Source organism: Neoarius graeffei, chromosome 28, assembly GCF_027579695.1.
Source record: "Neoarius graeffei isolate fNeoGra1 chromosome 28, fNeoGra1.pri, whole genome shotgun sequence".
NCBI classification, from domain to species: domain Eukaryota; kingdom Metazoa; phylum Chordata; class Actinopteri; order Siluriformes; family Ariidae; genus Neoarius; species Neoarius graeffei.
Window position 1 is genome coordinate 2,060,259 of NC_083596.1, and position 144,179 is coordinate 2,204,437.

Below are 144,179 nucleotides of genomic sequence, written 5' to 3' on the forward strand. Positions count from 1 at the left end.
TGTCATGGCAGTATTGGTCTTTCAATTATTTCTTTGAACTGTTCTTTTTCTGTTGCAGAATGATTGTACAACACACATCTTTAATAGAAAGAAAATATTTTTTTGCACAAGTTTTAATGTATTTTGGATTTTCTGAAATCAGCACAGGATCAAAAAATATACACACAGCTACACCTAATATTTGGTTAGATGTCCTTTACAAGTTTGTAGCAGAATTTTTATTATTATTTATTATTATACTTTATTAGGAACACCCCTACATCCACCTGCTGTTTTCTGTAGTTCTCTAATCAGCCGATCCCTCGACAGCAGCACAATGCATAAAATCATGCAGATACAAATCAAGAGCTTCACTTAATGTTCACTTCAATCATCAGGATAGGAAAGATTGTGCTCTCAAAGTGTGACTTTCTCTCACTGTGGTATGGGTGTTGGTTTGAGCCAGATGGACTGGTTTGAGTGTTTCAGAAGCTGCTGATCTCCTGGGGTTTTCACACACAACAGTTTCTAGACTTTACAAAGAATGGTGCGCAAAACAAAAATCATTGAGTGAGTGAGCGACAGTTCTGTGGGTGGAAACAAACGCCTTGTTGATAAGAGAGGTCAGAGGAAAATGAACAGATTGGTTCAAGCTGCCAGGAAGGATATAGTAACTCATATAATCACTCTTTACAACCATGATGAGCAGAAAAGCATCTCAGCATGCAACAGCAGAAGAACACGTTGGGTTCCACTCCTGCAGCCAAGAACAGGGACCTTAGAATCAACAACAAGTTCCTATTAAAGTGGCCGGTGAGTTTGCGTTGTACAGTCATTCTGCAACCAAAAAAGAACAGTTCAAAGAAATTATTGAAAGCTTTCTTGAACAATTATTACATGACATTCATGTCCCTGTATGTAAACTTCTGAACGCATCTGTATATTGGATAAAAATACAAGCTCAGTTTTTACACATCTGTAGTGGTTTAATCCTTAGTCATTGTAATGATTGTTGAAGGTGGGTGGAGCACAGAAGCACGGCAGGCCAGAACTGAGTGTTACAAAAAACTTTTTATTTTAGCTTTTCAGCTTTCCCTTTCACACTCTCCCAGTCAGACACACATGCACACAAGTGTCCAGGTTGGGGAGAGCTCCCTTTCTCTGCTCTCTCTCTCTCCTTTTAAAGGGCGTGGTCACTGGGGGAGACACACAAACACAGGTTAATTCACGTCAGGTGCAGTGATTCTGCCACTTACCTTCCCTGACTCCACCCTCCATTCACAGACCGACGCTTGACCACACCCCCGCTGCCACATACCCCCACCGCCCGACTCAGGCCAGGGAGCCGTCCGACCTGCAGCTGACTCTCCCCCCCTTGACGGGAGAGGGAATCTGCCACAACCATCTGTGCCCCCAGCCTGTGGACCACCTCGAACTTAAAACAGCTGGAGTGCCAGATACCAACGGGTGATCCACGCATTGGCATCCTTCATGCGGTGGAGCCACTGCAGGGGCGCGTGGTCCGAACAGAGGGTGAAAGGGCGCCCCAGCAGGTAGTAACAGAGGGCGAGGACTGCCCACTTGATGGCGAGGCATTCCTTTTCTATTGTGCTATACCTACCCTCACGCACCGACAGCTTCCGGCTGATGTACAGCACTGGACGGTCCTCCCCCTCCACCTCCTGGGACAGAACAGCCCCCAGCCCTCTGTCCAACGCGTCCGTCTGCAAAACAAAGGGGAGAGAAAAGTCAGGGGAGTGTAACAGTGGCCCCCCCCACACAGTGCAGCCTTTACCTCAGAGAAAGCCCACTGGCATTGCTCCATCCACTGGACCGGATCTGGTGCCCCCTTTTTAGTGAGATCAGTCAGCAGACTGGTGACGTCCGAATAATTACACTATCGTTCAAAAGTTTGAGGTCACTTTGAAATTTCCTTATTTTTGAAAGAAAAGCACTGTTCTTTTCAATGAAGATCACTTTAAACTAATCAGAAATACACTCTATACATTGCTAATGTGGTAAATGACTATTCTAGCTGAATTCTACTAAATGTCTGGTTTTTGGTGCAATATCTCCATAGGTGTATAGAGGCCCATTTCCAGCAACTCTCACTCCAGTGTTCTAATGGTACAATGTGTTTGCTCATTGCCTCAGAAGGCTAATGGATGATTAGAAAACCCTTGTACAATCATGTTAGCACAGCTGAAAACAGTTTAGCTCTTTAGAGAAGCTATAAAACTGACCTTCCTTTGAGCAGATTGAGTTTCTGGAGCATCACATTTGTGGGGTCGATTAAATGCTCAAAATGGCCAGAAAAATGTCTTGACTATATTTTCTATTCATTTTACAACTTATGGTGGTAAATAAAAGTGTGACTTTTCATGGAAAACACAAAATTGTCTGGGTGACCCCAAACTTTTGAACGGTAGTGTAGGTATAAACCTACGATAGTAGCCAGCCAACCCCAGGAACTGTCTCACCCCCTTTTTGGTCTTGGGCCTCGGGCAGGCCGCAATCACTGCTGTCTTATTGATTTAGGGACGCACCTGCCCATTGCCCAAGTAGAAGCCCAGATACCGTACTTCCACCTGCCCAATTGCACACTTCTTTGGGTTGGCTGTGAGACCCGCTCGCCTCAGCGACCTAAGGATGGCCCTTAGGTGGTCTAAGTGCCGCGGCCAGTCATTACTATAAATAATTATATCGTCCAAGTATGCGGCCGCGTAGGTGGTGTAGGGTCGGAGGACCCTATCCATAAGCCGCTGGAACGTAGCCGGCACCCCAAACAGCCCAAAAGGAAGTGTGACGAACTGGTGTAAACCAAATGGTGTGGAAAAGGCCGTTTTCTCTCGGGATAGCATAGTCAAGGGAATCTGCCAATATCCCTTTGTCAAATCCAGTGTCGAATAAAAACGAGCCATGCCTAGTCGATCGAGCAACTTGTCAGTATGAGGCATTGGGTACGCCTCAAATTTAGACACGTGTTGACTTTTCTATAATCCACACAGAACCAGACCGACCCGTCGGCCTTGGGAACCAAGACCGCTGGGCTGCTCCAGTCACTGTAGGACTCCTCGACGATGCCCATTTCGAGCATGGCCTCGAGTTCTTCCCGAACCACTTTTTTTTGCGTTTGGACAGTCTGTAAGGGCGGCTGTGCACTACTACCCCCGGGGGCGTCTCAATGTGGTGTTCTATGAAGTGGGTGCAGCCAGGCAGGGACGAGAACACGTCAGAAAATTCTGTCTGCAACTTGGCGACCTCCGTGAGTTGGGTCGGAGAGAGGTGGTCTCTACAGGGGACCGGAGCGGTGGGCGATGTCAATTTTCCCTTTTGAACCTCCGGCCCCAGCTCCGCCTTCTCTGGAACCACCGGCACCAATGCCACGGGGACCTCCTTGTTCCAAAGTGTTAACAGATTGAGGTGGTAAATCTGTAATGCCCCGCCCCTGTCCGTTTGCCTCACCTCATAGTCGATGTCCCCGACTCGCCGTGTGACCTCAAAGGGTCCTTGCCACCTGGCGATCAATTTGGAGCTCGACATGGGCAACAGCACGAGTACTTTATCTCCCGGTGTGAATTCCCTAAGGCGCGTGCCCCTGTTATACAGACGGACTTGATGTTCTTGGGCCTGCCGCAAATTCTCCTGGGTTAGGTGCGTGAGTGTGTGGAGTTTGGCGCGCTGGTCAATAACATATTGAATTTCATTTTTACTTGTTGAAGGTCCCTCCTCCCAATTTTCATGCAGCACATCTAGAATGCCATGCGGCTTATGCCCGTATAATAATTCGAATGGGGAGAACCCCGTGGAGGCTTGTGGGACCTCTCACACTGTGAATAACAGGGGCTCGAGCCATTTATCCCAGTTGCATGAGTCCTCGCTTACAACTTTCCGAATTATGTTCTTGAGAGTGCGGTTGAACCGTTCGACTAAGCCATCCGTTTGTGGGTGATAAATGCTGGTGCAGATAGGCTTAATTCCCAGTAACCCATACAGTTCGCACAGTGTGCGTGACATAAATGTAGTGCCTTGATCAGTCAGAATCTCTTTGGAGATTCTGACTCAGGAGATGACACGGAAGAGTACTTCTGCAATACTACGTGCTGAGATATTGCGAAGAGGCACTGCTTCCAGATATCGCGTTGCATAGTCCACCAGAAGTAAAATAAAGCGATGTCCTCATGTTGACCGATCTAATGGCCCGACGAGATCCATCTCAATTCTTTCGAACAGGGTCTCGATTAATGGCAGAGGGTGCAAAGGCACTTTTGGAATGGCCGTGGGATTTACTAACTGGCATTTGTGGCACGCCGTACACCACCTACGGACATCGCTGCGAATCCCTGGCCAATAGAACCAGGCCATTATTTGGGCTAGTGTCTTATCCTGCCCCAAGTGTCCAGCCATGGGATTAAAGTGAGCCACCTGGAATATAAATTCCCAGTGGCTCTTTGGGATTAAAAGCTGTGTTATTGGTTCCTTAGTCTGAGTGTCCTGCATCACTCGGTATAATCTATCCTTAATAATGGAAAAATAGGGGAAGGACGGGGTGGCATTTGGCTGGAGCGTTTGACCATCGATTACTCTCACTTGGTCAAACGCATGCCGCAGAGTCTCGTCTAGGGCTGGGAATCGATCCAGAGTTCCTGGATCAATTCGATTCTGATTCATAAGGTCACGATCCGATTCGATATCGATTTACTTAGATATTGCTGAATTGTCACTTTAAAGTAAAAACTGTCCCTATTGACAGGAACAGCCCCATATGTGTTTGTGCATGTAATTTAACACCAAATGCCTTCTCCAGTGCAGTTTGATTCGCCGCAGGTTTAGCTGAAACTGTGTCGGCATGGTGCCTGGATAAGTGGTTGCGGAGATTGGTTGTATTGCCACTATATTTTACCTCTATGTGGCACAGTTTGCACACTGCTTTTGTTCTGTCGACTTCATCTCTGTCCTCGTAACATTTGAATCCAAAGTAATGCCATACATCAGCTTTCAGGCCAGGTGGTAATTTTAGCTGTGCAGCTTCAGCCATCTCGCGTTCTTAAGTTTCGGTTTCGTTTGCCGGCACCCGCTTTTTATAGCGGTCCTTGCGCGGTTAGAGTCTCACAACTGCTCTAACGGGAAATCCGCGAGGGATTCCCTGAGAGAGGGAGGAGGAGCATGCTGCTCCTCACTCTGACGCGGTGATGACATAGACGGCTCTGTGACAGCTGCTCCCGCCAATGCCACACTGGGACCTCCCCCCGCTAAATTATGGCAGGCCCCACTCTTCACTAAATGTGACATTAATTCCTTAAATCCCGGCCAATCAGTCCCCAAAATTATCGAGTGGGTAAGGCGAGGATTAACTGCCGCCTTTACTCTAAATTTCTCCCCTTGAAATAGAATGTGGACCGACACTAAAGAGTAGTTGTGAACATCCCCGTGCACACACAACACCTTCACCAATTGTGCTCTCCCCAATGCCTCGTCTTGCACCAGGCTTTGGTGGATTGAGGTCTGATTACAGCCGGAGTCCACCAAAGCCTGATACGTATCCCCTTGGATACTCACTGGTATGCGATACGCTCCGGCCCAATCGAGGGCGGTCCCTGGCGCGTCGGGGATCTGGACCACCGCCCCCACCTCCATAGCCGAGCACTGATGCTGGAGGTGCCCCGGCTCCCCGCAGTGCCAGCAAACCAACCCAGGCTCTCTCTTTGCACCGGTGTTCTGAAGCTCACTCACCTGAGGGGGGGAAGGCACAGACACGGAAGTAGGAAACGGTAGGGCACCGCGGGTGCGGCGGGCCGGCTGGGGTGGAGCCGGCCCCTGCCTCCGCGGTGGGAGAATGGGGTGAGGACAAGGAATGGAAGGGGAGAGAGAGAGAAAAGAGGGGAGAAGAGGAGACACGCTGTCCTGCTGTCGGAACAGCCGCCATATGGTCCTCCGCCAGCACAATGGCCTGATCCAGAGACGCCGGGCGATGGTACTGGACCCACTCCGCTGTTCCTTCCGGAAATCAGGCAATGAATTGCTCCAGCGCCACCAGGTCAACGATTCCCTCGGCATCGCGGTTGTCAGCCCTCAGCCACTGCCAGCAGGCTTCCCAGAATTGCTGGCCAAACGCGAACGGCCGGCCGACCTCCTCCAAGCGCAGCACGCGGACACGCTGCCGTTGCTGCTCCGGGGTGTGCCCCACGCGTTGGAGGATGGCTCTGCGGAGGTCGGCATAGACCAGCCGGCTGTCGGTGGGGAGTTGTAGCGCGGCCAGCTGCACCTCACCCATTAGCAGGGGGAGGAGACGCGCCACATGCTGTTCCACTGACCAACCCCACGCCTCTGCTGCCTGCTCAAAAAGAGCAAGGAAGGCTTTGGGGTCATCCTGCAGACCCATCTTTGTTAGGGTGAGGTGGGGAGGGTCCGCGGCGGTGGTGGTGGTGGACCCCGCCGACGCGAGGAGGTGCTGGAACGCCTGGCGATCTTCCTGCTGCGCCAGCACCAGGGTTCCGAACCATTGTTCCTGCTCCTTCTGGAGGGCGACCAGTGCCTGGTGCTGGCTGTGTTTGGCCATGGCGAGGGCATGGACCAGGTCCTTGAAGGGGGAGGACTCCATGGGGCTGTTCTCTTCTGTACTCCCTGGTTCAGTCCCAGGTTTTGGCACCACTGTAACGATTGTTGAAGGTGGGTGGAGCACAGAAGCACGGCAGGCCAGAACTGAGTGTTACAAAAAACTTTTTATTTTAGCTTTTCAGCTTTCCCTTTCACACTCTCCCAGTCAGACACACACGCACACAAGTGTGCAGGTTGGGGAGAGCTCCCTTTCTCTGCTCTCTCTCTCCTTTTAAAGGGCGTGGTCACTGGGGGAGACACACAAACACAGGTTAATTCACTTCAGGTGCAGTGATTCTGCCACTTACCTTCCCTGACTCCACCCTCCATTCACAGACCGACGCTTGACCACGCCCCTGCTGCCACAGTCATATTTTAGGAGGTTAATGTGAGCATATTGAATATCGAAAACAAAAACTATTGTTTGTGCTGAATAGCAGAATATTATATAACTGATTACTGGAACATCCCGACAAAGATCTTTAAAGATTTACAAAGATCAGGGTTTCTCTTTCTTTAAAACACACACACACACAAAAAAAAAACACCCTTCATCACTTCATCATGCCTCATCTAAACTTTGGAGTTCCAGAGAAGACTGATTTGTATCTTGGCTCTGCCATCACCTCAGCCTCTTCACTCTCAACTCACCTTTACCCCTCAGAATTTACATCCTGATTATTAATGGAATGTAAATATCATGTAAAGTATCGCAATTTACATATTTGTTTACACAAAAACAGCAAATGTAGTGTAATTTTTACAGTGTACTCCAAAATCATGGCATCACACCATGAACACGCTCACGCTCTCTGACTCCAGTGGAGGGACATTAGGTGCCAGGATATAAATTCAAATCCAAAATCCCTTCATTCATCTCACATCAGATTTAATCCAAAAGTTTTTTTTTATTTCTGTTTCAGCACATCATTTAAAAATGATGACAAAAAAACAACAGCTGTTTGATTAGCCATTAAAGTTCATAACCCTTACGTTAGACACTATCGGGTGATGTCACTGGTCTGTTTCATGAAATCTGTGTATGTTACAGTGTGACGGTGAGCATGCTGTGTTTTTAGGCTTCAGTTTGAAATTCACTTCATTGTGACTTTGAAAAACCCAAAACCAAAGCTGCACAGTCACTGATGTTGAAATAATCAAGAATACGCATCACAAATTAATTTAATTACATGGACAACAAACAGTGAAAAACTTCCCAACTCCTGCTACCTGTTCATTCAGGAAGAATCGATTCTGAGTCGATTCTGGTTCAGGAAAGTTGATTCATTTTGGAACTCAAAAGGTGTATTTAATGTAAGTTTTACTGTAATGTATGTAATGTATGCAGGGCTGTGCTGCACCATCAGTGTCATTATAACTTCTACTGTATATTACAGGGGACACACACACACACACACACACACACACACACACACACACACACACTTTATATTTCCACTTCCACAGACATGGAGCCTTTTTCTTCTTTCTCAGTCTGTATTTTTTCTCTTTCCTTCTTCTCTCTCTCTCTCTCTCTCTCTCTCTCTCTCTCTGACTGTCCTTGTCTCTCTCTCTGTTTCTTCTCTCTCTCTTTCTTTTTCTCTGTCATCCTCTGTTTTTCTCTGAATGTATTGCTCTGTATCACTCTTTCTCTCCCATTCTGTCTGTCTCTTTCTTTCTCTCCCTCTGTCTTTCTGTCTCCCATTTTCTCTCTGTCTCTCTCTGGCTCATTCTCACTATCTCACTGTCTTTCTCACTGTTTACTACTTGTCCTTGGTCTGTCACTCTATCCTCTCTGTCTCACTTTCTGTCTCTCTCTGTCTCCATCTGTTTCTCTTTCAGTGTGTCTCTCTATTTCTCACTCTTTCCCTCACTCCTCTCCCTTTTCTTCATGTGTCTCTCAGAGTGCACTTTATTTCTAGCAGAAAGCAACTGAAGCTTTAACTGGGCAGATTTTTTCTACTCAGTAGTTCTGCTGTGTTTAACTCGCCCTCTAGAGGGCAGAGTGTCCCCGGGCCTCACCAAGGTCAAAGCTATTTGTCGGCCTCCAGTTGAGAGAACAAATGAGGATGAGCTTCCTGGAGCTCTTTCAACCTCTCACACTCTTTCACAGACATTCTCTTCCTCTGTGTGTGTGTGTGTGTGTGTGTGTGTGTGTGTGTGTGTGTGTGTGTGTGTGTGTGTGTGTGTGTGTTCTTCACTCTCTCGTTTTCTGTCACACACACTTCATATTTACACTTCTTCTGTTTTCCTACATTGGGTTGTTATTCAGTTTAACAGAAAGGAAGATGAAGAGATAAATGTGTGATTAACTCAGTACAATATTTCAGTTTTGCTCGCTGGAATCATCCTGATGAAAAAGTGAGGGATGAAGTCAGTGCTGTGAGTGGCGCAGCCCGGACTGAACCATTTTCCACTGTTCTTTTCCCTCTGTCCTCACACAGACTCGCTTTCCGCTGAACAGACTAATCACCTGTAATCAGAAGCACTGGGATTAAATATTCATCTCTCTGTCTCTCTCTCCATCTCTCGCTGTCTCACTCTCCATCTCTCTCTCTCGCTGTCTCTCAATCTCTCTCTCCATCTGTTTCTCTCCATCTTTCTCTGTCTCTCTCCCTTTCTCCGTTTGTCTCTTTCCCTCTTCTTTTTTCTTCTCATTTCTCCTATTTCACTCTTTCTGTCTTGCTCTTTTACTTCCCTCTTTCTCCTTTTCTCTCACTCTCTTCCTCTCTCCTTTTTTCTTCTCCTCTTCTTCTTTTCACTCTCTGTCTTTGCCTTACTCTCTCTCTCTCTCTCTCTCTCTCTCACACACACACACCCTTGCTCAGACTTTGTCTCTGTTTCTCTCTTTGACTTTCCTCATCTCCCTCCTCATTTCGTTTCTTCTTCCCAGCTCCCTCTTTCTTCCATTCATTGTATTCACTCTTCCACGATTTCTTTTTCTCCCTTTGTCTTGTCTTTATTAATATCTCTCTCTTTAGCCACATATCTATCTATCTATCTATCTATCTATCTATCTATCTATCTATCTATCTATCTATCTATCTATCTATCTATCTATCTATCTATCTATCTATCTATCTATCATGACTAGTTTTCTTTTTGTTTCTGTCTTTCTCTCCTTTTCCACATCTTTCAGTCCCTGTCCCTTTTTTCTGTATTTCTTTTTATCACTCTTTTTCACCTTTGTTTTTTCTCTTCTCATCTCAGCTTGTGTGTGTGTGTGTGTGTGTGTGTGCCCGCGCGCGTGTGTGTGTGCGTGCCTGCTTGCTGCTTGTTTAAGGGTTTAATTGATTCTAATTTGTCCACTAAAGACCCACTATTATGTGACGCAGCAAAGTTGCAACCAAATTACACCCTTTTATGAGTCGAGTGGTGATTCCCTGTGTGCTGATGGATGGAAGGATGGGCGGATGGATGGACATTTGGATATAGCTGGGGTTCTCTGGTCATTTTCAGTGAATAAAGCAAATGGCTGTGGCGCGTCTCGCAGTCCATTACCTGCTCAAGGCTCGGTTCGGGACTCGATGAGCCATTAGCGGACAGCAGCTCGGTTCTATGCTGAAAAAGCGCCGCGTGTAAAGCGAGAGAACGCCTGTGGCCCTAATTGTCAGGGCTATCAGACAGAGGAGTGTGTGTGTGTGTGTGTGTGTGTGTGTGTGTGTGTGTGTGTGTGTGTGTGTGTGTGTGTGTGTGATCATTTTTTCTTCCCCAGTCCCCTGTTCTGCATTGTAGTGTGTAAATAAATAGATGGACTTACATGGATAAAAACTAATGGATTGATGAATGAATTGGTGAATGTATAGATGTGTAACACATTTCTGAGATAGATAGATAGATAGATAGATAGATAGATAGACAGACAGACAGACAGACAGACAGACAGACAGACAGACAGACAGACCCTTCAGACATAATGTGTACAATTGTACACATGAAGTTCCATAGCAATTTTCCTTGTGTCCAATAGATAGATAGATAGATAGATAGATAGATAGATAGATAGATAGATAGATAGATAGATAGATAGATAGATAGATAGACTGACTGACTGACTGACTGACTGGTAAAAAAAAAGTCGTACACTGTAATGTTTTGTTGGACCGTCTTTAGCATTGATTACGACGTGCATTGACCATGGCATTGTTTCAGCAAACTTATACAACATTTATTTTCATCCAGACTTGTGTTAATTTTTGCTGAGATCTTGTCTTGAGGATGGGAGAGTAGAACCACTTTGTAAAGCCTTCTTCAGCATCCCAAAGACTTTCAGTAGGATTCAGGTCAGGATTCACAATTTCAGTTGATGTGAACTGATGTGAACCTGGTCATTCAGTACATTCAGGTTGTCAGCTGACTTCATTTTATTGCTCCATAACGTTGCTGAGCCTCAACCTGACCAACTGAATCAACCCCAGATCATCACACTGCCTCCAGAGGCTTGTACAGTGGACACTGTGCATGATAGGTGCATTGCTTCATAAGCTTCCCTTCTTACCCTGACACGTCCATCACTTAGGAATAGAGTCAGTCTGGACTCATCAGACCACATGACCTTTCTCCATTGCTCCAGAGTCCAATCTTTATGCTCCCTAACAAACTGAAGCCTTTTCTCCTGATTAGTCTCACTAACGAGTGGGTTTCTGATGGACACACAGCTGTTTAGTCCCAATCCTGTGAGTTCTCATCACACTGTGAGTGGAAATGATCTTAATTTCACTATTAAACATAGCTGTGAGTTCTACTGTCCATCTTTTACAATTCAGTTTCACCAAGAGTTTAAGTGATCGCTGATCATGATCAGTCAAGATTTTTTTTGACTACATTCTTCCATAAAGTTTTTTTTCTTTTTTTCCCGCACAATCACGGAATACAACTTCTGAAATGGTTGTTTAAGAACAGTGTCAGCTAGGATTAAAAGAATTGTTGCCAGCTGAAGCATATTAATCACTGTAGTAAATATCCACTCGCTTATCCAAACAGGGCCCTGAGATAACCTGGTGACTTGTCCAGGGTGAACCCCGCCTCTCACCCATAGTCAGCTGGGATAGGATCCAGCTCACCTGTGACCTTGTAGAACAGGATAAGTGGCTACAGATAATGGATGGATGGATGGATGGATGGATGGATGGATGGATGGATGGATGGATGGATGGATGGATGGATTATCCAAACAGGGACCTTATTCAACAGGCAGGATGGATGGATAGATAGATAGATAGATAGATAGATAGATAGATAGATAGATAGATAGATAGATAGATAGATAGATAGATAGATAGAACCCCGATTCCAAAAAAGTTGGGACAAAGTACAAATTGTAAATAAAAACGGAATGCAATAATTTACAAATTTCAAAAACTGATATTGTATTCATGATAGAACATAGACAACATATCAAATGTCGAAAGTGAGACATTTTGAAATTTCATGCCAAATATTGGCTTATTTGAAATTTCATGACAGCAACACATCTCAAAAAAGTTGGGACAGGGGCAATAAGAGGCTGGAAAAGTTAAAGGTACAAAAAAGGAACAGCTGGAGGACCAAATTGCAACTCATTAGGTCAACTGGCAATAGGTCATTAACATGACTGGGTATAAAAAGAGCATCTTGGAGTGTCAGCGGCTCTCAGAAGTAAAGATGGGAAGAGGATCACCAATCCCCCTAATTCTGCGCTGACAAATAGTGGAGCAATATCAGAAAGGAGTTCGACAGTGTAAAATTGCAAAGAGTTTGAACATATCATCATCTACAGTGCATAATATCATCAAAAGATTCAGAGAATCTGGAAGAATCTCTGTGAGTAAGGGCACATGTGTTCCGTATGGCCGGAAAACCATACTGGGTGCCCGTGATCTTCAGGCCCTTAGACGGCACTGCATCACATACAGGCATGCTTCTGTATTGGAAATCACAAAATGGGCTCAGGAATATTTCCAGAGAACATTATCTGTGAACACAATTCACCGTGCCATCCACCGTTGCCAGCTAAAACTCTATAGTTCAAAGAAGAAGCCGTATCTAAACACGATCCAGAAGCGCAGACGTCTTCTCTGGGCCAAGGCTCATTTAAAATGGACTGTGGCAAAGTGGAAAACTGTTCTGTGGTCAGACGAATCAAAATTTGAAGTTCTTTATGGAAATCAGGGACGCCGTGTCATTCGGACTAAAGAGGAGAAGGACGACCCGAGTTGTTATCAGCGCTCAGTTCAGAAGCCTGCATCTCTGATGGTATGGGGTAGCATTAGTGCGTGTGGCATGGGCAGCTTACACATCTGGAAAGACACCATCAATGCTGAAAGGTATATCCAGGTTCTAGAGCAACATATGCTCCCATCCAGACGACGTCTCTTTCAGGGAAGACCTTGCATTTTCCAACATGACAATGCCAAACCACATACTGCATCAATTACAGCATCATGGCTGCGTAGAAGAAGGGTCCGGGTACTGAACTGGCCAGCCTGCAGTCCAGATCTTTCACCCATAGAAAACATTTGGTGCATCATAAAACGGAAGATACGACAAAAAAGACCTAAGACAGTTGAGCAACTAGAATCCTACATTAGACAAGAATGGGTTAACATTCCTATCCCTAAACTTGAGCAACTTGTCTCCTCAGTCCCCAGACGTTTACAGACTGTTGTAAAGAGAAAAGGGGATGCCTCACAGTGGGAAACATGGCCTTGTCCCAACTTTTTTGAGATGTGTTGTTGTCATGAAATTTAAAATCACCTAATTTTTCTCTTTAAATGATACATTTTCTCAGTTTAAGCATTTGATATGTCATCTATGTTCTATTCTGAATAAAATATGGAATTTTGAAACTTCCACATCATTGCATTCCGTTTTTATTTACAATTTGTACTTTGTCCCAACTTTTTGGAATCGGGGTTGTAGATAGATAGATGTCATAGATGTTAAAACACTTCTGATAGATAGATAGATAGATAGATAGATAGATAGATAGATAGATAGATAGATAGATAGATAGATAGATAGATAGATAGATAGATGTTAAAACACTTCTGAGTGATGTGATAGATAGATAGATAGATAGATAGATAGATAGATAGATAGATAGATAGATAGATAGATAGATAGATAGATAGATAGATAGATGTAGATATTGTTTGTGTGTTACTTTTGTTTTACATGTTTTTTTTATTTTTAGTCCCTCTGCAATATCTCTCTCTCTCTCTCTCTCACACACACACACACACACACACACACACACACACACACGCACACTCATTTCATCCTCATGAAGAGTCAGGTGTTTCAGAGAGGAAACACTAAACTGATAACTTGTAGCATTAGGAGCTGGGAAACGCCGTCACACACCCATAATGATGATGAGCAGTGTAGTAGTGACACACTGCTGTGATTTTAACTTGGGGATCTGTGTGTGTTTGTGTGTGTGTGTGTTCACACTCAATGCCATTACTGAAGCTTTTTCTGCTAAAGCATGTTAACAGCACACATTGCTCCACTCTAAATATTTTCCACTTTCCCATCATTTCAGCCATATAGGAAATGGACCTACAGGTCTGCGTTATCCATCTTAACTTCACTTTGTTCTCAAATAAACTTCTTTTCTTTCTGTGTTGATGTAGTCAACATGTTCAGTGTCTGAAGTTTGCTCCTTTAGTTTTGCACAGGAAATTCAACAGATAATGGAAGCTTATAGCGACCGGTTTAGCATTATGTATACCCAAACCACCACACACTCGCCTGGTAGCTCCAGTGCAAAACAAAAAGCAAACTTCAGATGCTGAACATGTCCTGGCTGATGGATATTTAGGGGTGAAAGGGGACATTGTGGACATTTCATTTTTGACCGAACAGTTTTTGTAAGGTGTTGAGGACTCTTGGCTTACATCAGCACTGAAGCATGACCACTGAGGCGATAGGCGTTAAGAGCGCTGGTCAATCGCCCGTTTATTCCCCACTTTTTCCCCACTTTTAGTGATGGAACTGAGCAGTTTTGTTCGAAATTATTTATTAATCCACATTTTTAAAAGAAATTTCATGAGTTACATTGTGATGTTTAGTAAAATAAAATCACTTTCAGAAAATGAGCTTATTTAATAATTTATTTATATTTTATAAAGTCAGACTGTTGAAAGTTTACCTCTTGACAAGGATATACTCCCCCCCCCCACACACACACACACAAATCTCGATAACTTCTCAGTAAATATTCCATCCAGTGTGATCACATAACTTTATATTAAGAGAGAACATTTATTTTTTTGTTATATTAATTTAACACAATTGAATGAAGTAACTCCAGACAAAATCAATTGGAAATGAATTACACAAACAACCTTTTACAAACAATTGCATGTTGTTTACTTTATATTAAAGTAGCTTTATGTTGGATAAATATGTATAAACATTTACATACTACAACAACTATGCTTCGTACTTGAGTGTCACATAACAGTCAGTTTAAATTGTTGATAAAGTTTTCAGGAATGTTTTGTAAAACTCAATTGTTTGTCGATGTGGACAAAAGTTTTCTATCTCTCTTTCTCTGTTTTTCTCTCTTCCTTTTGAAAGTCTTGCTTGTTGGCCCTAAACTGAAAGAAAATGTTTTCCTATTACTTAATTGAATCAGAGTGAGGCAAGCTGGGGTGGTGTGTGTGTGTGTGTGTGTGTGTGTGTGTGTGTGTGTGTGTGTGTGTGTGTGTGTGTGTGTGTGTGTGTGTGTAGGGGTGTTCGGCCCCTTTGTGTGTGTCCGTCCTGCGCTGTCACACACTTTAATGTGAGCCTCTTTTCTCTGGCATTCACGACTCCCTACAATGACATTCAATTCAATCCGGAGGCAGTGAAAACCTGGTTATTTTTATATATTCTTTCCTGGGGCCAGCAGGGGCCCGCACGCACGAATTAAACACCACGGTTTAACCATGCAGCTTCACACAACCATGCGGTCTCAAGCAGGAATGATAAACCACACTCATGCAGTTCTCATCATTTTATATTCAAACACTGCAGTGTTCTCTGTATGAAAGCTTTATATCCAATTTGTTTTGACTGAATTTCCATTTAGTGTTTATAAATGTGTTCATCTCAGAAAAGAACTATTTATTCACTATTTAACACCCCCGTATCTTATTAACACTTACACATAAACATCTTTTGATTACAGTTTAGTAATGCTGAATTCTTTATAGTGCTGTAGAGTTTGTCCTTCTAGGAGAACTCTGGGTTTCACTGTCAGAGAACCAAAAAATACCCCTAAAACCCCTTTTCCAGACACAGCTGAGTTTATTAAAAACTATAACAGTGTAATGAAACACTAAAGGGTGTTAATGTAGCCCAGTAAGAGTCAGTAAGTTGATCACTCACTGAGTTTTAATTCAGTTTAGATATTAATTTTTCACCAGGAAAGATTTTAATTCAACACTGCAACACTGTAGGCTTTAATGCAGCAATTCATTTTAATTCAATTCTGTTCAACACTGTGGTCCAATACTTAGGTGTGATTTTAACTGAGTAGATTTTAATTCACCACTTTATTCAGGTGTAATCCTGTGTGAACATGGTGTTAATTTAATGCTAAAACAGTTTAATGGAACATTATAAGAGTTAATCATCACTGAGGAATGCAGGTAATGACGTATGAGTTAATAACACGTGTTAATTCGGTTATCTGATACAATTCTGCAGAACAGATGGTTTTGATGTGTAGGTTGGCTTTTTGGGTTTATTTGATGAAAATAGGTGAGGTGAGGTGAGTATGAATGTCTGTTGTTGGTACAGGAGCGGTTCTTCGTGAGGTGAGGTCTGTGATACTTTTTTAAAGATAATTTTATACAATAGGAAATCACAGGGGCGGCACGGTGGTGTAGTGGTTAGCGCTGTCGCCTCACAGCAAGAAGGTCCTGGGTTCGAGCCCCGTGGCCGGCGAGGGCCTTTCTGTGTGAAGTTTGCATGTTCTCCCCGTGTCCGCGTGGGTTTCCTCCGGGTGCTCCGGTTTCCCCCACAGTCCAAAGACATGCAGGTTAGGTTAACTGGTGACTCTAAATTGAGCGTAGGTGTGAATGTGAGTGTGAATGGTTGTCTGTGTCTATGTGTCAGCCCTGTGATGACCTGGCGACTTGTCCAGGGTGTACCCCGCCTTTCGCCCGTAGTCAGCTGGGATAGGCTCCAGCTTGCTTGCGACCCTGTAGAACAGGATAAAGCGGCTACAGATACTGAGATGAGGAAATCACAGGCTATTAAACCTATTAGCCTATATTGATTGAGTTTTAAAAAATAGAAATTAGCTGTCACTTAAACTGAACAGATTTAATTTAAAAAAATCTCAGTAACTCAAAAACAAGGTGTATAAATAATGTATGGACCTTTATCCAGTTAGGAATAGGAATAAAAAGCTCTATGACTCCAACAGATAGCCAAAGGATTGTATAAATATGTACAGTATACAACAAGTCTAATATTTGAATAAATTTTGGTTAAAATAAAGTTTAAGCGTTTATTGTGTTGTAGAGCAACAAACAAAGTGTGTATTAAAGAAACACACGCACACGACATTGTTTGTGACTGTAAGGCTTCGTGATTGATTGAAATTCATGCTGAGTGACATTTAAACATGTCGTCTCGTGTTGGTCTCACTGCAGGTGCATCTGCATGAAGCTCCTCTGCGGCTCAGGCTTTCAAACTTCCCACAAATCAGCTCATGGCTAGGAGAATGAATCTGAAATTAAAAGAGCAATAGTGTCCATGCGATCAATGGGTGGGTGGGTGGGTGGGGGTGGAGGGAATAATAAAGTTTAAAATGACACTAAAAGAGTAATAGTAGGTTGTATTAAAAAAAAAAGAGGCGGATTTTAAAAAAACAAAAACAAAACAAAAAAGGGGGCAGTGCTGCGTCTCGCGGTGTGGGTGGGGCTGACAAGAATGGACTACATTATGCAGTTCATTTAGTTAACAAGTGAAATAATAGGGAAGCGTGCAGTGTGAATGCTCAGAGAAAAGGCACAAAACCCTATTGAGAGAGAGAGAGAGAGAGAGAGAGAGATGCGTGGTCTGGAACTTATTTAAGAGCCTCGGTGGTTCTCTGCGCCATCACTCTGCTGTCCATCACAGGAGAAACTGGACCTTTTTTCTTTTTTTGAAAACTTTTCGCATTCATCCGCGTGCAGAAAGAAACTTTTTTTCCGTGCAATAATTTGAAGAAGAAGAAGAATATAAAGAAAAAGAGTATAAAGAAGATGCCCCGGTCATTTCTTGTGGACTCGTTGATTTTGCGTGAGGCCAGCGAGAAAGGGAGCGAGAACAACCCGCCACCGCCGCTACTGCCGTACACGGTGCATCCACCTCACGCGCTCCACGGGCTGTCGGCGGCGGCGGCGGCGGCGGCCGCCGCGTCGTGCCACGCGCGCAAAGCTGGCTTGCTGTGCTTCTGTCCGCTGTGCATGGCAGCCGCGGCGTCGCAGCAGCTCCACCCGGCTCCCCCGGCGCTCCCGCTGCTCAAGGCGGCGGCCGCGTTCCCGGCGGCTTTCGGCTCGCAGTGCTGCCCTTCCGCGCTCTCGCGGCAACACTCGCCCTCCAGCGGCGTGCACGTGAACCACGGCGCGGGACTTTACCAGAGCGCGTACCCGGTCGCGGACCCGCGGCAGTTCCACTGCATGTCGCTCGGTGAGTACTCCTTTAGAGGGTTCATATCACAGAACTCTGACACTGATTGGCTCATTATGTTAGAGTTCAAATTAATTAACCAATCAACACTGGATAATTTGTAGCACATGAATTATTTACCAAAAGTAAATAACAATAAAGTGACAAGTTTGTTTCCCCCCAAAGTTTCTGTATAGAACCCTGTAACACCCTTACAGGGCCACTTTAGCAACCCCAAGAACATAAACCCATCAACTATCAGTAGGACAATCTGCCATCCCATGAACCCTTGAGTACTTCTGAGCACTATAGAACCATCAACAATTCCAAGGAACCCTTTTAATAATCGTGTGTTTCTCCATATTTCTGACAGAAAACAGCAACAGCCAACTCCAGAGCAGCAAGCGCATGCGCACAGCGTTTACTAGCACGCAGCTCCTGGAGCTAGAACGCGAGTTCACCTCCAACATGTACCTGTCTAGACTGCGGCGCATTGAGATCGCCACCTACCTGAACCTGTCTGAGAAACAGGTCAAGATCTGGTTCCAGAACCGACGCGTCAAGCACAAGAAAGAAGGCAAGGGAGGTTCCCACAGAACAGGTTCTCTGCATTGTAAGTGTTCATCTGCACGCTGCTCTGAAGAAGAGGATGACACACCCATGTCACCTTCATCATCAGGGAAGGAGGACGCTGATCTCTCTGTTAGCCCATGAACTCTCAGTAAACAAACATGCACGGATCTCTCCATAGCACTCCATCCTGCAGAGTTACTCATTAGCTCTTTGATTAGCCAAATCGGGTGCTAGATTTGGGGGTTGGAGCTCAACTTGGAGCTGGAGTGTGCCAAGATAGTTCTGCAGTAACAAGAAACATTAGCATGTCTGAAAACATAGTCAGATAGTATAGGCTTGTCTGGATGAATGTAACTAACTTCCCTTAATTGGTGTGGTACAAATCTCACCTGTAACTGTACTTTATCTTGTCAGTGGTGTGGTACCATCAAGGGTTAGTGTGTATCTTTCACACGGTGCGTATGGTATACCTTTAAAGGTACATCAGGGGTCCTTAAGGTCCATTTCCACACCTTAAAATTACTGATGGTACCATGACAGTGACGAGGAAAAGTGTCCACTCTGGTACCTTTAGGTTGTTTCTGATAGTGTAGCTGATAGTGGGCTTCTCTTCACTTCTATATGATGCAATTTTGGACAAATTTGGGACAGTTAACTTGGGATGTCATAAGTATAACATTTTAACCTTCAAGTTTTCCAATCCAATGATGTGTATCATAAGAGGGTCACAATGAGATGCACTGTGGTGAATTTTGCTTGCCAGCGAAATGTATGGCAGTAAACATTAGTTGTGGCTTACCGTGGGGCAAAAAACTTAAATTCTCACTCAGATTTTCCTGATATTCATTCAGAAAGAGATAAAAGTTCACTAAATCACTTCATCTACTCATACCTTCATGCTAATTTCACATACTGACTGAATGAACGTTGTTAGCTTCAAACTGAAGCTGTTTTCTCAACTTTATCAATTCCTAAGTGCCAAAACATAAAAAAAAACTTTGAGTAAAATGAAAAGCTACTTATGGGTTTTACCTCAGATTTTGTGGCTAAACTGACCAAAACCCTCCCAAACGGCAAGAAACAGAAGTTAGCAGAACCGGCTAGTGGTTGTTATGTTAGCTGTGATGCTAATTTTCTGCTTCTCTTCAGGAGGGGTATGAGTTAGGCCTAAATAAAATATTTCCCTGAATATAAATCAAATACAGTGTATGTATGTGTGTACTGAAATCTGTAAATAAGAGAGAGAGAGAGAGGTTTATTTAAATTAGAGGAACGCACAAGTGACTTCATTAATAACTCTGTGTATATAATTGTATACATGTTGTATGATTGTAGTTTTTTTCTTTAAAAAAACATGTTAATTGTTATGTATCACCAAAAGGTTTTGATATCTGTATATACTACAAAATGGAAATTAGTCTGTCCTTATTTCTTTTATTATTATTTTTTACTTATTATTTTGTAAATTGACAACAGTTGAGATGTTTAAGTGAACTCTGAAAGCTGCTCCGTGTTTCTCTCAACATCTCACCACCTGTAACTGGATGTTCAGTGTCATGAGAATATTTATTTATTTAAAACCTTATCGCTGAAAATAAAGAATATTTCTTACTAGTGATCTAGTTTGTCTCTGTGTTGTGCAAAGAAAGAAAGAAATCCGCACATGAAGCTCACACACCTCACTTTAATATAATAATAATAATAATAATAATAATAATACAGCCCTGTGATGACCTGGCGACTTGTCCAGGGTGTACCCCACCTTTCGCCCGTAGTCAGCTGGGATAGGCTCCAGCTTGCCTGCGACCCTGTAGAACAGGATAAAGCGGCTACAGATAATGAGATGAGATTAGATGAGAATAATAATACAAAAAAACCACAATATCCAAAATATATGATTCCCCAAACCTATCCAAAGAGATTTACGGCACCAAACTTTATTTAGAAATGTTTATCCTGGGTTTTCTTTTTTCTTCTGCTTCTTCTTTTTTCCCTTATTTTTCCAGTATGAACTTTTCCAATGACTCTAATGAAATCCGAGCCAATTAAGCCTGAGTTCTTATCAGTACATATAAATATATGCAATTTATCTCAGGGTAGGTTTGTTTTGTGCGCGCTCACGTGTTTTGGAAATCAGTTTCTATCTATCTATCTATCTATCTATCTATCTATCTATCTATCTATCTATCTATCTATCTATCTATCTATCTATCTATCTATCTATCTCGGCGCAGCAGGTGTTGCACCATCAGTTCTGCAAGATCAAGCATTCTCTATCATTCTTTTCCTTTCCCTTTTCCAATTTATGTCTCATTTGGTATGTTGAAAGATTTCTGTGGAATTTAATTTCCATGTCTGATTTACGTTGTGTGTAAATTTGCTCAAATATGTGCGGCATTTGCACTGTTATATGCACTATATGTGCGTCAAAATACAATTGTAGTGCATGCGCCTCATCCAAAGTCCAAATACTTGTGTGTGTGTGTGTGTGTGTGTGTGTGTGTGTGTGTGTGTGTGTGTGTGTGTGTGTGTGTGTGTGTGTGTGAACACTTTTGTAGTGATTTCAGCACTACAGGTATCAGTGCAACAGTGAAAAGCTGCAAAAGCTCCAGCCTCAAAAGTAAAGCTTCAGTGGGAAGTTGCGGCGACGCGCGTGTGGCGCGCACACGACCTGCTTTTAAAGTGTCTTTAAAACCACATACAGAGGTACAGATATGCTATGCAAAGAGAGAGAGCGAGAGACAGTGTGTGTGTGTGTGTGTGTGTGTGTGTGTGTGTGTGTGTGTGTGTGTGTGTGTGTGTGTGTGTGTGTTTTAATGTATAGAACACAGGATGTACTCCTCCATATTTCAGTACAACGAACCTCCCCAAAAAGTTGCAACCAGGACACATGCGACTTCAGCAACATTTTATAATAACGTGTCATTTGGAGATTTAAAAAAAACCTGCCACAGTATAACTTTAGATCATGTATCATGATGCTGTGGGTGAGTTTATAGTCAGCAGTGCCAAAATGCATCCAGATACTCCAACACTTGTGCTCGAAAACAGACGGATATCCCCGCGCTCCGAGTTTAGTTTCGTTTCGAAGCGACAGCATCAGAGTCAAGTGTGTGCAGTGAAGAGGATGGAGGTCAGGCGAGCCTTAAGTGTCTTATAGCATCTGTATACACTCTCTATTCCTCGTCAACAACAAGCACGCGGATAACAATCAGCAGGATATATTCAGGCAGGGCTTTTTTTCATCCTCGGTGGCTTTATTTTTTTCCCCCAGGGACGCAGGATAATCCCCCTCCCTGTAAAACCACACAGTTTATTAATGCATGGGGACGATCATAATGCGCAAATGAATAAAATATACCAGTCAGTGGGACAGATTAATCGATATTGATATTTAAATTTATTTAAAAGGATTGCGCGCGCTTTGGTGAGCTCCAGCAGACCTCTCTCTCTCTCTCTGAAATGTATTTTTTTCTCTCATCGTAAAACAATTACAGCAGTGTGCTCTGTGTCATATATCACTTTAAAAGGGATGAAATGAAATTGGGAAAAAATGTGAGCTACTTTGTGAAATGGATGTAAATTATTTATCTGCAGTTATGTAAGCTAAACATGATCCCTGAGCGCTTCGTGCATCCAAATGCTGTGATTTGGAGACGCTGGATTAAAGTAAAACGCACACATTCTTTTCACTTTAAAAAAAATACAAAATGTTTTTTTTAAGATCAGTTGAACATTTTATGGAATAAGGCTATTTATTAAATGTTGCGCGCGCGTTTGGAATCGCCACGTAAACCAGCAGGTTCCCAAAAAAATGTGCCGTGGTTTAGTCCGCAGTGAGCCCTCTGTTCATTATATAGCTTTAAAACTTTATTTAATTTATTGAAATGGGATTTAAACGGTATTTACTCCTCTGGCAATTTATCATCAGCCCTCGGTGACAACAATGAGCCCACTGAGGACGTTTAGCAGCTAAATTATTCCAGTTATTGTGCCTTTGGCCATGCTGGGGCCGCTCTTGTAAACTCTCCTTTAATTCTTCACTTAAACATTTTTAACCAAACTCCAATATTTGCATTTGTTAAGATATGGGATTAGACCATTTTGTTAATTGCACTATAGAGTCCCGTTTTGCTCCATGCGTCCTTTTATCCGTGCACCAGCCCCCGGCTCGGCTGTGCGCCCTGCGAAGGGAGAGGGGAGGGCGGGGGAGCTTAATATAAGCCTGCTGCTCAAAATGCTCAATTTATTTATTCTTAATTTTGTGCCGATCAATTCATTGAAGGCAAAAGAAGGGGGCTACAGTGTAGTTTCTAAGAGAAGAAAGGCGAATTGTTGACGTGACCCTCGAGTCAACAGGGCTCCCATCTAGCAGACTCGGCCCTCGCCTTTCTTTCCAACTAAATTTTTCATTTACGGCTTTTCTTAGACTCGTCTCTTATCTATCGGATTTAAAAGAGCAGCTTGTAACAAATCAGTCTGCCCGATTTACAAGAGCATTAAAAGGAAAGAAAAGAAAAGAGGCAGGGCCCGTCAGTACCTGAGTCTGGTAGACGGTGCAGCTGATGCGATGGGGTTTTGAAAATGGCGCACGAAACAAAATACTTGAATCCTGGCAAAAAAAAGGAGCCTTTGTACGTTTCTTTAGAAATCAAGCAATTCTGCATGACAAAGGACAATTAATAAGCCGTCTTTTCACGACCAGCAGCTGGTTTCCCCGTCAAGGAAAGTAAGTTGGGGGAGAGAAAAAAAAATAATTCAGGATGAATGCGCGCAAAAAGGCCCCTTTGCGCGCGGAGCAGCTACCCAAGGTGACCCATTTGGCACAGTTAAAATAAGCAGGCCGAGGCAAAAGCGAGGGAACTGTCAAAAACATTTAAGCTGGAATATCTTGAAATTGCAAATCCCTTTATGTGGAGGGACGCCGTCCATGTGGGTTGGACGCACAATGGAGGTGGTTGAAGTTGGAGAGGCTTTTTGGAGACGCACACGTGGCCTCTCAATGAGAGCCGCCTGCAACTCGCGTGGCAGCTCACACTATACCCAGTTCAGACATGCTTTCAACTTAGTTTTCTTACGCTTTACTAAAAACTGAAACTTTACATCATGAAAAGTCTGTTTTATTTTTAAATTAAACCAGTTTTTAAACGGTAATTTAATGGAAACCAGAAGTTTGGTTGATCATATTTACAACTTAAAAAAATATATATAAATTTTATTCTTATTTTTTTAACTCAAATGAAAATGAAATCACAGATACAGCAATTTAAAATGGGTACTGTGTTGTGTTGTCGTTGTTTACTTTATACTTTTATCTTTACATCATTAAAATGTTAAGAATATAAATGGAGGTTGCTGCCGCTGTGATGTAATTTGTGCATTGAATATAAAATATATTTTAAGCGTCTCATTTTAAGCAAGACAAAAGTTCTTCTCCTGATGGTGTATTTTGTAAATAAGTTGGTTTGGCTGTATTTGTAGTTCCTGAATCATATTTTGGATAGTTTTAACATTTAGGCTCAGGTATCTCCATCGCGCACAATGACAAAATAAATGTTCAGGAAAATCATTTTACATGTGAAATTTGTAATCTGTAACGTGTCAAGTCCACGGGTAAGGTTTTTTTTTTTAAATGATTATTATTTTTATTTCCACACCAGTGAGCGTCACGCGTTTCAGGACAAGCGGCTGCTGGCGCGAATCAGCGGCTCGAACCGGGAGAGAAACGCTCGGCCTGTGAGGTGGGTTTTGTAGAAATAAACAGGATTGTGTCACGGATTGGCCGAATTGCTTTCTAAGCCCGTCTTTTAGCGGTGGGAAACCTGTTAAAGAGCGCCGTTTCGCTGCTGGTTAATACGATCTCCTTTCCATCTCAGTAAGTTGGGTGTGGAAATGAGAAGCCTCTTTTCAGTGCTGATTGTGGAGGCGCATCCAGTCAGGAAATCCATCCCGACAGGGTGGAGGCATCGATCATGACCTTGTAAAGAGAGAGAGAGAGAGAGAGAGAGAGAGGGAAATGCATTTCCACCTCCTGCATCTCCAACACACCAACCCGGATCTTTCTGTTACTCAGGTTTACTCTCAAAAAACATAAATTTTACATGATTAACGTGCTGTAATGATCTCCAACCGTGCAGTCATTTACATAAAACTTAGTGAATGTAAGCAGAAATGCCACAAGCATGCAGATTTATCCATAACATGATCCCATAACTCAGTGCATGTTCATGAAATAACCTGCAACATCCAGCTTTAAATGATCCACTGTGCAGGTTCCTGACAATCATTCAGCGATAAAACATCCTGTAGGTATAGAATTATTAGCACCAGGGGTCACAGTTCCATGCACATTTATCCTGGTATCAATTAAACTCTCAGGTTTGGCCTGGAGGAGTTATATAACACCATTAGACTGTACAGGTGACCTTCACAATTATGCTGATTTAAACTGGTCTAATTACATAATATAATACAATTAAATTATATGTAGGTTTAAAATAACCTTTGATTAGCACGTAAATACATTTTTAAACTGACATCATTATACAATAGTGTCAAAAGCATGCATGTTTATCCTGGTTTAATTATCTCATATCAAACTATTCAGGTTTAAATAAATATAATTATGTAGTGCAAGAAAAACAAGAAGTTTTATCCTAGTTTAATTACCTAACACAAGCATACTGTACAGGTTTATCCTGGTTTAATTATATAGTGACACAAGACTGTGTAAGTTTATCCTGGTTTAATTATCCAGAATCACATACATACAGGTATTAACTGGTATAATTATTTTTTTAAATGGCACAGGATATTTATCCTGGTTTAATTATCCAGTGTGAAATATGCAGGATTAAATAGGCCTAATTATATCACATACCACATGACAATACATGATTAAACTGATTATATCCTGCAGATAGATTAAACTGGTATAATTAGTGTATATAGTTAATGCCAGAGATATTCAGGTTTAGTCTGGCCTTGGTATAGTTATACAATGTAATAAGATGATACAGTAACCTGGAATAATTATTCAGAAGAGCACGATCATAAATATGCACTTATGACAGCTTCTGAGCACCACTGATAAAATGTTGCATGATATAAAATGATCACAGTAAGCAGGTCGCCTGGTTTTATTATATCATGCCAAAATACCATGCATATGCTGATATCATTCCTGCAGAACATAAACATGCATATTTTCACCTGGAATAAATGCCTAGTTCTATAGATATGTAGGCTTTCTCTTGGATTAAATGCCTGGTTACAGAACCTGGGTTAATTATTTAATGCAGTCCAGGCAGGATGTATGAGAAACCATTGCTCATCTAATAATTCCAGAAGACTGATGTTGAGAAATTTATTCTGCCTGATGATGCAGGCTCTATTTTAACTCCATGTCAAATCTGGATCTTATTCAATTAGATACAGACAGACAGACAGACAGACAGACAGACAGACAGACAGAGGATCTGCAGCCTTGCAGTGTGAAGAGTGTGAGGAATAATGAAGTTGGTGTGAGTGTTAAGTTTGGGAAAGGAGCAGGCCGAACTCCTGCCCAAAGTGCTGCAGCAGCCACTGTTTGAGCTGTGTATGTTCTAAATTCCCTCCTCGATTGATTTTTGAACACAGTTAAACAATTCGTATCACCTCTGAACCCTCGGTGCCATTGAAGTCTTTCTGAAGTGATCACGTGCGCTTGGCTGCTGTTAAATAGGCCTCCGTCACATTTCAATATGGGAATTAGTCATGAGCTGCAGAGATGCCCAAACTGTTGTGGCCTCTATTCACTCTGCTGCATTCATTATTCCCAGTTTAGTGTTGAGGTGTGAGACCCCTGTCTCTCTCTCTCTCTCTCTCTCTCTCTCTCTCTCTCTCTCTCTCTCTCTCTCTGTCTGACAGCCTTTTTACAGGCATATCATAACCAGGAGCTATTCATTATTTTAAAATGACTCAGACTTTCTACATCTTTTTCTCTGATTATCTTTTTGGTTTTTTGAAAGATAATGCTCTCTTTTGCCAGTGACTTATTTCACAGCATTACTTTTTTTAAATGATGTCTTGTCACTTTTTTGCATTTGTCTTATCTTTTCTTTTCCTTTTTTTTTTTGTCTTGTCATATAATAATAATAATACGCGGCATGGTGGTGTAGTGGTTAGCGCTGTCGCCTCACAGCAAGAAGGTCCGGGTTCGAGCCCCGTGGCCGGTGAGGGCCTTTCTGTGTGGAGTTTGCATGTTCTCCCCGTGTCCGCGTGGGTTTCCTCCGGGTGCTCCGGTTTCCCCCACAGTCCAAAGAGATGCAGGTTAGGTTAACTGGTGACTCTAAATTGAGCGTAGGTGTGAATGTGAGTGTGAATGGTTGTCTGTGTCTATGTGTCAGCCCTGTGATGACCTGGCGACTTGTCCAGGGTGTACCCCGCCTTTCGCCCGTAGTCAGCTGGGATAGGATCCAGCTTGCCTGCGACCCTGTAGAAGGATAAAGCGGCTAGAGATAATGAGATGAGATGAGATAATAACTTTATTTATATTGCACCTTTCATACAGGAATGCAGCTCAAAGTTCTTTACACAAATCATAAAAATCAGGCCAAACAAAGCCTTTACACTCACAGACAGGTGTCATGTAAAGCTGCCAATTATAAAATATATCTTATCTTATTTAGACTGATCTTTTCTTCTCTTGTCTGTCTCAAATTGCCTTATCATATCTTGTCTTTTCTTATGTTCTCGTGCCTTCTCTTCCCTTATCTTCTTCTATCTTATTATATCCTGCACTTATACACAACATCAGTCATGTCCATTTCACATGAGGACTACAGTCACCATGATAACTTTAGGACTGCAGTTATCATGAAGTTTTACACTCAAGTTTCCATTAATTAACAGTTTATAACTTCAACAAAACAGACTTCATGTTAAACTATAATGAATTTCCTGGTTACACAGTTGTACTTTGTGACACAGTTATAGAACTGAGTTATTTATAATCATGCTATCTGTTATCACCCAGATGAGGATGGGTTCCATTTAGAGTCTTGTTCCTCTTGAGGCTTCTTCCTCTTGTCGTCTGAGGGAGTTTTTCCTCGCCACTTTCACCTCAGGCTTGATCATCTGGGGATAAATGGATTTATTAGTTCATATGTTTAAAGTCTTTAAGTTTTTGTGCTTTGCAACAATGTCTGTTGTTAAAAGTATCATACAAATAAACTTGACTTCACTTGTGATTGTGTGAACAGTAAGTGATCAGATGCAGACGCGCAGCTTGTGAACAGGCAAGGCAGGCAACTGCTTGGGGCCCCCTGGCCCAGGGGCCCCCTGAGAGTCGGGTCCCGAGAGCTTATTTATTTTGTTTTTTATTGTTCTTTACCATTGTATTTTCATATTTGGAATTTAAAAAATTTGGTTTCATACATTTTTCGTTGGTGTCAGATTATTTATAACATATTGGTGATGAACACTGGTCAGAAGGGCCCCCTGGAAATTTTTGCTTGGGGCCACAACAGACTCTAGAATCGCCTCTGATCAGATGAACAATGTGAAGGTGCATGTCATCATGTTGTGCCCTGAAACTGCAGAATGTGAATTCAGGTAAACATGATATGTGTTCACATGAAAAATGAACCAAGTGCTGAAAATGAGAAAAGGTAGCCTGTGGAACAAAGTGTGTGTGAAGGGGGGTGGGGTGGGGTGGGGGGTGTTGTATATGGCTACACGTGAGATCTTGTTTATATGGGAATTCAAAAGTTAAAGTTCAGTGAACATTTTCTCACATTACACACTCAGTAAATTGCCTGAAACTGCACAGTAATGAAGTGTGATACTGGTCATAAGATGATGATGGTGATGATTATTATTCATTCATTCATTCATTATCTCTAGCCGCTTTATCCTTCTACAGGGTCGCAGGCAAGCTGGAGCCTATCCCAGCTGACTACGGGCGAAAGGCGGGGTTCACCCTGGACAAGTCGCCAGGTCATCACAGGGCTGACACATAGACACAGACAACCATTCACACTCACATTCACACCTACGCTCAATTTAGAGTCACCAGTTAACCTAACCTGCATGTCTTTGGACTGTGGGGGAAACCGGAGCACCCGGAGGAAACCCACGCGGACACAGGGAGAACATGCAAACTCCACACAGAAAGGCCCTTGCCGGCCCCAGGGCTCGAACCCAGGACCTTCTTGCTGTGAGGCGACAGCGCTAACCACTACACCACCGTGCCGCCCCTATGATTATTATTATTATTATTATTATTATTATATCTTTGCTGGGCGGCACGGTGGTGTAGTGGTTAGCACTGTCGCCTCACAGCAAGAAGGTCCGGGTTCGAGCCCCGTGGCCGGCGAGGGCCTTTCTGTGCGGAGTTTGCATGTTCTCCCCATGTCCGCGTGGGTTTCCTCCGGGTGCTCCGGTTTCCCCCACAGTCCAAAGACATGCAGGTTAGGTTAACTGGTGACTCTAAATTGAGCGTAGGTGTGAATGTGAGTGTGAATGGTTGTCTGTGTCTATGTGTCAGCCCTGTGATGACCTGGCGACTTGTCCAGGGTGAACCCCGCCTTTCGCCCGTAGTCAGCTGGGATAGGATCCAGCTCGCCTGCGACCCTGTAGAACAGGATAAAGCGGCTACAGATAATGAGATGAGATGAGATATCTTTGCTTGGAAGTGTGCACTTTTTTAAAGAACGCAGAAGAGTAGCGCCACCTACAGGTAAACACACACACACACACACACACACACACACAGTTAGCTCGAAAGTCTTCCACACTAACTTTTTATGTAATTAAAACTAGCTGATGCTCCACTGTTCACCCACATGTTCATCTACTTCCGGAAAGAGTGTTAATGTTTTACAAATGAGAACAAACCCTTTAGTATTTCAGTGTAACACAACAACAACACAAATCTCACATTAATTTCCAGCTCATTAAACCACACCCATTTCATCATGGCTTTAATTTAAAGGTGAAATCAGGAGATGATCTGAGGGTCTGTGATTCTCCACCGCAGCTCCTGATCCTGTCATTAATATCACAGTCAATGAAATTCTCAGTCACAGCACTCACACTGAACCTATAGCGCCACCTGGTGACCTGAATAACGTTTAAAAATGAACATGCAGCTGTATTTTAGAATTTATCTACATAAAATAAAATTCCAGAAAGAAAAAAAAAATCAGACATATAAAGCAAACGCGACAAAAATGAATTCCAATAATTTTTAGGGCTTTAATTAATTTCTTGTATTAATATCACTCATGCTGTTACAGGTTTAAACGGATAAAATGAATAAATCGTTTAGATCGATGATAAACTGTGTACTTGTGGCTAGTTTTCTGTTTAGCTCGTGCTAATTGCTAACTGACTGGCTCGTTGGTTAATGGTGCACTAGGTGGCGGTGTTGAGCTCAATCAGGTCCATAAAACCGTCGAAGAAGAAGAAGAAGAAGCACAAAACGCAGAAGAAGAAGCTGATGATCATTGTGTCCTGAATAATAATATTGTCTCTGGGTAATGATGGTTTAATGATGGCGGCGTTTGCTTTGATCAGGACTTGCTGTAAACCTCGTTACACAAACAGCAGGACTTTTTCCTTCATGTCGCAGCTCTCAGGTCAGTTTTAATCCTGGCGTTTGTTTATCGCTCATTTCTGTAGCCGTTCTGACCGTTTAAAGCGTCAGCGCGAGACGGTTGGCATGGTGCACGTGTTGCTGTCATGGTGATTTTAAATGTGTCGCGCGGTGAAGCTGAGCAATGAGTCCGTGATACCGGTATCGCGATACTTTTTAAAACAATATCGAGGTATTGATCTTTAACAGCGTTTATTATGAAAATGTAAGTGACAGATTAACGCTTGTTTATTCAGAACTCCCAGAAGTTTTTATTTTTTTTAAATGTAAGCGACTTGTTTGCAATTCTTTCTTGTATTGTGTTTGTGTACGCTGATCACTACGTTTCATGAACATTAAGTGTTTGGTTGTCTGGTGAAGGAAAACTTGAATATTGCATGTTTTACAGCACTTGCAGCATAATGTTGAGGGTTTTTTTTTTTAATGACAAGCTCTGCATACATTGCCAACTTTTTTTTTATTATGAGTGACCAACTTTTTAGATGTTCTGAAAAATATTAGATTGAAGCATTAAAACAGGAGGTAATTAAGATATTACAAAAGGTTTGAACTCATGAAGTTCTTTAATGTAGAATTACAGCCACCATGGGAATCTGGTCAAGGATGAAGGAGACAGTATAAGTTTGTTCGCAGCCTTTAAGCTTCCTTTTGTCATTGGAGTGTGGTTATTTTTCATCTTGACAAGTCTAATAATGCTGGGTCATCATTCTTCACTGAATAGCACTCTAAATTATCCCTCCAGGGTACTGATTTTTGGTCAACGGAACACACATCAAACTAATCACTTAAAGCAATACTAAACATTGTCCGTCTTAAAGAAACTTGCAGGTCACTTTTGTTAGGGCATTTTCAACAAAGTTGTTCACAGGCAGTTACAAGGTAGGAAAGTACAATATAAAGGACAAAGTTGCAAAAAGCATTGTCTTATAGTTCATCTCATCTCATTATCTGTAGCCGCTTTATCCTGTTCTACAGGGTCGCAGGCAAGCTGGAGCCTATCCCAGCTGACTACGGGCAAAAGGCGGGGTTCACCCTGGACAAGTCGCCAGGTCATCACAGGGCTGACACATAGGTGGGGTTTACATTAGACCGTATCAGCGGATCATCAGATTAACGTTTTTAAAATGATTAGTGTGCACACAGCAACGCCAATACACGGATACGCTCGGCTCCGCAGGCATCCTGCGCTCCAAATCACTCCGCCCTGAACAGCGAGTGCCCTCTGGAGGGTGCGCACTCCGGCCCTGCGCAGCTCACAGAGCACGCGGGTGAAGTGAACAAGCTGTGATTCGGGACTGAGCCGCTGTGTGTGTGATCTCAGTGCATATTGGGCATGCGCATCACTTACCACTTGCAAGTGGAAGGATGGCAAGCCTAAAGACAATCACAACTACACAATGGGGAGTATTTGCATCAGTATTTGCAGTATTTTCATACTTTTATACTCTTTAATGAAAGGTGATACAAGGCGGAAGTCCGTGCCGTTTTTCAGCAGTCGCGTCACATGACCAACGCCAGCAAATCAGGAAGGTGGATGTCACAGTGACGTTGTCCAATGACGACGCCAGCTAGAGGTCAGCACAGCGTATCCGCGTATTCTCAATGTTTACACAGCACCGGACCAGACACGATCTGGATTGAATACGTGGACCCTGGCGGATTCCCGTTTCCAGGTGTTTTAATGTAAACGGACAGTGCATCCGCGAAGAAAACGAGACAGATACGGTCTACAGTAAACTTGGCCATAGACACAGACAACCATTCACATTCACACCTACGGTCAATTTAGAGTCACCAGTTGACCTAACCTGCATGTCTTTGGACTGTGGGGGAAACCGGAGCACCCGGAGGAAACCCACGCGGACACGAGGAGAACATGCAAACTCCACACAGAAAGGCCCTCGCCGGCCACGGGGCTCGAACCCGGATCTTCTTGCTGTGAGGCGACAGCGCTAACCACTACACCACCGTGCTGCCCTGTCTTATTATTCAAGTTTTTTTTTTTTTTTTTTGTCCTCCCCTAACATTTTAATTGAAGGCAGAAAAGTTTTGGCACCTATCATTGTAGCTCTGATCTGAAAGTTGATTTCATACGTCAGCCTTGTGGTGGGTGTGCATGTGCGCACACACTTTGTGTGCAATTTGTACTTTATTTAAACACCACTACTACACTGAAAGGGGTCGTTTGGTCCTGCATACCTCTCACACTTGAAGCGTGAGTGTGTAGACGTAATGAAAAGCACATGTTTGAACTTTGAGACAGAATGGCATCTGAGAGACTCTTTCAAGAGCAGAGAAATGGAAGAAAACGCAGCTTCAGAGTGAGATGAAGGAACAGAACGCAGGTATGAGATTTGATATCTTGTATATTGAAGTCTAACTGTGAAGTAACAGTTTCAAAAAGTGATCAGTGTGGAGTCTTGGGTTATTTGCTTACAGAAATGAATAAAGGTGTACAGGAACGGAAGGGAACAGCTAGAAAACATGGTTTTTAGCTCTTTTGTTCACCTGAACACTTTAAATGCCACATCACTTTCTCTGTTGAATAACCATGCGCACAGAACCAGTCAAACGTTTACACCCCCCTTCTAATTAAATGTTTTTTGTTTTTTTTTTAATTAATTGAGTCGCTTCGTGTCTTTTTAAAGTAATGATGGATGTCATTTCTCTGTACTTAGTTGATTTGGTTCTTGATATACGGATTACTACAGTTGTTATTGGGCTGTTTTTACTATTTGAGCTTAAACACATTAAGAAGGTAAGAAACTCGTCCACTAATGACCTTTTGATGAGACACCTGTTAATTGAAAAGCATTCCAGGTGACTCCCTCATTGAAGCTGGTTAAGATAATGCAAAGTGTGCAAAGCATCAAGGGAAACACTGGATATGCTAAAGAATCTAAAGTATCAAACACTTTAATGCTGCTTTGTTTGCTACATAATTCCAGATATGTTCCAGATGTTTCATAGTTTTGATGTCAGTTTTGTTCTACACTGTAGAGAATAGTCACAATACAGATACACCATGAATGAGTAGAGTAGGTGTGTGTGTGTGTGTGTGTGTGTGTGTGTGTGTACACACGTATGCTTTGATGAAGCAGTTCCACAAAAATCATTACACAATAGGGAACTGGTATGTAACTGCATTGAACCAGATTTGTGGGACGCAAAAGTGTCTCAGTCTCCAGAATCTCCCCGTCTGTGCTACAGCGATGTTCTGTAATTTGAAGCACTGTTTTTGGTTCTGTTTAGGAGTCCGACACAAAAGCATGATCCAGTATGCCACACGTCCTGGCCTGCCTAAACTTGCCTACAGGAAGCTGAAGGGGAAAAACCCAGGAGTTGTCTTTCTCCCTGGCTATGCCTCCAACATGAACGGGCAGAAAGCCGAAGCTCTGGAGGAGTTCTGCAAATCTCTGGGTCACTCGTACCTCCGGTAACCACTGCTGAGTTTATTACTCTCCTAAAGGATCAGCTCTGTTTGTTTCTATAGTCATGATCTACAATCTGTTACACTGCATATAAACTGATTTAAAAAGGATGTGTGGTGTAAAAGAACTAAAACACCCTGTTCTAACATGCTGTTCTAGGAAAATAATCAACTTTGGTGTGGTGACTAACTCCATAGAGTTTTGTTATTTAAATAATGTTTGTTGTCTAATTTAATATAATCCATCAGGTGATTTTATGGAAATGTAATGGGTGTAATTTTTCCTTTCTCTCAGATTTGATTATTCAGGCTGCGGAGCGTCTGAGGGGAAAATAACCGACTACAATGTCGGCACGTGGAAGAAGGACGTCCTGTACGTGCTGGATGAGTTAGTGGAAGGACCTCAGGTGAGTCAGGAAGTGAGGTCATGGTCATTACCCTGAAAAAGGGATCTAAACATTTACATTGTTTTATAATTCAAGAAACGGCGTAATCCGAACAGGGTAAAGTCGACCCTCGTTGTGGGATTTTTTTTTTTTTTAATCTGCTTTAATAAAGTGTGAAATCTGATCACACATGAACCTGTTATAATTATCAGATAATCTGAATTTCTGCATGCGGTCTGTGATTTTTGTATCTCTGGAAAAGGGATTAGGATTATCATTTCATATTAAGTATTTTGTAACTGCGCTCTTGATCCCCCCCCCCCCCCCCCCCCAAAAAAAAAATCTCTGCCCTGATTTGTGCCTCTGCTGTCCTTCAGATGTTCTCCAGCAGACACTCAGTCAGGTTCTACACACTTATTGCTGCTTTTAGATGCAGATTTAACAGCAAACTCCTTACTGAATGAATGGTGTGACTCGGTTCCGTTTTTATTAAAAAAAAACCAAAAGCAATAAATGTGAAGTGTTCTCAAACACAGACTCTGGTGACTGAGATGATACAAGGGAAGGGTGCCAAAACTTTAGAGCAAATATGCCGTTACCATGCTGTGACAGAATTTTAATGACCGTTTAGCTTACCGTTACTGACTGAAAACAGTGTGTCTATTTTATTTCATTAATTATCTCTCCTAGTGGCTGGTTTCTGAAGTGCAGTGTGATGGAGCGCGTCTGTGACTTTTGGTTTATAAACTTGTTGCGGTTGTTTTGTGTGCAGATTGATTCTTAAACATGGTATAACTAAAGTGTTGAAGTGTCGGTCATACAATGTTCCTTTAACCCCATGTACAGTCCTTCAGCTTGTGAAGAATTTGGCTGAACCACATCGGCAGCTAACAACCCAAACATCCCTCAGCTGATTGATCTCATTTCACCTCAAAAATAAAATCAGTGTTTATCGGCCATTACATGTCTTTCTCTCTCCGCTACCTGACGTTCTCCTGGCTGTAGATTTTGGTCGGCTGCAGTTTGGGCGGCTGGCTGATGTTGCTTGCGGCTCTGGCGAGACCAGACAAGGTCGCTGCCCTGGTGGGTGTTTCCACAGCTGCGGATCATTTCGTCACCGCCTACAACGAGCTTCCTATTCAGGTGAGGACGGGTTTTTAACGAATATCACTCGAGCTCTTGTAAGCTGGGTTTACACTGTACGATTTCCAGCCCTGCTTTACTGTTCCGTGTTGTAGAGTTTGAGATCAGCGTTCTAAGCAGGTGAAATGTGCAGCGTCAAACTGGCTTGTGATCGTGATATAACATTCTCTATCCTGCAGACGAGGAAGGAGATAGAGGAGCATGGGTTCTGGTCGTTCCCCAGCCGCTACAGCGACGAGGGCTCGTATGCACTGAGCGTGGAGTTTCTGCGGGAGGCGCAGTCTCACTGTGTGCTGCAGGGCCCCATCCCAGTGTCCTGCCCTGTGCGGCTCATCCACTGTCTGCAGGACGCCGACGTCCCCTGGCACGTGTCCATGCAGGTGGCCGAACGCGTTCTCAGCAGCGACGTTGACGTCATCCTGCGCAAACATGGCTGCCATCGCATGTCCCACAGGGATGACCTCAAACTGATAGTTTACACCATCGATGACCTCATCGACAAGCTCACCACACTGGGGTGAACCGCACAGTGGGCGGGGCTTTCACGCCACAACAATGGACCTGTGATCCTTGGAAATTCAGCTTGTTTGTACGAATGCCGTGGCTTGGTTTGTTACAGAAAATGTAGCCTTTGCTTTAACAAGCACTTTATTCACATTTTCACACATTTTGAGTGTTATGTTTGTAAATCTGTCACTCATGAATATTATTAGTATTAAGCCTGAACACTAGTTAGCCAGCAAAAACCACCACTTGCTTGTTACTGTGACACAGGATTTGCTTGCTAGATAATCTGAGTGTTCAGGTTCTGCTCTCTGGCTGCTGGAGCTAATCAGCTTGACTAACGTTAGCATACAAATCACGACATCCTTATTAGCCACTTGTTTTGTTGATTGCACAGAGACTCCACAGCTTTTGGGAGCCATTACTTTCACTTCACCCAGATGTTCTCTAGCTGACCTTTTGACCTGTGAATTCTCAAACCATGGTGTCGTGAGCTGAAAGAACACTAAGGGATTTGGGGCTTTTTAGGTGACACTTTTTTTTTTTTTGAAGTCGTTGCCTCACACACACCGGGGGGGATTCTTTCTCGCTCGCTAATGTTCCATCTGCATTCTCTCTAACAGTGCATACATAATTGCTGGTTTTAAATCACTGAGGAAAATTATCAAATGCGTCAGAACCCGTGTGTGTGCTCGGAGTAGAGGAATTTAAAATGAGTTTGCTGTACAAAAAAAGTGGGATGAGGTTTTTATTTTTAAAAATTGAATTTTTGCATTGAGGTTGTTCCGTAATAAAACTAAAGTTGCCGTGTCACTGTGTAATGCTTTTTCAATATGTTGGGGATTTGTGTACTTTTTTTTTTTTGCATCAATAATTTTTAGTGTGTTCTAAAATTTTAAGAATTACAATCTTTCAATCCAGATGCAAAGTGTGATTTTTTTTTTTTTTTTTTGGTAATGATTTATTCACTCGGCTGCTTGGTTATAAATCCATGTTTCTGCACATTGCAGTTAAATATGTCATCATTCGAGTTGTTACCATGGAGACGGCCCGCCCACCAACATGCACTTGGGGTGTTGTGGGGTTTTTTTTCTTCTTCTTCTCTGAATCCCCCCCCATGTTAATTTTTCTTCTCTCTCTCACTCACACACACACACCCACCCCTGGACATTAAAGAGGTGTAGTAATAAGTGAAAGATTGTGTGGGTTTTTTTTTGTGTGTTGGCAGAAACACACAGGGCCCTGTGTTTGGTATTCCAGTTAGTGTGTGTGTGTGTGTACACTCACTAATGCTGAAAGAGAGTGCTGTTTCCTCTGACCATCTCTCTCCTCCTCACACATCTCTCTCTCTCTCTCTCTCTCTCTCTGTGTCTGTCTCTCTTGTCAGGTTTCAGTGTCAAGGTGAGTTTTACAGCTGACTAAATTCCTCAACACTTGTTCATGCTGTGAGTCTAAAAGCTAATTGTCTGTGTTTAATTGAAGGTTTCAGGATTTTGTTAAAGTATGTTTATGCTTTCAGTAAAGCGATGATTTCTGACCGTCTAACTGTTTACACAGCAACTGAAGTCTCAGTTTATTTTCTGTAACGTCTGTAGTTTTCTCAGCACAAAACAAGTGTTCACTCCACAGCTACAAATTTATTAAGTGAAAAGCCAAAGTTTGTTTGGTTAGTGAGGGTCAGGTGGGATTTAGTTGTAACATTTTATTTAAATTTCATTTTTATTTTCTTAATTTATTTTCCATCAAGCAAGAGACCATGATGCGTGTTGCGTTGATGATGGTCCTGCTGGGAGGTGAGTTTATTACAAGCTGGTACCTGTGACACACATGCGTGCACACAGTCTATGCAAGTCTTTTAAAAGCACACTGTCCTCTATTACAGCTCCTGACCAAAAATGTTTTTTTTTTTTTTAAACCTGTCTTTCCAATGCCTGTCTGTTCATTTAAAAAAAAAAAAAATTGAGCTTTTATTTCAGATGTTAATGTGATGCACTGTAACATCAGAACACTGCTGTTTGATGGTGAAGATAACAGCAGCCGTGTTGTTCAGGTGTGTTTGCAGCGCCGTTTGTGAACCCGGAGCAAGCGAAACGTTTTATCCGTCAGAAGAGGCAGATCGACTACTGGGACCCCAATCACCCTCAGAACGTGTGGGGCTACACGGTGCAGGAACAGGTGAGGAACCAATCCACAGGTAATAAATCAGCGGAATGGTGTAGAAGAAGCAGCAGCCTTTGTCACATGCACAGTGAAATTTGTTCTGTGTTTAACCCATCTGAAGCACTGAACACACACACACCCAGAGCAGTGGGCAGCTGTGCTAAAATGAGCAGTTGCTCAAGGGCACTTCAGCCCAAGGCCGTCCCATGTTAACTTAAACGCATGTCTTTGGATTGCGGGGGAAACCAGAGGAAACCCATACAGAAAGGCCCCCGTTGGCCGCTGGGTTCAAACCCAGAACCTTCTTGCTGCGAGGTGACAGTGTTAACTACATACCACACCACCGTGCTGCCCAGTAGTGTAGTGATCATCAAATCTGATTCATGCTCAGTGTTATTTATTTTAAAACACTAACAGTTTTTATGTCTGAAAAGTTTTATCCCAATATTAATTAATACTCTAATGTATAACTGCTTTATCCTCATTTGTCTTTGTTCAGTGTTTGTGATCAACATGAAGCAGGAGTCCAACACACTTCTCTGGACTGGAAACAGTTTCCTCTGAACTCTCTCCCAGTGGAAGTCTTGTGGCAAATGTTGGATTCCATTAATATACACTTAAATAGATTAAATAAATATAAAACATCGATTCATACTTCAGGAGCAATAAATTTGTGAGGCTAAGGGACATGAGTGAAAATTCTCAACGCTGCTGTTTTTCTTTAATTTTTTTTCCAGCACTGGAGCAGTTCAGTAAAAAGTCGATTGTGTTATCCATTTTTGTAAAAGGATCAGTAAATTCATCTCTCTGACAGTCGGCCCATCGGAGAAGGTGCTGCTGCAGGTTTCGAGCTCCATTTATCTACAACCACTTCTGGCTCAATCACTTGTAGCAATTATTTATTTGTTTTTTTTGTTTTTTTTTTTTTAAACAAAAATGCAACTTGTATTCCCACAATTTCACAACTTTTCCTTTGAATTCCATTATGAGTGATTTTAGGTCTAAACTGGTTTTCTGTTTTTCTCGTTTCTTTTTCTGTAGTAACCACACAGATGTGTACGTTACACATGCAGTGGGTGGAGATTTGGTTAAAGTTCTGGAGGATCCCTTAAATATACATTTCAAAGTAAAAATGTAATGTGGGTAAACAGACATTTTGGCTGTGTGTGTGTTTAGGTTAATGAGTACTGGACTGCGTTGATGACAGGCGCTCAGTATTACGTGGACATGGGAAACCTGGTGTTTGATCGCTCTGTGGCTGAGTGAGTGTGACTTTTACTCTGTTCCTCTTCACCAGGTGTTCCACAGACTAGTCCACTAACCTGTTAACTCCTCACCACTACAAACATGTTGACTAATCAGGTGGTCACAAAACAGCGAGGCAGACAGTAAAGAAAGCAGATACACGTACCTTGTTAGGGCCTCTGCATGCTCTTGCGACAAGGCTTTCGCAGATAGCTTTTTGCAGACAGTTGTAATTTATCGTTGAGCGGGGAGTAATAGGCGTGCGCGATGTTATTCACCACCACAACACAAGGGGGCGCGAAGTCGCGAAATCGCTAGGAGTAGTTGGTGGGTGTGGTTAGTGGAGTGTTTATCCTCCAGTTACTTATAATGACTAGAACTGGAGTCGTATAGATGTACGTACTTCCTCGATCAACCGCTCTTCATGCTGCTCCATCTTTGCTCGTGTTTTTAAAAATGGCGGTCGTGAAAACAAAACAAACCGGGAAAGTAGGGAAGCGGAAGTGCGTGTACAGCGGATGTAGAGTGGACCAATCGGAGCCCTCTTGTCTGCGACGCTGTCTGCGAGGCTTCTGCAGTGGTCACAATTTTTGGGAGGTGCGTGCAGAGCGTCTGCGAAGGTGGGGGGGCTACGCAGACGCCATCTGCGACGCCGTCTGCGAGGACTGCGTTGTCAGCATAAATTTGGCCTTTAGTCTGAAAAGATTTCACACCAGATGAAGCTGATTTTACCATCACATGCCCAAGACTACGTGTGAACAACTCGTGCTTTAATCCCACCCATTCCTGAAGAACTCCTCCCACAATTGCTTTTAAAGATAAAGTGAAAAATCTGAGTTCCGTCGTTGTGTGAAAGATCGTTCTCCAGTCCCACCGGTGTAAAGACAATGAGCTGGACTCATTTTTGCAGCTCAGTGATGCTGGGGTGAATTTATTTTATTTACTTACCGATAACTTTTTTTTTTTCATTGTTAACAGTATGGTGTTAAATGTATTGTGTAGCTTTCGTTTTAATTGCTGGTCAACTAGTAAAAATTAGTCATGTAACCTCTACTCTACACTCTAATGTGTAAATTCCCCATGAAATTTGTTTTTTATTTCTGTATGTTGATTTTGTATTTCCTTCTGAACCTGCCCACCTCAATCGAAACAAACCTGGTAGTAGAGAGCTAGCGAAATGAGAGTTGAACAAGAGCCTTTGACTAACACCGGGATCAGACAACACGCACTCAATGATTTTGACACGATTTTGTCTGGCTGATAAATTTCCAGTGAATATGAACGTCGAACAATGAACAGCCCTTGGAGTGTGACACAATTGAACACCGATAGTGTCTGGGACGCCCCACAACACCCCGTCTAGCACGTTAGAATATTTTGCCTTTCCTTGCCTAGTTGGACGACTCCTACAGTGTGTTCTTTGATGTTCCTTCTGTCGCAGTGATTGACAGTTTCTTGACCCTCCTCCCTGATGACGCACAAGGACATGAATGATGATTGGTCAGGATCAGACTTGTAGTATTGCCAGTCTCCTGACCGAGACACAGCAAGAATTTACGCCACTATGATTGTCTAATCTGACATGGTGTCCAGCATGAAAGACAAAAATATAATGTAGTCTGATCCCATCATACTGCTTACTGAATAGATGAAGCATGTAGAAGCATTGAAGAGCCATACCGTGCACAAATTCCACCCTCACTAACTCGAATCAATAAACTCCAACCATGTTTTCAAGCAAGTGATGGTTGGAATAGTGCGGAGGAAGATGAGCGCACAGACGAGATGCTACTATAGAGTAAGACACACCTCTTGGGGAGGGACATGTACATTCTAAACAGCATTCAATTGGATGATCATGAAGTTCTGACATTTATGAATGAGCAAAAAAAAAAAAAATCAGCAGTGTAATATAAAATTAAAACTATTTTTGTCATTGAGACCTGATAAGTGACTAATAGAAAAATCTCTGAGACACCTGTTTTTAATTTTAGTCACTTCTTTCCAAGAGAATGTTTCGAAAACTCCTGAGCAGGTTTTCTGTGATGTTTCATTTTGCACTGCTTCATCACACTGCACTCTTTATTCTCTTCTCCTTTTGCAGTGAGAACTACAGGATGTACATGGAAATGCTGAGGAATGCAAGAGCACACCTCGACACCATCACCGGCAGACAGCGATAGATCAGAAGGATTGGACGGTGATGGATGATTTGGTGATTGATCACTCTGCTGATTCAGTGCCTGATGGTGGAGCTGCTTCCTCTTTGTTGGATTTTTTTTTTTTTTTTAAAGTGTAGAACTGCAGAAATGTCTGCACCAGAGGCTCATATCAGCTCAGTCTGTTCATCATTTTATTCTGTTCCATCTCATAACACACACCTGAGACGCAGGTTACCTGATGTTGGTGTGTTTGGAGCTCGAGCAGATCACATTGATGAATATGGATTGAGATCCTTTGGTCTTTAGGTAATGTTTTTGAACAGAAAAATAATAAATTCATATTATCTCCCTGCACACAGTGTCTTAAGTGTCTTGTTTTTTGCAGTGTTTGAAATTTTACAGAGCAACACAGCTCTAAAACTCATTGCCATCTACTGTGCTGGGGTGGTATTGCTGGTAAAACAAGAAACTAACCATGAACTGTTTGTTTAGAGACCTTTATGCAGCCAGTAAAACTAGATGATTATATTTGTTCCAAGTTTTGGATTGTTTTATTGTGTATTTTTTTTCAAAAATATTTTTTATTAGCAAGCACAGAGTACATAAAGTGCCTTAGTGTTACCTTTGGCAAAAAGATTTGCTGTTTGTGTTCATGTGTGTGTGTGTGGATATAGATGATTTGCAACCATGTGATCAAAATGTGCTACGTCATGAGCGTCCACCATGATGGGTGTACAAAGCAACTAGGATGGCAGCTGCTGAAAGCGTGTGTAAACAATGCTGAATTTTCTCAGTATTACTACAATTTGAATGCTCGACCAAAGATTCGATACAAAGAGAAGATAGATATGTATGGTTTTGACCTATATTATTTTAAAAAGTCAGACTTTTTTGAGGGCGGCACGGTGGTGTAGTGGTTAGCGCTGTCGCCTCACAGCAAGAAGGTCGAGCCCCGGGGCCGGCGAGGGCCTTTCTGTGTGGAGTTTGCATGTTCTCCCCGTGTCCGCGTGGGTTTCCTCCGGGTGCTCCGGTTTCCCCCACAGTCCAAAGACATGCAGGTTAGGTTAACTGGTGACTCTAAATTGACCGTAGGTGTGAGTGTGAATGGTTGTCTGTGTCAGCCCTGTGATGACCTGGCGACTTGTCCAGGGTGTACCCTGCCTTTCGCCCGGAGTCAGCTGGGATAGGCTCCAGCTCGCCTGCGACCCTGTAGAAGGATAAAGCGGCTAGAGATAATGAGATGAGAGAGAATAATGACTTTTTTGAAGATAAGACACTTCTGCCAACCATCAAGTACCCAGGTATCGCGTTCTATCTAGTTTGGCTGCCAAAGAATTAAGTCCAACCTTGGATGAAACAGCCTATTTTCTGAGTGGGTGCCCAGTCTGGATTGTTTCTATCATGTAATTTTGCGGGTGCTCCTAGAAGCGAAATGGTAATACACGTGTTAAAATTATAACAACGACCGAGTGAACCACAAGAAGAGTGCTCATTTTATAGCAAAATTCAAGCAACATGAAATAAAATTCTTCCATGATATTGAGAGTTTTTGAATCTCACCTAAGATAAAAGGGCTCTTATTTAGTATTACGACAAAAGTAGGAATTTATCATAATTACCAGGATAAATCGTTTGGGCGTGAGTCTCGTTGAGGTCTGGGGTCACTGCGATCAGAGTTGGCGGAGTCGCTGTCCGATTCCGAGGCCACGCGGTCAAACCAGTGAGCCACATTCACCGATTGCTTCGCAACGGCCATAGGTTCATACAGATATATGGTTTCACCTTTCGATATTCAATTTGAAGAGTTCCTATTTCAAAATCGCTTTCAGACATTTTACACAACCTCTCACGACCAAAGTCCGTACACGTGTGCTCAGCTCGCAAGTAAACACAGAACTGCTCCCAGTCTGTTTGGCTTAAATGACATCACGACGACGGTCACCTGGCGGTGAAAGTGCACATAAGTGAGATGTAAACAAACCTTCGGAAATTGGGCAAAACAGTATATTTTAACCGTTTTATTCAATTTTCAGGTGCAAATTAGACATTAGGAAGCTTGAATTTGCTTTTTGGGTCATTCTTCTAGACCAGGGGTGGGCAATTATTTTTTCCATAGGGCCACATGAGAAACAGAAAATTTTGTGGAGGGCCGGACCAAACAGCTGAACTAAATTCTGCATAATATTAATTGTGTTTCTTTATATAAAGCAATAAATATCATTGTTTTTACAAGCTGCTAAGACTGGTAAGAGTATGGAAAAAACGAGGTTGCCTTACAAAAAATGTCATTTATTCAATCAAATTTCCCAAAACAATGATTAACAAAATGTGAACGTTTGTACCATTTTTTTTTCAGTCACATTCACCCCAAAACACAATAAAGACATCACAATATTGTCTTTCTACTCCAAATATCAAACAAGATACATCATATTATAATAATGATGCCCACATTTGTAGTCTAATCACCTCATTTGGTGTTTTTTATTTGTTCAGTGAGAGAAATCTAGTCTCTGTTGGTCTTTAACGAGTGCATCAGAGTCAGGTTGAATGTCTGAGGTGGAGATGCGAAGCACAGCTGACAGATGATCATCAGTCCAGTCGGTGTAGGTATCAGATCTACAGATTGGCTCGGGCTCCGGCGCCTGCTGGTGACATCACACTATGTGATTGGCTGGACCGTTTGAAGGATGACGTACAAGTTTGTGGTTGGTCTGGACAAATTACGGAAGTAGTTATCGTGGGATTAGGTTTCGTGGGATTTCATGTCATGTTCATGTCGCGCGCATTGCGTTTTTGTTGAACACAACTTCAAATAAAAGCAATGCACATTCAGTCCATGCATGAGGTAAAATTAGAAAATACGTTTATTTTGTAATTTCTAATTAACCTTACGCGGACCGGTCAGAATGAACCAAAGGGCCGGATGTGGCCCGCGGGCCGGAAAATGCCCAGGTCTGTTCTAGACAATACAGTTGATATTCTACGTTTCACCTCCAACCATTGCCTATGACCTTTAAAGCAGTGGAAAACAAAGAGAGTTGCGCATGCATGACTATTTTCTGTATGGAATGTCACTTGACCCTGCATTTGTATATCCGCCAACATGTGGGTTTCTATTTTGCTTTGACATCACTTGCAAGTGGGTGGCACGGTGGTGTAGTGATTAGCGCTGTCGCCTCACAGAAGGTCCGGGTTCGAGCCCCGTGGCCGGTGAGGGCCGGCGAGTTTGCATGTTCTCCCCGTGTCCGCGTGGGTTTCCTCCGGGTGCTCCGGTTTCCCCCACAGTCCAAAGACATGCAGGTTAGGTTAACTGGTGACTCTAAATTGAGCGTAGGTGTGAATGTGAGTGTGAATGGTTGTCTGTGTCTATGTGTCAGCCCTGTGATGACCTGGCGACTTGTCCAGGGTGTACCCCGCCTTTCGCCCGTAGTCAGCTGGGATAGGCTCCAGCTCGCCTGCGACCCTGTAGAACAGGATAAAGCGGCTAGAGATAATGAGATGAGATGAGATCACTTGCAAGTCAAGGATTCATTAAAATCAGCAACGCTATTTTGAGACATTAGTGAGTCATTTGGCTTTCCATCCGCCCCTCCCTGGCTCCCTCTGGTGTGTGGAGGCAGATCTGGCTGAAGATGCTGCTAAAGGATGCTGGCAGAGATCCCCTTCTTTGATGGCGAATCGGTTCCTAAGTATATCGGTTCTTTTTAAAAGACTCAAATAAATGATTCGATTTTCACAAAAGAAAGGACTTTCAAATTTAAATTTTGATTTTCGACTCGGCTACAATTTTTCTAGAATGATTACATACAATAACTGTAAATGCATGCCACCAAATGACATTTACAATTTAAAATAAGATGTTAGCACACAGTGAAAAGTGAATCAAAAGAATCACCTCGCATGTGTCGGTTTGGTAAAACGCGTTCGTTCAGAAGAGTCGACTCAGTGAAGTGACTCGTGATGGAGATCTCTAACTCCTCCCCGTGCCAAGTGAAACAGACGGAGCGGACCGCAGGGTGAGTACAAACATCCCGCTCTCTTCCTCATCTTACCCATTAATTCATCTATTTTCATTATAATTCTACTTCCGGTTTGATGTTCGATATTTGTGAATCATGTCAGTCACGCGCGCACACGTTTCTGTAAATGAAGCTCTGTTTGTGTTGTGTTTTTATTTCGTGATGAGCGATTTATGCGTCATGCGAAGTGTGTGTGTGTGTGTGTGTGTGTATCTGCTAATTAACATGAAATGATGCACTGCGCTCTCGCGCCATTGTTCATTAAAGATCAAAGCTGTTGTGCGGTGTGGAGGCGCGCGCGCGCCGGATGCTGTGCAGAGCATCACTCCTGATTATGAAGAGTGAAACGGTGCAACATCAGCAGCGGATAGGAAAGAGAAAGGACACACACTCTCATACACACGTCTGCCTGGTTTTTTAATTGTGTGTGTGTGTGTGCGCTGACATGGTATCATTTCATGACTGCATGTTTGTGTCCCTGTTTTTTGTTTTTGAACCCCCAGCAGTCTTCCTTGTGTCCTCAGAGCAGAGCAGTGACACTAAGAGCCGATGGCGAACCGAGGGCCAAGTTATGGCCTGAGCCGTGAGGTCCAGGAGAAGATCGAGCAGAAATACGACACTGAGCTGGAGGCTCGACTTGTGGACTGGATCGTGGCTCAGTGTGGAGACGACCTGCAGCGCCCACAACCTGGCAAACAGAACTTCCAGCACTGGCTCATGGATGGCACGGTGAGGGTCAGGAACCTCAGGCAGCCGTGTCCGGGTCAGGCGGGTGAACTGGGCTGTAGTAGTGAATCAGTGCAGGCTGGTTTTCACTGCAGGAACCTTCTTCATTTTAGAACAGAATTTAGATCCAGGAAAACCTTTAGTTCTGTTTGAGAAGCTTCCGGATCAGGAGCCTTTCTGACTGGTCAAACAGGATCCACACCAACCCTGTACTCCACATAATTACTGCAATGTGTGTTATATTAGAGACAGCACACAGGTTTGCACACAAGTGATGAGTCCGAAACACTGTGCGTGTGTGTGTTGACTTTTAACAGTAAGACTTGCATGTGCAGCTGATATATAAATGTACATTAACATACACTATTATTAACACAGAAACGATTACACAAACTATAAAAGAAAGTGAACCTATAAAGAACAGCACAGTTCGATCAGGATAAAGATTGTCAGGCCTGTTAGTAATATAATCAGGTATTTCAGATTATGTACTGTACATAAAATTTTGAATTTTCTGACTCTCACCCTTTCATTTTCTTCCAAAAACTCTTCATGTAAAGTTTTATTGAAATCAGCGTATATGTCGAGGTGCCTCAAACAGGCTAATATGTATTGCGGTGATTCATTTTTATTCATTTATTTATGTAAATTAGGTAAAATACTAACAGCAAAATCTGCAAATCAACAGTATAGAAAAAAACAAATAAATATACTGTAGTTAATAGCAGTAAATAGGAAATATCAAATACACCATTGTAAAATGCCGATAGAGAGCCATCAGGGGAATGAAATTATACCCTGTGGCCAGGAGCGTGAGATTTAACTGCATAAAACTAAAACAAACTCATGCTAATAATTACATCAAACATAAAAAGGTAATCACAGGTAAGCATTATCACAGGTAATTACAGATAATTTAATATCACAGGTATCACAGATCTGTAATGGTAATAATACAGATAATATGACTGTAACTAGCCTAATAAAACAGTACAGCTAGGTAACAATACACAAAATGAGTAAATACATTTACAAACAAATATAAAATAATGCTAAACACATTAAACAAGTAATACAAGACATTAGAATGTAATTTATACTTCCAGGGAATGAAACAGCACGGGAAATTATTCCCCAATGTTAAAAAGTCAACTTTATTGTAAATATTCTTATACAGTATATGTGTTATTTAAAATTCAGCGTAAACTGTAATATGTCTGAATGCTGCTGTCTGAAAATTTTGACCTTCTTCTTGAGCCACTTTTTCTTTGTGTTGTAATAAAATGTTATTTTTTAAATTTTGTTATTAAATGGAATAATTTAAAGCGAGACGGCCTTTTGATTTCATAAAATCAGTGAAATTTAGTTCCCTTTGAAATGTGGTGATTGTGATATCTGTTTATTTCTGTAATATCTCACAAAATATCAGGCCATTCTGTGGCTGGGAAGTTATTTAATTTGAGGGGATTAAAGCAAATAATGTGCATGAAATCACTCGCTTGGCGCAGTCAAGCAGACAGAGGAAGTCCGTGTGTGCATGCGCAGGTTTACCTTCTTCTTTTGGGTTTTACAGCAGCTGGCATCCACAGTGTTGCATTACTGCCATCTACAGGTTTCCCTTTGAGCGTGCACTGACGGTTCCATCATTCTGTCGCTAAACGAACAGCTGATCACACCGAGGTGCTTGCTGAGCGCCCATATTTATTAGTTTGGTCCTGCGTTTCCTTTCCTTCGTATATAACATAACGTCTTTTCTTCTCGCTTTCTTTCCGTTACTGTAGTCGCTCTTTCACGTTTCATTTGCACACTCACGCCCTCCATTTTCCTCTCCTGTTTCAAATTTGTATCCCACAATGCCTTGTGTGAACGGGGAAAGACCACCACGTGATGCATGACGTAGTATCTTAAATTGGGTCATGGTGAAGCAGGAAAAAATAGCGGAGAATTTAGGGCCATGTGGCTCTAAAATTCATTAATTGTTCTATTTTTAAAAATTAATAAAATTGGAGGTCTGTGATTCAAATTCAGTAGCTTTCGGTCACTAAACAAAAATAATTGGGTGTCGGGAAAATTCTTTTTATGACCTACACTTGAAAAATCTGAAAGGCAGTCTAACTTTAATTGGGTGAAAGATTACATTTTTGAATTTGTGTTTTTGAAACACCCTAACATAGAGGTGTTTTTTTTTTTTTTTTTTACTATTAAAGTTAGTTCTGAGAGGGGAGGGGAAATGGTAGACAAGTAAAAAATAAAGAAAAGCAGAAGAAAATTTTTAATAAAAAAAATAAAATGGAGAGAGAAGGAAAACATTCTGCATATGTGCAGGTGCCCATCAACAAACTAAACAGAATTTACAACAAAACAGGGACAAATAATTAGAAGAAAAAAATGATTTTAAGAAAACACAAAGAGAGAAGTTGTCCTGCTGTGTTTTACTTTTGCCATACAGCATTGCACAGTTTTTGTCATCGCTGCTCTTCTCTGTAATGGTCACAGTTCCTGCAATATTGTACAAAAACTGAACAGGAACTAGTTCCTGAGTAGTTCTTCACAGTTCCTCACATGATTCCAGAACATTGGTGTAAACACACACACACCTATTCATAACTGGATTTCAGCTGCGTTTCTGAGTCTTCAGGGTGGATCAGGATGAGACTGCAGCGCGGGTCTTAGTTGTTCAGTCAGCAAAAACTGGTGACTTAGTGATTTGGGACGGAGCCGTTGTTATTATAAATGCTGATTTGTTTCTCTCCGTCTCTGCAGATTCTCTGCCGACTCATTAACAGCCTTTACCCGAGTGACATGCAGCCCATAAAGAAGATTCCTGAAACCAAGATGGTCTTTAAGCAGATGGAGAAAATCTCTCAGTTCCTCGAGGCTGCAGAAGCTTACGGTGTCACCAGAGGAGACATTTTCCAGACTGTTGACCTGTGGGAAGGTAACACACACACACACTCAAAATCTCTCTCTCTCTCTCTCTGTCTCTCCAACCAAGACCACAGTTGTCTTCACCGATTGCATTTTAGCAGTTTTATAACATTGAATCAGTTCCTTTTCTCAGTTGTGAAGTTGGAAGCAGAAAACAATGAAAGCTGGGATGTTTGTGATGATCCTCATGCTGTTCTGCTCCTAAAACAGACAAATGGGTTCCAAACAAATCAGTTTTCCTCACTAGATCCCGATGTAGAAACCTGCAGCATCTCATACTGACTCGGCTGAAACACTGCGAGGTTGAACATGAGGCAGGCGTTTCAGGTTACGGTCCATCAGGAGAATTTAACACCTTCAGTGGTTTAATTTGATGGGAGGTGAAATTAATTCCTCTTTATAGAACATACAACATACATATAGCGTAAAAAAACACTGGGCTGCCATCAGTCAAATTGCAGCATTGTTTGTTTTTCTTTTCTCAGAAAAAAATATATTATATTCTTTGTTTAAAAAAAAAGTGGCAGAACGATTAGATTTATTTGTGACCAGTGTGTCTAATAAAATGACTGCAGTCATGTAATTTGTTTCAATCAAACCTATACAGTTTCCCTGGACTTCCGGTTGTGACATGTAGAGAGAGGACGCACATGTGAAGGCTCCCGGTTCGCTTTTTGTAACCCAACCTTTTTGCACAAATTTTCCACACGAAGTTCGACATAGTTTTAATGCTGAAGTTAGTTCAACTAATTGTTCAGAGTTGAGTATGTCTAAACATGCAAAACCAGTTGACGTATAAACTCCGGCCACACGCACTGCGGTTAAGCTAGCATCCTTTGCTAACAACAACCCTCTGACACCAGCAAGATCTCCTGTATCACCCGAAAAACCTGCGGTGGCGGTGGTGGCTATGGATCAACTGTCTGCTGAGTTCGCTAAACAGAGAACCTCACTCAAGGAAGATATTTCCACCCTGATTCGAGACGCCATTAAACCAATACAAGAATCACTGGACTCACTACAGTCAACAGTGACCTCATTCCACAAGCGTCTCCGTCGAGTCTGTAGCTGGTGATAATTTTGAACGGTTAATGTAGCGGAGTCCGCCATTAGGACGCTCCAGAGCCAGAACCAGTCGCTGCTGGACCGGTGCGACGACCTCGAGAACCGCTCACGGAGATTTAATCTCCACATATTGAACATCCCCGAAGGCAGTGAAGATGGCAAAGATCCCCTAAAGTTCATGTCGGATGTTTTGATGGAAACGATGGGCCCCGATGTTTTTTCCATGCCGCCTGAACTGGAGAGAGCCCACCGAACCCCGCCTCCTAGAGCCGGCCAGAGATCATCCCCCCGCATATTCCTGGTCTGCTTTTCCAGGTTCCAACAGAAAGAAGCTGCACTGCGCTGGGGCAGGACTTCTACCCGGCATGAAGCACTCACAGTCATGTGGTTGTGACGTCATCGTAAACAAATCCGTTCTACTCATCCAGACGACTTCGCAATGGCACCGTTGCCAGATCTTTCCACTCTGGAACCCGTTCTCAAAAGATTGCGTTTTGGGGCACCCAAAACGCCGGTGCCGTGTGGACGCCAGGCTGAAATGATAAACAATTGTATCGGATTCACCTGAATCCGTTGCCGTGTGGACAGGGCCTAACATGATCATTGTTTTACCTTTTTATTACTCGCCTCCTTTTTCTCATTTTACTTTCTTTAGTTAAACATGGTGAATGGTATTGATGCGAAGATGGCCACTATATGATTCCTTAGTTGGAATGTGAAGAGCCTAAATGGGCCCGTTAAAAGAGCCAGGATATTTAATCATCTTAAGTACTTAAGATGTGATGTGGCATTTCTCCAGGAAACTCATCTGCTGGTAAAAGATCAAGTCAGGCTACATCCACACGACAACGGCAACGAGATGTTATTTAAAAATATATCGCGTCCAAATGGGCAACAATCAGTAAAATATCAGGTCCATATGGCAACGCAATGCTTGCTGAAAACGATGCAATACACATGCCACACCTCTAGGGGCGCTGTAAGACGGTCCCTTCGGAGACACCAGAACAATAGAAGAAGTAAGGATGCATATTAGCCACAAAGTCAGGAAAATCTGTTTGTAAAATTACATTATAATGACCAAATACAATGAAAAGTATTTTTCCAGTCTCACCTGTGAAAGGTAATCCCATGTGATCTCGTTTGGATGGCAAACCTGTTGGTACAGTTAAACGCAGCTAATCTTTATTCTCCGCTTTGACCTCTCCAAAATGGCGGCGAGGATGACCTATGATTCTATGCGGAAGGCGGTGTCTTTAATGGTCTGGAATAAATTGAATGCTAATTAAATAATGATTAATTTGCTCCTCTACGCCCTTTTTGAGGAATGTATTGTAGGACTTAAACCCACATCTGAAGAGGTGAGATTGCTCTTTTTTTCTCTATTTTTGCTGGCGGGATTGACTCTCTCTCTCTCTCTCTCTCTCTCTCTCACTTTGCACCATTACACAATAAATATTCACAGTGAAAATATTTTGTAAGCGCGTTTCATGAACCAAGTTATAGGATTTGTTGACAACTCGCATCGCAATGAGAAGATCATTGGCACTACTGGTGTTAAAAATCAGACCATTTCATAAATGAATATTTTGCTGTAGAGCTGCAGTGTTTGTACAATTGCATGTTTTTGCTTCACTATTACTGTCACTATTCTGCTTCTTGCATTACTACTGTGAACTAACACTGAACATAATAATAATAATATCTAAGCTCGTGTTTCACTCTCACTAGTGCTCTGTAAGGCTTTTTCCTGGTGATATTCGTTACACTTCTACCCGGCGTGAAGCACTCACAGTCATGTGGTTGTGACGTCATCGTAAACAAATCCGTTTTACTCATCCAGACGACTTCACAACGGCAACGTTGCCAGATCTTTCCACTCTGGAACCCGTTCTCAAAAAGATTGCGTTTTGGGCACCCAAAACGCCGGTGCCGTGTGGACGCCAGGCCTAAACGATAAGCAATTGTATCGGAGTCACCTGAATCCGTTGCCGTGTGGACAGGGCCTCAGACTGAAAAAAGGATGGGTGGGGAGTGTATTCCACTTCAATCTTAACTCTAAAACGTGTGGAACAGCCATATTGTTTCATAAAAAAATTCAGTTTAATGCAACCACTGTTATCTCAGATCCACAAGGACGATTTGTGATGGTCTCAGGGCTACTCTACCACAAGCCTGTGGTTCTGGTAAATATATACGCCCCGAACTGGGATGATGATAAGTTTATGAGCAAAATTTTGTCATTAATTCCAGATCTGAATTCACACCAATTGATTTTCGGTGGAGATTTAAACTGTGTGATGAATCCAGTACTTGACCGCTCCAATTCCAAATCTACAAATCTTTCCAAAAAAGCCAGATTATTATCAGTTTTTATTGACCAAATAGGAAGTGTTGACCCCTGGCATTTTTTATGCCTCCGCCACCGTAAGGTGCAGGAGGCATTATGTTTTCGGGTTGTCCGTCTGTCCGTGCGTCCGTCCGTCCATGCGTGCGTCAGTCCCGAAACCTTGTGAACACGATATCTCAAAGGCTAATGAAAGGAATTTCACCAAACTTTCACCATTTGTGTGCTTTGGGACAAACACGAACTGATTAGATTTTGAGATCAAAAGGTCTAAGGCCAAGGTCACTGTGAGGTCAAATGTCTGTCCAAAAACCTTCTGAACACAATATCTCCAAGATAGATGAAAGGAATTTCACCAAACTTTCACCATTTGTGCCTTTGGGGACAAACATGAACTGATTAGATTTTGAGATCAAAAGGTCTAAGGTCAAGGTCACTGTGAGGTCAAATGTCGGTCCAAAAACCTTGTGAACACAATATCTCCAAGGCTAATACAAGTAATTTCACCAGGTTAAGATTACTGTGAGGTCAAATGTCCATCCCCAAATCACAACTTAATAAGGCGTGTAGTCTACCAGGCGGAGGCGTCCCCATCGACGCCATTGGCGTCGAGTTCTATCTAGTTATTTCCACAAAGTAGGAGCCTATCCCAGCTGACTACAGGCGAAAGGTGGGGTACACCCTGGACAAGTTGCCAGGTCATCACAGGGCTGACACACAGACAACCATTCACACCTACAGTCAATTTAGAGTCACCAGTTAACCTAACCTGCATGTCTTTGGGGGAAACCGGAGCACCCGGAGGAAACCCACGCGGACAACATGCAAACTCCGCACAGAAAGGCCTTCGCCAGCCACGGGGCTCAAACCCGGACCTTCTTGCTGTGAGGCGACAGCGCTAACCACTACACCACCGTGCCACCTGAGATTATATCATATTCAGCTAAAATAAATAAAATGAAGAGAATTAAGCAAGAGGAGCTTATTAAAGCCATATCTATGGTGGATGCTCAGTACTCTACCTCTCCCTCCCCTGAGCTCTACAAAAAGAAGCTGGACCTCCAAATACAATATAATTTGCTATCAACTGAAAAAACAGAACGTCTCCTATTAAAATCACGTGGGTATATCTATGAGCATGGCGACAAGCCTGGACGTTTATTAGCACACCAACTTAAGTGTCACTTAGCTTCTCAACAAATCCCACAAATACGGAAAGATGACAGTGAACTAACTATTGACCCAGAAGAAATTAAAGAAACATTCGCCTCTTTCTATTCAAATCTGTATACATCAGAAGTGACAAATGATTGCTATGACATGGAACATTTCTTCAATAGCCTCCAAGCTCCTTCTGTAACAACAGTTCATAGGACTGAAACTGAGCATCCACTAAATCGTATAGAAGTCATTTCTGCGATAAAGGTCATGCAGAGTGGCAAGGCGCTGGGCCCTGATGGGTATCCCATAGAGTTCTTTAAAAAGTTCTCTGATAAACTATTAACAATTTTGCTTGATATGTTTAATGACGGGCGGCACGGTGGTGTAGTGGTTAGCGCTGTCGCCTCACAGCAAGAAGGTCCGGGTTCGAGCCCCATGGCCGGCGAGGGCCTTTCTGTGCGGAGTTTGCATGTTCTCCCTGTGTCCGCGTGGGTTTCCTCCGGGTGCTCCGGTTTCCCCCACAGTCCAAAGACATGCAGGTTAGGTTAACTGGTGACTCTAAATTGACCGTAGGTGTGAATGGTTGTCTGTGTCTATGTGTCAGCCCTGTGATGACCTGGTGACTTGTCCAGGGTGTACCCTGCCTTTTGCCCGTAGTCAGCTGGGATAGGCTCCAGCTTGCCTGTGACCCTGTAGGACAGGATAAAGTGGCTAGAGATAATGAGATGAGATAAGATGTTTAATGACTCTTTGTCCCATGGGTCACTCCCACAGACATTGACTGAAGCATCAATTACCCTCTACTGAAGCCAGGTAAAGACAGTACAGAATGTGGCTCGTATCGTCCCATCTCCCTCCTAAACTCTGATGTGAAGATCCTGGCTAAAGTCCTTGCCCTACGTCTAGAAACCACAATGCAAGACGTGATATCTGATGACCAAACTGTTTTTATTTTAGGCCGTCATTTATTTACAAATATCCATCAGCTCCTGAATGTTATTCACTCTCCTGTGTCCAGCGCGGTACCCGAAGTGGTTATCGCGCTGGACGCAGAGAAAGCATTTGATCGGGTAGAATGGGGATATTTATTTGCATGTTTAAAGAAATTCGGATATGGCCCTAATTTTATCTCATGGCTTAAACTCTTATACACCTCACCCAAAGCCTCTGTAACCACGAACGGTAAACGTTCACAATATTTCCAGCTGTCAAGGGGCACCTGTCAGGGCTGCCCAATCAGTCCATTGCTGTTCGCCTTGGCCATAGAGCCCTTGTCTATTACACTCAAAACATTACCATCAATTACCAGGATTCATGGGAGGGAGAGAGCATAGCGTATCTCTTTACGCAGATGATTTATTAATGTATATATCTGACCCTGTTGCATGCGCTCCCCATATTATCCACGCCCTGAGGAGATTTGGTGCTTTTTCTGGGTATAAACTGAACTTCAGTAAAAGTGAATGTTATCCTGTTAACGATGTGGCTCTTCAAATACAGGACGGTATTCTACCATTCAAACTGTCTAAAAATGGCTTTAGATACTTGGGCATTAATATCACAAGGGACATGCAAAAACTTTATCAAGAAAATTTCTGTCTGCTATAGATAGTTTTCACATGATGTCACAGAGTCGGGGATTCCCTAGTGGCGGCCATCTTGCGGGTCAAGCTTACCGTACGGGTGACTGAGCACACATTGTAACGCGCGAGTGCAAAGTCTTCAAAAGAACCCAAGCAGGCTATTTAAAGCTAGCAATGGTGCACACCTGTTGTATTCACGGCTGTTGTAATAGGTCAAATGATGAAGTCAAGCGGAGCTTTTATGGAATTCCCACTGTACGGGAGCACGAAGGCGAGCAAACAAAGAAACTCAGCATACAAAGGAGAAATCTATGGCTTGCGAGAATCAACCGCAAGGATTTTCAGCCTTCCAAACACAGCAAAGTCTGCTCCGATCATTTTATAAGTGGTAAGTTGTTTAAATAAACAATCAATTGTGTTTAAGTTTGTTTTTGGAAACCAAAACATCGTGTAAACAATCTCTGGAGAATGCCTAACTGGAACCGCTGAGTGTACGTTTACATTGTAATGTACACTTAATATCGCTCGTTTGTCACGTTTCTATTTGACACTTGTCACTTCACTCACGCAAGGGTCATTTTTGTAAAACGTTTTAGGTCTATTCTGTATGATTTGATTTGTGTTTGGGATGCAAACAGCGCGCCTTTTTGCGGATGCCGCCTGAATCGCGCAGATCCGATTTTTTTTTTAGGGGGGGCGTTGGAGTGTCTGATTATAATTTCAAAGTAAATTCTGTATTAAAATTACTAAATAAGCAAATCCGTTACAGTCCATGAAACCGGAAGTATAAGGATGAGAAAAAAACAGTTTAAATCAGAAAGCTGCGCACATTTGCACAGCCCGAGCGGTGTGCAGGACTGCGCAAATGTGCACAGCTTTCTGATTTAAACTGTTTATTTCTCATCCTTATACTTCCTGTTTCATGGACTGTAACAGATTTGCTTATTTAGTAATTTTAATACAGAATTTACTTTGAAATTATAATCAGACACTCCAACGCCCCCCCTAAAAAAAAAATCGGATCTGCGCGATTCAGCCGTGAAAAAGGTGGCATCCGCCAAAAGGCGCGCTGTGAATATATAAAGTTGTATATATCAGACAGCCTTTAAAGTTTGATGAAGTCAGTTTCAGGCTTTGGAGCAGGCTTTGTCAGTTTCAGGCTTTGTCAGTTTCAGGCTTTGGCAGCCCTGCATAGTCACTTGAAAATGCATCTTTGTCCACTTCGTAGGGGTCAATTCCCCCAATCAAGGCCAGTTTGGCTGCATACCGTTGTCGTGAGATGTCGTCTAATGTATCTATATACTTCTGTTTGCTTGATTTTGCCAACATTGATCTTTATTTTAGAAAACTGACTATTTAACTTCATAAATTCGTCCGAGATAACGTAGCCGGTAATGGCGATGGTCCGTTTTGTTTGCCCCACAAGATGGCGGCTGGAGGGCGTTCCCCGGAATGCCGTGACGTCAGTGAAAACTATCTATTCGAGAAAGTCAAATTAGACCTGAAGAAATGGAAACCACTTAACCTATCCTTGGTAGGGAAAGTGAACTGTATCAAAATGAACGTGCTCCCCAAGTTTCTTTATCTGTTTCAATGTATCCCACTTTATCTTCCTAAATCCTTTTTTAAATCTATTGATAAGGCTTTAATTTTATTTATATGGGATGGGAAGAAGCCCAGAACACGGTTAGAATTGTTACAGAGGCCTAAAAAGCAAGGTGGCTTAGCTCTTCCAAATTTTTGTCATTATTATTGGTCCTCAAATGTTCAAAAAATCATGTACTGGCTCCATACTCCTGATGCAGACTGGTGCCGCCTTAAAGCTGCATCTTGCATCTCCACCTCTCTTAGAGCCCTGGTCACCTCCAGCCTTCCCCTCTCTATCTTACAATACACTAATAGTCCTATAAACACCCTCAAAATATGGGTTCAACTTAGACGTAACTTTGGGTTTAAAAACCTTCTCCATCTAAGTCCCTGTGGCAATGGGGGCGTGGTCAAGCGTCGGTCTGTGACCGGAGGGCGGAGTCAGGGAAGGTAAGTGGCAGAATCACTGCACCTGATGTTAATTAATATGTTTGTGTGTCTTCCCCAATGACCACGCCCTATTTAAGGAGAGAGAGCGAGAGCAGAGGGAGCTCTCTCCCCAACCAGACGACTGATGTGTGTGCGTGTGTGTCTGAGTGTCTGGGAGAGTGTAACGCTGAAAAGTGTCACAATAAAAAGAGTTTTGTGAACTCAGTTCTGGCCTGCCGTCCTTCTGTACTCGTCCCGGGTTTCGACACCACTGTGACAGTTAGTATGGGTGGGTGGAGCACAGAAGGACGGCAGGCCAGAACTCATCTCATCTCATCTCATTATCTCTAGCCGCTTTATCCTTCTACAGGGTCGCAGGCAAGCTGGAGCCTATCCCAGCTGACTACGGGCGAAAGGCGGGGTACACCCTGGACAAGTCGCCAGGTCATCACAGGGCTGACACATAGACACAGACAACCATTCACACTCACATTCACACCTACGGTCAATTTAGAGTCACCAGTTAACCTAACCTGCATGTCTTTGGACTGTGGGGGAAACCGGAGCACCCGGAGGAAACCCACGCGGACACGGGGAGAACATGCAAACTCCACACAGAAAGGCCCTCGCCGGCCCCGGGGCTCGAACCCAGGACCTTCTTGCTGTGAGGCGACAGCGCTAACCACTACACCACCGTGCCGCCCGGCAGGCCAGAACTGAGTTCACAAAACTCTTTTTATTGTGACACTTTTCAGCGTTACACTCTCCCAGACACTCAGACACACGCACACACATCAGTCGTCTGGTTGGGGAGACAGCTCCCTCTGCTCTCGCTCTCTCTCCTTAAATAGGGCGTGGTCACTGGGGAAGACACACAAACACATTAATTAACATCAGGTGCAGTGATTCTGCCACTTACCTTCCCTGACTCCGCCCTCCGGTCACAGACCGACGCTTGACCACACCCCCACTGCCACAGTCCCATACACAATAATCACCTTTTTCCCCCAGCTGTGGAAACACATCTACTGATGCAACTGGACACATCGTCAGTGATGTTCCTGGAATCATTGGGTGTTTCGGGTCTTTCAACATCATACACCCTCATCCAGGTGACCCAGCCGGGGCTGATCAGACCCCAGCTTGTGTCCAGATGGCATGCTAGCTACCACGACTCCATGGTTCTCCTCTCTTGAGCCACAGCCATCTTGAGGCCCTCTCTGCCGCTTCGGTGGTATTGCGGATGGCTCTCCTCTTCTGCTGTCCGACGATGCCTAAACACCCCAGTGCGCTGGCCAAGGACCGGGCCGCAAAGCCTCTGCAGCCTACCTCAATTGGAAGGCACTTTGCCCTCCATCCTGACTGCTGGCAGTCATTGACCAGCCCCATGTACTTGGAGAGCTTCCTTTCAAAAGCTTCTTCCAGGCGGTCTTCCCACGGGACTGTCAGCTCCAGCATTACGACCTGCTTGGTGGCCTCGCATACAAGGACGATATCAGGACAGAGGGTGGTGACTGCAATGTGGCTGGGGAACTTCAGTTGTTTTTCAAGGTCCACTAGCAGCTGCCAGTCTCTTGCAGAGGTCAGGATGCCTGCTGGTGCTTTCTTTGCTTGGGCAACCTGCTCCCCAGCCCTGACAAAGGCGATGGTATACTTGGGGGGGGCGCAGCTGCTTTGCCCATACCAGTCCTGTGTTGATGGCTTCAGCGCCACTGCCACAGTCCCATACACAATAATCACCTTTTTCCCCCAGCTAGGTTAGACTCTGAATTTACTCTTTGGCAGAGATGTGGCATTCATAATTTTGAGGATATGTACATAAACTCTATTTTTGCAAGCTTTGATGATTTATCGCACAAATTTGGCCTCCCTCGGTCTAGTCTGTTTCGATATTTCCAAGTCCGCCACTTCCTTCAACATCATGATCCCAACTTTCCGTACATAACATTGCCTTCTGGTTTAGATGATCTGTTAAAATCCCCATTTAATCCTAAAAGACTTATTTCAAGAATTAATGATTGTATAAGCTCTTTTAAAAATACAACACTGGCAAAGATCAGGGCAGACTGGGTGGATGAGCTGGGGGAGGACCTGGAAGATGACACTTGGGAGAGCGCTCTACTAAGAGTAAATGACAGCACTTCCTGTGCCAAATTAAGCATTATACAATTCAAGATCCTACATCGCACCCACTACTCCAAAGCAAGACTGGCTAAAATATACCTTAACACAGACACAAGCTGCGACAGGTGTTGAAACACTCCTGCTGATTTAACACATATGTTTTGGTCATGTCCAGCCCTGGCAACCTATTGGTCTACCATCTTTAAAATGCTGTCAGAAGCTTTGAGTAATTGATCTTCAACCCAACGCAGCTATGGCCATATTTGGTACCACAGACAGGAGACATGCAACATTAAGGAAAAGTTATAAAAACATAATTGCTTTTATGACGCTGCTTGCACGCAGAAGAATATTACTGCACTGGAAATCAAAAAACCCACCCAAAGCGTCTTTGTGGTTTAGCGATGTAACACAATTCATACAATTAGAGAAAATAAAATATACCCTTAGGGGGTCCAGGGACAAATTCTTTTCTGTCTGGGATCCAGTATTGATGCATTTAGGTCAACTTAAAACTGTGCCCACTTAATTTCCACTTAGTGGCCATCTATATGCAATTGTGATTGAATCCATGTGAACCGTGTCTTGTTTAGTGCACAGCATTAGTTTCGGCAAGCCTATTTATATATGCCTTTTCTTTTTCTTTCTCTTTTTTCTTTTTTTCTTTCCTTTTTACATATATAAATACATATTTATTTATCTACCTATCTATCTATTTTTATTTCAATATGTTTTTACTGGATTGGTGTCCAACATGTTCCGGGGGGGGGGGGGGGGGGGGGGGGGGGATAAATATAAAAATGAGCATTGTGAGCTATCTGTATTTATACTTATCTACTGTGTTGTTAATGCTCAATAAAAAAATTAAATAAAAATAAAACTATACAGTTTCCCTGTAGGTTTGAGCTGAAAATATCACGAATGTGTGATTCATTTTGTACACTTTTATAATGTTCAGTAGGAGTTCCTGTGGGGAACCTGTACAGATTCTGTGTAGAACCCGACAGCAGTGTGTCCCTGTCAGAAAGCAGAACTCTTTCTGGAAGCTAAGTAGCCTTAATTTCCCAAAGAACCCTGTTCTCTGAATGTACCAGGCACTGTGAAGCTGCATATTAAACTCCTGACAGGTTCTAGATTTGGGGTGTCAAATATACATCCTGTGAGAATGTTTTTAATCCAAAAAACACTGATAGTGGTGTTAACCTGTTTTATGAGAAAACATGGTCTTTGTTCTGCTTCCTGCTTGTGTGTGTGGACATTTTGTCTCTTGTTTTGTTGAATTAACATCCTCCATTTTGTTTCTCCTTCTTCTGCCTAATCGTTTTACTGAGCAGGGTTTTTTTTGGAGGTGTGTGTGGTTGACGTTTTAAAAGCCAAAAGTCCTACAACAGCTGACATTCTGTGTAGGTCTCAATGGCTTGGGGGAAAAAGCCTCAAGTCTCTCAACTTGAAGGTTGTAGGTTCAAATCTGGTGCATGAGTGAGAGATTATATATGGAAGGAAAATGGTCTTGGAGACCTGACCTCACATGTGTACCAGGAAGTGTGGGTGATTATTTAGCATACAATATATTACTTAAGTGTTGGTGTTTTTTAAAAAAAGCTGAGCTCATCTCCTCAACATGCATAACCCACTCTGTTCACCTTCCCCGACCCGGGGGGGGGGGGCCCCCAGATATCACCCCCCCCACCAATTCCTGAACCTTCCACATACCAATCCTGGAGTCCCAGTTGGGTTTTGAACCAACAACCTCTCAACCCAGAGGCAGTGCTCATCTATATGAGCCACAGGATCTCATGCTTGAAAGATGTTTGTTTCAGAACTTCTAACTCTTGTAACTTCTCACCCACTGTTTGGGGGAGGGGGAAAAAAACCCAGTCATCCAAACTTGAACTAGGGCAGGCACACAGTATAGACCATGACACTGACCCCTGCACCACAAGTAATACTGTGGCTTATTGAACTTTTGGCTTAATAAATGGTTCAAACAAGGCCGTGAAAGGAAATGTTGATGAAATAGTAGTAGAAGTGTTAAGTGGAAGAGGAGCTGGTTGTTCCCTTTAAGCTCTGATTGGTTGAGGACTTTATTGGGAGTTAGTCTCAGTAACAAGATGCCACAAGTATACCTTTGAGAGCACCATGAACCAACACACACCAGCAAACTGATGGACTGTTTGGTGAATTGTGTGGTTTCTAGAACCTACATTTGTTCCTTCTTTTCATACATTTGGCTTGTCACAATTTTTGTGTTGGAATTTTCCCAATGCAAGCATAAGAGAACACATATTTTTAGGCAAGTAAGACCATGACTAAGGTTTGACCCAACAACCTCTACTTGGAGGACCTATAATGCTAACCACTGCGTCCTCCAGACACAGGTTGCAAAGTACACATTTAGCTTAATAACTGGTTTCTGTGTTTAACAAATTTAGGAAAGTTGTGTTGTTACCCAGCTCTTCAGCAATCAAGCCCTCACTACAGCACAAACCAGCAACTACCTGACCCCAAGGCCAAGCTCATCCAACTGAGCTACAGGATCTCCCACAGCCAGCACCTTTTTGTATTCTTAGTCTCATAATAAATGGCTTTAATCCAAATAAACTTAAAGAGTCATTCATTCATCTTCAGTAAGCACTTTATCCTGATCAGGGTCCTCGTGGATCTGGAACAATCAAAGAACCCTTAAGTGCGTAGATTCAGTTTTGGTGAATTTCATGAATGGTGCCAAAAATTCTAGAGTTTAACTGCACTTTAATCCTGTTGCTCAGTGATGGTAAACTTGGATTTTAATTTTAGTTTAATTCTAATCTTGAATCTGTAGTGTTTTAAATCAGCAGAAGGTCCACTTCTGTATGAAGAGACCACATGGAGAGATTCAATCAGCAGCTTTATTCTCACATACAGCCTCTGTGTGTGTGTGTGTGAGAGAGAGAGAGAGTGGGTGAGAGAAATGCAGTGTGTATAATCATGTGTGATGTGTGTGTCACAGGGAAGGACATGGCTGCTGTCCAGAGGACTCTCGTGGCTCTGGGAAGTGAAGCTGTTACCAAAGACGATGGTTATTACCATGGCAACAAGGACTGGTTCCACAGGTATTACCCATAATGCAGTGCTGCCATAGACCTCCTGTAATGACTCCCGATCAGTATGAGCCGTAAATGTTACATAAAATATCAGATAAAAATGCATGTGAATTAAAATGGAGTGATTTTTTTTTTCTTCTCCAAAATTTGTACCCTATAATTGTGCCCTATATATAGTGCATTATTTTGGGAGATTTGGCTATTTTGTAGTTTTGTCTGAAAGAATATTAAATGTACCTCAGTACAATCCCGCAATGTAGTTCTAGAGTTTAATGTCCAAAGGATGCAACATGGAGATTTCAGAATACCCATAATGCAATACTGCTGTTTGTAGGGAATAGGGAGCAGGGTACGATGTAGGACACAAGGAAAACGATACGGTGAAATGTTATTGTGTTTATACTGGTTTTGTGTGTAGGAAAACTAAAGGTCACAGGAGGGAGTTCTCGGAGGAGCAGCTGCGTCAGGGTCGCACTCTGATTGGCCTGCAGATGGGCAGTAACCGCGGTGCGTCTCAGGCAGGGATGACGGGCTACGGGACGCCACGACAAATAATGCGCTACGACTCGCCACGCCGCAATGGAGAACGAAGCTCCCCCTAAAGCTGCCCTCCTAATGGTACCCCCCAGAACCCCACCTCATATCCAGAGCTCTTCCTTTTTAATTACGTTCAATTTTTCTTCTCAGATTTCTTTCCATCTTCCCTGAATATTTATTTTCTCACTTATAAGCATTCAGAAATAATCCAATTTTCTAAATTATATTGTGAAATACAGAACTCTAATACATGCTTTTACTTCACCGTGAGGCGAGAAACCGCTTTGAGTGACACTAATCTGTCCAACACTGACAGGAAATAAACATAAATGACTGTATTTTAGTAAACAGCAATATTACCATATGTTTAACATTGAGTTGCTAAGGAGCTCGCTAATTGACTAAATGTGTTCACATGCTAGTCAGTGATCTGCTCTTTATGCACATTGTTTATTTTTCCCCCATTCAGTGAAGCAAAAGTTTATGAATACACAAAAGAACAAAAAAGAATAAATGTAATATGAATAAATATACATTTAACAGTGTCTGGCCTCAATATGGGCTCATAGCTTAAAAAAAACCCAACACCATGTTTTTATTATTATTTATTTATTTTTTTACTACAGCTCAGGGTAATGAGAAACCTGTGGACAAATAAAAGACAAATCAGACTTGCTTTAGCTCACATTCTACAAAGGAAGCTTTTAGCTTAGCCATGTGTGGCCTCCTGTACTACTCATGGAATAATAAATACCAAACTGTAAGAGAACTGATCTGGAATGAGCTGAACATGAAGAGCTCATTTCTGGATCAGTTCTGAGAGAAACACCAAACAGCTTCATGCTAACAAGACACATACCAGAAACTACATTCCTGATATCTAGAAGAAAGACAGAAGGTGTCAAGTTGGGTTATGAGAACAAACCTGTGAAATAATAATAATTATTATTCCTGTAATGGCGGTGTAGTGGCTAGCGCTGTTGCCGCACAGCAAGAAGGTCCGGGTTCGAGCCCCGTGGCCGGCGAGGGCCTTTCTGTGTGGAGTTTGCATGTTCTCCCCGTGTCCGCGTGGGTTTCCTCCGGGTGCTCCGGTTTCCCCCACAGTCCAAAGACATGCAGGTTAGGTTAACTGGTGACTAAATTGAGCGTAGGTGTGAATGTGAATGGTTGTCTGTGTCTATGTGTCAGCCCTGTGATGACCTGGCGACTTGTCCAGGGTGAACCCCGCCTTTCGCCCATAGTCAGCTGGGATAGGCTCCAGCTCACCTGCGACCCTGTAGAACAGGATAAGCGGCTACAGATAATGAGATGAGATGAGGTTACTATACACTAAAGTTAGCATGAGGTTAATAACGGCATGTCAAGTGGGCATCAAAGGACACAACATGCTAGCTGAAGTTACCACAGGCTTAGTGCTAACTGGGTAACTTATCAGTAGCTAAACTTACCACAAATATTTCCTGCTAGCTGTCTAAACTAATCACAAATAGTTACTATTAGCTGTCTAAAGGTACCACAGGAATTTACTAGCTAAAGTAATCACAATGTTATCACTAGTTGGTGAAGATTTTGCAAGACAGTTACAGAATATTTTTGCTATCTTGCTTAATTTACCACAGGTTACTGCTAGCTAGTTAACGTTACCACAAAACATTTCTGCTAGATGCTGGATTTTTCTGGATTAGTTTATTTCTTACTCACTTTGCAAAACATGGGTCAAAAGTGACCCGGCTGAGTTTTTAATTTTCTATATATTTGCAATAAATTAATTCCATCATTCAGTATTCAAGGTATTCCTCAATTAACTTGTTTTTGATCATCATACATCCTTATTTTATTTTTTCCTTTCTTACTTTTTGAATAAAAACCCTTTTTGTATCACTACCCTTCTAATGCACAACATGGGTCAAAAACGACCTGCATTCATTTTCCAGGTTATTTCATGTATGGCTGAGTGTTTCTATGATCTACTTTTGAAATAAATTCATTTTGTCATTTACTTTTCCAAATATGCAGTAAATATCTTGTTTTTGTGTAGCACAAATCATCATTTTTATTTTTCCTTTCTTAAGTTATGAACAAGCACAGCTTTTGTAATTCTACATCAAGTTTACACACATGGGTTAGAACCGACCCGCATGCATTTACTCCAGCGTTTGGTGGGAACTGTGAATCGTGCTTGTGTCAGACATTTCACAGCTCAGCACAGCGCCCTTTGCCCATCTCATACATGGAAGTAATGTTTTTCAATTGTTCTGACATTACCTTAGAAAAATATTGATTATGTTTAGGTTACCTTGAGAGTGAGTAGATTACTTGTCAGAGAGTTACAAGTAATTACTATTAGCTACCTAGATGTCGACATATTCTACTTTAGTTAGCTAATTTTATTGTAGTTGGCTTAGCTAACGACATAGTTAATAAATAAATAACTGGCCCCATTCACTGCTAAAGTAATTACTTGAAACAAATTATTATTATAGTATTAAGACATTTAATTTTAAATCACACTTGGATGACCCATGTGTAGTAATATAAAAAGTATTTTTGTTCATAAAGTAGGAAAGAAAAAAATTAATGATTTGTGGTAATTAAAAACAAGATATTTAAATAATACTTGGAATATTCAATCATAAAATAAATTGATTTCAAAAGATAGAGCAAAGAAAAACTCAGTCAGCATGAAATAACCTGGAAAATGAATGCGGGTCATTTTTGACCCATGTTGTGCATTAGAAAGGGTGTGCATATGTTTTGCATCAAAGGGTTAATGTGTGGATTTTTGATGTTTTGTTCTTATTTCTACATGGGACTCGACAGTAATGTGACCACATCATGACCAAATTGTGGCTTCAATGCATTTCAAAAGCCATAGCGTTTTCCTTAATTCCTTAATAGAAGCCATATGAAGCCACCACTTTGTAGCCATGTTTTATTACAAACTATATAATTAATGTTATAAATGCCATCTTTAAATTTTGTTTTCAGACTGCACTGTCATATAGGTGTTTTTAGTTGAAGAGTCACATTTTTAGGTCCAATTCCAAACAGCATAATGATGTCATGATGATGTCATGTGTCTCAAATAGTTTATGGACTAGAAACTGGCTAAAGTTACCTGCTAGTTAGTGAACATTAATGTAGGATTTTCTTGATAGCTAGCGAACTAAAAGTTCCCATGGGATTTTACTGCTAGCTAGGGAAAAAAAAAGTTAAATGGAAAACCCTGAAGTGTTTCTCTGAGGTAATCTTTCTATGGAGAACCCTACAATTGAGGTTTTGAAAGGGTTACAAGTAAAACTCGTTTAGGAACCTCAGAACCCTTAACTATCCTTTCTTAGTGCAGTTTAGTTTGCTCCCCTAGTAATACAATGGATGATGTGCAAGAACCATAGCGTGTGTAATGTGGAAACATTCCTCAGCTGAGAGGAAGGAGTGGAGCTCGAAGAGAACATTTTAAATTTATTAAGAAGCAATTATTCAATTTGTAGTGTTACTGCACTACAAACATAAATCAGTTCTATCTAGTTCTTTTAAGTGTTCTTCATTTTGCTATTAAAGGTTCTATCATGAAGTGCAAAACTATTTGAAAAGCTTCCGAGTAAAAACCCAATTAGAACGCAAAACCTATCCAAAGAACGCTCGACAAACCCCTTTTTTCCCCAAAGTAATAAATAATGTTATCATAAAGAGCGTGTGATTTGGGACAGAGCCTCTGCATTGCCATGTTTTATGCTGTAATCATCAGTCGTTAATCATTCGTGGTTCCATTTTTAGAACCCAGAACCTGCTAGATATCCAGGACCTTTCCCAACATTCCAGAACAGATTGTTATGATGTCACAGTGATGGAAGTGTGTCTGAGGTAGTGAGCGTGTCTCCCCCACTGCTCCCTACGCTAGTAAATCAAGAGCACTAGGTAGCACAATGTAGGGAACTTGGTGAGCCATGGATTGGGTGCAGGCGCGTTCCGTCACGTAAATCCCGTCCCAGAAGGGGATATAATCGGGTTGGTTATATATGCTTCGTCATAGTTGCAGCTATAATCTACATTCTGAACTTATAAATTTTATGATTGTAATTTGTAGGAAATTCATTTTAAGCACGTCATGGATACATTCTGTGGACATGTTTAAAATGAACAGCTGAGAAAATAGAAAGTGTGATGTGATGTAATTGTCGTTGCCATGCAATAGCTTTAGTGTTGATCATGTGTACATTTACTCTTGATTTATACTCCCCAATAATTCCCTTAGTGTTAGATGAAAATATATAATTTTTTTACCCCACACACCAAACCATGCATTTATGCCTTTTTACACTTTTTTGTGTTACAGTCTTTAAATATAAGGAAAGGTGATGAAATAGTTAAAACAATTGTGTGATTTTACAAAACTAAAAAATGTTGCAGTAGGTATGCGCTGATTTTCCATGCTGTAACAACTTCGTTTGTGTTGTAAAAACTATTTAAAAGGCATACATGTCTGTGTGAGTACAATTACTGACAGGATGAAGGTAAAAATAATGACTTTGTTTCAAAAAGAGAAAATACAGCAGTCACTGGATTTAAAATGATATAAACTCCAACGTGATGCTGTTTCAGACCAATATCAGCTGATATCCAGTATCAGATTGGTGAATACTGTGTGAATTAAAATACGGTTGGATCGTGTCAGTAATTAGAACACATCACTGCTTCCTATCACTGTACAGGTTTAAAAACTTTGTGAAATGTCAATAAAGCTGTTCTAATTCCTACCGATGTACCATCTTTCATGCAGCATTTTTCTATACATGTACAAAAGGTGGTGCTGTTCAACTTGTGATGCAGCGGCCTGAAAAATACACCACCACACCCATGCAGTAGTAATGGGAATTCTGGCTCCTCTTCTGCCCCCTTTTCCACCAATAAGGAACGGGTTCTCTTCTAGTTCACACACCAAATTATGAACCGTTTGAAGCATTTTGACCAAAAATAACTTGGTTCGGAACCTGAAAAGTTCGTTCCCAGCTGGAACCAAAAACATAGCTATTTTTTGTTTCAACGCAAACCATGACATTAGTGGGCGTCATTAGTTTGGACAAGAAGCAGAGCGCAGCAATCGAGAACACAACAGAAAAGGAAACATCTTCAGGAAAAAAATGGACTGAAAATCAATACCTGTAATAACAGAACAAAAAAGCTCGGAAGTAATCAGTGTGCTCCACCATCTTGTGGTACTGTTTACTCCCATTGTGCCAGCCTTCTGTTCATGATGCATCCTTGATTACAATGGTTATGATAAAAAACAGTGAAAACGTGGGCTAGTTCACTAGCTGGCACCCAAGTTCAAAGAATCCTGAACGGAACTGGTTCAAGAACCTTTCCCGTTGGTTGAAAAGAGCTATCTGTGAGTCAGATCTTTTGATTCAGCTCACCAATAAGAGTCAAGTCTATTGGTTCACAAACAAGTTTTACGGTATTATGACCTGTGAGTGTTTGTCTTCTTTGCCTAGCTATGTCTGGAATTGTTGAATGAAATGAATGAGGACTGGATCGTTCACAAATGACACGTCACTCCAGCACACCACTGTTCACTGTCAACCAGTGTAAAAATAAACGGTGTAGAATGTTACTTCATTCTGCGATGGCGTATGAGGGCCATTGTAGGGGAAAATTACAGCTGGGGGAGGGGGAGGTAATATTCCAAGGGGAAAAAAAGTACAAGAATTTCCGAGCTTAAAGTCAGAAATTTATGGAAAAAAATCTTGGATATTCTCAGAGTGTAAAGTCATAAATTTGCAAGAAGAAAAAAAAGTCACAAATTTTTGTCGTCAAATATTTTTTTTCCATTTGCCTTGTTACAATTTGTAAAGTCATGAAATAAAATAAAAGATCAAGAGCAAATAATTGTTAAAATTTTGTCAACGAAAATTAACACTGCTGCACAGATTTATCCTGTTTGTCCTTTTTTCCTGTCTTAGCTGTTTATTAATGCGTAATTATTATTTCGCCAACCCGCCCCCCAAATTTCTCTTTTGTTTCTTTGTAAAGTTGTGACTTTTGTCTTATAAATTTATGACTTTACAATATCGGAGAATATCCAAAGCTTTTCTTGCAACTTTAATCTTGGAAATTAGGAGTTTTTCTTGTAAGAATACCCCATCACCAAATTTGTAATTTTTTTTGTTTTAGTCTCTAACAGCCCAAATACGGAGTTGTATCTTTCCTACTTGATTGTACTCCCATGGTAATTCTGGGGTTGCTATGGAAACTGTGCTGTCAATCATTCTGTGAAATGACACACCTCCACAATTCTGATCACATGGAAAATTCCAGTTTAGTAAATACAAATTAAGTGACATCTTTAACAATAAAATGTCAGGCAATGGTCTTGATATGAAACTATAATATTGGCACAGATAGTTTTAGAGGTTAAAGTACAACAGGACAACATTCTCCAAGAGTGAGTGAATAAAAGGGGGGAAAACCCAAGCTTTTGTTGAAACAGACTTTTGTTTATTTGATAAGAAGCTACGATGGCTGTAAACCCCTATTCTGCTCACACAAAGACACACCACCTGAAACAATTTAGAAGTTTGCAAATTTTTTTTAAATCCAATGAACAGCTCTCTCTCTCTCTCTCTCTCTCGCTTTGTCAAATAAAACAAAATGAAGTATATGTAACAAAACAAAAATGGGAACATGGATGCTGGAATGTTTTCCTAGTCTTTTTTTTTTTTAAAAACAAATCATGGACTGCAGTGAAACTAGCTGTCTGATCTCCATGGGTCATTCATTCATCCTTCTGTCTGTCCATCCGTCTGTTCCTCCTCCTCCTCCTCCACTGCCTCGCCACGCTTCTTCTGCAAATCAGACTTAAATAAGGTCAAGGGTCAAGCCTAGGCCAAATGAAACAGCCAGTGGTTCTCAATGTCAAGGATGCCACGTCATCAAAGCCCACCGAAGAACTGTTCCGAGGTCCTTTGAATTCTACCAAAGACTGCATCTTTTTTTCAGAGAAATTTTCAAGTAAGCATGTGCAGATCCTTGGCGTTCTTAATCACCCACAATCCTATGCGCAAGTATAAGGCGGAGCCTTTTCAATGACGCCCACCAACACGAGTGTGTGTGGGGCACATACACCCAAATCGTGGTCTAAGATTAAAGGGCATCATCAATGTGGGGCATGTTTTTACTGTGGGGAAGCGCACTTTTAGAATGCAGGGAATACACGCGGGGGGGCGCCAGAGGATGTAGCTAAAGTGGTGAAAGGTACGTTGACATTAAATAACCTGCAGTTTGGCACCTGGGATAGAATCCACAACTAAAGTTATTTTCATGTTTCTAAGCATGCCTGGTCTTGCAACTACAATTTTCCTTCCTTCATTCGTACTCCCAAAAGTAATTACACCTCAGTCCTGTAGATGGCAGTAACGTCCTAAGATTGCCAGCTTCATGAGAAGCCGCAACCACACACCTGCACTCGAGCTGTTCCATTATGTGTTCTCTGAATGAGAGGAAGAAGTCTTGCCTAGCTTCTGAAGGACCCGTCCTATCAAGGAAACACCCTTGACATTGAGAAACCCCCAGTGTCACTCAGGGTGGTGGTGTGATTAACAGATGAAGAGGAGTTCCTACTCACCTTCAGCATGTTGTAATGTTCCAGGCTGCTGCAATGCTCTGATTTGGCTTTTTTCTCATTCGTGTAAAAAATGTTACAGAGCTTGCAGAAGAAGCCGCTCTTGGGGACGACGTAGCCGATACCTGAGCAGCAGACACAAGAATTTATCTGTGATTAAGGATTCAGTGCAACACTTAAGTCTTCCCAGATTCTATTCTGAATCTGGGAAGAACAATCAATGATAAAGGGAAAAATATCTGCAATCAGATGGCTGATGGCACATTTATGAACCAGCGTAGCATCATGAGCGGAAAGAAAACGTCTCCTTGTGTGACCCCAGGACCAACATCACAGCACCTGATCTCATTAATGCTCTTATAGCTGAATGAACACAAATCCCTATCGAGGGTCTCTTTCTTACCCACAGGGTTGTCGGGTTGGTAGGGTCCGAGGGGGGTCTGGTCTTTCTCCTCCTCCTCTGAATCTTCACCCTCACCTGCAGGATCTCCACACACACCTTCAGAGCTGGACACAGGACTGTGACGGTCCTACACACACACACAAAGTTTGTACAAAAAAAAATTATAATAATAAATCACTAAGTGTCTTTGCACTTGGTGTTGAATTTACCTCCCCGCTGCTGTTTTTGGCCGTCTGGCCATTCTCTCTCCTCTCCTCTATGTTCCTCGCCAGCTTCGGCTCATACCAGCGCTCAAACTTATCCGCTGGGGTCCTTAGAGACAAAAACACACAGACACACAAACTTACAAAAACTTCACATCATGAAGAAATGTACACGGATGGCTCACATGGTCTAAATGTACAACACTAAATGCAACCATAAACAAATAAAAAGTACACGGTTTCCTGGTTTAATTAATAAAAATTGTAAATCACTGCCTGTGGGATTAGATCAATAAACAACATTGGAATGTGTCATTATAGGAAAATAATCAACTTTGAAGTAGTTGATCACACCACTCTGTTGTTTATTATTTTCTTCATATTATTTTACTACAAATGCGCAGGTGATTATAGGAATTCGTTGGTCGAGAGATTCAGACTATTTCTTGATAATCACCTCGACAAAATGGCGTCCGATTGCTTCGTCACCGTAAGTGAGGAAGAATTACAGATGATGAAAGAAAATGCTGTTCCTAAAAACACTAAAGATGCTCCGAAGTTTGATCTAAAACTATTCAAAGGAAAGGTGGGGTTGAGATTTATTTTATTGGTTTCAAAACAAAGTATTTTGTGTGACCCGGTGTAGATCAGTGACAAGTCTGCGCCGCAAAGTTATTACATTTACATGAAGATTTTGAAGTTTGAAATAAATACATAATATTTTTTTAAATAATTTTTAAAATTCTTTTTGAAATAATCACCTGCATATTTATACTGAAATGATTATCCACCTCAGAATCAGTGAATAATAACCTCAACCTTCACTTCATCTCTGTTATTGTTCACGGATATTCACTTCACCTTCAACGAATAATTGTAAAATATGACAGTGTTTCATCCCTCTTTTCAGAGAGATATTTTCCTTTTTACTATTAAAACCTGCTGTTAAAACAAAGTGTGGTGAAGCAGCTTTTAGCTACTATGCAGTACAGCTATGGAACCAACTGCCAGAGGACATTAAAAATGCTCCTGCTGTTGGCAGCTTCAAATCTAGGTTAAAGACCAAGCTGTTCTCAGATGCTTTCTGTTAAATAATTAATATTTTTATATTTTTTATAATCTTTACTTTCTCTGCATGTTTTAAATTTACTTTAACTTTATTCTATTTTATTCTGCTAGGTTTTTTTTTTTTCCCTTTCTCTTTCTTTTTCTCCTTTTTCTTTTTGGCATTTTAATATTTTATTTCCACTATTGTTTAATTCTTATTATTTTCTTTTAATTCTTTTAATTAATTATTTTAGAATAAAGATAAAATTATTTTATGTAATTTTATTTCTCTATTGTTTACTGTTTTTGTTTTTACTTCTGTAAAGCACATTGAACTGCCATTGTGTATGAAATGTGCTATATAAATAAACTTGCCTTGCCTTTTAATGAACAACTCACAAATTAGAGACCTTGTGTAAAATTTGCCTCCAGTCTTACACTTGTATTTATTCTCATGACTACACAGAAATGTGATTTTTTTTTTACATTTCTGTCTATTCTTCTTTGTTGTATGTGATTAATCCTAGTATACACGATGCCCTTAAATAAAAAGATGTACAGGTATAAGGTCAGGTCTCCTCCAGCGAGGTGATGAATTGGCTTTAGGTGTGAGGAAAGCGGTACACATTACAGTTAATGAACACAGTTTTGATTAAAAAAAAAACAAACAAACAAAAAACACTCACCAGGGAATCAGAGAGTCTCCTTTCCTGCATTTAGTGATCTTTAGTGGAGTGCCATAGAATTTAAGAGGCCAGGGTAAATACCTGTGGATCATTTTCTCCGCCGCTTCGACTGTCTCCATTTGGATATAACACTGAGAGAGAGAGAGACATAGAGAGAGACAGAGAGAGATACATAGAGGTTGTGTTTATAATAAGCTGTTGATGTTTTATGACCTCATGAACACTTTTTTTTTTTGAAGTATTTTTACTTTATTGTTGTATACATTATTATTTACAGTGACACTGTGTCTGTAACATGGACGTGTCTTCACACACTCATTCACAACTCAGTTTATCTGACTTGTTTTAAAAATCCTATATTGTCTTTTACAGCATAAATCATGGACTTATAGCGAAAAACAAATACTCATGCAAATGGAGGGATGTGTGTGTGTGTGTGTGTGTGTGTGTGTGTGTGTGTGTCCATCACAGACCGTTCCATACACCCTGTTGAAGCAGTAGGCGGTGATTTTCCCAAAAGGTCGTGCGAGTCTGAGGAGGGACTTGTCCGAATACTTGAAAGGAGGGAGCATGCTGATAAACAATGTTCTTCCACTGGGACCCTACACACACACACACACACACACACTCTTACAGCACTCCATACATCATATAAAAAGTTTGAATGATAGATCCATGATGATGGGACTCAGCCGTATCCACGCTCACACCTCAATGGTGTTGAAGGCCAGACACAGTGACACAGACACAGGTCTCCCACACAGCTTCGACCGCTTACTGCTTTTATAGAACTTCACCATCTCGTTAGCTTTCTCCACCGATTCCAGCTCAATCAGAGCCTGAGAGGTAAACACAAGATGTAGTCATGAGGAGAGAACTTTTTCATTGAAGAAATCCTCTGTTATGAACCTGCTAGAATCTGTGATGTCACCTGATCTGGTCCTGCTCCTGTTAATAATACTGTATTAATGCTAGCAGGTCACACATCTGGGGCTTACACTGTGAGGAATACTGTGCTTTCATATTTTAGAGCTTAACTTACACAATAAACACAAACACACACACCTCATGTCTGTAGTAGGAGATGGCGAAGTTGACTACTTCACCAAACGGGGCAGCCATCTTGAACAGAGCTTCTCTCATGGCCTTCTTACGAGTCTCTTTAAACTCGTTCCTGATGGGTCTCACAACCACCACCTTACCCTCCTGCATCTGCTAATAAACGATGCTATTTTTAATGCTTTGGGTTCATAAGTTAAAATCACATACACATATATTGTTAATTTAACTAGTTATAAGTGCGGTAAAACACTGCATACTTTTTTCTTATTCCATTATTAAAGGTGTAGTAATATATACGAAGTTCCAAATGTTGTTCTAACTGGCTACAAAACTGTAAATTGGATTTAGTGATGATTGTAATACTAACCTGAGGTTCAGAGGAATCTATCAGGAGGAAAAAAACAAAGTCAATTAATATTAATGTATTAAAACAGTTAATCTCTCTCTTTCACACACACACACTAATAATATATATAAATAAACCACACACGCCAATCCCACATTCCTGCATCCTCATCCACCTTCCTTCATTACTGCCACTTGGGTGACTCCCTCTCACTCTCATTCATCAGCTCAACAGAAGTTATGTAGATGACAGTCATCGTTTTATCAGAGCAGCAACTACACACTAGTGAGACGTAGTTCACTCACACTCAGGGGTTATGAGGGGAAGTGGATGAGGATGTGCACTGTAACTATTCAGAGCCTAACGAGTCTCTACCTAACGAGTCTCCGGCCGTGTTGTCCAGCTCGTCCAGAGTTACAAAGTCGTCCATGTTTTCTGGGAAATCCATGTCCTCCAAATCATCCTACAGAGCAGAGAACACAAACACACACACGTTTATATTTAATCCTTTTCCATGGTACATTAAATGTGAAAATACAATAATTTAACACCACCACTGATTTAATACAATACTATTTAAATCTATATTTATATAACGTAGTGACACAGAGGCTCCATGCATTTCATTAGAATTGACACATAGGTCACGGCTCCTTCACTGTGACCGAAGTGGCCACGCCTCCTTCCTTCACCGGGACGGAAAGAGGCCACACCTCTTTCACTCTAACAAGTCAGGCCTCCTTCACCTTGACTGAAACAGAGGCCATGCCTCCTTCACTGTGACTGGCAGATACAGAAGCTACACCTCCTTCACTAAGCCACACCTTTTCGTGATTAGTTAGGGTTATGAACAAACCTGCTCCTCCACCTCCTCCTCCAATCCTCGCTCTCCTTTACTCTCATCTTTTTCCTCCTGAACTTGCTCCTCTTCCTCTTTCTTCTCCTCCTCAGCATCAACCTGCTCCACGCCTTCCTTCTCCACCTCCTCCTTTTCGTCTACTTTTTCCGTTCCCACGGCGGTGCCCTCCTCTCCACTTTTATCTGCCAGGTGTTCTTCCTCCACCTGAACGCCTTCCTCATTCTCTTCCACCTTCATCTCTGTCTCCTCACCTTCTTTCTTCTCGCCCTCCTCCTCCTTCTCCTCTTTTTTCTCTCCCTCTTTCTCCTTATCGGCGGTCTTCTCCTTGTCCTTGCTGCTGGACTGAGATGTGCTCTTAGAAGATGACGACTCAGTTTTCTGTCTGCTACTGTGGCTCTTGGAGGAGTCGGACTTTTTGGAGGAAGAACGCTCGGGGCTATCTCTGTAATTGATCGACACAAAGCAATTATTGTAAATGACGCAGATAAGAGGAACAAAAAAAATATTCTGAGTCAGAACAGGACACTTAAATATGCTGCTATACATGTATTTGTCTACTAGACGGAGTGTCAACACACTTAGATGTTCGTTTATCAGGTTCTCCTTCTGTTATTGCAAAACATTTGTTCACAGGGGCTTCCAGAAGAAGCAGGTCCATTCTAACACCAAACATTGCTGACTTCTCAAATACCTCCCAGTGAAAGGTGGTTACGGTTAAAAACAAAAGAGCAGCTCTTACCGTATGTTTGTTCGGGAGGACATGGACACTTTGATGCTCTTGTCTTGAATCCTCAGTGGGTTGGAGTGATAGTACTTCACCATGATGTCCGCGTCACGCCAATCCACCATCTCTATCAGAGCCTAACACACACAGCCCAAAAAAGAAAGGTCTGACTGAGTAAAGATCTGAGATGACACACTGACTGGAGTTAAACATCCAGAATAAAACTATCAGAAAATAAAGCGGAATGTGTTTCATTCAGTCCTGAACGTTGTGAAGAGAAGTGTTTAGACTCTGTACCTTGTCTTCAGTGAATTTGGAATAACGCACTTCCCCGAATAAAGCTGCCAGGTCCAGAACCTTTTCCTCGCTCTCTTTTCCAGGAGGCAGACGCGAAAAACACACCACCGTCTGAGCAGACGACTTTGAGCGCTTTGACGATGGCTCATATGCCTCTGGAGGCTGTTTATCACACACACACACACACACACACACACACACACACACACACACACACACACACACACGATAATAATGGTACACACCCGGATATGAATATAACTTCCTCAATCTGAAAACAGGTTTCTAAATTACTGCTTTAATTTTTAAAATAATCTCAAAAGTATCTCAGTAGGTCTGCACCGATACATTTTCTACAATAACGTACTAAAATAATGAATAAATAAAATTACAGAGCTGAGGGAGGGGGCGTAATATTCTCTGAATTTCCAAAATTTAAGTTGTAAAATTTGTAAGAAAGAATACTTCGCAACATTATCACAACACAGACACCACGGCTGAGCTGAGCATTATAGGAAATGCAGTCTTTCCTCCTTGAGTGCGCAATATTCAACCATATTTCCCAGAATGCACTGCAGCCAGGAATCTGCAGGCTTGAACAAGTTCAATTTAAGACTTTTTAAGACCATAACAGGTTAAATTTAAGACTTACACTACCATTCAAAAGTTTGGGGTCACTTTGAAATGTCCTTATTTTTGAAAGAAAAGCACTGTTCTTTTCAATGAAGATCACTTTAAACTAATCAGAAATGCACTCTATACATTGCTAATGTGGTAAATGACTATTCTAGCTGCAAATGTGTGGTTTTTGGTGCAATATCTCCATAGGTGTATAGAGGCCCATTTCCAGCAACTCTCACTCCAGTGTTCTAATGGTACAATGTGTTTGCTCATTGCCTCAGAAGGCTAATGGATGATTAGAAAACCCTTGTACAATCATGTTAGCACAGCTGAAAACAGTTGAGCTCTTTAGAGAAGCTATAAAACTGACCTTCCTTTGAGCAGATTGAGTTTCTGGAGCATCACATTTGTGGGGTCGATTAAATGCTCAAAATGGCCAGAAAAATGTCTTGGCTATATTTTCTATTCATTTTACAACTTATGGTGGTAAATAAAAGTGTGACTTTTCATGGAAAACACAAAATTGTCTGGGTGACCCCAAACTTTTGAACGGTAGTGTATGCCGCACAAAAAAAAAAAAAAAAAAGAAAATTGGGAGATCCTGAATTACTTTCAAAATAACAAAATTTATTATCATTCACCAATAAACTCATTACATCCCTAGGGTGCGCTCTTGCATTAATGAGGAACTAAGTTGCAGTGGAGCCAAAGACATCCCGCAAATCACTTGAGGATGAGGCATTCGATTCTGTACGGTCTGTGTGTTGTAGTGTTACAGTTTGCACAGAGTTAGCTGATGCACCGTCTCGAGATGTGCTTGGACCTGACAACGGTGAACAAAATTGAGTGATGGCATGCGATTGTTGCAGACTTTTATGGGCAGCCTGGTGCTTCTCCGCTTTCACGTGCGATTCCAGTGCCTTTACACCCAGGGTGCCGAGTTTGAGTGTTCTTTTGCACAATGTGCAGTACGCCTCAAACGGATTGTTTGGTACACGTTTTAACCAGTCTACGAAATCACTGCGTTCAAGCCAGCAGTCGTTAAACTTGCATTTGCCCATTTTGCTACAAACCGTGACGATCTCCCTCGCTTCTTTTAGGCTCTACTGTCTAAATGCGCACGTGCCATGCCCTGTGCATCACCATGCCAACCGGGCTAGACACCGGATTCCACTGTGTCTCATTTGTAGTTTGCAGCATAGCCTACTGATACTAAGTAGGCCTAGCCTATATGACTAATTATGAATATCACCAACGCATTTAACAAAAAAACGCGAATGAGGTAAATGGACGTAAGGATTTAAGACTTCACAAAATTACATTTAAGACCTACAATGCAAAATATGCTCGTATTTTAGACTTTTTAAGGCCTTAAATTAGGATTACCAAATTTTAGACTTTTTAAGACTCCGCAGAAACCCTGTATTAGGATATCAGCTCATATACCGTGAGTAGAGAAAAACAAAATGGCGGAGCATGTTGCTGAACCAATCGAGGATGAAATAAAAACTCTACTCGAAAACAAAGCCACAAAAATTATCAAGTATTTAAAAGAAACAGAAATAGCTAAAAAAGCATAGTTCCCCCCCCCCCATCTCCTGTTCCACACTGCAGCCCAGTTGGTGGCAGTAATGCACCTTTAAGTTGGTTTGCCAACCGCCAAAAAACCCTAAAGACAATGAAGACTAAGGAAAAAAACAAACAAAAAAAATAATAGAATAAAAGTATTCGATGGTAAGAACACGTTTTTTATTTTAAATAATTATTGTTACCACATTTTTCACAGTTTGCTACTGTCATTTCTCCGGTTTGTTTACATTCTAAGTGGAAATGATTTTGTTGGATGAAAAAGTTTTTACTTATTGAATTTGTAAAAAATAAAAATGCTCCGTTTCTCAAAATCCAGTGAATGTGGATAGAATAAAACAAAACGTTTTATAGCCAACTTGGTGCTACGTGCCTCAGCTCATGCACGACTTGATTTTGTGGAATAACTGTTAAGTATATTTTTTAAAACACACCTACAATGGCCCTAATATACCGTTGTAATTTTCAAGTTATTAGATATTACGATGTAATAATATTTTTTTGGCATAGTTCTTCAAATCAAGGTTTACAGTATAATCAGATCATACATACATAAAATATTTATGTAAAATATGAATGATTAACTCGTATATTAAAAAATTCTTAAATTTTTTCAAATCAGTTTTTGTTTTGTAAACATGTACTTGCACTGTGTTGTTTCTTCATCTCAATTTTTTTTTTCCTTTTTCATAATTTGTTTTATTTCCTTTGCTCCCCCCCATTCTCTTAGGAGAGACTTTATTTGTCCATAAAAATGTAACTTTATGCATTACTCACGACGTCCCTATTGTCCTCCAGTGATGTGTTGGTGGATTAAAAACAAACGAATAAATAAATAAAATGGTGTTTCAGCATTTTCTAAGAGTTTTAAATGATCAGAAAGTAGAAATTTGACTGGATTGATTGATTGATTGATTGATTAATTAATTAATTAATTAATTAATTAATGTGAGAACTGTTGGCAGTGCATCATGTTTATGGTAATAACTGAAAGTAATATATGTATAATGTACGTACGTGAATGACCTCAACGGTCGGGGATAAACACAGACTGATGCGCTGACCCTTAATGAAGGCGGGTTTAGTCTGATAGTGCGTGACCATGTCCTTCGCTTCTGCGTGAGAGCTGAACTCCAGAAATCCCTGAAACACAGGAAAGATTACAGACATATTGTTTATTACTAAAGTGCTGAGAAAAGTAAAAATAAAGCTCTAACAGCAACTTCTTAAACACAATGACAGGAAATGACATGCTGCGTTTCTTTACCGTCTGCAGCGATTCCTGTGTGTTATTACCTTAAAAGGGAAGATGAGATGCTTCACGATGGTTCCGAATGGCTTCCCCAGCGCCAACATGTCCGCCACAGCCATGCTACCCATCGGATATTTGGCCACCACCACCTTCGTGAAGGGCTGAAATTCATCAACATGGAGCAGAGAGTCAGAGACTCCAGAGCATCATTGGAAACATACACAGTAATAATGATCAACTCCACAGGGGGAGGAGAACTTCATCATCATTATCATCGTGTACCTTAGGAGGGTGAAAAAAGCGTTCAGAAGGTGAGGACAGGTCTCCTAAAAAAAACACACACACACAAATATAACATGAATTAGCATCAGATACAAAAGATAAATGTGCGTCGAGGAAAGACAAGAAAACAATACACCACAACTAATTAAAAAAAGAAAAAGGAAAGGAAGAGCAGAGAGTAAATGTACAGAATGTAAAAAATAGAATAAAAAAGAAGACAAGAAAGATAAAGAAAAAAATGAGATTTAAAAAAAGAAAAAAGCAGCACAGATTAGATCAAAGCAAATAAAGAATGAAGGATGATGGGTGAAGAAGAGAATAAAAATAAAGGATAAAGGAGAGAGATAGAAAGCATGAACAAAAAAGGCAGGAAAAGGGGAAAAAAATCTATATTTTACACACATACATACAGTTAGGTCCATATATATTTGGACACTGACACAAATTTTGGTTTTTTTTTTACCTGTTTACTGAAACATATTCAAGTTATAGTTATATAATGGACATGGACAAAGTCCAGACTTTCAGCTTTCATTTGAGGGGATCCACATTAAAATTGGATGAAGGGTTTAGGAGTTTCAGCTCCTTAACATGTGCCACCCTGTTTTTAAAGGGACCAAAAGTAATTGGACAATTGACTCAAAGGCTATTTCATGGGCAGGTGTGGGCAATTCCTTCGTTATGTCATTCTCAATTAAGCAGATAAAAGGCCTGGAGTTGATTTGAGGTGTGGTGCTTGCATTTGGAAGATTTTGCTGTGAAGAAAACATGCAGTCAAAGGAGCTCTCCATGCAGGTGAAACAAGCCATCCTTAAGCTGCGAAAACAGAAAAAACCCATCCGAGAAATTGCTACAGTATTAGGAGTGGCAAAATCTACAGTTTGGTACATCCTGAGAAAGAAAGAAAGAAAGAAAGAAAGAAAGAAAGAAAGAAAGAAAGAAAGAACTGGTGAACTCATCAACGCAAAAAGACCTGGACGCCCACAGAAGTCAACAGTGGTGGATGATTGCAGAATAATTTCCATGGTGAAGAGAAACCCCTTCACAACAGCCAACCAAGTGAACAACACTCTCCAGGAGGTAGGCGTATCAATATCCAAATCTACCATAAAGAGAAGACTGCATGAAAGTAAATACAGAGGGTTCACTGCATGGTGCAAGCCACTCATAAGCCTCAAGAATAAAAAGGCTAGATTGGACTTTGCTAAAAAACATCTAAAAAAGCCAGCACAGTTCTGGAAGAACATTCTTTGGACAGATGAAACTAAGATCAACCTCTACCAGAATGATGGAAAGAAAAAAGCATGGCGAAGGCGTGGTACAGCTCATGATCCAAAGCATACCACATCATCTGTAAAACACGGCGGAGGCAGTGTGATGGCTTGGGCATGCATGGCTGCCAGTGGCACTGGGTCACTCGTGTTTATTGATGATGTGACACAGGACAGAAGCAGCCGGATGAATTCTGACGTATTCAGAGACATACTGTGTGCTCAAATCCAGCCAAACTGATTGGTCGGTGTTTCATAATACAGATGGACAATGACCCAAAACATAAAGCCAAAGCAACCCAGGAGTTTATTAAAGCAAAGAAGTGGAATATTCTTGAATGGCCAAGTCAGTCACCTGATCTCAACCCAATCGAGCATGCATTTCACTTGTTAAAAGACTAAACTTCAGACAGAAAGGCCCACAAACAAGCAGCAACTGAAAACCGCTGCAGTAAAGGCCTGGCAGAGCATTAAAAAGGAGGAAACGTAGCATCTGGTGATGTCCATGAGTTCAAGACTTCAGGCAGTCATTGCCAACAAAGGGTTTTCAACCAAGTATTAGAAATGAACATTTTATTTACAATTATTTAATTTGTCCAATTACTTTTGAGCCCCTGAAATGAAGGGATTGTGTTTAAAAAATGCTTTAGTTCCTCACATTTTTATGCAATCATTTTGTTCAACCCACTGAATTAAAGCTGAAAGTCTGAACTTCAACTGCATCTGAATTGTTTTGTTCAAAATTCATTGTGGTAATGTACAGAACCAAAATTAGAAAAAATGTTGTCTCTGTCCAAATATTTATGGACCTAACTGTGTGTATATAAGGAAATTAAAGAGTATTCAGCAAATAAAAATAAATCAAAGAAAGAAAGAGCTCCATTAAAGCAAGACACTCTTGATTTCATAAAATCGGTGAAATTTAGTTGCCTCTGAAATTTGGTCACTGTGATATACACTATATTGCCAAAAGTATTCGCTCACCTGCCTTGACTCACATATGAGCTTAAGTGACATCCCATTCCGAATCCATAAGGTTCAATATGACGTCGGTCCACCCTTTGCAGCTAGAACAGCTTCAACTCTTCTGGGAAGGCTGTCCACAAGGTTTAGGAGTGTGTTTATGGGAATTTTTGACCATTCTTCCAGAAGCGCATTTGTGAGGTCACACACTGATGTTGGATGAGAAGGCCTGGCTCTCAGTCTCCGCTCTAATTCATCCCAAAGGTGTCCTGTCGGGTTGAGGTCAGGACTCTGTGCAGGCCAGTCAAGTTCATCCACACCAGACTCTGTCATCCATGTCTTTATGGACCTTACTTTGTGCACTGGTGCACAGTCATGTTGGAAGAGGAAGGGGCCAGCTCCAAACTGTAAAAACAGTCTGCATGCCTAGGTGCTTGACTTTATACACGTGGCCATGGAAGTGATTGGAACACCTGATTCCGATAATTTGGATGGGTGAGCAAATACTTTTGGCAATATAGTGTATGTTTACCCTCCTAGAACTGCCACCTTATTGTGGTGGAGGGGTTTGTGTGCTTGAATGATCCTAGGAGCTATGTTGTCGGGGGCATTACGCCCCTGTTAGGGTCTCCCAAGGCAGACAGGTCCTAGGTAACAGGCCAGACTAAGAGCAGTTCACCAAAACCCCTTATGGACGTCGCCTGGTATGGCGCAGCCGGGGCCCCACCCTGGAGCCAGGCCCAGGGTTGGGGCTTGTATGCGAGCGCTTGGTGGCCGGGCCTTTGCCCACAGGGCCCGGCCGGGCTCAGCCCGAAGCGGTGACGTGGGCCCGACCTCCTGTGGGTTCGCCACCCACAGAGGTAGCCGTAGGGGATTGGTGCAGTGTGGATTGGGCGGCAGTCGAAGGCAGGGGCCTCGACGACCTGATCCCCGAACACAGCGACTAGCTGTTGGGACATGGAATGTCACTTCGCTGGGGGGTCAGGGGGAAGAGCCTGAGCTTGTGCGGGAGGTTGAGAGGTACCGGCTAGAGATAGTCGGGCTCACCTCCATGCACACCTTGGGCTCCGGAACCCAGCTCCTCGAGAGGGGCTGGACTCTCCACTTCTCTGGAGTCGCCCATGGTGAACGGCGGCGGGCTGGTGTGGGCTTGCTTATAGCTCCCCAGCTCAACCGTCATGTGTTGGAGTTTACCCCAGTGAACAAGAGGGTCACCTCTCTGCGCCTTCGGATCGGGGAGAGGGCTCTTGCTGTTGTTTGTGCCTACGGGCCGAATAGCAGTATAGAGTATCCGGCCTTCTTGGAGTCCCTGGGAGGGGTACTGAGAGGTGCTCAGACTGGGGACTCCATTGTTCTACTGGGGGACTTCAATGCTCACGTGGGCGACGACAGTGATACCTGGAGGGGCGTGATTGGGAGGAACGGCCTCCCCAATCTGAACCCGAGTGGTGTTTTGTTATTGGACTTCTGTGCCAGTCATGGTTTGTCCATAACGAACACCATGTTCGAGCATAGGGGTGTCCATAAGTGCACGTGGCACCAGGACACCTTAGGTCGGAGGTCGATGATCGACTTTGTTGTCGTTTCATCGGCTCTCCGGCCCTATGTCTTGGACACTCAGGTGAAGAGAGAGGCTGAGCTGTCAACTGATCACCACCTGGTGGTGAGTTGGATCCGCTGGTGGAGGAGGAAGCTGGACAGACCTGGCAAGCCCAAACGTATGGTGAGGGTCTGCTGGGAACGTCTGGCCGAGCACTCTGTCGGGGAGGTCTTTAACTCCCACCTCCAGGAGAGCTTCTCCCAGCTTCCGAGGGAGGCAGGGGACATTGAGTCTGAGTGGACCATGTTCTCTACCTCCATTGTCGACACGGCTGTTCGGAGCTGTGGCCGCAAGGTCTCCGGTGCCTGTCATGGCGGCAATCCCCGAACCCGGTGGTGGACACCAGAAGTAAGGGATGCCATCAAGCTGAAGAAGGAGTCCTATCGGGCCATGTTGGCCTCCGGGACTCCTGAGGCAGCTGACAGGTATCGGCAGGCCAGGCGTGCCGCAGCTCGGGCAGTTGCGGAGGCAAAAACTCGGAACTGGGAGGAGTTCGGTGAGGCCATGGAGGAGGACTAATCGGTCAGCCTCGAAGAAATTCTGGCAAACCGTCCGGCGCCTCAGGAGGGGGAAGCAGTACTCTGCCAACATTGTTTACAGTGCAGGTGGGGAGCTGTTGACCTTGACTGGGGATATTGTTGGGCGGTGGAAGGAATACTTCGAGGATCTCCTCAATCCCACCGTCACGTCTTCCATTGAGGAAGTGGAGGCTGATGACACTGAGTTGGACTCGTCCATTACCCAAGCCGAAGTCACTGAGGTGGTTAGCAAGCTCCTCAGTGGCAAGGCACCGGGGGTGGATGAGATCCGCCCCGAGTATCTCAAGTCTCTGGATGTTGTGGGGCTGTCTTGGCTGACACGCCTCTGCAACATCACGTGGCGGTCGGGGACAGTGCCTCTGGAGTGGCAGACTGGGGTGGTGGTCCCTCTTTTTAAGAAAGGGGACCGGAGAGTGTGCTCCAATTATAGGGGAATCACACTTCTCAGCCTCCCAGGGAAGATTTACTCCAGGGTACTGGAGAGGAGAATTCGGCCAATAGTCGAACCTCGGATCCAGGAGGAACAATGCAGTTTTCGTCCTGGTCACGGAACACTGGACCAGCTCTATACCCTTCATAGGGTGCTCGAGGGTTCATGGGAGTTTGCCCAACCAGTCCACATGTTCTTTGTGGATCTGGAGAAGGCATTCGACCATGTCCCTCGTGGTATCCTGTGGGGGGTGCTTCAGGAGTATGGGGCTCGGGGCTCTTTGCTAAGGGCTGTCCGGTCCCTGTACGAACGGAGCAGGAGTCTGGTTCGCATTGCCGGCAGTAAGTCAGACCTGTTCCCAGTGCATGTTGGACTCCGGCAGGGCTGCCCTTTGTCACCGGTTCTGTTCATAATCTTTATGGACAGAATTTCTAGGCGCAGCCAGGGGCCGGAAGGAATCCTGTTTGGGAACCACAGGATTTCATCTCTGCTTTTTGCAGATGATGTTGTCCTGTTGGCTTCTTCAAACCAGGACCTTCAGCATGCACTGGGGCGGTTTGCAGTCGAGTGTGAAGCAGCTGGGATGAGAATCAGCACCTCCAAGTCCGAGGCCATGGTTCTCGACCGGAAAAGGGTGGCTTGCCCTCTCCGGGTTGGTGGAGAAGTTCTGCCTCAAGTGGAGGAGTTTAAGTATCTCAGGATCTTGTTCATGAGTGAGGAAAGGATAGAGCGTGAGATCAACAGGCAGATCGGTGCGGCCTCCGCAGTGATGCGGTCGCTTTACCGGTCCGTTGTGGTGAAGAAGGAGCTGAGCCAAAAGGCGAAGCTCTCGATTTACCGGTCGATCTATGTTCCGACTCTCACCTATGGTCATGAGCTTTGGGTAATGACCGAAAGAACAAGATCGTGGATACAAGCGGACGAAATGAGTTTCCTTCGCGGGGTGGCTGGGCGCTCCCTTAGAGATAGGGTGAGAAGCACAGTCAATCGGGAGGAACTCAGAGTAGAGACGCTGCTCCTCCACATCGAGAGGAATCAGCTGAGGTGGCTCGGGCATCTCTTTCGGATGCCTCCTGGACGCCTCCCTGGGGAGGTGTTCCAGGCATGTCCCCCTGGGAGGAGGCCCCGGGGAAGACCCAGGACACGCTGGAGTTATTTATTTTGAGGGGATTCCCGCACAAATAATGTGCATGAAATCGCTCGCTTTGCGCAGTCAAACAGAGAGAGAAAGTCCGGTGTGCGCATGCACAAGTTTTCATTGACTGGGCTCTGACCCAGTTACGTCATTTCACCGCGAGACGAGGAGCTAATCGTAACATTCGCATTGCAAGTTCAGTACTCAAGTTGTGACAGAAAATATGATGGAGCCAATGGATCCTGCACATCAAATGCTGGTTAGTCTGTTTCTCCCTCTCGTAAATATTGTAATTAGTGAACAACATGCTGCAATTAGCCTAAATATGTATCTTTTTGAGGCGAACTTGAGCCTGGTCACTTATCTTATTGAAGTCCGTTTTTCATTGAGCGTATTCTAGCCAATATTCGTTAGTCATAACAAAAATTATATATTGATTTCACAATTTAAATATTATTCCAGTGCATTAGATAGTTTACATAGAAGGTCCTTTTTTATCATTGCAATGGTGAAGACCGCTGAGTGAAAATGTGTGTAATTCGACTATACACCTATATTGCACAACTTCTGGTGAGCAACCTCTCGATTCACCATCATACTGTGCAGTTTATTTCACTGAGCAGGACAGTATAAGGTTCTTATTCACTGTGGCAGCAGGGCGTGGTCAAGCACCAGTTTGTGAATGGAGCACAAGGTGGAGGAAGGTGCTGTGTGTGTGTGTGTGTGTGTGTGTGCGCGCGCGCTGTGAGAAGGAGCAAGGATTGAACATCTTTTCCCCTGGCTGAAATCATGTCGGTGCAGTGGCACACAGTTTATTTTGAAACTGCTGAAAAGCGTGGTTTGTGTTAAGTGACAGTTAAAAATAAAAACCAAAGTGACACTGATCCCGCCTGCCTGTTACATTCATCTTTTTTGATTTATGTGTTTGCTCATGTTTTTGCCAAACAGTGATCAGAAGTAATAGTTTTGGGAATACGAACCCTTCTCCATCTTTGTAATGCCACTAACAGACTTTCCTAAACTCGACTTTAGTATAACCTCTTGAATTTCCTGTATAACCCACCCGTTTCAAACACGAGCCCGAGGAGAGAAAAAAATCTCTAAAGTTTGATTGAAGGAGTGATACAAGATTATATATCTAATTGCTGATATTTATTAGTTTGGTTCTGCGTTTCCTTTCCTTCGCAATACAGGGTCCTTTCTTCTCACTTACCGTTAGTGTAGTCGGTCTTCCGTGTTTCATGAGCACACTCACGTGCTCCGTTGTCCTCTTAGGTGGCAAATTTGTATCCCACAATGCGTTGTGAACGGGGAAACCCCATCACATTATGCATGATGTAGTATCCTGGTTTAGGTCACAGCGAGGCAAGAAAAAAAACGGCGGAGAATTTAGGGCCACAGGGCTCTAAATTAATTAATTGTTCTTTTAGGGGAAAAAAGTATTGAAATCGGAAGTCTGTGATTCGGATTCAGTTGCTTTCGGTCCACTAAAAAAAAATAACTGGGTGTCGGGGAAAATTCTTATTATGGCCTAAATTTGAGAAATCTGAAAGGGAGTCTACCTTTAATAGCTGATATTTCTTTGTGCATATTTCGAATAAACAGTTAAAATGCTAAAACCAGTAAAATCTTGTGTGTGAACCTTTATTAGTTTCAGGTTTATAATAATCCTTTTTTTTTTGGAGCTTGGTGTCATACCTGTGCTCCGCTCTGAACTGTAGGAGCGTTTACTGGGCAGAGACGAGCGAGAACTTCGACGGGACGAGGCCAAGTCATCCGCTGAGCCGGACCTGCAGAAACACGGTGCGATGGGGAAGTTAATAAACACAGTGGGGCTTAACAAACTGACGAGCAACTTTCTCCTGTACACAAGATTGTTATTAAAGAGGAATGAAAGAAAACACACACTCTTTCTTTATACAGGTGCAGTGTGAAGGTTTTACTCCCTTTAGTTCAGACAGAGACAGACAGAAATGTAACAAATAAACTAATATATCCAGAAATGAGTAATAAATTGACCATGACTAAAATCATGATTGTTTTTAAATGAAAAAAAAAAAAAAACCTGAAATTTTAAACAAAATTTCACTGAAGATTTTAGTCGATAGACAGAAACGTGACTGTGATAATTTGGCTGTGACTGAAATCAGGCACGTTTTTAATCTTAAAAACCTTATAACTGTAATTTTTAACAAAGTTCATCCAGCATTTTTAAACTCAACATAAAAATATTCAATAATTTCTGTGCACTGTATAAAATTTACTCATCAGTTTGTCAGCACATCAGAATCTCAACCTTCTGCAAATTGCTTTTTAATTCTTTTTAATAGATTTTTTATTGTAAGTGTTGACCAACAAGTTGATTACACTGTATGTTATGTCTAATTAACAAACATACATATTTTAAACTGTGATTTTTATCTTAGCTACTATTATCACCAATCATGGTTTATAAATAATAATAATAATAATAATAATAATAATAATAATAATTAGTTTCTCCTTAAAACCACTGAGAAGAACTTTTTGTGAAGAAGAAAACTTCGTGGTGTAAAGCAGCGTGGAAACTTACAGCAGCATGAGCTCTCTCCGGGCTTTGGTGTGCCGGATGCCCCGGATGTGACTGTGCCACGCCTGAAGGACAAATACAACAACTGAATTCTGCATTCTGACTGGTCACAATGTTAATAAGACATTAATACTTTGTCGTTTCTATAGTAACAGCTCATTCACAGGGACCTGTACGATGGATGCTCCACAAACACGGATTAAAAAAAAAAAGTGTCAATGTTGATATTTCAAGGAGACGTTTATGCAACTTCATGGAAGGAGTCTCCAGTGTCAGTTACAGCTTTATGTCTGACTAAATTTTCCGACGTCTTCAGGACAGAAGTTTATACTTTTTTTTTTGCTGTTTCTCCATAATCAATGCCATCTCGATGTTTTTTTTTTTTGCTAAAAAAAAGTGCAATTGCTGGTAAGCTGCTGCAGCATAAGAGGAATAAAACACCTGTGGACATGCAATTATAGGAAAACAATCAGAATCAGGATGGTAAACATAATTCCGCTCCATCACACCACTGCACTGATGATTATTTTCCTTCAACAGCACAACATGGAGTGTTTTAAGCACAGTTTAAACTTTAAGAACATTGATTTTTCCATTCAGTAGTTCAGCAATACAACACAAACACCATTTTCTCCCATTCTGTGTTTTTAAAAAATTATTGCCGCACACAGATATTTTTCTGTACCTGTACTCAGGTTTAGGTCATGTGTGAAATTTCACCTCAACTTCCCTGAAGTTACACACAAACTAAACTTCACAGGAAAGAAAAAAGGAAAGGCATGTGAACATTCTCTCTCTCTCTCTCTGCTGAAAGACTTTTTTCACCTCAAATGCAATTTTCGGCAAACAGTGTATGCATCCAGATCGAGAGGGCAAGCTGAAACCTGATATTCTGTAAAAAGAGGAGCCATTTTTTAAATGGACCCCCCATGTGCCTTAACGCTGCCCCGTGTGTTCAGAAAGGGGAACATAGTGGAATGTGGTAATCACCCAGTGCAAAGAGGGACATTTACCGTGAGCCAAAAACAAACCCTCCATGAAACAGAGAATAAACTATCCAAAATTGAGACATTTATTACTGATGAAGTTGAATGTGGTTAGCCACATTCTTCCTAGACAACGTGAACACAATCTGTCAAAAACGCAAAATGGTAACTACATCGCCCATCTGACTGAAACTCTACAGGCCGCTGGAGATTTAAAAAGGCGTGGTTTTGCGTACAGGATGCGGGATCGAGCAGTCATCACTCCCATGATGCTGCACTTCATTTGCTTCACCACTCGAGCGCCAATCTGTGCCAACGTCTGTTTCAGACTGCGATGTTCAGCGATATTTTAAGATTATTACTCATCACGCTGTTCATGACCTGAATAAACTCTGTCCCATGACCTTCTGCTTACATCGTCAAACAGTGCGATCCAGAAAAGATCTCATGCACAAAAGGGACATTCTTCGAACTGAGCCTGCGGTTATAAGGTGATGTTTTTTCTGTCCATTAGCATATGAAGGTCATGTTTCTCCATCTGTCCTGCATATTTTTCATCCTTCTACTGGTGGATTTTAGATGCACGTCATAGCAGTGCTCACACTGAGATTTCACTTTGAAATTCCTCACACTGAAAACTTTGTCACACCTGTGTAATTGCTAAAGCGCCGACATCAACTTGCGACTAATGCTAAGGTCACACATCGCTGGTTGATCCGTGAGAACCGTGGCTGGGGCTACCGTAGCCATTCCAACAGAATTTTGGAGGTGATACCGAAACTGTCCCATAAATTTGGCCGGAGTAAATATGTAAATGAAGCCACGGTAGCCGCGACGGAAGATGGTGGTAAAACCAATGGCAGCAGCGATGTATAGCGATATATGGCATTACGGCAATGTGTAGTTTTCACGACTGCAGTACGGCATAGCCATGGCAAGACGAAATAAGCCACACCCCTGAAACAAACTTTTCACTTTCTGCAGAATGTTGTTCCATGAACATTTTGAGCTCAATGGTTGTGACGGAATGCTACGATAACCCTGGTAGCCTACGTAAGCCTCAAGGATGCTCACGGATGAATTCATCTGGCGCTTGACCCACGGAAATTTTCAATACGACAAAACTTTCCAGGGATGGAAGCCACGCCCTCCCGGTTGTCAAGGTAGCTCCCTGACACTGACGTATTCTGATGGAAAGACCCAGAACGCGTGCCGGTTAACCCCTGGAAGGCTCAAAATCGTCTACCATGAAGTGATTCTGGCTATGTGCGACTTTACCATGAAGAATCTTTTATAACGTGCGATTTTTGTCCAGAACAGTAAAATTCTCCAGGTTTTTTTTTCCCCTGTATATAACTGAACTGTCTCTCTGATTGTCGTCCATTGTGAAAATAATAACTCCTCTGTAAAGGCTGACACTTGGCTGGTGAATTATCACAGTTTGAGACTATAACATTAATACGTTAATGTACTTGGATGTGTTTTTGGTCTTTTACCTTGGAGCCGTTGCTCTCAGTCTTGCACAGCGTACAGATGTGCGGGAAAACCGTCGGTTTGTCATCAAACTCATTTTCCTCTGATGTCACTTCGTCCCCACTCTGTCTCTCTCTGGACGACTTCCTCGATCTGGAGTCCTTCCTTCCTCCCGTACTCGCTCGCTCCGCCTTCTTGTGACCCTCCCCCTTCCCTTGATGCTCATGGTCATGGCTGGATGCTTGACGTGACGAACTTAAGGACGGCGGGCTTTCAACCTTCTCTTTTCTTTTTTCTGAAGATTCTGTATCCTGGTTGGCCTGTTTAGGCTCCGCCTCCGGTTTGTCGCTAGAGTCTGTGTCAGTAGCGGCGGCAGCCGCCGCCGCCTTTTCAGCCCGCTTGGCTTTGAGCTGCATGATGAGAAACGGTAACGTTTCCACACTGATCTCGTTCTCTGGGATCTGAGCCAAAGCCTCGACATCCTCCGAGCTCAAACCCAGAGCCGAGTACACGTTCTGAGCACTCATGGGCGTCACGTCACCTGCCTTGTCGGAAGACTCCATCTTTCAAATCAGGACGCTGGAGCAGAGAGGAAATTCTCTCACAGTTGTTATGCTACAAAGACAAAACAACAATAAAACCCTAAATAAATAGAAATAAATCAATGGTGCTAATATTTTTATATCTATATTTCACAACAGTTCTAGATATTATTATGATCAGGGTTGAAAATGAAAATTACTTACAAAATGTTTAAAGATAAACAAGCTTTAATACATAGAAAAAAATTTTACTTTACTGTAATATAGTTAAATATATATACACATATATAAATCCAGTACATTTCACAACTAAATAAATTCATAATAATAAATAAACAAACAAACAGTTAAATCTTCTCAATGATTATCTAATGACGCTACATACTGGAGCAAAATTGAACTAATACAATTTATTTATTTTTTTGACTGAGGTTTTAATGTACAGGTGACAACAATATAATTTTTTTTTGCTAACTGTTTAAGACACGCAGATGCTATAATTTAGGTCTCAAGGTGAAATTATATCCACACACCTCCACTTACTACTGAGAAATGTATAAATTAACAAAAACAATTTGCCATTTTCACATTTTAGTCGTTAAATATTTATAATTCCATCAAACATCTCCAAGTTTTAAGTAGCTAGTTAGCATTAGCGCACAGACACGGACTGTTCACGCGACAGCTAACTGCTAAACTTTGAGGTAAACGTTTGTTCTGTTCGTTTTCCTTCTATGTTATAATTCTACGCATTTCAGATACCTTTATGCTCTTGTTTATTACCAGCACTGCAACTTTAGCGATACTGAATGAGTTCATAAATTATTTTCAAATTATTTTAACTCTTAGGGAAACGACACAGCTAGCGTTAGCTAGCGTATCATCGTACACAAAAACCCAGCACACGAGCTAACGTAACCCAAATCGCTCCCTATTGGACGTCTAGTCCCCTAGCTAGGGCTCAAGTCGCAATTACTTCACACGCTATGTAGTGCGCTTGAGGAAGGGATAGTGGCCTGTTTAGGATTCCGCCACATATTGTTTTACAGATCTACCTAAAAATGTTCATTTTAAGTATTAAATATGCACGTTATTTAAAAAAACGGATATGAATGCCATCTTGAAAAGGGATCATAAATCTGCGATATTTTATAACACTGCGTTATGCAGAGTTATTTGTAGCGCTAATGTTATCCAAGCTAGGCTAGGCTAAGCAAAGCATTGCCATATTGTATTCTAAAGCGTGAAGAAGCCGCTTTCACGCAGGCGTCACAAATACAACCTTTTTTTTTTTTAACAAAAATTATTTAGCATAAATACCAAAGTGTATTTGCTGAATCTCTCTTTTTTTTAATCGATGCACGAAAGAACTCTGCTAATATCCACGCAGCTGCAATCTTCACTTCGCCATGTTTTTGTGCACAGTGGGCCGGACTCTCTCTCTCTCTCTCTCTCCCCCTCCCTCTCAGGGCTGGACTGATCCACACACACCGCATCCTCGGTACCGGCGATAAAATACTGTTAACCATATCGATAAAATAAGGGACAGGAAAATAATTCAATTTACAGCTAGGAGACTGCACATTAACATAAACACTCTAGGGCACTAAACCTGTACACCTGGTATACTGTTTATTTTATTTCAGTTTGATATTGTATTTAATTACACTGCATCTACTTGGAATATATTGCTCTGTACAACAGATTATTATTATTATTATTATTATTATTATTATTATTATAGTTTATAACCATTATAGTACTATAGTTTAAATGTGGTCCTATATAGCTTATAACCATTAATAACAGCTGTGAGGCAAAGACAGGAAAAAATATGAATTTTATTACAGTTACAATAAAATAATATTATAATACATGACCTTAAATTATTATATCCCAGGAAAATGTTTAACACTAGCTTCCTGAAAGATACTGAAAAGCAAATAAACTAAAACATTATGTTTATTGTATATATAAAGGGGCAACCAAAGGGTCACCAGTTTGATTCCTGGGACTGGCAAAAAATGTGAGGGGAGTCAAGTGAATGAACAACACTCACCCCTCCCTCTGTATCATAGCTAAAGTGCCCTTGAGCAAGGCACCTACATAACCCCCAACTGCTCCCTGGGTGCTGTAGCATAGCTGCCCACTGCTCTGGGTATGAGTGTGTGCTCACTGCTCACTGCTTCAGATGGGTTAAATGTAGAGAGGAATTTCACTGTGCTTGCATGTACGTGTGACAAATAAAGGCTTCTTCTTCTTAATATATATTTTTTCTGCTTTTAGCCTTCCATGGAAAAATACTGATAATATTTGCACATTGTAATAAGCAAAATACCTTGAACAAAAACAGAAGGGAATAATAATCAAATTTGGCCGCATTCATTTATTATATCAATCCTGATATTCAGTACTATGGTCACCATTTCAGCTGCTGAAATATCAACTTACACTATAGAATATAGTATAGAACATACATAGTCTATAATAATAAGTTTATATAACATGGACAAACGCTTTTTAGATGATCGAGCCATTAGAACATTTCATGTCTGTCTTGTAAAAGTAATTTTACAAATGCACACATCCTCATCCATACACACAGTCATCCAACATCCAATAAAAATATATATATATTCATTAGAATCAATACTAATAAGACTTGGGTCGAGATCAAGTAAAACTTTATAGCTTGGTTTGTTGTGGAGAAACGTTGTCTTTCTTCACTTCATCTATTTGGGTGCAGACGGGTCGCGGCTCGCTGTGATATGAGGGTTCGTCTTGTTCTCTCTGGAGGCTGTGCCAAACTCCATAGCAGAAATAGATCAGCAGTCCTGAACAGCAGATTAATCCAGTTATAGTTTGTTGAGAACATAGAAAGAAAAGTGATCAGAGAGATGTAATGTGTTCACTCTGGGTTGTAGTGAATACACTATATGACAGGATAAGATGAGATAAGATTTTTCCTCCATTTTTGCACATCAGACAGAAAATGGGAACTGGGTGAAGGTAAGAAATAACGTTGTGAAGAAACATCGGACCACACCCGCTGCAGGATTGGTCTGAGGAATCGTTCCAGCCAATCGTTTGGATTTGGAGCTTTACCGTGTCATATTAGCTTGGCAAGCCAGACTAAATGTGAATATTTAGTCTGGCCTCGAGGCGTAGACATTTCCGAAGCGGGTAGGAGGAACAAACCGCTGTCTTTCAAACTGTCTCTGTGCGTATAGGCCAACGCTCTGACCAATCAGCGCAACAGTGACTGTGACGTAGTCAGAGCGACAGAAAGCAGCGGGGGAGGCCTTGAAATTAAATAATTTTTCAAAATGCGTATTAATTAATAAACAGGTTCTAGATATTAAGAAGTTTGGAGATAATGACCACAAGTTTGGAGTCTGTACCACATACACATTTTTTTCCAAGTGTTTTTCAAGGGTTTGCTTAAACTGTTTTTGAGAGTTTTTATTTAGTGGTGTTTGGTGAAATAATTTCCCTTAAATTTAAAATAACGGGAAAATAAGAAACAATCAAAAAGTAATGTTTCAAAGCTGTTTATTAATTCTTCGTACTGCACAAACTAGCCCATCCTTTTGGCTACGAGCGGAGCCAGCTGGTAGATCAGACTTTTGCCATAGCCGGTCGGCAAAACAGTGAAAATGTCCTTCTTGAAAAGGAATGAGCGGAGAGCCTTTTCCTGCTCATGTTTCAACGAAAACTCCAAGTCTAATTCTTCTAAAACTGATTCCAAAGCGGAGTCAAACGCGCGCTGTTCACTAGCCATAGCCATCTTTCCTATTGCGCTTTCTCCAGCGTCGCGCAGCTTTGTCGTCACTCCTGCAAAAGCCCGCCCAAAGAATCCAAACAAAAACCTTGCGTTGTGATTGGCGGGCACGATTTGATGCCCGGGGTGTTTTTGTTTATATGGTGCGAGGCTAGACCCATTCACTAGGCAAAAAATATTTTTGGCCGCTAGGCGGTTGGGTCTAGTTTACTAGGCTAGTGTCATATCTAATTTGTAGAAAAATAAGAAAAGTCGCGATTGCCGCTGATATCACTAATCTGTGTTATGCACATACACAGAAAAACGTCAGTTGCTCATGTCAGCATAGTGTCCTATTACTAAGTGTACATTATGCTAAACGGGTAACCAAGCCTCCAGCAGCTCATGACAATAGATATTGGTGTTGCAGTCTGGTGTTAATAACCACACATCCTGAAACAGTGACGTCAAGAGGCTATTACACCTGCCTTATGCTGTTGCTTACTATTGACTGAATTTTTAGAGTAACTCTGTAATCAGCAGTTGAGAGTCAACATCACACAGTCATCCAGTGTACAGTCTCACAGTTTGTTTTGAGTGGTTTAAAATGGACCTTTGTTCAGCTGAGTTCAATACAGCAGGTGTGGTTGCCATGTGTCAAGAAAATATCCAGCCCAACTACTGTACATCTCACAAACCACATGAAAGACCTGCAACTGGTCCCAAAACAATTTGAGCATTGGTAAAGGGAGACTCATTTGTCTTCTTTTTCTCAGCCCCTACTCAGCATGTGAAATATTTTTCTGATGTACAGACATTACCATAATCCTCCTTTTTGTCCTCCCAATCTTTAGAAGATATCTTACAATAAAATGGTTCTGTGCATCATAGACACCCTGTCTGCATTAACACCTTGCCTTTGTTTGTGATCATTTATCAGATTCTGATTAATTTTGGCAGCCATAGAGTATTATTAACTCACCCACTTTGGCATAAATCATAACTCTGGCAACCCTGACTGCTGCTCCTCCCCCAAGTACGAAGCACAGTGATTCCTGCCCCAATAGTGATGGTGAGATTCACCGATTCGTATCAGTGCACCAGAGATGTCCAGAAGTGCTGGTGACCGGTGGTTTTCTTCACCTACACAGATGGTCTGCACTGGCTACTCAATCCCAGAAAAAAACCCCAACAACTTGCCTTTCAATGCTCAAGTGATTTATATCGTCTCTGCTGCCCATAATTTGCTGCAAATCTAATTATTCTACTTTGAAACTGTTTTTGATTCAGGTCATGACTGGAAGTGACGCCATATTTGTTGATCGATTCTTGTGCTCTGATTGGCTGAGCTGGACCACGTGACCATGCCGTAGTGTATGTAGTTATGTTACAGAGCCAGGCAGCATACTACAGAGGGTAACTGAGAAAGGCAAGCACACACACATCTGGAGGGAAATTTCATACATATTTTGCAAGTATTTTACAGGGAAATGGTTATTAATTTTTTAGCTGAGAATGCACCAGAAGGCGTGTACATTTCCCCTAGCATTAGTGCATTAGTATTAGCCGCCTACTCCTTTTTTTTAGTCAGCTACTTCAGATTTTCTGGAGAACCCTGGTGCACTGATTTATGATGCGATTGCTCTGATTCAAAAAGTGTGCACTGGATATAATCTGGGATGAAATAGCTTATAAAATCTGATTTATTAAGACATAATTATTAGGAGAGGTCTTATGCCTTTATTATTTAAAAAAACATGACCACAAATTTTTGATCAATAATTTTACATTTAGACTACGTTCAGACTGCACCCTGAAACGACCCATATCCGATTTTTTTGCCCATATGCGACCTGTATCCGATTTGTTATTGACAATCTGAATGACACAGATCCGATTTTTTTCACATGCGACCCAGGCCGCTTGGATATGTGGTCCTAAATCCGATGCATAGCCGTTATTTTCACATGCGACTGCAGTCTGACCGGACAGGTCGCATTCATGCGACCTACACGTCATCAACAAGAGACAAACGTCACTATTCTGTGTTGGCTAATCCCGCCTCTTTGGTGGAAAACAACAACATTTGTACAGTTTTCAGAATTTAAATAGACTTTTATAGAATTGATCAAGCTAATGGTGGATTTGGTAGGGACCTGGATGTTGATCTGTTAGCCTGATTAAATAAAACAGTTTCTATAACTGATTTATAACTTAAACCATCCTGTATTACAAGATTATAAGATTGTTCTGGAAATTTCCAGTAATTTGACACCTTTGGTCTCATTAGTCTGCTGCCCACATTAATCAGATTATTGTGTGAGTTCCGCCGCCGCCGCCACAAAAACCACATCGCCAGGTCTCGCCTCATCTCCATGCTTTACTTGCAAACTTGAAGAGTGCGCTTTTTTTTTGTTTATGTATTACGTAGATGTGCTTATTACGTGTCAATTTGCGCATGCGGGACACTTTTGGGTCGTTTTCCGTTCATATTGGAGATCGCACACAAGTCTCATATAATTGGTAATGTGAACGGCCTAACGAAAAAATCGGATTTCACAACAAATCGGATATGGGTCGTTTCAGGTTGCAGTCTGAACGTAGTGTTAGATTGATTCCTCTGCTCTAAACTGTTTCTCAAGCGCACTGTTTCATCTCCACTGCTGTGATTGGCCAATTCCCATCAAGTGTCTTGGCCATGTCTAGTGTGAGTTGAAGGCATGTCCAGGCGAGTCACACAAGAGTATATGGTGCGAGAATGAGAGGCATGGTGGCTCACCCTCCATAGTGCCAATGGGATTTGAATTGCACAGCATTATATTCTTTTTCATCCTGTTGTATTTCGTTGAATCGCTCCGCATCGCAATAGGGGTGAATCTTGTCATATCACATAGTAGTTGCTTCATATGCATCTCAAATCACTAGCAGTGCATCAAGATGCGTATCACATTGGCTTCAGTGATGGAGATCCACATCCCTATGCCCCAATGGACTTCTATTAGCTCTTGTTGAAGTTCCATGTTTGACCACTAGGTGCAATAATCATCATCAGGCTGCACATCTCGAACCGCGAGCAAATCAAAGGAACATCAGCTAATATCTGTCAAATGGCCACTCAATCGAGGTCATTAGTATTACAGTGGAATTTAAAACATATAGACTTGATGAGGATTAATAACATTCCATCGCTGGGTAATACCAATGTTCCATGTTCGTCTTACCTACTGCCATCCACACTGCGTAACGGATCCATGTATCTCGTCCCAGCTGAACCATCAGATACATGTTGGCAAAAGTGCTGAGGGTGGGGAGCACCGGCACGAAAGGAACCTGCAGTGAGAACTTTTTAACTTTTAGCTACGATAGAAATTCTGAAAAAAGTGTGATGAGAGTTATAGAGTCTCACCATGAAGGTGGCTTTGGTGCTGCACTGTGGTTGTCTCCAGATGATGACAAGCGCAGTGAGTAAAAACAGCACGAGAATGCAGATGATCAGAATCATCCACCACGTCCCCACTAGGCCTGACTCCACCCCCTGCGTCAGAATCACACTCAGAGCCGTTGTCAACACGACTGAAACAACACACACACACACACACACGCACACACACAGAGTGTCACCAAGAGACATGCTAATGAAGATATAGATGTTGAATTCTTGAATCTGAATGTCAGAATGTCGTTTTCTGACAGCAGTGCAGCTGCAAATCACAAGTTTATATCATCATTTCTATAGTAACAGTTCGTTCTCAGGGACTTATAAACGTAATTTGTACTGTATTTTATTCCTTATCTATATAATATCCTGTTGCTATAAACTGTTTAACATATCACATACAGTCACACATTTTGGTAAAGCCAGAAACAAACATGCTAAACGTGTACATAGAAAATGCAACTGTTGCATAAACACAAGCTGTTTTCTAGGTTTTTTAAGCAACTAGCGACAATAAAAGTATGACGTGGGCTTCATAATCATCTTTTCTTCCGTTGTGTTTGTTGTTGTTTTATGTCACTACTTAGCAAGTATTGATGCTATGCTGACTGGAAGCTATGGAAGTTTGGTTTTAGCGGTTGATGCTAAGTGTAATTACAGTGTCATTTTCGTCACATGGATTCTTTTCTTAGTCATTTCTCAACACATTTGAGAGAAATGTTGACATTCCTGACAAGTTTGGCTAGTTTTCGCTGTAATTGAGCTCTTAAAAAGATTTAACTGATGGATACTAACTAGCTAAAATAGCTTAGCCTATTGTCCAGTAGCAATGGGATATTCTTTGTTAAAAATATCATCAATTTGCTTAAATTTGCTGAGGATTTTGAAATATTTATATGCAGAACATGTGAAATATTTTGCAGTACACAATCACATCGTTGCAGTAATTAAAATTTCCAATTTACTTTACACTCAGATGAACATTTTGATAAAAAATGTCTTGTTTTGAATGAAAATTGTATAAACAGAAGACTCACTGTTGATCATGGTCAGTATGGACACAACTTTCAAGCTGGTGGCTGTAGGTGAAGATGGCGGTCGTATTAAACTCCACTTCTCCTTCTCATTAAACGTGTCTGTATCTCCTCGGTATCTGTGTGGACACACAGCCATACACACTCACGAAATGGCCATGGTGAGCTTTTTGTGAGATGTTTTTGATATCTTTATTTCTTGTGTCATAATTTGAGACTTTCAGGGTGATGTAGTGGAGAGACAATTCAGGAAATGTTCATTAAAGGAACTAGAAGAACACTAGGTAGAGTTCAGACCTCCACCAAGCCACTTATTAAGATTTGCATCAAATTCTAATCAATTGTTCCTTGGCCCATGGCTCACCTTTCCTCAAAATTTCATCAAAATCCATTCACTACTTTGAGTTACGTTGGAAACAAACAAACAAACAAACAAACAAACAAACAAACAAACAAACAAACAAACAAACAAACAAACAAACAGGCAAAAACATAACCTCCTCCAACAAAGTTAGTGGAGGTAAATATTTGTAATTTATTTTTAACTCAGATTAATCCTTACTTAACAAAAATACTTCGAAGTTATTCCACGAAATCGAGTCGTACATGAGCTGATAGCCAATGAGACACGTGACACCAAGTTGTCTATAATCCATGTACAACGAGATTAGTGGAATAACTGTTTTATTCTATCCACATTCACTGGATTTTGAGAAACAGAGCATTTTTATTTTAATTTTTTTGCAAATTCAATAAATAAAAACTTTATACAAAACGTCCGACAAAATAATTTCCACTTAGAATGTAAAGAAACCGGGCGAAATGACAGGAGCAATTTGTGAAAAATGCGATAATCATTATTGGAAAATAAAAAAGATATGTTCTTACCCCGAGGTTGGGGCTCGTATGCGAGCGCTTGGTGGCCGGGCCTTTGCCCATGGGGCCCGGCCAGGCTCAGCCCGAAGAGGTGACGTGGGCCCGACCTCCTGTGGGTTCACCACCCACAGAGGTAGCAGTAGGGGTTTGGTGCAGTGTGGATTGGGTGGCAGTCGAAGGCAGGGGCCTCGACGACCTGATCCCCGGACACAGCGGCTGGCTGTTGGGACATGGAATGTCACTTCGCTGGGGGGGGGGAAGAGCCTGAGCTTGTGCGGGAGGTTGAGAGGTACCGGCTAGAGGTAGTCGGGCTCACCTCCACGCACAGCTTGGGCTCTGGAACCCAGCTCCTCGAGAGGGGCTGGACTTTCCACTTCTCTGGAGTCGCCCGTGGTGAGCGGCGGCGGGCTGGTGTGGGCTTGCTTATAGCTCCCCAGCTCAGCCGCCATGTGTTGGAGTTTACCCCAGTGAATGAGAGGGTCGCCTCTCTGCGCCTTCGGATTGGGGAGAGGGCTCTTGCTGTTGTTTGTGCCTATGGGCCAAATAGCAGTATAGAGTATCCGGCCTTCTTGGAGTCCCTGGGAGAGGTACTGAGGGGTGCTCAGACTGGGGACTCCATTGTGCTACTGGGGGACTTCAATGCTCACGTGGGCGACGACAGTGACACCTGGAGGGGCGTGGTTGGGAGGAACGGCCTCCCCGATCTGAACCCGAGTGGTGTTTTGTTATTGGACTTCTGTGCTAGTCACAGTTTGTCCATAATGAACACCATGTTCGAGCATAGGGGTGTCCATAAGTGCACGTGGCACCAGGACACCTTAGGTCGGAGGTCGATGATCGACTTTGTAGTCGTTTCATCTGATCTCCGGCCCTATGTCTTGGACACTCGGGTGAAGAGAGGGGCGGAGCTGTCAACTGATCACCACCTGGTGGTGAGTTGGATCCGCTGGCGGAGGAGGAAGCTGGACAGACCTGGCAGGCCCAAACGTATGGTGAGGGTCTGCTGGGAACGTCTGGCCGAGCACTCTGTTGGGGAGGTCTTTAACTCCCACCTCCGGGAGAGCTTTTCCCAGCTTCCGAGGGAGGCGGGGGACATTGAGTCTGAGTGGACCATGTTCTCTACCTCCATTGTGGACGCAGCTGTTCGGAGCTGTGGCTGCAAGGTCTCCAGTGCCTGTCGTGGCGGCAATCCCCAAACCCGGTGGTGGACACCGGAAGTAAGGGATGCCGTCAAGCTGAAGAAGGAGTCCTATCGGGCCATGTTGACCTCCAGGACTCCTGAGGCAGCCGACGGGTATCAGCAGGCCAGGCGTGCTGCAGCTCAGGCAGTTGCGGAGGCAAAAACTCAGAACTGGGAGGAGTTCGGGGAGGCCATGGAGAAGGACTATCGGTCGGCCTCGAAGAAATTCTGGCAAACCGTCCGGCGCCTCAGGAGGGGGAAGCAGTACTCTGCCAACACTGTTTACAGTGCGGGTGGGGAGCTGTTGACCTCGACTGGGGACATTGTCGGGCGGTGGAAGGAATACTTTGAGGATCTCCTCAATCCCACCGTCATGTCTTCCACTGAGGAGACTGAGGCTGATGACTCAGAGGTGGACTCGTCCATTACCCAAGCCGAAGTCACTGAGGTGGTTTGCAAGCTCCTCGGTGGCAAGGCACCGGGGGTGGATGAGATCCACCCTGAGTATCTCAAGTCTCTGGATGTTGTGGGGCTGTCTTAGTTGACACGCCTCTGCAACATCGCGTGGCGGTCAGGGACAGTGCCTCTGGAGTGGCAGACTGGGGTGGTGGTCCCTCTTTTTAAGAAAGCGGACCGGAGAGTGTGCTCCAATTATAGGGGAATCACACTTCTCAGCCTCCCAGGGAAAGTTTACTCCAGGGTACTGGAGAGGAGAATTCGACCAATAGTCGAACCTCAGATCCAGGAGGAACAATGCGGTTTTCGTCCTGGTCGCGGAACACTGGACCAGCTCTATACCCTTCATAGGGTGCTCGAGGGTTCATGGGAGTTTGCCCAACCAGTCCACATGTGCTTTGTGGATCTGGAGAAGGCATTCGACCGTGTCCCCTGTGGTATTCTGTGGGGGGTGCTTCGGGAGTATGGGGTTCGGGGCTCTTTGCTAAGGGCTGTCCGGTCCCTGTACGAACAGAGCAGGAGTCTGGTTCACATTGCCGGCAGTAAGTCAGACCTGTTCCCAGTGCATGTTGGACTCCGGCAGGGCTGCCCTTTGTCACCGGTTCTGTTCATAATTTTTATGGACAGAATTTCTAGGCGCAGCCAGGGGCCGGAAGGAATCCTGTTTGGGAACCACAGGATTTCATCTCTGCTTTTTGCGGATGATGTTGTCCTGTTGGCTTCTTCAAACCAGGACCTTCAGCATGCACTGGAGCGGTTTGCAGTCGAGTGTGAAGCGGCTGGGATGAGAATCAGCACCTCCAAGTCCGGGGCCATGGTTCTCGACCGGAAAAGGGTGGCTTGCCCTCTCCAGGTTGGTGGAGAAGTCCTGCCTCAAGTGGAAGAGTTTAAGTATCTCGGGATCTTGTTCACGAGTGAGGGAAGGATGGAGCGTAAGATCGACAGGCGGATCGGTGCAGCCTCCGCAGTGATGCGGTCGCTTTACCGGTCTGTCGTGGTGAAGAAGGAGCTGAGCCAAAAGGCGAAGCTCTCAATTTACCGGTCGATCTACGTTCCGACTCTCACCTATGGTCATGAGCTTTGGGTAATGACAGAAAGAACAAGATCGTGGATACAAGCGGCTGAAATGAGTTTCCTTCGCAGGGTGGCTGGGCGCTCCCTTAGAGATAGGGTGAGAAGCACAGTCACTCGGGAGGAGCTCGGAGTAGAGCCGCTGCTCCTCCAGATCGAGAGGAACCAGCTGAGGTGGCTCGGGCATCTTTTTCGGATGCCTCCTGGACGCCTCCCTGGGGAGGTGTTCCAGGCATGTCCCCCCCGGGAGGAGGCCCTGGGGAAGACCCAGGACATGCTGGAGGGACTATGTCTCTCAGCTGGCCTGGGAACGCCTCGGTGTTCTTCCCGAGGAGCTGGCCGAGGTGTCTGGGGAAAGGGAAGTTTGGGCTTCCATGCTTAGACTGCTGCCTCCGCGACCCGGTCCCGGATAAGCGGAAGAAGACGAGACGAGACGAGACGAGATGTTCTTACCATCAAATACTTTTATTCCATATTTTGTTGCTTTTTTATTTGGGGGGGTTGTTTTTGCGTAGAGTTTTTATTTTGTCCTTGGTTGGTTCAGCAATACGCTCCACCATTTTCTTCTGCTTCTTCTTCTTTAGGGTTTTTTTTTTGGCGGTTGGCAAACCAACTTAAAGGTGCATTACTCCCACTTACTGGGCTGGAGTGTGGAACAGAAGAACGGGGGGGGGGGGGGACGATATTCTTTTAGCTATTTCTGTTTCTTTTAAATACTTGATAACAAAGTGATATATCTGACTTGATGCACACCACCATTTTGTTTTTCTCTCCTTACTGATATCCTAGTAGTAGAGTAGCCAATCAGAGCATGTGATTGCTCATATCCAGTGCAGTGAATGTGGATGGAATATATTGTGATATGTTGCAAATTACACCACAGAGACATTGAATTCTGGGTTCTGATTGCTCAGAAGGTGTTGATTAATTTCCCAACAGTAATGTAGCGACACATCAGAGGTTTATATAGGTGTGTATATATGTTCTAATATGTTCTCACTTGTTTACAGTAACAGTGCAGCAGACGCTCCACATAAACAGATTAAAAAATGCATGTGATTGTTGATATGGTGATGTTTTCGGTGAGGAGAAATGTGTTTATTTAGCAGTTAATGACGTTTCCAGTGTCAGCACTTTGTATCAGTCAGAGGTGAAGCTATAAATGTAAGTTTTCTGATATCTTCAGGACAGAGGAGTTTACATTTACTTCTAGTTTCTTGGTAACTGTGGGGGGGTTTTGTGAGAGAGAGAAAAAGAAAGAAGCTGGTGAGGGAGCACCTGTTTATAGCTGCTATAAGGTGAAGTGAAAACAACATTAACTGTTACTATAAATGGATAAAAAGTATGATGCTTCATTCTTTAACAAATAAAAATGCAGTTGTTGGTAAATTACTGGGGTTGTCCTTCATATCCGAAGAAGACTTGTTCCGAAGAAGACTTGTTGTGTTGTTTTACTGGGGTATAAAAGGAATAAAACACTTGGAGACGTGCTGAGATAGGAAAATAAATGAGACCGTCAATGACGGCATAGCTCACTCCGGCCCCGTCTAGTCCAAAAGGAACGCTCTAAAGTGGGCCACTTTGCACAATAAATGTTGTAAGCTATATACACTATATACAAGCAATATATAGAAGCAATATCCACCCTAGGAATACTGATCTATTTACCAGAAAGAATCCAAAACAGCAAGGAATTAACGGAGAATTGACCTCATTAAGGATTAATTCATCCATAACTTCATTAATAATTGTAATTATGCAAATTTGGGTAGAACTTATATGCACCCCAGACAGACCTACCTTCCTACCCAACAAGAATAAAAATCAGTGAAAAATTGAAAGAGAAGAAGCGATTTTCGTGAAATGTGGATGCCGACGGACGGATGACGGACAACACATGATGGCGTAAACTCATCACCTGTCGGCTGGATGAGTGAATAATAACAGACTGGTGTTAAGAGAATATAGTGTATATATTAAGAGAAGGAGAGGAGAGGAAGCAGAAGTGAGACAAAAAGAGGAGTAGCAGAATGAGGATCATCAGGAATACCTGAGGATGAGGATGCAGATGGCCACCAGTGTGTAGGCAAACAGTGTACCGATGGACATCATGTCCACCAGAGCTTTCAGGTCAAACATAAGCGCCATGATGGCTGCAAAAACAACACACACTTGTGTCTGCTCATAGCTTCTTAGTTACAAAGTCATTAAGTGTCATAAAACACCACAGCAGCAGAGTGATTTTAAAAAATGTCCTCTCTATATTCTTCGAAAAACATGTGTACTAGTATAATGCCAATCATTGATGATGATGTTTTTCTGATAATGATGTAATAATGTTAATTATACATCACATTCTGATTTATCCCGTATACCTGTACGGATTCCTGTCATTCACTCTTTTGTCTCATCATGGTGGTTCAGTTTTTTTACTAAATGTAAATATTTGCTTGGCATGGTTGAAACTGGAACAGGCTGCTCTGATTACTACTTGTTTTGATTTGTTAAATCCTTGAGATTTATCTTCTCTCGCACATTCTGCTCTCTGCTTAAGGAAGGTTACTTTGACCAGTAATGTCTTTCTTCTCTTCATAAGACTATATGATCCTGACGGGTGACGTAATGGTACATAATGTCTCTCTTCTTTCATAAAGTAGTGTCGTGTAGTCTAAACCAGCCATGTAAAGCTTCATCGCCCAGCCCATGTTACCCTGTCATACACAGGCAACTCAGATTCGTCAATCACATAAACGTTTCAGGTGTGTTTATAAACTATGTTACCTGCCACTGTTCCTGAGGACAGTGTGGCAATGACAGGACTCTGCCTGGAGCTCATTTGACTCAGGGCTTTGAACATAAGTCCATCTCGGGCCATGGCAAAAAGGACACGTGGCATCGGGAACATCGAACCCAACAAACTGGCACAAAACACATAGATGACATAATTATAAAAATACTTAATCGAAAAATAAATTCCACAACTATCCCAAATGTAGTCGATCAGTAATAGTGTATAGAGCTAATTCATTTAAAATCTTCTTGTAAATATTCTCATCAAACCCTAGACTCATATTTATGAGTGATGATCTGATTACATTCAGACTGAATATATATATATATATATATATATATATATATATATATATATATATATATATATATATATATATATATATGGGTTATTCTGTATATAGTACTTCAGTATTGTTTTTAAGATTTATTGTTTGTAATTATTGCTCACTTTGCTCTGATTCTGACCCATTTCTCCTTCACTTTTCCTTATATGGAGATGCTTCTTATTCTTGTTTCCATGGTAGTTAATTAGTTCCACATGCTGCTTGTTATCTGTATGTTATCTCAGGTTTGTCTGTTGCTGTGTTTCCCCTCAGTGTCATGTGTGTAAAAGCTGTAATTCTGAACTCTGCTTGCCCAACATTGATCCCTGAAGTTCCCCTTAATTTCCACACAATCAGGTACTAAACTGTACCATTTCTTGTTGGTGGAGATGTACACTTGTTGTGCCTTTAGTATCTTTTCACCAGAAATGTGCATGGAGTGTTCTTTAGCCCTTTACTCAAAAAGATAATTACAATCCAGTTATATGGCTTTGATCTTTTATAAAGGTACTGCAGTATCAGTTCCAGGTGAAATACATATGACACATAGATAAGGTAAGAGTCCCACCCTCGCGACAAGGAACTGTACATTTTATCAATGTTGTTTTTTTCTAACAGTATAAGAACTCAAAATGTGGTATTTCTTATTACATAATGCAGAAATATATCTTGTGAATATTTCTGATCCAGTCCTGTTTTAGAAAATGGAAATTCTGTCGAAGAGAAGCATTAACCATCATTACGAAGAGTAAATGTTTAACTCTTGGCCTTTCTTTTATTCATGTTCCTCAACTTCGTGTTTTGTTTTGTTTTTTAATGGTGTTTGGCATTATCCGAGACTTTATGGCATTCATCCTCATCAGCAAACACATCAAACTCCATCTGTCTGCATGAGCAATTCATTTTGTAGTTTTAGCTGATAATGAGGTGAATTATGGTATGTTATTATGTCTTAAATTGCATTTAGAGCAAAATGACTCATTTAAAATCATATTTGCCTTACAACAATGATGTTTAGATCCATCATCTGTGTGCGCACGCACGCACACACACACACACACGCGCAGGAAGGACTTTTGCTCCTTAATTCCTCTGAATGTCGTGATGAATAGAAGGTAGATGAGGGATTTAAGCATGTGTAATTTTATAAAATTTAAAAGATGACCAGGAATCTAGTACCAAACAGAAGGAGAGGTTGTCCTACCTCGTAGAGAGTGCACACAGAGACCCGACAGCCACAACGTACTTCGCTGGTTCCCAGCCTACGTATGTGAAGGCCACAGGGAGAGGGCTCTGGATGCTCAGCTGGAAGTAGGGCATCATGAGTGTGAGAGCGGCCGAAACACCAAAGTAAGCCAAAAAACAGATCAGGAGTGATGCCACGATGCCCACGGGGATCGACTTCTGAGGGTTCATGACCTCCTCACCTTGAATGGAAGAAAAAAAGATCTGGAGTGAGTAATGGTAAGGCTTTAGTCTTTGAGGAAAGGTAAAAAAAAAAATTATTACTGTACATACAAGACACTTTTTCGGTGGAATAAAAACGTGTTCTATTCCCTTCTAGCGGGTTTCATTCATTTTGTTTGATAGCATGCAATATTGTCAGCATATCACTTATCCTACATGTATTATGTCTCTCTACCAAATGAAGAATGAGAATTGAATATGGTTTATGATATTGCATGGTTCTCAAGACAACATGATGTCACACATTGGAGCTGATGTGAATATCCAATGAGAGAGTTTTCTGCTGTGCATGTGCACAATCATTTCTTTGTTCGCCGGGAAAGAGAAAGATGCTTTGAACACCCAAAAGGAACTTGTATGTATTATAATAATAATAATAATAATAATAATAATAATAATATTGGCTGGGTTTTTTTTGTGGTCTATTAGGCTACGTTCACACTGCAGGCTGAAGTGAGTCAAATCCGATCTTTTCGCCCATATGTGACCTGTATCCGATCTTTTATTGACAATATGAACGACACAGATCCGATTTTTTCAAATCCGACCCAGGCCATTTGGATATGTGGTCCTAATTCCGATTCCTATCCGCTCTTTTCATATGCGACTTCAGTCTGTACCGCCAGGTCGCATTCATCTGACTTACACGTCATCAACAAGCCACAAACGTCACTATTCTGCGCTGAAGTAGGCGGCGGGTCTCTCAAAAAAAGTTACAACAACATGGCGCATAATCACGGGCGCAGATAGAGGGTGGGACTCGTCCCACCCAGATTTAAATTCACCTCGTTCGGTCCCCCCCACTTATAGGGAGGAAAAAAAGTCTATGCTGTCTTTCTTTGCATAAGGCAAACCTCACGGAAAAATCAAAAGACTAATTACCATTTGGTTTATTGAGGTGCACAGCAGTACATACATAGTTGCAACAACTCACATAAAACAAAACAAAGACTGATATTCGGTTGGTTGAGCTGCGCAGACTGCACAGGTTGCGAGCTCGAGCTTGGTTGCTATGGTAACCCACAAGAAGTTTGACAGGCATATCGGGGTTGGGGTTGGTTTGCTGGCAGCTTTGTCCCCCCCAGTTCAAAAAACGTATCTGCGCCCCTGCGCATGACATCAATGCGAGGGACGCTTCGGGCTGTGAAGGTTCTGAATCTTCTCAATGGAAGGACGCAGAGGTTAGGGAGCTGATTTCCATTTGGGGGGATGCAGCTATTCAAGCTAGATTGGATGGGTCATACCGCAACCGGGCAGTTTTACTTCCGTAAACACTGGCCATGCTCACTGCGTGTGACGTCGTCGTATCCTGCAATGCGCATGCGGAACACTTTTAGGTCGCTTTTCGTTCATACTGAGGATCACATACAAGTCGCATATATTTGTTAATGTGAACGACCTCTCAAAAAAATCGGATTTCACAAAAAAATCGGAATTGAGCATTAAGCCTTGCAGTGTGAACGTAGTGTTAGATATATTCCATTCAGGTACTTGTCTTTGACTCGTTCAGTATCATGCTAGCTGAATGGAATATATCTGATAGACCACTCAATGCCAGCCATTATTATTTAAATATCCGGTATTCGGAAATAAAATGGTGCCTAATTCTCTACATCTCTCACTTCTCGTGTTTCAGTGCAAATGACAAAAAAAAAATCATCATGAAATAAAATAATCTGTTCAGCAAAAGTGTACTGAGTTGCAGAAATTTAAATGTCATTATATGGATATTAATTTGAATATTGTGTCTTATTTTTAAAGCTCGACTGCCTTTTGATTTCATAAAATTGGTGAAATTTAGTTCGCTCTGAAATGTGGTGATTGTGATCTCTGTTTATTTCTGTAATATCTCACAAAATATCAGTCCATTCTGTGGCTGGGAAGTTATTTAATTTGAGGGGATTCAAGCAAATAACATTAATGAAATCGCTTGCTTCGCGCAGTCAAGCAGACAGAGGAAGTCCGTGTGCGCATGCGCAGGTTTACCTTCTTCTTCTTTTGGGTTTTACAGCAGCTGGCATCCACAGTGTTGCATTACTGCCATCTACAGGTTTCCCTTTGAGCGTGCACTGACAGTTCCATCATTCTGTCGCTAAACGAACAGCTGATCACACCGAGGTGCTCGCTGAGCGCCCATATTTATTAGTATGGTCCTGCGTTTCCTTTCCTTCTCAACATAACATCTTTTCTTCTCGCTTTCCGTTACTGTAGTCGGTCTTTCATGTTTCATTCGCACACTCACGTCCTCCATTTTCCTCTCCTGTTTCAAATTTGTATCCCACAATGCCTTGTGTGAACGGGGAAAGCCCACCACGTGATGCATGACGTAATATCTTGAATTGGGTCATGGTGAAGGAGTTAAAAATAGCGGAGAATTTAGCAGAGAGCCACGTGGCTCTAAATTCATTAATTGTTCGATTAAAAAAAATTAATAAAATTTTAAGTCTGTGATTCGAATTCAGTAGCTTTCGGTCACTAAACAAAAATGATTGGGTGTTGGGAAAATTATTTTTATGACCTACACTTGAAAAATCTGAAAGGCTGTACAGCTTTAAAATAGTCCTCAGTCTATAGAAATGAACTTTATTCAGTTGGATACAAATGGACATATAGCAGCAAGAATCATTTGCCTTCAGTGCTTGGACCCCTAGTGGGATCCTCTCGGAATAAGAAAAATAAATAAATGAATAAATAAATTTCTTTTGCATAATGAGAAATGTGGACAAAACATGCTTTTGCAAACAAATTTGATTCTTGATCCAAAGTTAGCATCAAATTTCATTAAAGAATGGTCTTTACTCCATGATACTTTGGCTGTGTTTTATTCTTAAGCCACATTCCTTTTCTCCTTATTTGTTCATAACCAGGAAGAAAAAACTTGATAATTCTATGATGCAAACTGGTTTTATTGTTATCCACATTAGCACATTAGGTGAGGGATGTGAAAAAAAATCATCCTAACGAGAGATTAAGTCTTGTAAATGATTTTTAAAAACAATCAAAAATAAAACTTTTCTTTTAAAGATGATGCACCTGTAGTGGCGATACAATCGAATCCTACAAACGCATAGAAGCAGGTCGCAGCTCCAGCCAACGTTCCTTCAAATCCGAAAGGGAAAAATCCTCCCGTCCCATATGTTGATGGATCAAAAGTGCTGTTTGAGTTGCTGTTTATGGTGAAATAAAAACATTACGAAATCAGCACGTCAGTCCTGAGTTGGATTTTCTATGATTAAATTTCTCTGAAAAGAACATCGTGGAAACTCGTCCACTTTTCTGTTGGTTCCTGGTGGCTGTATAATGATTTAAAAAGGAATCTAATGGTTAATAATAGTATTTTGGGTTTTATATACATAAGGTGTTAATGGTTTAAGAGGAAACCGGTTTGACACAAGATACACTTCAGCTCAAAAATAATCTATTAATTGAATTAACATACAGTCACAAAAGTTTACACCACCTCAAGGTTTCTCTATGGAAAAAAATATTGAAATGTTGGTGTATCTTACAACCCCTGGGGGTCTACGGGGACCAAAAATCACATCCGAAAGGATCCAAAAGCTATTAAAGAAATGAAAGATATTCGAGGCAAATAGTGGGCACACAAGATATTAAATAATCTCTTATCACATTCACAAAGAGAGATTCACTTCATTTCTGAACGTAAAATATTTGACCATTTTTGTTGCTAATGACAATAAAGGAACATTTGAGAAACCAAAGACACAAAATAATATTAATAAGGAATTACGTTTCTTTGCCATCTTCATTTTGTCCCAAGGGGGATGCTAACTTTTGCACTGAGCTGTACTCCGAACATGTTGCTGAATCAAGAACAAAACTCCTGAAACTAATCAGTAAACTATCTTTAATTAAAAGCATTGCTGTTCCCTGGGGTGATAAAATAACTTACATCGATGCTGTGGCATTCATGATATCCTCCTCAGTCAGCTTCCAGTTTTTAAGGTCACCTTTAATAAATCCAGAGATGATGACGAACAGCAGCACAAGCACATTTATAGCAGTGAAGAGCTTGTTGACAATCGCAGACTCCTTCGCTCCAAAAGCAAGAATACCTGAGAAAGATTTAGGCTCGAGTTTTAGAAATGAGAGCAACTTGAATTCAAAACACTTTTCCTACTGCTGATACTACTAATCACGATAATTAGAATAAAAAATACAGTTATATTTATAATGAATAACATCCATCCATTATCTATAGCCACTTATCCTGGACAGGGTCGCAGGCTGGAGCCTAGCCCAGCTGACTCCCCCCCCCCCCAAAAAAAAAAAATCTGTCCGTCTGAGTTACATGTCGGTCCTGGGATCGAGATGCTGAACCTCTTCTGCTCCTCGGACCTGCCTGATCCATCCTGGTGCCCTGTGTCTGGTTGGAGTCTCATCGCATCGCTCCTGTGGAGGACGGCCCCATGTGGACAGTTGGGGGTCACGCCTGGAGGACGCTCTGGACTCTTGCAGTGGTGCTTTTGTGGCTGGGGACTGCAGTTGACTTGCTGACTTTGGGACTGCAGTTGACTTGCTGACTTTAGGACTGCGGCTGTCGTGAACGGTTTTGTGCTCGGGTTTCCGTCGGTGGGGGGTTTATAGCATCAATGAAGCTGACTTTATGTTAGGACTGTTAATGTTATAGTCATGTTGTCTGTTGTTGCCCAAATGAGGATGGGTTCCCTTTGGAGTCTGGTTCCTCTCGAGGTTTCTTCCTCATGTCGTCTGAGGGAGTTTTTCCTTGCCACTGTCGCCACAGGCTTCATCATTGGGGATAGATTAGGGATAAAATTAGCTCATGCTTTAAGTTGTTCAAATTTTGTAAAGCTGCTTTGTGACAATGTTTATTGTTAAAAGCGCTATACAAATAAACTTGACTTGACTCTGAGTGAGAGGCGGGGTTCACCCTGGACAAGTCACCAGGTCATCACAGGGCTGACACATAGAGACAAACAACCATTCACACTCACATTCACACCTACGGTCAATTTAGAGTCACCAGTTAACCTAACCTGCATGTCTTTGGACTGTGGGGGAAACCGGAGCACCCGGAGGAAACCCACGCGGACACGGGGAGAACATGCAAACTCCACACAGAAAGGCCCTCGCCGGCCACGGGGATCAAACCCGGACCTTCTTGCTGTGAGGCGACAGCGCTAACCACTACACCACCGTGCCGCCTAATGAATAACATTTAATTAAAATTTAAATGACAAGTATTGATGTTTTTAGGGTTAAAAATGGAAAATGGACAATTTACAGTCTCATCTCATCTCATTATCTGTAGCCGCTTTATCCTGTTCTACAGGGTCGCAGGCAAGCTGGAGCCTATCCCAGCTGACTACGGGCGAAAGGCGGGGTACACCCTGGACAAGTCGCCAGGTCATCACAGGGCTGACACATAGACACAGACAACCATTCACACTCACATTCACACCTACGCTCAATTTAGAGTCACCAGTTAACCTAACCTGCATGTCTTTGGACTGTGGGGGAAACCGGAGCACCCGGAGGAAACCCACGCGGACACGGGGAGAACATGCAAACTCCACACAGAAAGGCCCTTGCCGGCCCCGGGGCTCGAACCCGGACCTTCTTGCTGTGAGGCGACAGCGCTAACCACTACACCACCGTGCCGCCCCAATTTACAGTCTAAAATTAAAAATGAAATATTGGTATATTCTGTAGCAAGACAAAACATTCAAACTATCACGCAAAAGTCCACCGAAAAATAGTAAAAAGAGATTTTCCATGTAGTTATTTAAGAAATTATTTATTTGCCTTTGAATATTTGTATAACTATTCTAAAATACATGTAATATTTCCAAAGAAATGAATTAACTTATTTAAAAATGGTCCAAATTCATTAACTCGTATCTGATTTTTAAGTCCTGTCTGATTTTTTAAAATTTTATTTTTGTGATTAAAAATACCTTCAGTGGAAATCCATTTATTTGTTTGGTAATCTTTAGCTATAAGGGTGTACAATCTTTTGCACTGGAGTCTGGACATCTGATTGATGGTGTAACTGACCTGCCAGAAGCATAATAAGTGCAGCTGCGAAGAAGTCTGGGTAAGGAGCGAGTCCAGGTAAGTCCATGGCTACATTTTTACTCAAATAAGAACTGATGACTTTCCCAATGAGGTCATCAAACGTTCCGCTCCAGGCCCGAGCAACGCTTGACGTACCTGCAGAAAAACAACCACATCATAAAATCATCATATGATCACAAAAATGTTTGCTCAGCACAAACACCACTATTAACATTTGTAGAGTTTTTGTGCTGGCGAGGTTCCGGGTGGATTGTTTTTCTAGAACTCTATATCCCTTGTGTTCCGTGTTCTCAGGGTACAATATTCCTAGTGGTATATTTTTCCATCCCAAGATCCTATGCTCCCGGTCCTCTCAGTTCCCTGAGCTCTATTTTCCCAAGTGAATATTTTATATTTTTAGGGTATCATGTTCCCAGGTTCTTATTTTTAGCACCCTGTGTTCCCAGACTTATATGCTCTCAGGTCCCTATATTTCCAGGATCTTATATTTCCATCTAAAGGCCTGATGTTCCCAGTGCTCTCTCTTGATTGGCCTGTATTTTTCCATATATTTCCAATATCCCATTTCCATCCATCCATCCATCCATCCATCCATCCATCCATCCATCCATTATCTGTAGCCGCTTATCCTGTTCTACAGGGTCACAGGCAAGCTGGAGCCTATTCCAGCTGACTATGGGCGAGAGGCGGGGTTCACCCTGGACAAGTTGCCAGATCATCGCAGGGCTCCAATATCCCATTTCCCTAGAGAATTTTCCCTTGGTTTCAGTTTATTATTTGGTGATTGTCCTTGTATCCTATATATTTTCATGACCCTAGATTCTCACTTCCTTGTATTTCCATGATTCATCATTCCTATATTTTATTCAGGGTTCATGGTGAAATTTTTTTCCACCTTCCTAGTTTTCTAGGGTCCTATTTTCCCAAAGGGCTATTTTCTCAGGTTTGAAGGCTCAGTCCTACAATACCGATAACGATCCCTATTGAGGTATTTCACCTGACGTCACAGGGTCACGTGACGCCCCGGTGTCCACCATTTTGAAGGTCAAGCTAGCTAATGTCAACAACATAGTAGCTAGTATGTTACTGTAGCAATGTTTACGTTCAGTCATTTGGATGATTGTTAAAACCTTTCAGTCTCAAGTTTTTCCTTTATTGTATTTACTAGTTTACTGTAATTATGATTCGGCAGCTATTTACACCGGATCCAGTGTAAATAGCTGCCGGAGCGCGCTCCGGCTTGCTCCCCCTCAAATTAAGCAGCGCGCTCCGGCTTGCTCCCGGAGTGCTCCGGCCGAGGTTCCGGAGCGCGCTCCAGCTTGCTCCCCTTCAAATTAAGCAGCGCGCTCCGGCTTGCTCCCGGAGTGCTCCGACCGAGGTTCCGGAGCGCGCTCCGGCTTGCTCCCCCTCAAATTAAGCAGCAAGCGCGCTGCTTAATTTGAGGGGGAGCAAGCCGGAGAGCGCTACGGCAGCTATTTACACTGGATCCGGTGTAAATAGCTGCCGGATCATAATTACAGTAAACTAGTAAATACAGTAAAGGAAAAACTTGAGACTGAAAGGTTTTAACAATCATCCAAATGACTGAACGTAAACATTGCTATAGTAACATACTAGCTACTATGTTGTTGACATTAGCTAGTGCTAACAGCTAGCTGCTAGTAAACTGCTACAACACAGACTCCGACCCTAATAATACAGTTCTTGGTCATTGCCTGGTAACAGCAAATTTATAACAGGCCATGTCTCAACAGACTAAGAAGTTATTTCAATGACATTTAATAACATTTTGTTTATCCTGAGGACCGAAAGTAAATGAAAATGTGAACAAACCTTAGCTGTAATCAGATGGCGACCACCGGCTCCAGGGACGACCCACTGATGTAGGCATGTTACCCAGCCTGACACAAAATATTTGTAGGCATCCAAACTCTTATACGCTTTCAGATCAATACCTGTGTATGGCGATGGGTTTTTAACGACATAGGTATACAGATCATGTGGGTCGAAGTCAGGTAAAGACGAGGGCTTCGTGTACTTCCGTACGTCAGTGAACAATCCTGGTGGAAGCAGGTAAACGTCGTTCTCTAAGCCTGCTAACCTCAATTTTTGCAAATACCTCTCCCTCTGCTCGCCCTGTAAATGCCCTACGTCGCTGGATAATGAAGGTGTTTTCTGCATCTCGCTCCTTTTTCTTTTATGTTTTTCGTTTGTCGCCTTCCTCGCATTCAAACTGATTCGAGCCGTGACGTCCAAAATGGCAGCCTAACGATGCATCACATGACTTGGTCACGTGGGTGAAAAACCTCAATAGCCCAGGCCTGGGTTTATCCGTATCCGTGACATTGCTTCTGGAGCGATTTTTCCAGGCCTGGACCTGATCTGATAAAACATCTGACCAATCAGGTAATTGTTTACATGTGATGTCTGAGAATGTGCTATTTTTTCCCAGGCATCTTTGTACATCCTTGTTGCATCATGAAGTCACGGAATATGGATTCACGGAAAAGAAAAAATATAATACAAATCACGGATCCTTTATTCACGGATATGTGATTTTCTATGAAATATCAATAGTAAATTAATCAAGTAAACATATAAATGCAGGTAAGATTATGTTATTTAATGTTTTATCCGTGATGCATCATCCGTATGAAATCGGTAACCAATCTGTAATATACTGAAATGTCCATGACCAATCCGGAAGTTATTAGCATCCGTGATGCATCCGTATTAAAATCCGTAACCACTCTGTATTTTGTATCCTTTTTTATTATATTTCCGTAATCCGTAGTCTGTGATTTTATCCGTATTTTATCAACCACCAGAGTGTGTGCATGGGTTGTTTTAGAGTCCAAGCTGTACAGTATGACCTGGAATAATGTGCTACTACTTGGAAAAAACTTCCATGACTATTCCTAAGTTCTCATCTCATCTCATCTCATCATCTCTAGCCGCTTTATCCTTCTACAGGGTCGCAGGCGAGCTGGAGCCTATCCCAGCTGACTACGGGCGAAAGGCGGGGTACACCCTGGACAAGTCGCCAGGTCATCACAGGGCTGACACATAGACACAGACAACCATTCACACTCACATTCACACCTACGGTCAATTTAGAGTCACCAGTTAACCTAACCTGCATGTCTTTGGACTGTGGGGGAAACCGGAGCACCCGGAGGAAACCCACGCAGACACGGGGAGAACATGCAAACTCCACACAGAAGGGCCCTCGCCGGCCACGGGGCTCGAACCCGGACCTTCTTGCTGTGAGGCGACAGCGCTAACCACTACACCACCGTGCCACCCCTATTCCTAAGTTGTATGCATTTATTTCCCTGAGTGTCACGACCAACTGATATTATAGTGGGGATTATAGTTGTGGTGTTTCTGCTCCAGACTGGAACTAAATTCAGGCAGAGGGACAGTCAGAGTTGGAGTTATACGGTAGGTAGAGTTAGAATCATCAGTGTTGTGGGACCTGAATGCACCATGTGCCAGATATTTTCAAGGCCCTATGCTCCCACACGCCTATCTTCCTGTAGCCCTATTTTCCAATGTCCCTAGGGTCTTATTTTCCCAGGGTACTATACTCCCAAAGCCACATGTTCCATCTGAATATTTTCTTAGGGTTCCAAGTTCCCAAGGTCATATTTTCCCAGTGTCCATTGTCTCTAGGTCCTATATTCCAAGTGCATATGTTCTGAGGGCTTTATATTTCCAGGCCAGCTTTCCCAAGGTTCTATGTCTATGTTCCTAGAATGGAGCTTGATAATAAATTTATATAGATTTTGATATATTGATTTTTTTTTATGACCAATATTTTGAGCTTGATCTGAATCCCAAGCATGATTAGTTCTGTTTTCTTGCCTATTATGTAGGACAGCAGCAGGTTCCATCCTGTAATGAAGGCCCACACTTCACCCACAGTCACGTAGCTGTACAGATATGCAGAACCTGTTTTGGGCACACGGGCACCAAACTCGGCGTAACACAACGCAGCGAACACAGATGCTACTGCGGCGATAAAGAAGGAGATGATGATGCTGGGGCCGGATACGGTGCGCGCCACCTCACCAGAGAGCACGTAAACGCCGGCGCCCAACGTGCTGCCCACACCCAGTGCCACCAGGTCCAGCGTGGTCAAACAGCGGCAGAAATCCGAGCTCTCGCCATCCGGCTCCAATGGCTTCACCCGGGACAGACTCTTCAGGAAGGACAGCAGCTTAGTGCAAGGCATCCTGCAATGAAGAATAAATTCACCATCTTTCAGTCAGTAAATGATTAATTCAGAAATAATCAGTTGTAAAATGAAATAATACATTTCAGATGAATATCAGGAAAGGAATTGGGTGAGTTTTTTGTGATATATATGGTTTAAATACTAGCTTTGTGTTTACTCATGTTAGCACTTTCATACCTATGTTCCATCATCTTATAAATCTCTGTATTTGGTTCTCTATTTTTCCTTCTTATTGGAAAACTGCCCAAATCACTCCAATCTTTAAATCTGATGATCCCACTAGTATATCAAATTATAGACCCATATCAATCCTTCCAGTAATGTTCAAATTACTTGAAAAAATCCTCTGTAATCAACTAAGTTTTTACCTTGAAAATGGAAACTGGCTCAATGACTCCCAGCATGGTTTTCGTGCCAAGCGATCAACTATGACGGCACTATTATTATTTACAGAACACATTAGACACTCTTTAAACAAAGGCCATATAACTGGTGCTATTTTTTATTGATTTCCGTAAAGCTTTTGATACTGTAAACCATCAGATTCTGTTGGATAAACTTATCTCATTTCAGTTATCTTCCTCTGTGATCTCAATGCTGTCTTCATTTCTCACTAATAGGTCACAAGTTGTTAAGATTGGTCATGAAAGATCTGACTCTTTAGAGTGTAATATGGGTGTCCCCCAAGGTAGTATACTTGGTCCGTTACTTTTCCTGCTGTATATAAATGATCTTCCTTGCATTTGTAAATTCTCAAACTGTTTGTTGTATGCCGATGACACTGTTATTTTTCTTTCTGATTCTGACCCTAACATTATTAATTTAAAACTATTATCTGACCTTCAGCATCTTCATGATTGGCTGGAAACAAATCATTTAACCATCAACGTCAAGAAGACTGAATGTATGTATTTTTATTCCCAAAGGAAAAGCCTGTCCATCTCTGTCCCTATTACCCTTTCAAATCAAAACCCTGTGACCACAAAAACCTATAAATATCTTGGTGTGATCTTGGATTCACATCTTACTTACAGAGAACATACAATTAAGTTAGCAAGTAAAGTTAATCAGAAGCTATATGTTTATAGTAAGATCAGACCATATTTGTCACCCTCAGTATCACACACATATTTACACGCAATTATTCTTTCAACATTATCTTATTGTCTTCCTATTTGGTCTCTCACTACAAAAGAAATCACAGAACCAATTGCTAGATTATACAACAGAGCATTTAAGATCCACCATCAACTTCCTAGTTGGACACATCACTGTACTGCACTCACCCACTCAAATGCTCTCACTTTTCAGAACTACATTAACACCCATGCTATGACATTTTACTTTCAGCTACAATCAAACTGTCCCATAGCTAGTCTTGCTGTGTTCCTTCCAACAACTAACATGCAACAGGGGCGGACAACAAGATCAGTAACTAGGGCACTTCTTACAGTGCCAGCCTTTAGAAACACCTATGGCCAGCGATCATTTTTTCACACTTACACTAAAACATGGAATAATATTCCACACCACAACAGAATAATACCATCTATTACTCATTTTAAAAAGGCTTATATATTTCTTTTGCTGAATAGTTATACTTGTAACCACTAACACATCATATATACTTACATACACTGACATTATTCAAAACCTTAACTGATATTTATGTCTGTGTAATATTGTTTTCTTTTGTTTACTTTTATCCTTGTCCCACGTTTTTGTTGCTGTTATTGTACTGTATTGTGGTGTTTATATTTGTCAGTCTGGTGTTGGTGTCTTGTACTCCTGTTGTTTTATGTGCTGCAGAACAGGAACCTGCTGAAAACCAGCTGAAGCTGAGCCAGGCCCTTTAAACTGTAACTGTCTGTTACTTTTAAAAATTCCTGTATAATAAATGAAATGAAATGAGGTGTGATGGAATGAAGCAGAGTCACTGTCACCACCCTGAGGTTGACAGTTTAAAGATGGCCATGTTGGAAAAATGATCCTATCTGCATTTAATTTTTAACTTTTAATACTCTTAAACAAATGTGGACACTTTGAACTTTGACTCAAGTATAATTTTATTGCTACTTAAACTTTTCAGTGATTAAAATTATAACACAGATCCATGCACTTTCACCTCAGTTGCAACTTGGAACATTACATGAGCACACTACACATATTTCACACAAAATTTCATGATTCAGAAGAAACCTTTATTCGTCACATGCACACTTCAAGCACAGTGAAATTCATCCTCTGCATTTAACCCATCTGAAGCAGTGAACACATGCACACACACTCAGAGCAGTGGGCAGCCACACCAGAGCACCCGGGGAGCAGTCAGGGGTTCGGTACCTCGCTCAAGGGCACCTCAGCCCAAGGCCGCCCCACGTCAACCTAACTGCATGTCTTTGGATTGTGGGGGAAACCAGAGCACCCGGAGGAAACCCACGCAGACACGGGGAGAACATGCAAACTCCACACAGAAAGGCTCTTGCTGGCCACTGGGCTCGAACCTGGAACCTTCTTGCTGTGAGGCGACTGTGCTAACCACTACACCACCGTCCGGCCCCAACATTGCTACCTGGGCATGTCAAAATCATCCAAACTTATCTTGTAAATTGGTTAATATCATTAATTCTATTGGCTGTTCAGAGCTCAGATTTTCACACAAAGTCAATGAAGTATCATAGTTTAAGCACAGACTCTGACTTTTAGCACATGCATCAATTAAAATTAGACCGATAAGTCCCCATGATCACTCACGTTTGGAATTCTTCCCCATTTTGACGACCCCATAAAAATAAACTGGCATTTAGACAGATAGAAAACATGTTTGTCTTGATCTCTACCAAATTTCAAGTGGCTGGGATGAACATTTCTGGAGATATTAGATCCTAAGCATGGCTTTCCAGATAATTGTTTTGTAATTAGAAAATATGATGTATGCAGCAAAGGTCCAATCTGGACTGACATTGTGTGTAATTTCCTGTGCTTTTTCTTCTCATTAAAAGATAATTGTCTTTCTTATAAATTGTAAATCTTATATCACAAAAAGTCTGATATCATGGCTTCCTTCTGTCCTTCTCCCAAACAGAAATCTAGTTTGCAATCAGGAGGAAGATTCACGGACAAGGAATTTGTCTTTGTAAACGATTACAGCAATACAGAGTCAGTAATAAAACTGATAAACGAATAGTGCGTGTTGAAGATTAGACTACCTTCAATATAATTACAGTTTGATTTACATGATTAAAAACCATAATAAATCTCTCCAGATAACATCACAGACCGCCATATCCAAAATTTCCAACACTCCAATATTTCACATAATGTCAAATAATATATTTATTAAATGCCGTAATTAACCCATGTGCATGAATCATTGGCTTTTACTTGGAAACAACAGATCGAATTTTTCATGTGTTTAAAATTTGTTTAAAAAACTGTCTCATTCTTTAAACATTTAGCTCTTAAATTCTATTGAAATTAGTCTCAAGTTCAGACATAAGTCTGAGCTGAATCATCGTCCTGAATTTTCTCATTTCTTTCTCATCTGTGATTTTATTCTCAGAAGCTTTCAGGAGAAATCATCCAGGAGTCATTCATGATTAACTCTCCAATCAAGTCCAAAGCTCACAATTCTTTTTTTTTTTTAATCATAGACAGTATATAATAATTTACTGAACTGTGTGCTGATGCATTTATTTAAATCTATTTCGTACATTTTTCATAAAAAGCAGTCCATTAAAAAAAAAAGCTGGAAGTATGTGATGGCTTACCTTAAAGCTCAGAGTGCAGTGTGGGCAACGTCTGAAGCTGTGGCACTCTGTGTGTGTGTGTGTGTGTGTGTGTGTGTGTGTGTGTGTGTGTGTGTGTGTGTGTGTGTGTACACACCATCTCAAGTCAACCACAGTCCATTTTTCAAGGCTCCTCCTGCCTTAGCTCACGTGTTTAAAATGTTCAAAACTGTTTTTGATGGATTCTGTTACATTTAGGGGGAATGTGTGAACCTGGATGGGTTTCTCTCTCTCTCATGCACACACACACAAACACACAGAGTCACGCAGAGCTGCAAAAAATGGAAATAATGTCTGGAGCAGGTCAAATACCACACTAATAATAATAATGATAATAATAGTAGTAGTAGTACAACCCCGATTCCAAAAAAGTTGGGACAAAGTACAAATTGTAAATAAAAACGGAATGCAATAATTTACAAATCTCAAAAACTTATATTGTATTCACAATAGAACATAGACAACATATCAAATGTCGAAAGTGAGACATTTTGAAATTTCATGCCAAATATTGGCTCATTTGAAATTTCATGACAGCAACACATCTCAAAAAAGTTGGGACAGGGGCAATAAGAGGCTGGAAAAGTTAAAGGTACAAAAAAGGAACAGCTGGAGGACCAAATTGCAACTCATTAGGTCAATTGGCAATAGGTCATTAACATGACTGGGTATAAAAAGAGCATCTTGGAGTGGCAGCGGCTCTCAGAAGTAAAGATGGAAAGAGGATCACCAATCCCCCTAATTCTGCGCTGACAAATAGTGGAGCAATATCAGAAAGGAGTTCGACAGTGTAAAATTGCAAAGAGTTTGAACATATCATCATCTACAGTGCATAATATCATCAAAAGATTCAGAGAATCTGGAAGAATCTCTGTGCGTAAGGGTCAAGGCCGGAAAACCATACTGGGTGCCCGTGATCTTTGGGCCCTTAGACGGCACTGCATCACATACAGGCATGCTTCTGTATTGGAAATCACAAAATGGGCTCAGGAATATTTCCAGAGAACATTATCTGTGAACACAATTCACCGTGCCATCCGCCGTTGCCAGCTAAAACTCTATAGTTCAAAGAAGAAGCCGTATCTAAACATGATCCAGAAGCGCAGACGTCTTCTCTGGGCCGAGGCTCATTTAAAATGGACTGTGGCAAAGTGGAAAACTGTTCTGTGGTCAGTTAAATCAAAATTTGAAGTTTCTCGTCCCGTCTCGTCTCGTCTCGTCTTCTTCCGCTTTATCCGGGACCGGGTCGCAGAGGCAGCAGTCTAAGCATGGAAGCCCAAACTTCCCTCTCCCCAGACACCTCGGTCAGCTCCTCGGGAAGAACACCAAGGCGTTCCCAGGCCAGCCGAGAGACATAGTCCCTCCAGCGTGTCCTGGGTCTTCCCTGGGGCCTCCTCCCGGGGGGACATGCCTGGAACACCTCCCCAGGGAGGCGTCCAGAAGGCATCCGAAAAAGATGTCAGCTAGTTCCTCTCGATGTGGAGGAGCAGCGGCTCTACTCCGAGCTCCTCCCGAGTGACTGTGCTTCTCACCCTATCTCTAAGGGAGCGCCCAGCCACCCTGCGAAGGAAACTCATTTCGGCCGCTTGTATCCGCGATCTTGTTCTTTCGGTCATTACCCAAAGCTCATGACCATAGGTGAGAGTCAGAACATAGATCGACCGGTAAATTGAGAGCTTCGCCTTTTGGCTCAGCTCCTTCTTCACCATGACGGACCGGTAAAGCGACCGCATCACTGCGGAGGCTGCACCGATCCGCCTGTCGATCTCACGCTCCATCCTTCCCTCACTCGTGAACAAGATCCCGAGATACTTAAACTCTTCCACTTGAGGCAGGACTTCTCCACCAACCTGGAGAGGGCAAGCCACCCTTTTCCGGTCGAGAACCATGGCCTCAGACTTGGAGGTGCTGATTCTCATCCCAGCCGCTTCACACTCGACTGCAAACCCCCCCAGTGCATGCTGGAGGTCCTGGTTTGAAGAAGCCAACAGGACAACATCATCCGCAAAAAGCAGAGATGAAATCCTGTGGCTCCCAAACAGGATTCCTTCCGGCCCCTGGCTGCACCTAGAAATTCTGTCCATAAAAATTATGAACAGAACCGGTGACAAAGGGCAGCCCTGCCGGAGTCCAACATGCACTGGGAACAGGTCTGACTTACTGCCAGCAATGCGAACCAGACTCCTGCTCCGTTCGTACAGGGACTGGACAGCCCTTAGCAAAGAGCCCCGAACCCCATACTCCCGAAGCACCCCCCACAGAATACCACGGGTTCTTTATGATTTCTTTATGGAAATCAGGGACGCCGTGTCATTCGGACTAAAGAGGAGAAGGACGACCCGAGTTGTTATCAGCACTCAGTTCAGAAGCCTGCATCTCTGGTGGTATGGGGTTGCATTAGTGCATGTGGCATGGGCAGCTTACACATCTGGAAAGACACCATCAATGCTGAAAGGTATATCCAGGTTCTAGAGCAACATATGCTTCCATCCAAATGACGTCTCTTTCAGGGAAGACCTTGCATTTTCCAACATGACAATGCCAAACCACATACTGCATCAATTACAGCATCATGGCTGCGTAGAAGAAGGGTCCAGGTACTGAACCCCGGATGTTGAGAGGACGCTGGCATGTATGTCGCCGCTTCTCACATCCCACTGTTTACATGCTCTTTGGTTTGATTTTGTGTGTATAATCTTCACACAAGGAGTCGGAAAAAGTTCACTTGAAGTGCATCATTAACATCACTGTGCGATCAGCAGCTAGCAAGCTTTACCAACGCTACACGGACTAAATCAGCTGTCGTCAACTTCTATCGAACAAACTGGTCTTACGGATGGTTGCTCTGGCTTCCCCCACATTGGGACTGCCTGGTCTCCCCGCCAACATTGCTGCGGCTGCCTGGGCTATCCTTTACCGTCGCCACATCCAGGTTGGATTTTTCCCGGAGTGCAACCGGTGGCTTAGCTACCCAGCCAAGCTAGGTGCACTCCCAACATGGCTTTCTTTAAATACTCCTCAATGGAACTCAGGAACCTCTGCTCCTCCATCTCTCCGAGCTGCTTGGATGTCATAAAGGCTCTCCATCTTCTGCGTCGCCCCCCATATGTCCACAGGGCCGCCCGACATAAACTGGTGCAAATAAGTACAACTTTGGCCGTCTCAGCAGTTCGGTGCCATACTTCCTTGCTGTGATGTCATCAAAACAAACGTCATTCACGGTCTGTTAACCTGCGTCTCCTGACTTGTGTTGACACAGTTGCTCCCCCTGTTTCATTTACTAACAGGACTGCAACCTTCTTGCTCCTGAACACCCGTTCACTAAATAATAAGGCTGGACTAATTCATGACATAATAACTGAGAGGAAATTGGATTTTATATGTCTGAATGAGACATGGCAAAATCAGCAAGATTATCTATCACTCAATCAAGCCACCCCCCCAGGCTATGCCTACATCCAAAAGCCTCACTGTTTGGGCCATGGCGGTGGGTTGGCTGTAATATACCGTTCTGATATCATGGTCAAAGAACTCCCCATCAACTCAGCTACATTTGAATGTGTCCATTTTGTGCTAACTGGGGCTGCACAACTCCAAGTAGTCCTGGTCTACCGCCCTCCAAAATCCTCCAACAGTTTTTTATCTGAATTCTCAGAGTTACTCACATGGGCGCCGCCAGGGGGGGAAAGGTTAGAACAATTCTAGGGGCCCAGCACTGCCATGGGGCATTTTAAGGGGCTGATAATATATTTTTAATGATTTTAATAAGACTTTTGAAATAACAACAATGCAATATTCCATCTGGTAAAATGAGCTAATTGAACAAGGTTGTCTATTTCGTGAGTTCTTCAACATATTGTCATTTAACCCTCCCCCTTTTGCGAAATGGTATGGTCCAGTTCTGGTAGAAGCGCGATGCGTTAAATCTGTGTGCTGATCAGTGCAACGCTACTTGCTGCTGTGTCGCGGTGCAGCAGCCAGCCAGCCAGCAGTGGAGTGTGTACAGTCTATGATCACTAAATATGAAGAGCGGCTGTCAAAAACGTAAAGAAAGGCAGCTGAAAGCTGAGAGGGACCGGAGAGGCAGGCAACTGGTCACTCAGTTTTTCCCAAAGAAAGGTAGCTATCGCTCACGTGTGTTCAAAATATTAGCGAATGGTAAATGAACAGTATGAACGTGGTTGGATTAGCCTATCAAGAGAACACTTTTACAGTTTGTACAGTGACATTTTTTCCATTTTAATAACTGAACTGACTTGTGTGATAAACAAGATGAAATATTACGTGATGCTGGTGCTAATAACTAGTGCTAATAACCAGTTTCATAACTAATGGGGTGCCCTAAATATGCACAGATTCAGCCTCAGGGGGACCTCCGCCCTACCAAACCACTGAACCCCCCTTTGGAGAAGGAGGTAAGCAGCAATACAACCCATAAATGCTTTAGGATTGCTGCTTTTGTTGAAAGTTGGGGGGCCCAAAATTCTAATCTTTCATGGGGCCCAAAATTTCTAGCAGTGGCCCTGGTTACTCACAGCATTCTGCCCCATGTCTCCATCCACCCTTGTTATTGGTGACTTTAACATTCATGTGGATTCCAGCAGCTGCCCCTTTGCTGCTGACTTTTTGTCACTCTTGGACTGCTTCAATATAGTACAGCATGCGCATGGTCCCACACATGCCAAAGGGCACACCTTGGACCTGGTGTGCTCTACTGGCACAACCCCCTTCCATCTGGAGTGTATGGACCTAGCCATATCGGACGACCATGCCATCCTGTTTTCTGTACCTGTGCCCCTACCCAAACAGCGTACCAAATGGAAAATTATGTTCAGGAACATCAAAAGTGTCTGTATACCCATGCTTTCCAGCATGCTGGCAACACATCTTGCCTCCCATCCCCCCAGCTACACTGTGGATGACTTGGTTGAGGACTACAACACTGCCCTCTCACTCAGCTTCGACACTGTTGCCCCTGTTAAGACTCAGTCTGTCTTCTTTATTCAACCTGCTCCCTAGTTCACCTCTGAACTCCACCTATTGAAGGCGGCTGGGCATCGACTTGAAAGGCTTTGCAAAAAATCTGGCCTCACCGTCCATCATGAGGCCTACCAAAACCATGTCAGGATTTACAAAGAGGCGCTTTCCAGGGCAAAATAGTCTTACTACTCCACTCTTATCAATAACCAACAGAATCACCCCAAGCTGTTCTTTTCAACTATCAACCGCCTCCTCTGCCCTCCAGATGCTCCTCAACCGTCTGATGCTGCTGAACTCTGCTTTAAATTCTGCAGCTTCTTCCAGCAAAAAGTGGATACCATCCACCAGCAGCTCCACCAGACATGCACTTCACCTGATCCTGCACTGCACCAGGATGAATGCAGTTCTGCCACTGCATGCCTGCGCATGGGCACCTCAACCTCTGTAGTCCGTCCACCACAGTGCTGCCTCTCCTCCTTTTCCCCACTGGATGACAACCAGGTCATGGAGCTTGTGTCAAAAGCTAAGGCTTCCTCTTGCAAGCTCGATCCCATGCCTACTGCCCTGGTAAAGGCATGCCTTTCTACACTGTGCCCTACAATGGCCAATATCATCAACACCTCTCTGGCATCAGGGGTGGTGCCCACCAGCTTCAAGACAGCCATAGTGATTCCCACGCTCAAAAAGCCTGGCCTGGACCTGGATGACCCTAACAACTACCACCCAATTTCCAAGGCAAGGCAAGTTTATTTATATAGCGCATTTCATACACAGTGGCAGTTCAATGTGCTTTACAGAGGTAAAGGCAAAACAGTAAACAATAGAAAATAAAATTACATAAAATAAAGGGGGAAAAAGAGAGAAAAATAAAAATAAGATAAGAATTAAACAATAGTAGAAATAAAGTAATAAAATGAAGTAACGTTTTGATTTTGACTCACATTCCTCTTCACGCAGTACCGCTGACTAGCGTGCTAACTTTCTAAGATTATTGGACTTCCTGCTCGCCACCTGAATACTGTGTACGAGCAGCAGGCTAGCGGCCTGGCTCGTCGAATTCTTAAGGACTCAACTCATGCTTTGTTCCCGGCATTTGAGCAGCTGTCATCTGGTCGGAGGTTCCGCTGTCCGGCCTGTAAGACCCAGAGGAGGAGAGCAACCTTTGTTCCAAGTGTTATTCTCCTCCTGAACTCTAAGAAGTCTGAAGGCAAGTCAAGGCAAGGCAAGGCAAGTTTATTTATATAGCGCATTTCATACACAGTGGCAGTTCAATGTGCTTTACAGAGGTAAAAGCAAAACAGTAAACAATAGAAAATAAAATTACATAAAATAAAGGGGGAAGAAGAGAGAAAAAAATAATAAGAATTAAACAATAGTAGAAATAAAATAATAAAATGAAGTAAAAGTTCAGTAAAAAAAACAGCAGAATAAAATAGAATAAAAGTTAAGTAAAGTTTAAAACATGGAGAGACTATAAAAGTTAAGTAAAGTTTAAAACATGTAAAGATGACGATATTTATCAGTTAGCAGAAAGCATCTGAGAACAGCTTGGTCTTTAGTCTAGATTTGAAGCTGCCAACAGCAGGAGCATTTTTGATGTCCTCTGGCAGTTGGTTCCATAGCTGCACTGCATAGTAGCTAAAAGCTGCTTCACCACACTTTGTTTTAACAACAGGTTTTACCAGTAAATTTTGCTGCTGCGATCTGGTAGATCTGATTGGGTTAGGCCGCTGCAACATATCAGAGAGGTAATTGGGCCCTGTACCATTTAGAGATTTGTACACCAGCAGCAATGCTTTAAAGTCAATTCTGTAGCTTACTGGAAGCCAGTGAAGGGACCTTAGAACTGGAGTAATGTGCTCTGTTCTTTTTGTTCGTGTGAGAACCCTAGCCGCTGCATTTTGAATCACCTGAAGTCATTTGATGGTCTTTTTTGGCAGGCCTGTGAAAAGGCCATTGCAGTAGTCAACCCTACTAGAGATGAAGGCATGGATAAGTTTTTCCAGATCATTTTTTGACATAAGTCCTCTTAGTTTGGAAATGTTTTTTAGGTGATAAAATGCCGATTTAGTGATTGCTTTCATGTGACTGTCAAAGTTTAGCTCGCTGTCAATGAAAACACCAAGATTTTTAACCATATCTTTTGTTTTAATCCCCTTTGTGTCAAGAATAGTGGTAATCCTGAGTCTTTCATCTTTTTTCCAAAATAGAATTACTTCTGTTTTATCTGTGTTCAGCTGAAGAAAATTTTGTGACATCCAGTTGTTGATTTGGTCGATACACTGGTAGAGACATTCAAGGGGGGCATAATCATTAGGTGATAGAGCAAAATAAATTTGGGTGTCATCTGCATAGCAGTGATACAAAATTGAGTTGTTCTTGATAATTTTTCCAAGTGGGGAGCATATAAAGGTTGAATAGTAATGGTCCAAGGATCGACCCCTGGGGGACACCACAGGTCAAGGACATTGACGTTGAGGTACAATTTCCCATGGTAACAAAGAAGCTTCTATCTTTTAAGTATGATTTGAACCAATTGATAACTTTACCAGTCAACCCAACCCAGTGTTCAAGTCGATATAGCAGTATGTTGTGATCAACAGTATCAAAAGCTGCACTGAGGTCCAGTAACACCAGGACCGATGTTTTGCCTGCATCAGTATTAAGACGTATGTCATTTATAACTTTAATCAGCACTGTTTCAGTGCTGTGATTGGCACGAAATCCTGACTGAAAGTTATCAAAACAGCTGTTTGATATCAAGAAGGCAGTTAATTGATTGAAGACAATTTTTTCAAGGATTTTCCCGATGAATGGTAGATTTGATATTGGCCTGTAGTTGTTCAATACTGAAGCATCCAGATTATTCTTTTTAAGTAGGGGCTTTACAACGGCTTTTTTCAGGGACACAGGAACAATGCCAGTCTCTAGGGATGTATTTATGATCTGAAGCACATCTGTAATTATGAGGTGAAGAACAGACTTTAAAAAGTTGGTGGGCAGAATGTCCAATTCAGATGTTGAGGAACTGAGATTTTGTACAGTTTTTTCAAGAGTCTCGTAATCAATCAAACAAAATTCTGACATTGTGTTGAAATTGTCTGTCTGTGTCACTGGTGATTGCAGCTTTTCAGTTATTTGCAACTGAGATATCTCATCTCATTATCTCTAGCCGCTTTATCCTGTTCTACAGGGTCACAGGCAAGCTGGAACCTATCCCAGTTGACTACGGGCGAAAGGCGGGGTACACCCTGGACAAGTCGCCAGGTCATCACAGGGCTGACACATAGACACAGACAACCATTCACACTCACATTCACACCTACGCTCAATTTAGAGTCACCAGTTAACCTAACCTGCATGTCTTTGGACTGTGGGGGAAACCGGAGCACCCAGAGGAAACCCACGCGGACACGGGGAGAACATGCAAACTCCACACAGAAAGGCCCTCGCCAGCCATGGGGCTCGAACCCAGACCTTGCTGTGAGACGACAGCGCTAACCACTACACCACCGTGCCGCCCCCAACTGAGATATATTATGAGCAATATTCTGGCGTATTTTATCAATTTTACCTTTGAAGAAGGATGCAAACTCATTGCATTTATTAACTGAGAGAAGTTCAGGTGCTAATTGTGGTGGGGGATTAGTTAGCTTCTCTACTGTTGAAAATAGCGCACGGGCATTGTTCATATTCCTGTTGATGATGTTGGAGAAGAAAGACTGTCTTGCTTTACCAATTTCATAATTATATTTACAAAGCATCTCTTTATGGATTTGATAATGGATGTGAAGTTTAGATTTGCATCATTTTCTTTCAGTCTTCCTACATTCTCTCTTTAGCAGTTTAACAGCTGGGTATTGCTTCCATGGTACTTTCTGCTTGTCATTGACTCTTTTGATTTTAAATGGAGAAATATCATCCATAATTTGGGTCATATTTAAATTAAAAATTTCCAGTAAGTCGTCTACAGAGTCTGACATTTTAGTTGAGATCCGAGAGAGAGCTTGCTCAAAGAGAACACGTGTTGTCATTTATGACTCTCCTACCCATAGTCGTTGAGCTGTTCTGAATGTGAGGAGACATAGAAACATCAGAGAAAACACAGAAATGATCAGATAAGGCCAGGTCAACAACAGTAGTAGAAACAGTAAGACCCTTTGTGATGACGAGGTCACTCAAGGACTCCAAGAAGGCTGGGTACTCTGAACTACCATTTGGCACATAAGTGCAAATGACAGTCAGAGACCGTTCCCCAACCCGAAGACGCAGGGAAAGACCCTTTCGTTTACTGGGGAGAACTCCAATGTTAGCGCACCAAACTGGGGGGCTATCAATAGCCCCACCCCTGCCCAGCACCGCTCACCCTTAGCAACTTCAGCATGGAAGAGAGCCCAACCCCTCTCCAGGAAATTGGTTCCAGACCCCAAGCTATGCATTGAGGTGAGCCCAACTATATCTAGTAGGTACCTCTCAACCTCAAGCACAAGGTCAAGCTCCTTCCCCACCAGAGAGGTGACATTCCATGACCCAAAAGCCACTTTTGTCAGTCAGGGATCAGTACGCCAGGGCCTCTGCCTTTGGCTGCTACCTGATCCACAATTCACCAGACCCTTATGGCACCTCCTGCAGGTGGTGGATCCACAAGAGAGTGGTTCTGTGTTGCTTATTCGGGCTAGGCCTGGCTGGGCACCATGGACATAGGCCCGGCCACCAGGCACTCACTGATGAGCCCCTCCCCCAGGCCTGGCTCCTGGGTGGAGCCCCAGTATCCCTGGTCCAGGTGAGGGCACTCATGAGTTTCTCTCATAAGGGTCTTTGTCTGACCTCTCATCTAGGACCTATTTGCCTTGGGAGGCCCTACTGAGGGCAAATGCCCCTGACAGCATAGCTCCTAGAATCACTGAGGAACTCAAATCCCTCCACCATGTTAAGGTGGCGATTCAAGGAAGGGGTGTTCAATGTTATGAATTCCAATACTGAGTTTGTTGTCCTCATGCACCTTCTTCTTTCGGCTGCTCTCGTATGTGTGGAGTCTCCACAGCAGATCTGTTCTGCATATTTGATTTGGCATAGGTTTTACACTGGATGCCCTTCATGACACAACCCTCCCCAATCTATCCAGGCTTGATACCGGCACTAAGTATGCACTGTCTTCTGTAACCCCAGTGGCTGGGGATTTTACCTAATCTGCATGTCTTTGAACTGTGGAGGAAACCGGAGCACCCGGACATAACATGAAACTCCACACAGAAAGGCCCTCGTCAGCCATGAGGTTGGAACCTGGAACCTTCTTGAGGCGACAGTGATCACCACTGTGCCACCTGTTGTCCTCATGCATGTTTGTGTTCAAATCTCTATATTCTGCTTTTTAAGTAAGGTTATGATTTTGATTAGTGCAGGTTTATATTAATGCACTCGTTCTGACGTGTACAGCCGACACTCCACATGAACAGATTTACAAAATCTGAGCTTCGGTTAATACAAATCAAGAGCTTCAGTTAATATTCACAACATTCAATCATCAGAATGGGAAAAACTTTGATCTCCAAGTGTGACTTTCTTTCACTGTGGTATGGGTGTTGGTTTGAGTCAGATGGACTGGTTTGAGTATTTCAGAAACTGATGATCTCCTGGGGTTTTCACACACAACAGTCTCTAGAGTTTACACAGAATGGTGCCAAAAACAAAAAACATCAAGTGAGTGAGCGGCAGTTCTGTGGGTGGAAACAAACACCTTGTTGATAAGACAGGTCAGAGGAAAATGGCCAGTAGCGGGTTTCCCAAAAGCCTTTTAATGCTAAGAGCATCTTAACCAGGAGAGAGAGCATTCATTGTGCTGCTCGGGCTACCATTTAATGATGATCTTTGTGCTGCAATGCTTTTGTGCAACCCACCCTAGATTGGTTCAAGTTTTTTGCCAGGAAGGATACAGTAACTCATATAATCACTCTTTACAACCGTGGTGAGCAGAAAAGCATCTCAGCATGCAACAGCAGAAGAACACATTGGGTTCCACTCCTGCAGCCAAGAACAAGGATCTTAGAATCAGCAACAAGTTCCTACAACCCCGATTCCAAAAAAGTTGGGACAAAGTACAAATTGTAAATAAAAACGGAATGCAATGATGTGGAAGTTTCAAAATTCCATATTTTATTCAGAATAGAACATAGATGACATATCAAATGTTTAAACTGAGAAAATGTATCATGTAAAGAGAAAAATTAGGTGATTTTAAATTTCATGACAGCAACACATCTCAAAAAAGTTGGGACAAGGCCATGTTTACCACTGTGAGACATCCCCTTTTCTCTTTACAACAGTCTGTAAACGTCTGGGGACTGAGGAGACAAGTTGCTCAAGTTTAGGGATAGGAATGTTAACCCATTCTTGTCTAATGTAGGATTCTAGTTGCTCAACTGTCTTAAGTCTTTTTTGTCATATCTTCCGTTTTATGATGCGCCAAATGTTTTCTATGGGTGAAAGATCTGGACTGCAGGCTGGCCAGTTCAGTACCCAGACCCTTCTTCTACGCAGCCATGATGCTGTAATTGATGCAGTATGTGGTTTGGCATTGTCATGTTGGAAAATGCAAGGTCTTCCCTGAAAGAGACGTCGTCTGGATGGAAGCATATGTTGCTCTAGAACCTGGATATACCTTTCAGCATTGATGGTGTCTTTCCAGATGTGTAAGCTGCCCATGCCACATGCACTAATGCAACCCCATACCACCAGAGATGCAGGCTTCTGAACTGAGCGCTGATAACAACTTGGGTCGTCCTTCTCCTCTTTAGTCCGAATGACACGGCATCCCTGATTTCCATAAAGAAATCATAAAGAACCCGTGGTATTCTGTGGGGGGTGCTTCAGGAGTATGGGGTTCGGGGCTCTTTGCTAAGGGCTGTCCGGTCCCTGTACGAACGGAGCAGGAGTCTGGTTCGCATTGCTGGCAGTAAGTCAGACCTGTTCCCAGTGCATGTTGGACTCCGGCAGGGCTGCCCTTTGTCACCGGTTCTGTTCATAATTTTTATGGACAGAATTTCTAGGCGCAGCCAGGGGCCGGAAGGAATCCTGTTTGGGAGCCACAGGATTTCATCTCTGCTTTTTGCAGATGATGTTGTCCTGTTGGCTTCTTCAAACCAGGACCTCCAGCATGCACTGGGGCGGTTTGCAGTCGAGTGTGAAGTGGCTGGGATGAGAATCAGCACCTCCAAGTCTGAGGCCATGGTTCTCGACCGGAAAAGGGTGGCTTGCCCTCTCCAGGTTGGTGGTCCTGCCTCAAGTGGAAGAGTTTAAGTATCTCGGGATCTTGTTCACGAGTGAGGGAAGGATGGAGTGTGAGATCGACAGGCGGATCGGTGCAGCCTCCGCAGTGATGCGGTCGCTTTACCGGTCCGTCATGGTGAAGAAGGAGCTGAGCCAAAAGGCGAAGCTCTCAATTTACCGGTCGATCTATGTTCCGACTCTCACCTATGGTCATGAGCTTTGGGTAATGACCGAAAGAACAAGATCGCGGATACAAGCAGCCGAAATGAGTTTCCTTCGCAGGGTGGCTGGGCGCTCCCTTAGAGATAGGGTGAGAAGCACAGTCACTCGGGAGGAGCTCGGAGTAGAGCCGCTGCTCTTCCACATTGAGAGGAACTAGCTGAGTTGGCTCGGGCATCTTTTTCGGATGCCTCCTGGACGCCTCCCTGGGGAGGTGTTCCAGACATGTCCCCCTGGGAGGAGGCCCCAGGGAAGACCCAGGACATGCTGGAGGGACACGGCGTCCCTGATTTCCATAAAGAACTTCAAATTTTGATTCGTCTGACCACAGAACAGTTTTCCACTTTGCCACAGTCCATTTTAAATGAGCCTTGGCCCAGAGAAGACGTCTGCGCTTCTGGATCATGTTTAGATACGGCTTCTTCTTTGAACTATAGAGTTTTAGCTGGCAACAGCGGATGGCACGGTGAATTGTGTTCACAGATAATGTTCTCTGGAAATATTCCTGAGCCCATTTTGTGATTTCCAATACAGAAGCATGCCTGTATGTGATGCAGTGCCGTCTAAGGGCCCGAAGATCACGGGCACCCAGTATGGTTTTCCGGCCTTGACCCTTACGCACAGAGATTCTTCCAGATTCTCTGAATCTTTTGATGATATTATGCACTGTAGATGATGATATGTTCAAACTCTTTGCAATTTTACACTGTCGAACTCCTTTCTGATATTGCTCCACTATTTGTCGGCGCAGAATTAGGGGGATTGGTGATCCTCTTCCCATCTTTACTTCTGAGAGCCGCTGCCACTCCAAGATGCTCTTTTTATACCCAGTCATGTTAATGACCTATTGCCAATTGACCTAATGAGTTGCAATTTGGTCCTCCAGCTGTTCCTTTTTTGTACCTTTAACTTTTCCAGCCTCTTATTGCCCCTGTCCCAACTTTTTTGAGATGTGTTGCTGTCATGAAATTTCAAATGAGCCAATATTTGGCATGAAATTTCAAAATGTCTCACTTTCGACATTTGATATGTTGTCTATGTTCTATTCTGAATACAATATCAGTTTTTGAGATTTGTAAATTATTGCATTCCATTTTTATTTACAATTTGTACTTTGTCCCAACTTTTTTGGAATCGGGGTTGTATTAAAGTAGCCGGTGAGTGTATGTAGACTACATGTGAGATGGCAGAAAGTGATATTTGTTTATTGAGACAAAGCCGGTGCTTTAAAAATTGCTGAAGGTAGATAAAGGTCGAAGTGCTCATCTCATGAAGGAACTCACACTCAGCCCCTTTTAATGTAAGGTCATGAGCTCTTTTCTCATCAGATCAGTGAACCTGTGATTTCACACGGGTGAGCAGTTTTCCTCCAAGCATTTTTGGTCGATCATTACATTATAAACTCGCTCTGTTCCTATTTCACATCAGGAGAATATTTTACAGATATGAAATTATTTATGGTATACTTTGCCTTTATAGATTTATAGAAGCACAGCAGTTAGGGGTGGAACTGTAACATAACATTCATGTTATTCAAATTACTTTATTCAAATTGTGTAAAAGTCTTGGCACCCTATTTTTTTTTCTTCATACAAACTTTGTTCTAGAGTTCTATTTTATGACTGACTTAGTCATGAAATAGAAATCTAGAACAAAATAAAGAAAATAAATATTATTTAAAGTGTAAGGTGTTCTGTTCATAACTTTTATGGACAGAATTTCTAGGCACAGCCAAGGGGCGGAGGGTGTCTGGTTTGGTGGCATCAGGATCACGTCTCTGCTTTTTACAGATGATGTGATCCTGTTGGCTGCATCAATCTGTGACTTACAGCATGCGCTGGGACGGTTTGCAGCCGAGTGCGAAGCGGCTGGGATGAGGATCAGCACCTCCAAGTCCGTGGCCATGGCGCTCAGTCAGAAACAGGTGGAGTGCCTACTCCAGGTCAGGGGGGAGTTGCTACCTAAAGTGGAGGAGTTTAAGCATCTTGGGGTTTTGTTCATGAGTGAGGGTAAGGGGGAGCGGGAGTTGGACAGAAGAATCTGGGCAGCATCAGCAGTGATGGGGACGCTAAACCGTTCTGTTGTGATAAAGAGAGAGCTGAGCCAAAAGGCAAAGCTCTCAATTTACTGGTCCATCTACGTTCCCACACTGTAAAAAAAAATTAGTCAAGCCAACTTAAAAACGTAACGCAACCTGCTGCCAAAGGATTTTGAGTAAACTCAACTCTGGGCCAAATTGTTGTGCTGACTTGCTCTTTTAAGTCGACACAGATGAGTATTTTATGTTGACCTTGCTTTATTTAGCAAGTTCAGTGCATTCAAATTGTGATGTTGAAATAAAGTGAAATAATCATTCCAATTAACTTGGAAAAGCAAGTTGGCACAAAAAACATAAAGTTATCTTAAATTATTCTTTTAAGTTCACATAGAAGTTCAAATTGAATTGAAAGAGTATTTTATGTTGACTTGACTTTAGAAGTTCAGTTCAACAAATTGTTTAGTTGAAATAAATTGAAATAATAATGCCAATTAACTTAGAAGAGCAAGTCGGCACATCATGGTTCTAAGTTGAGTTTACTCAAAATCCTTTGGCAGCAGGTTGCGTTACATTTTTAAGTTGGTTTGACTATATTTTTTTAACAATGATTTAGTGTGCATTACATTTTTTAGTTAACACAAACCTCTCAACACTTAAGTTCTACTTCACTTTGCCTATTATTACACAAACAGAAACAAATACCGACATACAAGGAGGGAATTCCCTGGCCTCTGTTGAGGAAAGCTTAGTCTATACTCCTATACAATGTTTCTAAAGTGTCAGTTTCTGGTTCTGGCTGTAAGGTAATGAAAAGGTAATGAAATTGGAACTAGTTAACATTGCATCTTTATTTTTCTTCACAATTTGGCAAGTTACCATAGACTTTTTCAGGAATAAAAGCCAGCAGTTATAAATAAAAGTCTCACAATGTAAAATAAAATATTATAAATAAAAATATACCTTTGCTTTCTCTCTGTGTTTGAAACAAGTTAACATTGTAGAATTCTTTGTCTACTACTTGGCAAATTAACAGACTTTTTACAGTTGCACAAGTCAGCAGATTAAAAAAAAAATCACAGTAAATAACATAATAGAAAATATGATTAAAAATATATATACCTTTGACTTCTGTCTGTTTTGGGAACTACAGTGGTGCTTGAAAGTTTGTGAACCCTTTAGAATTTTCTATATTTCTGCATAAATATGACCAAAAACATCATCAGATTTTCACCCAAGTCATAAATGTAGATAAAGAGAACCCAGTTAAACGAATGAGACAAAAATATTATACTTGGTCATTTATTTATTGAGGAAAATGATCCAATATTACATATCTGTGAGTGGCAAAAGTATGTGAACCTCTAGGATTAGCAGTTAATTTGAAGGTGAAATTAGAGTCAGGTGTTTTCAATCAATGGGATGACAATCAGGTGTGAGTGGGCACCCTGTTTTATTTAAAGAACAGGGATCTATCAAAGTCTGATCTTCACAACACATGTTTGTGGAAGTGTATCATGGCATGAACAAAGTAGATTTCTGAGGACCTCAGAAAAAGCGTTGTTGATGCTCATCAGGCTGGAAAAGGTTACAAAACCATCTCTAAAGAGTATGGACTCCACCAATCCACAGTCAGACAGACTGTGTACAAATGGGAGGAAATTCAAGACCATTGTTACCCTCCCCAGGAGTGATCGACCAACAAAGATCGCTCCAAGAGCAAGGTGTGGAATAGTCGGCGAGGTCACAAAGGACCCCAGGGTAACTTCTAAGCAACTGAAGGCCTCTTTCACATTGGCTAATGTTAATGTTCATGAGTCCACCATCAGGAGAACACTGAACAACAATGATGTGCATGGCAGGGTTGCAAGGAGAAAGCCACTGCTCTCCAAAAAGAACATTGCTGCTCATCTGTAGTTTGCTAAAGATCACGTGGACAAGCCAGAAGGCTATTGGAAAAATGTTTTGTGGACGGATGAGTCCAAAATAGAATTTTTGGTTTAAATGAGAAGGGTTATGTTTGGAGAAAGGAAAGCACTGCATTCCAGCATAAGAACCTTATCCCATCTGTGAAACATGGTGGTGCTAGTGTCATGGTTTGGGCCTGTTTTGCTGCATCTGGGCCAGGATGGCTTGCCATCATTGATGGAACAATGAATTCTGAATTATACCAGCGAATTCTAAAGGAAAATGTCAGGACATCTGTCCAGGAACTGAATCTCAAGAGAAGGTGGGTCATGCAGCAAGACAACGACCCTAAGCACACAAGTCGTTCTACCAAAGAATGGTTAAAGAAGAATAAAGTGAATGTTTTGGAATGGCCAAGTCAAAGTCCTGACCTTAATCCAATCGAAATGTTGTGGAAGGACCTGAAGCGAGCAGTTCATGTGAGGAAATCCACCAACATCCCAGAGTTGAAGCTGTTCTGTACGGAGGGATGGGCTAAAATTCCTCCAAGCCGGTGTGCAGGACTGATCAACAGTTACCGGAAACGTTTAGTTGCAGTTATTGCTGCACAAGGGGGTCATATCAGATACTGAAAGCAAAGGTTCACATACTTTTGCCACTCACAGATATGTAATATTGAATCATTTTCCTCAATAAATAAATGACCAAGTATATTCGTTTTGTCTCATTTGTTTCACTGGGTTCTCTTTATCTACTTTTAGGACTTGTGTGAAAATCTGATGATGTTTTAGTTCATATTTATGCAGAAATATAGAAAATTCTAAAGGGTTCACAAACTTTCAAGCACCACTGTAGTTAACATTGTATCTTTGTATTGTTTATAGTTAGACTCCAGTGAGGAAGTCAACAGACAAAACGTGTCACAGTGAAACATAAAATATGATCAAATAAAAGTAATAGCCTTCTCTTTGTGTATGGGCTTAAAATAGTATTAAAATGGTAGTTAAAGTGGCAAAATTTTCAAAGTAGCATGTTTCAACCTGAGCAAACATTGAGAAGTAGCCAAAGAACAAAGAACCTTAAAACATGTTTAGCTTGCTTTCTACAACAGGCACGCACACACACCTCTTTCTTAGAACCTCAGCGTTTTGTTTCTGAAGGAGAGGACTCTTGCAGAAAGGTTTGTGTCCAGATGCATGAATACCTTCTGGAGGATTTCGAAAGTATATTTGAGGTTCTCGGGATATTTCACGTTCAACACATAAAGCAGTCCAAAGAGCAAGGCCATGGCAGTCTGAAGGTCTGGGACATCATCAAGGACAATTTGCTCCTCCAAAATGACAGAAAGACATCTTACACTTGCACTGCTGTCAGCTCTGGCCACGTCATCCTCGATGACCGATAAGATTCCAATGTTGATACCCTTTAGCTGTGCATATTCCACATCAACATCAGTATCCTGCAGGAAAAGCACATCACAAAAATACAATTTGAAACAGCCAAACCCAATTTCATGTCTCAGTAGATACACCCTACCGACAATGGAGGGGACCAACAACACTCACAAAATAGCACTGAAATGCCAGCCTGTTGTATCAAAGTGTCAGGTATTATCTTCAGAAAACATGCATATTAGTTTAAGTAATTGATTGCAATGTAGCTAGAATAATGTTGCTTACCAGGCAAGACTTGAAGAAAGAATCCGGAGTCTCTCTCATAAAGAAAGGCAGGCCTTGTAGAACAGTTGTCTTCCTATGTGCAACCACATTGGTCGTCTGAAAGACAGCAGTAGGAAACAAACATCCAAACATTAACACATTTACACCAACACACAAATATCCTACAGCATAGCTGTCAAACTCAAGGCCCGGGGGCCAAATCCGGCCTGCGGTGTAATTTTATTTGGCCCCCCCCCAGATAATATCTAATGTCTATCAGAACTGGCCCACCGGTATGTTGCATGCACCTTTTAGTTAGTATAATTCAGATTAGTTCAGATTCTATATGTGTAACACTTAGGCTGAGTTCATGTTTAGGCCTAGGGTTGCAAAGGGGTGGAAAATTTCCGGTATATTTCCGGTAAATTTCCAGAAACTTTAGTTAGGGAATTTTGGGAATTTTGCTTCCACACACTGGATGGCGTATGTGGCATTTTTCTGTTAAATAAGACGACAAAAAATGCAAATATGTAGATAGCAAGCTGAACTAATGGAAGGGTCTTCAAAACATTTAAAATTGATGAAATCTTGTGTAGTTACATAAAACCGTCTAGCAGGAGGCAGAAGAAACAGCATCACATTTTGCGGTAGCTAGCACCATGATAAGCTAACTTCTTTAATTAAATGGTGCTAGCTAGCTTATATTTAGCATATCTGGTTTACCAGTAAGCAATAGATTTTGATTTTGCTAGTTAAACTTTAACACCGTAGATCAAATATCATCTACCTCATATCATCATCATCATCATCATCATCAAAACGTACTTGACTGTATGTAGTCCTTTGGCTCAAATGCTTCAATAGTCTGTATCTGTGTTGTGGGCTCAAAAAAGTTGCTTTAGTAGTTCAGAATTCTAGAAATCATTGTGCATGTGATGGAGGAATGCACAATGCATGTAGGGGGTGTGGCCTCAATAGCTCTACAGGAAGTAGTGTGCTATGTCCCTGTGATTGAGGAATAGCAAATTATACTCAACTGTACTCACATCAAATCTGATAGTTTTAGCCAAGACTATGCTACAATATTTTCTTCTACCAACTATATTTATGTTCCCAACCTTCAACTTTTGATAATTCCCAGTTTATTCCCAATAATTCCTGTTAATTCCCATAAATTCCCGTTAATTCCCATGGAAAGTTTCCAACTTTGAAAATTCCTGGATTTTGCAACCCTATTTAGGCCTATTCAAAATGAATAAATATTATTGCAATAGCTAATAAGCCAAAGCTTTAAGACACTTTCAGATTCAATACTGTATGTGTAAAACTTAAATTCATAATAAATACTGAATATGTCCGGCCCTCGACTTGGACCCAGTTTTTTATTTCGGCCCACTGGGTATTTGAGTTTGACAGCCCTATCCTACAGCATATCTCATCTCATTATCTCTAGCCGCTTTATCCTTCTACAGGGTCGCAGGCAAGCTGGAGCCTATCCCAACTGACTACGGGTGAAAGGCGGGGTACACCCTGGACAAGTCGCCAGGTCATCACAGGGCTGACACATAGACACAGACAACCATTCACACTCACATTCACACCTACAGTCAATTTAGAGTCACCAGTTAACCTAACCTGCATGTCTTTGGACTGTGGGGGAAACCAGAGCACCCGGAGGAAACCCACGCGGACACAGGGAGAACATGCAAACTCCACACAGAAAGGCCCTCGCCGGCCCCGGGGCTCGAACCCAGGACCTTCTTGCTGTGAGGCGACAGCGCTAACCACTACACCACCATGCCGCCCTACAGCATATCTCAAGAATGAAATTGAAGAGGAAAGATCAGTGTTATGATGGCATGGCTGAAGTTTTGTTGTGGTGATGTAAATGATTACAGCAATCATCGCAAACCTATCTTCAAAAATTAGACGTACAACTGTACCAGAATCACAACACAGAGTTTTGAGTTCTGCCTTAGCAAAGGAGGCACAAGTAAACCATACTAATATGCAAAGAGAAAGAATAGATCAAATAGTAATTTACTTGATTGTCCAGTTTGTCCAAAAGACTCTTCAAATCATCACCGGAGGACCCCTTTTGTGACCTGAACATTTTGATCATCTTTGGTGCATATTTATCCAGGGAAGAGAAAAACGTCTCCTTGAGTGGAACGCCAGTAATCCTGTGAAACTCTAAGCAGACCTAAGTAACAAAAACAGAATTTACGCCATTCAATGACGAGGATTCAGTACATCAGAATGAACCTTAATCAGATTTAGGCACATACCTGTTCTTCCAGAAACAACGCTGGCCACTGTGCCAGAACATCAGCTATCGGTGGTTCTTCATTCACAATCTCCTTCCTTCTCAATGAGAAAGTCAATTCCATTTTGGTATTGATGAATGCATTGTTGTGATGTCTTTTTTTCATTTCCTCCTCCAAAGCAGCCTTTTCATTTAGTAGAGACTTGTTGCACTGTCCAGCTGGAATATCAGGGAGAAAATTTATTTCACAGCGCTTTGCCTTCTTCAAACAATTCCTGCCATCTTTGCCTCCTCTCTTTTTGTTGACCATGACTTCATTGCAACCTGCTTCTTTTAGTTTACTGCGGTAATTTCCAACCTTGTGGTGGAGTCTCATGGCCCAGCTATCATAACAGGTTCCAAGAGATGGATCCTTCAAACATGGGTGCTTTTTTATCAACTCCATAGCCACTTGTTCCTGATGCTTGTTTGTTGGGTATACGCTGAAGGAAAACATAGCCAACTAGGGCAGTTGAGATGGCACTGATCATCTCCCTCGGAGGATCAAGCAGTGTACCGTTTTCTCTGTACTTCTCGTTTGCTTTGGCAAGTCTCAATTCCACATCATAAGAAAATGTTGGAATAGGGAAGGGAGAGGGCCACTCTGAATTTTCACGTGTTCTAAGAGGCAGACTTGAGGAACTTTTACTGGAGCTTGTTGACGGTGAGGATGCCATACTGGCAGTGTCCAGTGAGGACATATCAGAAACATCATCAGAAACAGCAGGTGCTTGGCTGATAACTTTCAAAACAGCTCTTTCAGGGGGAAGATCAGATATGGCAGTGAGATTACAGAGCTCGTTATCTTGATCAAGCTGGAGATTTTTACGCAAAATGTCTTTCAGGTGATCAACTGAATTCAAGGCTTCAGGAACATTTAATCTTCTGATGTTATCAGGACTCAGAACAATACGGAACAACATGTTCTGCAGAAACAACAGGACAGAACAATTAGCGAAGCCACTACTTCACACTACTACAGTTCAGACTCAAAACATTACAATAAATATTCATTCAAACATCACAAATATACTACATCTGCTGTGTTTGTCAACTGCTCCAATTATAGTGGAGAAGGATAATCAATGGAGAAGAAACCTATATAAAGATATCATTGCCTTTCCTTGAACTGGATATGAAATTAGAGGGACGTAATCATTAAGATCCTTTGGTTCAAGAATTTCAGTTGTGTCCATCTCAGAAATCTCACAACACCTGTAATGCTCAACATACCATGAGGCCAACCTTTTGCAGATAAAAGACACACTGTTTCCATTAACGAGTATACTGAGAATTTTGAAAAACTCTGGCAAACCACCTAGATCTCCAGATGACAAAATCATTCCCTCACTGTAGTGAATACCATGCAGATGTACATCTGAGATAAGGCCAACAACCTGCCTATTAGGGTACTTTTTCTGTACTGCAGCCTTTTGGTGCACATGTTCTGATGTTCTTTACTTTCTGAACAGAGAGGGCTGGGGGAAAGAGACTGGACTGCTGAGAAAATGAGCCATCATCAACTGGTGTTTTGTTGCCAAGGTCAGGAGAATGTTTTTAAAATTGTGAACATCATTGACAATGCCCTTGAAATAACCATGTTTGGCTTCAAATCTCATTGTCCACATTTCCAACAATGGGCCAAAGCACTGAATAAGGTGAGCATAGTGCTCAACATAATGATGTTTAGGCTTGAATTGGAAATCAGGAAATGTTTCCTGAATCAACTTTCTGTAGTCAAGAATCTTTCTCTCTAACCAGGCTAGAGAGGCTGATGAAAACTTTG

General features: G+C 42.3%; 6 protein-coding genes across 8 annotated transcripts; 4 read left to right on the top strand and 2 right to left on the bottom strand.

Moving 5' to 3' along the window:
* The first annotated feature begins 17,801 nt into the window (after nucleotides 1-17,801).
* gsx1 (GS homeobox 1) lies at nucleotides 17,802-18,921 on the top strand. The gene is made up of 2 exons (XM_060912443.1): nucleotides 17,802-18,228; nucleotides 18,581-18,921. Exons 1-2 carry the CDS (start codon nucleotides 17,802-17,804, stop codon nucleotides 18,919-18,921), a joined length of 768 nt encoding a protein of 255 aa, XP_060768426.1.
* Nucleotides 18,922-30,240: 11,319 nt separating this feature from the next.
* Nucleotides 30,241-38,954, top strand: abhd10a (abhydrolase domain containing 10, depalmitoylase a). Its single transcript, XM_060912121.1, has 5 exons — nucleotides 30,241-30,401; nucleotides 33,671-33,854; nucleotides 34,144-34,255; nucleotides 35,240-35,377; nucleotides 35,557-38,954. The coding sequence occupies exons 1-5, from the start codon at nucleotides 30,314-30,316 to the stop codon at nucleotides 35,896-35,898; spliced, it is 864 nt and encodes a 287-aa protein (XP_060768104.1). The 5' UTR covers nucleotides 30,241-30,313; the 3' UTR covers nucleotides 35,899-38,954.
* On the top strand, nucleotides 37,630-41,802 carry LOC132875356 (uncharacterized protein C3orf85-like). Its single transcript, XM_060912122.1, has 4 exons — nucleotides 37,630-37,674; nucleotides 37,932-38,056; nucleotides 39,218-39,303; nucleotides 41,391-41,802. The coding sequence occupies exons 1-4, from the start codon at nucleotides 37,638-37,640 to the stop codon at nucleotides 41,467-41,469; spliced, it is 327 nt and encodes a 108-aa protein (XP_060768105.1). The 5' UTR covers nucleotides 37,630-37,637; the 3' UTR covers nucleotides 41,470-41,802.
* A 3,641-nt stretch (nucleotides 41,803-45,443) lies between these two features.
* tagln3a (transgelin 3a) lies at nucleotides 45,444-64,863 on the top strand. Its single transcript, XM_060913020.1, has 5 exons — nucleotides 45,444-45,467; nucleotides 45,738-46,199; nucleotides 48,960-49,134; nucleotides 62,410-62,512; nucleotides 62,922-64,863. The coding sequence occupies exons 2-5, from the start codon at nucleotides 46,020-46,022 to the stop codon at nucleotides 63,103-63,105; spliced, it is 642 nt and encodes a 213-aa protein (XP_060769003.1). The 5' UTR covers nucleotides 45,444-45,467; nucleotides 45,738-46,019; the 3' UTR covers nucleotides 63,106-64,863.
* A 4,653-nt stretch (nucleotides 64,864-69,516) lies between these two features.
* zgc:152816 (uncharacterized protein LOC777712 homolog) lies at nucleotides 69,517-92,969 on the bottom strand. Of its 3 annotated transcripts, none has more exons than XM_060912946.1 (20): nucleotides 92,859-92,969; nucleotides 91,020-91,611; nucleotides 88,541-88,602; nucleotides 87,667-87,758; nucleotides 80,031-80,074; nucleotides 79,793-79,909; nucleotides 79,514-79,639; nucleotides 76,289-76,450; nucleotides 76,007-76,128; nucleotides 75,265-75,709; nucleotides 74,784-74,871; nucleotides 74,430-74,446; nucleotides 74,066-74,212; nucleotides 73,711-73,839; nucleotides 73,474-73,602; nucleotides 73,001-73,131; nucleotides 71,274-71,376; nucleotides 71,065-71,191; nucleotides 70,665-70,786; nucleotides 69,517-69,885 (listed from the first exon to the last, which is right to left on the bottom strand). In XM_060912946.1, the coding sequence occupies exons 2-20, from the start codon at nucleotides 91,557-91,559 to the stop codon at nucleotides 69,820-69,822; spliced, it is 2,769 nt and encodes a 922-aa protein (XP_060768929.1). In that variant the 5' UTR covers nucleotides 91,560-91,611; nucleotides 92,859-92,969; the 3' UTR covers nucleotides 69,517-69,819. The 3 variants fall into 3 exon arrangements, with proteins under 3 accessions (XP_060768929.1, XP_060768927.1, XP_060768928.1); XM_060912944.1 differs by having other exon boundaries at nucleotides 74,066-74,215; XM_060912945.1 differs by having other exon boundaries at nucleotides 74,066-74,215; nucleotides 91,020-91,575; nucleotides 92,859-92,968.
* A 1,254-nt stretch (nucleotides 92,970-94,223) lies between these two features.
* Nucleotides 94,224-118,231, bottom strand: zgc:175280 (cationic amino acid transporter 2 family protein). The gene is made up of 11 exons (XM_060912943.1): nucleotides 117,862-118,231; nucleotides 113,974-114,129; nucleotides 111,848-112,010; nucleotides 110,968-111,101; nucleotides 107,672-107,894; nucleotides 106,133-106,269; nucleotides 105,402-105,504; nucleotides 99,772-99,887; nucleotides 98,705-98,871; nucleotides 98,520-98,628; nucleotides 94,224-94,372 (listed from the first exon to the last, which is right to left on the bottom strand). Exons 1-11 carry the CDS (start codon nucleotides 118,229-118,231, stop codon nucleotides 94,224-94,226), a joined length of 1,827 nt encoding a protein of 608 aa, XP_060768926.1.
* Nucleotides 118,232-144,179: the final 25,948 nt, after the last annotated feature.

Bases quoted from the DNA above. Each gene is read 5' to 3' on its own strand.
- zgc:175280 (XM_060912943.1), bottom strand. From the start codon at position 118,231: ATGCCTTGCACTAAGCTGCTGTCCTTCCTGAAGAGTCTGTCCCGGGTG. The intron at 112,011-113,973 runs GTCAGTTACACC...AATCTTTCTCAG, and splicing joins ACTTATTATGCTTCTGGCAG to GTATTCTTGCTTTTGGAGCG. The intron at 98,629-98,704 runs GTGAGACTCTAT...TTCTCACTGCAG, and splicing joins GCACCAAAGCCACCTTCATG to GTTCCTTTCGTGCCGGTGCT.
- zgc:152816 (XM_060912944.1), bottom strand. From the start codon at position 91,559: ATGGAGTCTTCCGACAAGGCAGGTGACGTGACGCCCATGAGTGCTCAG. The intron at 88,603-91,019 runs GTAAAAGACCAA...TTTGTCCTTCAG, and splicing joins CTGAGAGCAACGGCTCCAAG to GCGTGGCACAGTCACATCCG. The intron at 87,759-88,540 runs GTAAGTTTCCAC...GTGTTTCTGCAG, and splicing joins CGGAGAGAGCTCATGCTGCT to GTCCGGCTCAGCGGATGACT.
- tagln3a (XM_060913020.1), top strand. From the start codon at position 46,020: ATGGCGAACCGAGGGCCAAGTTATGGCCTGAGCCGTGAGGTCCAGGAG. The intron at 46,200-48,959 runs GTGAGGGTCAGG...CCGTCTCTGCAG, and splicing joins ACTGGCTCATGGATGGCACG to ATTCTCTGCCGACTCATTAA. The intron at 62,513-62,921 runs GTATTACCCATA...TTTTGTGTGTAG, and splicing joins AACAAGGACTGGTTCCACAG to GAAAACTAAAGGTCACAGGA.
- abhd10a (XM_060912121.1), top strand. From the start codon at position 30,314: ATGATGGCGGCGTTTGCTTTGATCAGGACTTGCTGTAAACCTCGTTAC. The intron at 33,855-34,143 runs GTAACCACTGCT...CCTTTCTCTCAG, and splicing joins CTGGGTCACTCGTACCTCCG to ATTTGATTATTCAGGCTGCG. The intron at 35,378-35,556 runs GTGAGGACGGGT...TCTATCCTGCAG, and splicing joins ACAACGAGCTTCCTATTCAG to ACGAGGAAGGAGATAGAGGA.
- gsx1 (XM_060912443.1), top strand. From the start codon at position 17,802: ATGCCCCGGTCATTTCTTGTGGACTCGTTGATTTTGCGTGAGGCCAGC. The intron at 18,229-18,580 runs GTGAGTACTCCT...TATTTCTGACAG, and splicing joins GTTCCACTGCATGTCGCTCG to AAAACAGCAACAGCCAACTC.
- LOC132875356 (XM_060912122.1), top strand. From the start codon at position 37,638: ATGATGCGTGTTGCGTTGATGATGGTCCTGCTGGGAG. The intron at 38,057-39,217 runs GTGAGGAACCAA...GTGTGTGTTTAG, and splicing joins GCTACACGGTGCAGGAACAG to GTTAATGAGTACTGGACTGC. The intron at 39,304-41,390 runs GTGAGTGTGACT...CTCCTTTTGCAG, and splicing joins TTTGATCGCTCTGTGGCTGA to TGAGAACTACAGGATGTACA.